At 41.7% G+C, this 143161-nt stretch overlaps 1 protein-coding gene across 13 annotated transcripts; it reads right to left on the minus strand.

Annotated features, from left to right (window-relative positions):
- Window positions 1–36825: 36825 nt before the first annotated feature.
- Window positions 36826–117581, minus strand: BEND7 (BEN domain containing 7). 13 transcript variants are annotated; one of them, XR_004422435.1, is made up of 10 exons: window positions 117091–117288; window positions 114765–114848; window positions 91852–92154; window positions 88615–88737; window positions 84659–84924; window positions 74079–74304; window positions 51528–51647; window positions 43599–43652; window positions 41659–41900; window positions 36826–37794 (listed from the first exon to the last, which is right to left on the minus strand). XR_004422435.1 is itself a non-coding variant. In XM_033100730.1 (9 exons), the coding sequence occupies exons 1-9, from the start codon at window positions 117149–117151 to the stop codon at window positions 37772–37774; spliced, it is 1257 nt and encodes a 418-aa protein (XP_032956621.1). In that variant the 5' UTR covers window positions 117152–117288; the 3' UTR covers window positions 36826–37771. The 13 variants fall into 13 exon arrangements, 12 of the variants coding, with proteins under 12 accessions (XP_032956621.1, XP_032956622.1, XP_032956619.1 ...); XM_033100730.1 differs by lacking the exon at window positions 41659–41900 and having other exon boundaries at window positions 43599–43649; XM_033100731.1 differs by lacking the exon at window positions 41659–41900 and having other exon boundaries at window positions 36826–37896; window positions 43599–43649.
- Between the last annotated feature and the right edge of the window lie 25580 nt (window positions 117582–143161).

Here is a 143161-nt window from a genome sequence, read left to right on the forward strand (position 1 = left end):
TCCAATTCTTTGTGATTCAGCCTAGGAAGGCTACATGTTTCTAAGAACTTGTCCATTTCTTCTAGGTTATTGAATTTGGTGGCATATAGTCCTTCATAGCATTCTTTTTTTTTTCTTCATAGCATTCTTGGATGATCCTTTGTATTTCTGCGGCATCCGTGATGACTTCCCCTCTTTCATTTCTGATTTTGTTTATTAGTGTCTTTTCTCTTTTTATTTTAGTGAGTCTAGCCAAGGGTTTGTCAATTTTGTTAATCTTTTCAAAGAACCAGCTCTTTATCACATTAATTTTTTTCTATTGTCTTTGTTCTCTATTTCATTTAGTTCTGCTCTGATTTTTATTATTTCCTTTCTTCTGCTGACCTTGGGTTTCATTTGTTCTTCTTTTTCTAGTTCTTTAAGGTGTAAAGTGAGGTTATGTATTTGGGATTTTTCTTGTTTCATGAGATAGGCCTGTAATGGTATAAATTTCCCTTGTAGAACTGCTTTCGCTGCATCCCCAAAATTTTGAAAGGATGTATTTTCATTGTCATTTGTTTCCATGTATCTTTTGATCTCTCTTCTAATTTCTTCTTTGACCCAGTCATTCTTTAAAAGTATGTTGTTTAATCTCCACGTATTTGTGGGTTTTTTCCTGCTTTCTTTTTGCAGTTAATATCCAATTTCAAAGCCTTGTGATCAGAGAATATGCTTGGTATGATTTCAATCTTCTTAAATTGGCTGAGGCTAGTTTTATGTCCCAATATATGGTCCATCCTTGAGAATGTTCCATGTACACTAGAAAAAAATGTATAGTCTGATGTTTTAGGATGAAGTGCTCTATATATGTCAATTATGTCCATTTCATCTAATGTGTCATTTAGGGCTGCTATTTCGTTATTTATTTTCTGTTTGGATGATCTATCCATAGCTGTCAATGATGTATTTAAGTCCCCTAGTATAATTGTGTTTTGGTCAATTTCTCCCTTTAGTTCTGTTAGCAGTTGCTTGGTATATTTCGGTGCTCCCTGATTGGGGCATAAATATTGATGACTGTTATGTCTGCTTGTTGTATAGTCCCCTTAACCTTTATGAAATGTGCATCTTTGTCTCTTGTTACCTTTTTTACCCTGAAGTCTGTTTCATCTGATATCCAGATATTTCAAACCCAATGCTTTTGTTTATTTTTTCTTGGCCGATTGCCGGTTTTGTCATTCACAGCTGCCTATGGGAAGTCTTTCCAGGCTCCCCTTGTCCCTGTTAGAAGCTTCGCCTCTGGATGGTGGAACCAGCAGGGGCGGTGGCATCAGAAAGATCTGGGTTCAGATTCTGGCTCTGCCTCCTACAATCTCCATGACTTTGGACAAGGAATAAACTCTTCTGAGCGTTATGGAAGCATAACTATCTTGTATTTGAAACACAGACGTAGTACCATAGCCTGTGGTTTTTGCAGTACCATGAGATAAAATCTGTTCTTCATCTCCCAGGGTGCTGGCTGTCCATGACATTTTAGCATCCAAAACTAGAGACGAAGGCAACTAGATTTAAAATGTGTCCAGTGTGACCGAGAAACTGGGGTAATCCTCAACAAAACTCAGTGCCTGCCATAACATGGGGAGGAAAGGAAATGAAAATATAGACTTGAAAGTGTTTGTGGGACAAAGAGGATTTGGAGAAATCATTTAGGAAGGAAAGACATTGTGTAGGGAAATGAAGACCGAGAGATGTAGAAGTTATTAGAAACGTGTTGAGACTGATCAGGCCGGTTTGCTACCAATTTTCCTCTTCATTAGTTATGCATAGTTCTCATCCCCAGGGGCAGAATCCTGCTGTGGCGGAACTTTTTTGTTAATGACCTAATGGAACAAAAGGTTCAGTGGAGCCCAGAGGTGTCCCCAGAGCAAGAGATTGGGCCTGCTCAGTGCTTTAAGGTTGTTTGGCAGTTTAATGTAACAGTGGTCTGAACGCAGAGGAGGCCAATTAAAGGCAAGCAACAAATTTTGCAAATGTTGAGAAGGTGGTGGGAAGAAATATCAACAAGCGAAAAATTAAAAACAGAAAGATCTGGTTGAAGAACTCAGCAAAATGAAGACAGAGGACAGAGACCAAACAAAAACATGGGTATTGACACAAGTGTCCAAAAGAAAAACAGTTGAAAAAGATTCATCAGTAAGTGTTTGGTCAGAAAAACCAGAAATCGCTTTAGGTGTTTCAAACAGAGAGGAATTTAATACAGGAAATTTAGTCATAAAGCTGGTGGAAAGGCAGGGAGAGCATAAAGGTGGAAGGTGGTGTCACTCAGAGATCAAAAATGTAGGAAGCTGGGGACATGTTCCTGCAGTTGAATTCAGGATGTCGAAAGCTTCTTATTACTTGATGCTTTAAGAACAGCTCTGTCCCTTTTTCTGGTCTTCGTGCTATCAATAAGTATGGGTTAGACTATAATCCCAGGGCCTAGTTTTGTGGCCTGTACAACATACAGTAGGTGCTCAAAGCCATGACCATGGTAATGTAGTAGGTTGGTGCAAAAGAAATTGCAGTTTAAAAGGTTAAAAACAATTGCCAAAACCACAGTTACTTTTGCACCAATGGGTAGGCTGTGAGAACTGGCCTTGGTGTCTAAAAACTTTGACTTGATGCTAGTGGCCATTTACACAGATGCGCTGATAAGACTCACTGACTTGGTTTTGCCTTCATCTGATTCAGGGCAGGGTAGTGTTTGCTCTGTATGATTGGCTGACATTTACGTAAACCAAGGGATCGCACAGGCTGCATTTCAGGGGGAGAGTAAGTCACTGCTCCAGGCCATGAGTCTAACGTACCTGAAAGCCGTCTGACAGCAATGTTGGCGAACATTTTCATGGACTGTTTGGGTTCCGTGAATTTTTGAAAGGAAGCAATTTGGGAAGAACATAAAGGTATAGTGAGGGGGCCATTTTGGTTTCTAGAACGCTCTGATGTTTTCTCTTCAGGTTCTGGATGGGCTGTACCTTGTTGCTCAGGCTCCTCCCTCTTTCTCCCACCCCTCTGGCTTGTCATTCTTCCTTTGTGCCCTTGGGTCTGCCCTGTCAGGACCGTCACTCCAAGCATTGGCTGGATGAGCTGCTCTCACATACTGGCTTCTTTCTGCCTACAGTGTACATTTTTCATTTATGCACAGTGTTAACAGAGAACTCAGACATGCCCCAGCCATTGATAACAGCTCATTTGGCAGAGTCCCTGGTTCCTGTGACAAGACACTAAATGATAAGTTTTTCTGTTCTTAAGCCGCAGCTTGCCACTCCAGAGCAGGCTGATTGGGTATTTTCACAGGGATGTATGTCTCTTCTTTGGCACTCACCCTTTACCTAAGTTGGGATTCTGTCTCCAAGCACAAATGTTTCCACCCAATGAATCCTATCCTTAAGAGATTTCTAATCTCTCTAAAATAGGGTCAAGTTTTCCAGCCTGAGAATTTTGTTCTGAACCTAGCGTGGTACCCCACTTGTTTTCCAATCTAGTAGGCACTGGGCTGTTCTAAACAACTTACCTGTTAGGGTTCCCCTCACCCCTTGCCATCCGCCCTGTCCCCACATTTAGCTCCCTCCTTCACACTCCGCCATTGCTAAAAGCTCCTTCAGCAGGGAGGGTCTTACTGCAAGGGTCTCCCAACACCTTCTCCCAACTCCAACATCCTAGGCAGCTTCTTAAGGAACACGTTCAGGACACCGGGAGTGACCTCTCCAGAATGTGATCGCTGGGAATATCAAGACCAAAACAGCCCTGCCTGGCTTATGAAAGAGACACGATCTCTCCCATGGACTGTGATTTATGGTTTGCAAAGCATCTCACATTTTAATGCACGTTATTAATTTGATCCTCACACTCTTTATTTTTCACAGATGACAAAATAGAAACTCAGGGATTAGGGGACTTATGCCTGGTCACATAGTAAAAAAACTGGGCCAGGCATGAACTCCAGATCTTCAGATCCTGATTTCTAGACCCTTCTCCCTGTACCAGACAAGGGATTAGCCTACGAAAACATAAAGAGCCTGGGAACTTACAGCAAATTTGTCCTTGCAAGGCCAAAAAGATGAATTTACCCTTAAAGCCTGGTGAGGAGGAAAGGAAGCAGATGGGATGGAGGAAGGAGAGGGTTAAATGTACTTCATGTTCCAAATGAACTGTGCTTTCCCTGGGCCTTTTTGTCATTGGCTACACTGCCCTGAGAACATTCAGGGGGCCTTGTAAGAGAGATGAGTTTGGACTGTTGTCGATCTCTCTTCCTTTATCTAAGCATTTTTTGGTAAACTTTTATTTATTTGAAGTGTGTTTTTCCAGGACCCATCAGCTCCAAGTCAAGTAGTTGTTTCAATCTAGTTGTGGAGGGCGCAGCTCACACTGGCCCCTGTGGGGATCGAACCTGCAACCTTAGTGTTATGAGCATCGAACTCTAACCAGCTCAGCTAACCGGCCGCCTGTATCTAAGCATTTTGCATCATTGCAGTCAAACAATCGTGTTTATTTTAATGTGTAATTTATTCTTATCTCTCAGTAAAGATTGGGAGACAAAATAGTCTAATAAAAAAACAAGGGCTTTGGAGTACGTAATAATAATAACTCACCTTTACTGAGCTCTGACCATGTAGTAGGGACAGTTCTAAATACCCGACATGTACTACCTCGAATTATTGAATCCTTGTAATTATCCTATGAGAAAAGCCCTATCATTGTTTTATAGTATAATGGGGTAACAAAGGTAGAGAGAGATTAAATAACTTGCCTGAGGTCACACAGCTACTAAGTAGGGGAGTCAGGATTTGAACTCGGGCACTGGCACCCCAGAGCCCATGTGGTGTCAGGATACTGCTCAGCGTCTCTGAGCCTTAGGATCCTCACCTGTACAATGTGGACCAGTCCGTACCTTGGCAAGCAGTAGGTATTGAAATGAAAGGGAACATATGTAAAGCTCCCTGCACATAGTAGGTACTCATATACTGGCTGCTTTACTGATCAGCCTACAGTGACCATGCTTGAAGTCTGCCAGTGGTTTCTCCGAGTTAAAACTGGGGTGTGTGGATCGTGACAGCGTGTAGAGAAAGAAGCATCGTGGCCCCACCGCTAACGAGCTCCGTGATGTTGGGGAAGTCCCTAAATTTCCTGGCACACGACTCTCATTTGTGAGGTGGAGAGAATAATAGTAATACTTCTCTTACAGGGTGATTGTCTGGATCAAATGAGATCATGTGACCATGCCTGGAATAGAGTGCAGTCAATGTTAGCTCTTATTAGTAAGGGTACGTTTTTTGCAAAGGAAGGCGGAGCAGTGGCGATGTGAAAGCAGGGGGTGGCGGTAGAAGACCCCCCTCCATTGGGAGAGCTATGTCAGCACATTTTTCAAATTTGTCTTTTGATTAGAAAAAAAGGAAAGAAAAAATTAGAAAATGCAGGTCTGTTCAATGTATGATTGGAAGAAGAGGGGTTTGACTCTAAAGCCCCCAGCGAAGGTAGCTGGAGCATGATCCAGTTTTATGTTCCAATCTCCCAAACCAGGCTCGTCCCTTTGGTGCTAAAACTTATGTGTGCACAAAGAGGAGAAGGGGACGAGGACGCACTGTATTGGTACCTCCCTGTTGCAACACCCGAGGCCCTACACGTCTAGTGTGCCAGGTGTTGCAGACCAGACTTAAATCTCCAGGCCTCGTGTGGGTGGGCCTGCAGGGCTGGTGGGGCAGACCCTAGGCCTAGCGCCAACCCTGAAGGGCCGTTTGTAACACAGCAAGTCCACACATCGTCCTCCCAGATGCTCCTCAGAGAATTTAGAGTGCTCGGGGACCTACGTAATCTCCCAATGGCCCAGTGTTGGCAAGGGGTGGGACGTCATTCAGGCTTCTCTCTTGTCTTTTTTTTTAAAAGATTTTATTGGGGAAGGGAAATAGGACTTTATCAGGGAACAGTGTGCACTTCCAGGACTTTTTCCAAGTCAAGTTGTTGTCCTTTCAATCTTAGTTGCAGGGGGCGGAGCCCACCATCCCTTGTGGGAGTCGAGGAGTTGAACCAGCAACCTTGTGGCTGAGAGCCCCCTGGCCCATGTGGGAATCAAACTGGCAGCCTTCAGCTTTAGGAGCACGGATCTCCAACTGCCTGAGCCACCAGGCCGGCCCCCAGGCTTCTCCCTTCTTTGGGGAGCACATGTCAGCAGGTGGGCTGCATCGATGTCCAGGGCTCTGCAGGGTGGCTTCTGTGTGGCTGCAGACATGTGAGAAGGAGACAGGACTGATGTGAGGCGCCTTCGGGCCTCTAGAGGTTGGCACAACACATATCCTTGTGTAGAACAGAGCTCGAGTTGGAGGAAGCAGCACCTATCACATGGTTTTGAGAGGCCACGCCAATACCCCTGAGATGCCCCCTGACATGTCCCAGAAATGAAGACAGGGGATTTGCAGTGGCTGCGGAATCCTACAATGGTACGCAGGGTCAGAGCCAGGGGACTACTTATGACTTCCATGTGAAATGTCTCATTTGGGGTGTGTCCTCTGCCAGCAAGCAGAGTCCCAACCCTCCTGTTGAGTGGTCACCAGAGGCAGAAGACCTTAAGGCCACCGGTGAGCAGCAATAGCAGGAGGTGGCCTCAGGACTCAGAAAGCTCACCTGTGGTACCTGTGTTTGGTTTGGCTCACAAGAAGGGTAGTCTTTCTGCTCAGTAAACTCCAGGTGAAGGGCTGATGATCTAAGTCACGTGGGCAAAGGTGGCCAGCAATCTGCCTTGCTCACCTATCGTCTTCCCCACTCTCATCGGCACCTCAGATAGGTCGTTTGTGGACTGCTTGAATTGGACGACAAGGCCAGAAATCCTTCTGGCTACACTGGTTGGTCTCCACAGTTGTCTCTGTCACCTTCTCATCCGCTGTCTTTATCCACTCTAGTGCCTTTCTGGGGGACTCCAGTACGTCCCGCCGAACAAGCTATGCAGTGAAAGAAAGGCCCAGCGAGGGAAAAACGGAAGAAATGAGAGGTACTGTGCTCAGTGAATGCCAGGTGAGGAAATGCAGGCAGTGGCTGCTCCACCTAACGATCCACCAGGTGACTCAGGGTAGATGACTGCTCCCTCTGTGACCCGCAAACACTCCTAGAGGGTTAAGGTTACATCACCGAGATAGGAGGTAGGAATAAAAACATCTGTAAACGTTGCCACCTCCAGGGCTGACATTGGGAAGCCTCCTGAGCTTTGAATCTGGGTCCTGGACTTGACCTTTAGAAAGCCAGTCAGGGCGTGGGTGGCAGCAGGAAGGTGAGGGCTTCAGATGCTTCTCATCCTTGGTGAGCACTGAGCAGATTACGGATCCTGGGCAGTAGGGCTTCAGTGACCTAGTAGCACTCTTGGGCTCCAGAAGGTGGCATGCCACCTAAACTCGAGTGTGTCTGTCCTCTCAGCGAGGCTGGCATCACACAGAACCTCCTGCTCAGAAGGGCTCTGCATTTGGTTAATGCTTTGCTGCCTCCCTCTTGAAATCCTCAATTTTTCTTATTTGATGCCTTTTCTATTGCAGTAAAAAAAAAAAATGACAATAGTATTTTACCATAATTAAAAATAAAACACATCATAAAACTTGCCATTTTAAAGCAAACAATTCAGTGGCATTAATGACATTCACAATAATGCACAACCATCACCACTATTTCCAAAACTTTTTCCTCACTCGGAATAGAAACTCTAAACCCGTTAATAATAACCCTCCATCCCCTTCTTCCCTCAGCCCCTGGTAACCTCTACTACACTTTCTGTCTGGGAATTTGCCTATTACTGGATGTGTCCTGTCGGTGGAATCATACGATATTTGTCCTTTTATGTTCGGTTCATTTCCCTTAGCATAATGTTTTCAAGGTTCATCCATGTTATAGCACAGGTCAGAGCGTCCTTCCTTTTTATGGATTAATTATATTCCACTGTGTGTTGCACTTATCCCTTCCTCTTTTGATGGACACTTGGGTTGTTTCCACCTTTTGGCCATTGTGAATGATGCTGCCGTCAGCAGGGGTGTGCAAATATCTGTTTTGAATTCCTTTGGCTATATACCAGGAGTAGTATTGCTGGGTCACATGGTGAGTCTCTGGTTAGTTCTTTGAGGAACTGCCAAACTCTTTGAAATTCTTAGTTTTTGAACAAGGGACCCTGCATTTTCATTTTGCAGTAGGCTCTGTGAGTTATGTAGCTGGTCCTATTTCTCGGGGCTGTTGTCAGAGGATATCAAAGTCTAAGGCATATCTGAATGACCTCTCCCTTGGGTGGCTCCGCGTGTGTCAGCCCTATAGCATCAGCACTTAGCCATTACACCTGTCCCAGAGCACCACTTAGGTTTCCCATGCTCCTGTGGACAAACCTGGTTTACTTGTCTGTATATGTAGGAGAACGGTTTATTTAAGGTCATTGGCTTGAGGACCGAATCCATCAGTGCCCACGTAGCTCACTTACGTTTACGTGACTGTGACCACGACCACGTAGTCTTCACTAAGGTGACCCGATGCCACGCTGTTTACCACCATGATTTGACTATTGCAGAAACACTTGTGCAGGAAGAGAAATGATGCAAATAACTCTATTGTTTTAGGAACTCCCCCAAACCCACTTAAAATGTCTTCAGTAGATGGCACCAAATGACTAACTCACCTTGCTGTGCCCAAATCCTGAACCATCGTATCATGAGCCTTACCCAATCCTAATCCACGGTACACTGAAAACCTACCTTACACCACAGGGATATCCTGCATCTACCTTCCCAAATCGAAGACAGTTAAGACTGCCAAGTGTGACCTCCCTCCCCACCAAGAGCTTTGCCTTATCAACAGGGTGTCTCAGTGGTATTTTATGGGAGCTCATATTAATAAGCTACAATCTTAACTTCTACACTATGCAGTTGCTCCAATCCTATTTCATCCAGTCTCCATCCATCCATCCATCCATCCATGCATTGATTTGTTGAGTGCCCACTATATGTTAGCCACCCTTATATACTAATTCCATGATGACTGACACAAATACAACCCTCATTTGTATAGAACTCACCCTCTCCTTCACCTTTACATCACATTCCAGCTGCTAGGGAAAGTGGAGACTAAGAGAGCCACTTTCAACTTGACTTCACTTGAAAATGGAGCTTTCTGCGGCAAACAAGCTGGATCCCTGCTTTTTAAATCTGGATCTCTGGACGTTGTTAGAGTGGAAAAAAAAACCTTCCTCTATCCTCTTAGGTTCAGTGACGAGGGACCTGCAAATTCAATCAACAAAAGACAGATGAATACGAGAAAAGGAATACGTTATTATTATGTATTAATATTTTACTTGCACGGGAGTTACAGAAAAGAAGTGAAACTTGAAGAGATGGTTAGACTTGACTTGGCTTATATGCCAAGGAATGGGAGTTTGGGCTTCGTGGACGATACATTGTGGAGCAGTAATTAAGGTATGTATGGGGAACTAATGGAAAATAAGGGTTATTTTAGGAAGGTCTGTTTATGCAAACTCATGTCAGTGACCACTCTCCGTATTGGTGGTAAGAGACGCTCCGCTCTTGTTTGTACGGGAGAGGGGGACACCTTTACAAGGGAAATGTATGCCCTGCTTTTAGGCAGAAAGGGGGCAGAAAAGAACTTTTTCTGCATCTCGTTGACTCTCAGTTGCCTTCAGCTTAAAATAATCCTGATGCCAAAGTGGCATGTTTTGGGGTGGCATTTCCTGACCCCCTTCAACTTGATCTTTAGAAGGCCAGGCAACAAGATGTTCTTAGAATGAATTTGTCAGTCAGAAGGATTACTGACTTGTCAGTGCTATGCTTCCTTACCAGGGCTTAGAAGCCACGAGGCAGCCCAAGGCTTGCCAGCCTTGCCACTTTCAGGCCCAGCGCCCAGTCGGTGAAATGTCCCATCAGCACGACACCAGCACTGGAGAGTCCCCAGAGGGATATTTCCAGGATCTGTGATCAGTCGGGTAAGTAAGGGGCCCTATCAGAGGCTTTGCCAAGAGATATGACCTGCCAAACCGGTTTGTAAACCAGCTCCAGCCACCTTGGGGTAACTGTTGTGTTTCTGGATGAACACAAATCTGGATGCTCAAACAATTCTGTCCATGTTTGGTTTTCTTTGAACTTAAGAAGAGCTTTCTCTTTTCTTCCCTTTTTTATCTTTTTTTGCAGCTGGTTTTTAGATATGCTCCAGCAGTCTATTTATCTTGTGAGCTTCCGAAGGTACACACTCCTGTCCCCCTTCCGTGGCTCCTTCCCCATCTGATTACATCTTTCCTTGGTAATGGGGTTTTGACCAGCCTTTTGTATAATGCTAAGCCACAATGGGACAAGAAGATTCTCTCTCTCTCTTTTTTTTTATCGGGTGTGTTGATTTCCTGAGCTCGTTTTGTAAGTGTGCCTCTTTCTGATTTTGCTCCTGGTCAGGAAAGGGGCCCAGGATTCAGGGAGAAGATTAGATACCCTGGTGTAGCAATTGGTCTTTAAAAGAAAGAAGCAGAAGTTGATCACATGCTGAAGCTCAGGGCCAATGCAGAGCTGCCTCCCAAGAGGCCAATCAATTTCAATTAAGAAGATGAAAAGCCCGGAGCACAGAGAGGCCCGTCACAGGCTTCTGAATGCCATCCGTGCTCCTCAAGGAGCCTGAAAGCAGGAAGTGGGCCCCAGAAGGGCTGGATGTGTCCTCTGGGCTAACGTCAGGACAGCAGTGAGGGGGTGAATGCAAAAGGAGAAGCAGGCTGAAGGGGCTCAGTGAGGCTTCACGGGGTCCTACTGGCATTTCGGGCAGGACTGACCTCAGTGTCCTCTACCCCTTTAAGTATCCAGACCCAAGTCATGCGACCAACCCAACCTGATGCCCCCACACACTTCCCGGGGGCAGAACCACCCAGCCCCCATGCCTGGAAGCTGCCTCTGATCTGCTCTCTAGGGGGAGGGCAAGCCTTCTCTGGCTCCTGGGTGCAGAGCTAGTTGCCCTGGTCTGTACACACCTCCTCACTGGGCATCGCAGAGGACCTGGATTCTAAGTGCCTACTTCCCTGAATGCTGGGCATCCTAGAGCCCAAACCACCGAGGGCAGGGGCAGGAGTCAGAGAAGGAGGTCTGGTGGAGGAGAGGGGCTGAGGCATCAAACAGGTCCCGGGCTGAGCCCGAGTTAGCACGTGACCACCCTGTGCTTGTTTCTTTTTAAGACTGGTTGACACGCTAGGGCATCCAGTCTGCACCCAGGCATCTAAGTGAGCCTCACTTTCCATGTTTGTAAAAAGGGAGGTGCCACCCGCCTCACAGGAGTTGCCAGGCTCACAGTAGGCACCATATAAATGTAAAGTGAGTGATGGCCCCTAGCTGCACCCCTGGCCGGTCTATGATGGTGGCACTGGGCAGACAAGAGAGGCAGGGCAAAAATTACACTCAGCTCCCCAGATCTGGTGACTTTTGTTCAGAAGTCAATAAATCAATAATATTATGAGGATTTAACAAATGTGCTTTGTCCACTGTAAGTGCTGTGCAAATATGGAGGGTGTGTCGCAGGAAGGGCGCTGGAGAGTGGGTCCATAGGAGGAGGAGTTTGCAGGGATGCAGGGAGGGGCAGGGCTGGAAGGCGGGAGGGCACTCCAGGGAAGGGGTAACAGGAGACCTTCCTGTACTTGCTGGGCAGGAAAGAGAAGCGGGCCGGGTGGAGGCCAGATGCAGAGTTGTGGGCAGGAGCAACTACCTGGGAGTGCAGGCTGTCCCCGGGAACTCCAGGAGGCTGAAGCCACCGGTCACCTCACCAGCCCTGGGGCGAGGTCCTCTCTAGGGGCTGACGGTTGTGTCATCGGGTCTTTTCTTTCTTTCTGTGGCTTATCTTGTGGCTATTTTCCTATTAACAGGACGGCCTGGGGAGTGCAGGGAGCAGAGGAGGAGGTTAGATTCGGGCCATCTGGCTGCTTGTTTGACCCCAAAACCCTGTGGGGGGCCTGGTATAGGGCGGTTCATGGACTTGCCCATGGTCACCTTAGTTGGCATCAGGGCTGGGCTCCTGCTGTCCTACTACCCTCCCCAGCCCCCCACCGCAAGACCCGAGGGCCTAGTCTTCTCCCTGACGTACTGCTCCCAGGAGAATTGAGAAATGAAGGACTGCAGGATGAGGTTTGTTGTAAAGAGCTTGGATGGCTGTTCAACTTTGAGAGCATCTGGATCTTTTTCTAGAACAAGAACTCCAAATGTCTTGTGTGGATTCCATTATATAAAAAATGGTCTTTTCTGTTACAGGTGTATTATACAAATGTGGGAAAATGAAACTTACGTTTATACTGATGAGGAGAAAACTATTGCTGTAAGGAGCTTTAAGTTGCTAAGGAAGGAGTAGAAAAGTGTCTGAAAGGAACCCCAAGTAGAGGTGGGCCCAGCTTTGTGGATGGGAACGGACCATGAGCTCCAGCCCTTCCATCCTGAGATAGAAACCTGTGGGGTGGCCGGCCAGAAGGAGGCATGAAGGCATGGTGTGGCCACCACATCAGCAAGTAGGAGGAACATGAGGTGTGCTGTGCCTTGGGACCTGCCTTCAAACACAGCACCTTGTACGGGTGGGTTTGTGTCCTGCGGAACTGGCTTTGTCATGCTGTGTCATGGGAACCCAGGTCAACTTTGATAAAGACCCAGGGGAAGAAATGCTGCCAGTGGAGGTAGTGCCAGACAGCAGGAAGCTTTGCCCAAGCCGTGCTCTTTGGGTTGTCAGAAGCAGAGCCAGGGTCTCAGCCCATTTGGGGGGCCATAACAGAATACCACAGACTGGGGGATTAACACGACAGACATTTATTTTTCCGAGCTCTGGAGGCTGAAGTCTGAGATCAGGCCCATTTGGTTCCTGGTGAGGACTCTCTTCCTGGCTTGCAGAAAGCCGCCTTCTCACTATGTCCTCTCATGACAGAGAGAGAGCTCTGATGTCACTTCCTCTTCATATAAGGGCACTAATCCCATCCTGAGGGCCTGACCTTCATGATCTCATCTAAACCTAATTTCCTCCAAAGGGCCCCACTTCCAAATTCCGTCACATTGAAGGTTGAGGCTTCGACATAGAATGTTTTGTGGAGAGGACACAAACATTTAGTACATAATACCTGAGCTCTGTGCCTTTCCATTATCTCTATGTCTCCTCAGTCAGTAATACTGGGCTCTAGGCAGCGCTTCTCAGACTCTCCGTGGGAGAGGACCAGTTTTTCCTTATTTGCAGTAGAGTATGATGTGTGACGAGAAAAGTGAAATTATTCTATAAAAAACATGTTCGAAATACAAGCTCATTTCTTTTTGAATTATTAGGATCCACCAGCATAGCTTTGGTGTTAAATTGGTATGGATGTTTCTGAATGCTCACCATCACCTCTGGATTCATCTCGCTGTGGAGCAGTGACCAAGCCTTTGAGGGTCTCCCATGTGGACAACCCTTGGAGTGGCACTGTTCTAGGGCCCCATGGAGAGCATTCAGTCAGCCCCATGGCGATGGGACACTGAAGCTTCCGGAGACAAGATGTCATGTGCACTGGACCCAGTGGATACCTGAAACTATTGGTAGTACCGAGCCCTACATACACTGTGTCTTTTCCTACACATTCATACCTGTGATAAAGTGTAACTTATAAGTTGGGCACAGTAAGAGGCTAACAACAATAACTAATAATGAAATAGAACAATTATGACAATATACTGTAATGAAAGTTAGGTGACTGTGGTCTCTCTCTGTCTCTCTCTCTCTCTGATAACTGATCTGATAACCGAGACGGTGACTAAGTGACTAAGGTGGGGAGCGTCTACAGTGTGGAGACGCTGACAAAGGCATCATTCCTGTCCTCGGTGGATGGAGTGGGATAGCACAAGATTTCATCACGCGGCTCAGAATGGTGTATAATTCAAAACTTATGAATTGTTTCTTTCTGGGATTTTCCATTTAATATTTTCAAATCTTGGTTGACTGCGGGTTAACTGAAACTGTAGAAATTGAAACTGGGTAAGGGGGGACGACTGTAATTTCATTCTATAGTGGCAAAAGCGCAGGCCTTAGAGTCAGAGTCTGGAAGACAAATCTATCTCCCCAACTTGTGAGCTATGTGAATTTGGGGTTAGCTCTTAACCTGTCTGTACCTCAGTTTCTCCATCTAGCAAATGGAGATGATAATATCTTCCCTCAGGGTGGTCGTGAAGTTTAAATGAGTTCATGCCTGCCAAGCACTTAGCACAGTGCGTTGTTCCTCTCTGTTCCTCCTTCTTCAGAAAAAGACTCAAGTTAGGGCCCGGTGAAGAGGCAGGACTGCTCCCCGGGGGAGAGAGTAGCGTAGCTGGGAGCTTTACAAGAACAAAGGAGCCTCTTTCTCAGAAACACTGGATGTTAGAACAGAGTGTCTGGGTGGGTGCAACCCCTGGGAAGATTTCCCAGGCAAGAGAACTGGAGAGAGAAAGGTAGGATGTCAACCCAACCTCTGACCAGTTGACCAGAAGGCTCAAATTTCAAATCATTCATTAAGATTTGCTGTGGGAGGAAGCCCTGACAGAGGAGGAGCCTGAAGCTTTGCATTTCTCATTTCTCCACAGTAGCTGAGATAAACATGAGGCTTATGAGCACGTAACAACTGGTGTGTCTGCGATTTCTGGGCTGTAGCACAGTAAGCCACACCGGTACCATTTTGGGGCAGTGGGCTGCATGTCAGGAGACCTGGGATCTCTGACTCATCTCTGATAAAGTGGCAGCAAAGGCCTCTGAGTTAGTCTGTTCAGGCTGCCATAAAAAAGTCTCACCGATCGCACGGCTTAAACAACAGAAATTTATTGTCTCACCGTTCTGGCGGCTGGATACAGGCCCACTCTGTTGACTCATTTTAACTTAATTACCTCTTTAAAGACCCTATCTCCAAATACAGTCACATTCTGAGGTCCTGGGGGTTAGGGCTTCAACGTGAATTCTGGGAAGGTGGCAACAGTTCAGCCCTTTCCTAACAGCCGTTTCCTGAACTGGTCTCAATTTCGTGAGCAGTGAAATAAGAGGTGAGCCATGATCCCCCAGATTCCTTCTGATTTTAAGTAGATTAAGGCTCATTGTAGAACTGTGCGTCAACCTTCCAAATGGAGCTGAGTGTGTGACTGAGGCCACGTAATCCTTCCAGGTTAAAATTTATTTATAAAGCACAGATAATGAAAATAACATCTATTTATCCCCCTAGGTGTTTGGAGCCTTCTGTTACGGTTGCAGCAAGAATGCATTGCAAAACCAAACAAATTAGTCCTTAGGACAGACGACTCAGAGGCACATCAACCACCACAACAAAGAAACAAGCTTTCAAACCAACCAGAGAAGACAAGATTATAATGCCTTCTAACAATGTTGCTTTAATGAAGCAGTGCAAGGAACATGACATTAGAGTCTATTGATTCTCTTTGAGATCTAATAATATGCTTTATTCAGATCTTATTCACATACCTCTTTCTTAGGAGCTGAAATTGGCCAGCTACAAACAATTGGTTTTGCTGTCCTTTGAAATCACAGAAGTGGACATGTTTTAGAACACAAAAGATACCGAGCTTCCTTTGGGAAATGATGCATAGTTGGAAAAAATATTTCACCTCTAAACAAAATCGAAAGCTATGCCTAACTTTAGATTTATTTGATGACAAAGTCTTTCTCGGGGCTAATCAGTTTTAGAACCTGTTCCTATTGGCACCAGTGAACCAATAAAAAATCCAGAAGGAAAGAAGGAGTATAATAACAATTCAGAGAAACAAGGTTGTTCTTTTTTTTTTTAAAGCATTGAATTAATGTTTACACTGCTGAGTCAAATTATTTATACATATGCTATGGGTTTTGCATCTCTAGAATTTGTTAGCATTCAGAGTATGATAAATTGTACCTGACTTACTTATGAAAAATCATCTTGAGAAAGATTTTTTTCCAGTGGGAAAATATGATACATGGTGGTGCTTTATTGAAACTGTTCTTTGGGTGTTCAGCCAGAAAAACTGCAGAAGAAAGAGGGGGTGGGTTTTTAGATGTCACCATGGATGGTTAAGAATTTCCGCTTTGGGGCAGTGTTATAATGCTCATCAAATGACTTTACCTGTGAACCTCATTTTCTTCAACTCTAGAGAATAGGTTCCAAACTCAGGATTTTTGTAAATATTGAATGGGACAATGTATGCAGAAAGATCTGTGTGAGCCCTCCCGGGGTTCAGAATCCAGTAAATGTCAGCTTTTGTATTATTATTAATTATTTATTATTATTATTATTATTATTATTATTATTATTGAGAATCTTTGCATGTTTATACTTCATTTGTGGAAAAATCACAAAAGGATTAAAGTTTTTGGAAAACAAAAGTATACCTTGAGCCCCCTTGGCACGTGTGCTCTCTGTCCTGTTCTAGGAAGGCATGTTAACAAGTTAACAAGCATTAGCGAGTGTGTGGAGAAACGAGAACTACAATTGCTGGCGGGAATGTAAAATGGTACCGACCCTTTGGAAAACTGCTTGGTGGTCCCTCAAATGTGAAACAGAGAGTTATATGGCCCAGAAATTCCACTGTTACGTATATACCTGAGAGAATTGAAAACATGCATCCATACAAAACCTTGTACACAAATGTTCATTGCAGCATTATTTACTATTGCCAAGAGATGGAAACAACTCGCGATGAAATGGACAAAAAAATGTGGTCTATCCATGCAGTGAAATATCATTTGGCAACAAGTAGCAACAAAGTGCTGATATCTGCTACAATGTGGATAGACCTTGAAAACATTAGCTAAACAAAAGAAACTAGTCACAAAGGCCACAATATGGATGGTTCCATTTATATGAAATTTTCAGAACAGACAAATTCATAGACGGGATGTAAGTAGTGGTTGCCTGGGGCTGGGAAAGGGTGCAGTCATGGGGAATGACTGCTAATGGGTGCAGGGTTTGTTTTTGGAATGATGAAAAATGTCTGGAATTAGATAGCGATGATGGTTATACAACTTTGTGAATATCCTACCAACCACTGAATGGTGAATTTTATGGTACATGAGTTATAGTGGGAAAAAAAAAATCAATGAATGCTTAATGTGGAAAATAAGAAGGTAACAAAAATTGCAATTGCAGTATGCAGAGATAAGCTCTGCAAATGTCTTGATGTAGCTCCTTCCAGGCTCTTATGGAAATACAGACATCTCTAAAAAATGAAATGGGTTTATACAGTACATAGTGTTTAGTGAAAACTTTGTTTTCATATTGCTTTTCCTTTCTACATTAAGAAATTGCCTCTCTACACATTGATTGAATCAATTCTAAGTCTTCTCAAATGTCTTGCCTTTCCATATTTCTCTGCCAAGCTGTGTTGCTTCTCTTCCCCAAGCTCTTCTCCGGAGGACTTTCGAAACGAATCTGATCACCTTGGATCACCAGAGGACTTCTTAGTGCCTGCTGTCACAACTTGTCCCATTTTTTAAGACATTAACATCTATGATTTCAATGGAATGAGTCCTAAATCCCTATTTCTACCTTGCCCTCTATCCAGAGACTAGTCCTGCATCTCCAAATGCCTATTGGAAGTTCCCACTTGGATATTCGTCACTGACATTATAGCACGAGTAAAACCACTCATTATATTTCTCAACACCACAGCAGATGTGCTGTATTTTGAATCTTGAGATGGGAGGTCATACCCACACTTAACCTTTCTGATTCAAGTCAAGTTTCTTGGAAGTCATGGAAAACGACTCTGGCTAATTTAGAAAAGGCATGTATGCGGGACGGGGTAGCTCATACAACAGGCAGGAAGGAAGCCTGGGGAACCAAATTTAGAAAAGGAGCAGTGAGTGTGGCATTGCAGGGGCTACACAGCAGTTGGCACAGCTAGACCTGAGCAGTCTGGGCAGGACCCCCGGCTGTCTGGGATGCTGAATCTTCTCAGGTCCATCACCTGTCTGAGGGAGGTGGGGCACTGGCAGTCCCTAGGAGTGACTAGAGAAGTTGGCTATGAGACACTGCCAAGGAAAACAGCACCTGTCTACTTCGCTTAGCCTTGGTTTCCTTAAACCATAAAAAAAAAAAAAAACGGAGATGACAATTTTCCTACCCACTTCATGGATTGTAAGGAGAACAGCTGGTATTTTGTAAGATACTTTGTAAACCGTGAGCTGCTCCACAAGAGTAGGTTGTTTCTACCATAAAATGAGGTTTTCCTCTCAATCTCTGTTCTATTCCTGACCATTTGTACCTCCGTTCCCCCCAGCGCCCCTATATCTCCTCAGGGCCCCACGTCCCCTCAGGGTCTCCATATCCCCCCAGTACCCCTATACCCAAGCCACTGGTCTTGTTCATTACTCCTCCTCCCACCCTTTCCTTCCCATCACTACTGGCACCATAGACTTTAGCTGCAACCCTGGAAACCAATCGTTCCCAAACTTGATTACACATTGGACTCACCTGGGGCAGTAATTGGGCTTCACTAGGCCTGTAATATGTCCTGGGCAACTGTAGGCTTACCAGGCTACTCGGGAGAGCACAGCACAAACAGACCCTCCAACTGGAATCCACAAGCTGAGTTTGGTTACCTGGTCCTCGAAAAAGGGATCTGTATTGAAATACGTTTGGAAAACGCTGCATCCATCTGCCGCGTGGAGATTCACAATTCCTGCAGGTAAGACACCTGTGAAACTATCCAACCTAGAATGTCTATGACCTAAAACTCTTCTGTGATATTTTGATTTATAAGAACAGATACAGGCATGCCTTGTCTTATTGTGCTTTATTGCTCTTCGCATATGTTTTTTTTGCAAATTGAAGATAAGACCCTCCACCAGCAAAAACGTGATGACTCATTGAAAACTCAGGTGGTGGTTAGCATTTTTTAGCAAAACTTCTTTTTCGTAGCTTGATGAATTTTTATGTATGTAAAGTAGTTTTTACATTAAGGGACGTACATTGTTTTTTAGACAATGCTACTGCACACTTAACAGACTACAGTACAAACATAACTTTTATGTGCACGGGGAAATCAAAAAATCCTTGCCGTGCTTTATTTCCGGTATGCTATTCGTTTGACTGTGGTGTTTGGGAACCAAACCCACCATCTCTCTGAGGTATGCCGGTATATATTTGGCCTTAGTCCACGTTTCTGGCACAGACCTCCCCAAACCCTTTGGAATTTCTTAAGTGTCGGGAGCTACAAAGGTGTTTGTCATGTTAATGAGTGGCTTTGGGAAAGCACCTAAGGGTGGGGCTGGTCAGGAGAACCAGCCTTGTGACTGGAGGATTGGAACTTGCAGTCCCATCCCCCGACCTCCTGGGAGGAGAGGGACCCTGGAGATGAAATCTGTCGCCAAAAACCCATAAAGACTGAGTTCAGAGAACTTGGGTTAGTGAACACATGGAGATTCCGCTTTTCCTTATGCATCTCCTCCGTCTGGCTGTTTCCGAGTTATAATAGGTCATCTGGTAAGTAAAATGTTTTCTGAGCTCTGTGAGCCACTCGAGCAAATTAATCGAACCTGAGGAAGGGGTTTAGGAACCTCTGATTTGTAGCTGGTGGGTCAGAAGCACAAGTGACCTGGGCTTGCAACTGGCATCTGAAGTGGGGGTTAGGGGACAGGCTTGTAGGACTGAGCCCTTAAACTGTGGAAGCGGATGCTCTCTCTGGGTAGAGAGCAGCAGAACTGAGATGAATGGTAGGACACCCAGCGGGTGTCTCAGATTTGCTTGCTGGTTTGGGGAAACCTGTCCCACACTGGATTTTGTACCAGATTCCATTTAGTCCTATAACATCTATTAAAATTCTACCAAGAGAATATTCAGAGAAGTATACTCAAACACTTTGGGAAACCCTGGCCGATAGAATACATTTCAGAATTCTGTCCTCCAGTTTTTAAGGTTTTTGACCACTTGGCTCCAAACTGCACTTCCTCCCATGTCCTCCACAGACACCTCCCACTTTCGCCAAACGTCCTGCCCTTCATGATGACAGACTTCTGGGGTCCGTGCATGCAACCCTTTTTTCATGCTGAGACTTCTTATACTGGTGGCTTTGCTGGGGTGACCTCCACCCCTCCTGTCTCTCTGTGCAAGTTCTGACTGTCCTCCGAGACTCAGTCTGGGTCCCAACTCTTCCACAAAGCTTGCAATCAGCCTCCACCTTGGAACCCCTGATTTTGTTGATTGTCTGGTACTGGTGCTTCTACTTCTGTAATGCCAAACGCCACGTGGCCCCTTGTGGCCTCTCGTACAGAGCTCCTGGAACTTGTATTGCCGCTGTAATGGGTAGGGGGGGCTTCCGTCTTGTGTTCTCATCGACCCATTGACAGCAGTGACCATGTGTAGGTTCTTACGTGCCTGTGTCTGCTGCAGGGCCCTCTGCACTTAGGTGCCCAGTACATAGTTGTCAGTTTGCGTCATGTCTTTTGGATCTTGGGTTTTGATTTCTCCTCCGACTGGTGCTACCCGACCTTCTGGATAATGTTAGTGGGACCCCGGGTCCTTCTGCAGGGAGAGTGCTGGTCAAGGCTGCTGAAGAGGTTCCGTAATTCTCTAGGGCAAGCAGGTGGAGGGAGGTCCAGCAGGAACACAGTGGGGCTTGGGGAGGAGGGCACAGGCTGATCATGTGGCTTAAGGGAGCGAGACAATTCGGGGGTCGGTCTCTGCCTCTAACTCCTCTCTGTCCTCTGGGGGCCTCACCCCAGCAGCCAAAACAGAGGGGGTTGCGTCTCACCTTTTCCCCATAGAAACATGGACTCTCCATATTCCCACACTTGCCCCACCTCCGTGGGGTCGCGGAGTACTGATGCTTCTCGTTACTTCTATAACGCCACCCAGTTTTCTCCACTGAGGATACAAGGGGCAGTGATGCTACCACAGGCAAAGCTTTGAATCTGCTCTGATTCCCTAAGAGAGCTTAATAATCTTAACATGTTTTCAGTAGTCATGTTCTTAGTGGTAGGGTTGCTCCTGCTGAGACTATTATATGTGAAGTCGGGATAAAGCAATAATTACACTGATGTCACTGGAGAGCCTGTATTTTCAACATGAGTGAAAGGAGATACAGATATAAGATTGATGAGACTTTTTTAAGTCCATAGTGTTTCATTTGAGTTAGAAATATCAGTAAAAAAAAAAAAAAAATCTCATTGTTTAGTTAACGTTTAAAAATGTATATTTTCCAGTTTCATCCCTTGATAAGGCCTAGAAATGATTACAAATAATAATTAGAAACAGTATTAAAACTGTTCAAAAACCCTGTTCAAATTCCCACATTGTTCTCAGTAATCACAAGTACCGTGGAATCTACTTCACCGCTCTCAGGTTGGGGCTCTGCCAGATGTTCCAGGTGTCTGAGGGCTGTGGCTCCCGACCGTCACTGTGCATTAGGACATGCAGGGCTTGTTCAGACTCCTGGGCCCCATCCAGAGCTTCCCGTTCCACAGGTCCAGAGCGGGGCTGCAGACTTGGCATCTCTGACAAGTTCCCAGGTGGTGCTGATGCTGCCCACCTGGGGACCACTGGTTTTTGGCATCACGTCCTTCTAGCAACCCCAGCCCTGTCAACTGCAGCAAGTGTCTCCCCACTAAAGGGTATTCTCAGTGATTTTAAGTGGCTTTCCTCTTTCTGGGGATAGTTTGAGTTCCATTTCACCCCTAAGTCTTTTGGTGGATGGATGGACAATAGGGAGTGAGAGGAAATCAGGGATAAAAAGATACCAGAGCTAAATAAGTGGTAGAGCCAGTATTTAAACCCTTGTCATTCTGATTACAAAACTCTGTCTTGTAACCACTCTGCTATGTTCTCTTGGAAACCTTTTAATAAAGAACCTATTGTCAGGTTGAAGACACCAGCTATTTCTCAGCCTCTTTCTAGCAGTGTGTTGGGGAAACGATTCAAGTAAAACAAGGCCTGACATTGAACAGGCATCTAACACATTTACGTGGAAGGACATCCTGTAGCAAAAACAGAGATTAGAAGCACATGTTGGAGGTCAGGTTGCCTGGGTTTGAGTCCTGGCTCTGCCACTTAGCTATGTGACTGTGGGCAAGTTAGTTAACCTCTGTGTAACTCAGTCTCCTCATCTGTCAAGTGGGAATGACCGTACCTAGTACTTTCAGACTTATGGAAATTAACTGAATTACTATCTGTACAATACTTAAGACAGTCCTGGCTTGTAACAGGCACTCAGTAAATATGTGCTATGATTCCTGGTTCCATGCTTTTGTGCAAACTGAGTAGAAAGAGCGTTGTACAGACAAATCATATAGGCCCAGCCCTCACTGGGGTTATTCTGAAGCTTCTAAGTGTGGGAGCTGGAATCACAGTTCTTGGGTTCTTTTTTTTTTTTTTTAATTTATTGGGTGACAATTGTTAGTAAAATTACATAGATTTCAGGTGTACAGTTCTGTATTACATCATCTATAAATCCCATTGTGTTCACCACCCAGAGTCAGTTCTCCTTCCATCACCATATATTTGATCCCCCTTACCCTCATCTCCCACCCCCCACCCCTTACCCTCTGGTAACCACTAAACTATTGTCTGTGTCTATGAGTGTTTGTTTCTCATTTGTTTGTCTTGTTCTTTTGTTGTTTTTAGTTTATATACCACATATCAGTGAAATCATATGGTTCTCTGCTTTTTCTGTCTGACTTATTTCGCTTAGCATTATACTCTCAAGATCCATCCATGTGGTCACAAATGGTCCTATTTCATCTTTTCTTACCACCGAATAGTATTCCATTGTGTATATATACCACAGCTTCTTTATCCATTCATCTATCGAAGGACATTTTGGTTGTTTTCATGTCTCGGCCACTGTAAATAAAGCTGCAATGAACATTGGAGCACACGTGTCTTTATGGAGAAATGTTTTCAGAGTTTTTGGGTAGATACCCAGGAGAGGGATTGCTGGGTCATACGGTAATTCTATTCGTAATTTTTTGAGGAACCTCCATGCTGCCTTCCATAGCGGCTACACCAGTCTGCATTCCCACCAACAGCGTATGAGGGGTCCTTTTTCTCCACAGCCTCTCCAACACTTGTTACTATTTGTCTTGTTGATGGTAGCCATTCTGACTGGGGTGAGGTCATATCTCATTGTGGTTTTTATTTGCATTTCTCTGATGATTAGTGATGTTGAGCATTTTTTCATATGTCTATTTGCCATTTGTATGTCCTCTTTGGAGAAATGTCTCTTCAGGTCATCTGCCCATTTTTCAATTGGGTTGTTTGTTTTTTTGTTGTTGAGTTGCATGAGTTCCTTGTATATTTTGGATATTAGCCCTTTATCGGAGGCACTGTTTGCAAAAATCTTCTCCCATTCAGTTGGTTGTCTCTTTCTTTTGTCGATGGTTTCTTTTGCTGTGCAGAAGCTTTTAAGTTTGATATAGTCCCATTCATTTATTTTAGCTTTTATTTCCTTTGCCTTTGGAGTCAAATTCACAAAATGCTCTTTGAACCCAAGGTCCATAAGTTTAGTACCTATGTTTTCTTCTATGCAGTTTATTGTTTCAGGTCTTATGCTTAAGTCTTTGATCCATTTTGAATTAATTTTGGTACATGGTGACAGATAGCAGTCCAATTTCATTCTTTTGCACGTGGCTATCCAATTCTGCCAGCACCATTTATTGAAGAGGCTGTCTTTTCTCCATTATATGTTTTTTGTTTCTTTGTCAAAAATTATCTGTCCACATTTATGTGGTTTTATTTCTGGGTTCTCAATTCTATTCCATTGGTCTATGTGTCTGTTTTTCTGCCAATGCCATGCTGTTTTGATTATTGTAGCCGTGTAGTAAAAGCTAAAGTCAGAGAGTGTGATACCTCCAGTATTGTTCTTTTTTTCTTAAGATTGCTTTGGCTGTTCGGGGTCTTTTGTGGATCCAAACAAATCTGATGATTTTTTGTTCTATTTCTTTTAAAAATGCCATTGGGATTTTGATGGGGATTGCATTAAATCTGTATATTGCTTTGGGTAATATGACCATTTTAACTATGTTGATTCTTCCAATCCATGAGCACGGAATGTCTTTCCGTTTCTTTTAAAAATGTCTTGTAGTTTTCAGCATATAGGTCTTTCACATCCTTGGTTAAGTTTATTCCTAGGTATTTTATTCTTTTTGCTGCAATTGCAAAAAGAATTGTTTTTTGTATTTCTTTTTCTGAGATTTCATTGTTAGTATATAGGAATGCAATGGACTTTTGTACATTGATTTTATAGCCGCAATTTTACTGTATTCGTTGATTGTTTCTAATGACTTTTTGGTGGAATTTTTAGGGTTTTCTATGTATAGCATCATGTCATCTGCAAAGAGTGACAATTTAACTTCTTCATTCCCAATTTGGATGCCTTTTATTTCTTTCTCTTGCCTGATTGCTCTGGCAAGGACTTCGAATACTATGTTGAAAAGCAGAGGTGATAGGGGACAGCCTTGTCGTGTTCCTGAATGTAGAGCAAAGGGCTTCAGTTTTTCACCATTAATTATGAGATTAGCTGAGGGTTTGTCATTTGTGGCCTTTATTATGTTAAGGTATTTTCTTTCTATACCTATTTTATTAAGTGTTTTAATCATAAATGGATGTTGTATCTTGTCAAATGCTTTTTCTGCATCAATTGATATAATCATATGATTTTTGTCCTTTATTTTGTTTATGTGATGTATCACATTGATGGATTTGTGGATGTTGAACCATCCTTTTGCCCCGAGGATGAACCCCACTTGGTCGTGACGAATAATCTTTTTAATGCATTGTTGTATTCGATTTGCTAGAATTTTGTTTAGGATTTTTGCATCTGTATTCATCAGAGATATTGGTCTGTAGTTCTCTTTTTTTGTGTTGTCCTTACCAGATTTTGGCATCAGGGTAATGTTGGCCTCAAAGTGATTTGGGGAGTACTGTCTCTTCTTCAATTTTTTGGAAGAGTTTGAGCAGGGTTGGTATTAGATCCTCTTTGAAGGTTTGGTAGAATTCACTAGTGAAGCCATCTGGTCCCAGACTTGTGCTTTTGGGAAGGTTTTGGATGACTGATTCAATTTCCTTACTGGTGATCGGTCTGTTTAGATTTTCCAGTTCTTCATGGTTCAGCCTAGGAAGACTATATGTTTCTAAGAACTTGTCCATTTCTTCTAGGTTATTGAATTTGGTGGCATATAGTCCGTCATAGTATTTTTGGATGATCCTTTGTATTTCTGTGGCGTCCATGATAACTTCCCCTTTTTCATTTCTGATTTTGTTAATTAGTGTCTTCTCTCTTTTTATCTTTGTGAGTCTAGTCAAGGGTTTGTCAATTTTGTTAATCTTTTCAAAGAACCAGCTCTTTATCACATTAATCTTTTCTATTGTCTTTTTGTTCTCTATTTCATTTAGTTCTGCTCTGATTTTTGTTATTTCCTTTCTTCTGCTGACCTTGGGTTTCATTTGTTCTTCTTTTTCTAGTTCTTTAAGGTGTAATGTGAGGTTATTTATTTGAGATTTTTCTTGTTTCATGAGATAGGCCTGTAATGATATAAATCTCCCTCTTAAAACTGCTTTCGCTGCATCCCAAAATTTTGGTAGGATGTATTTTCATTGTCATTTGTTTCTATGTATCTTTTGATCTCTCCTCTAATTTCGTCTTTGACCCAGTCATTCTTTAAAAGTATGTTGCTTAATCTCCATGTATTTGTGTTTTTTCCTGCTTCATTTTTGCAGTTGATATCCAATTTCAAAGCCTTGTGATCAGAGAATATGCTTGGTATGATTTCAATCTTCTTAAATTTGATTAGGCTGATTTTATGTCCCAATATATGGTCTATCCTTGAGAATGTTCCATGTACACTAGAGAAAAATGTATAGTCTGATGTTTTAGGATGAAGTGCTCTATATATGTCAATTATGTCCATTTCATCTATTGTGTCATTTAGGGCTGCTATTTCATTATTTATTTTCTGTTTGGATGATCTATCCATAGCTGTCAATGATGTATTTAAGTCCCCTAGTATAATTGTGCTTTGGTCAATTTCTCCCTTTAGTTCTGTTAGTAGTTCCTTGGTATATTTCGGTGCTCGCTGATTGGGGACATAAATATTGATGACTGTTATGTCTGCTTGTTGTATAGCCCCTTTACCATTATGAAATGTGCATCTTTGTCTCTTGTTACCTTTTTCACCCTGAAGTCTGTTTCATCTGATACCAATATAGCTACACATGATTTTCTCTGGATACCATTTGCTTGGAGTGTCAATTTCCACCCTTTCACTTTGAGTCTATGCTTGTCCTTGTAGCTGAGATGCGTCTCTTGGAGACAGCATATGGTTGGGTTTAGTTTTTTGATCCAATCTGCTACTCTGTGCCTTTTTATTGGTGAGTTCAGTCCATTTACATGTAGGGTGATTATTGATATGTGAGGATTTCCTGTCATTCTATCTTTAGTTTTCTGGTAAGGCTGTGTCTCCATTGTTTCTTTGCCTTTTTGTTGTCTATTACTTCTGTGTGGTGGTATTCTATGATGTTTCCCTCTGTTTCTTCTTTTATTACAGTATATACTTCAATTCAGGATTTTTTTTGAGTGGTTACCCTTAAGTTTATGTAAAAGAAAGTTTGATATTTAGAGTATTCCATTTTCTTCAGCACACTTACTTTCTCCATTCTCATATTCCGGTTCAGGCCTTTGCTCTCCCCCTTTTTATGTTTTGGTTGCCACAAATTGTCCCTGTTGATGCTGGTCGAATAGCCTCCTTTAGTATTTCTTGTAGTGCAGGTCGTGTATTAGAAAATTCCCTCAGCTTCTGTATGTCTGGAAAGGTCTTTATTCCTCCTTCATATCTAAAGGATATCTTTGCTGGATATATTATTCTTGGCTCATAATTTCTCTCTTTCAATAGTTTGAATATTTGGTTCCACTCTCTCCTGGCTTGTAGAGTTTCTGCTGAAAAATCTGATGATAATCTAATGGGCTTTCCTTTGTCTTTTCCCTGCCTGCCTTGAGGATTCTTTCTTTGTTGTTGATTTTAGACAGCTTCAATACAATGTGCCTTGGAGAATGCCTGTTGGAATTGAGGTCATTAGGTATTCTATTTGCTTCTTGGATTCGAGGATCCAGTTCTGTCCACAAGTTTGGGAAGTTCTCATCAACAATTTGTTTGAATATATTCTCTGTTCCCTTCTCTGTTTCTTCTCCTTCTGGTATGCCCATTATTCTTATATTGCTCTTTCTGATGGAGTCAGAAAGTTCTTGTAGAGTTCTTTCATTTCTTTGAAGTCTCAAGTCTCTTTCTTTTCCATCCGTGTCATTTCCAGGTTTCTATCTTCGATGTCTGATTCTTTCCTCCATCTGGTCAACTCTACTACCTAAGCTGGCTATTTCATTCTTAATTTCTTCTATTGAGTTTTTAATCTCCAGAAATTCTATTTGGTTCTTTTTTAAAATTTCAATCTCTTTTGTAAAATGCTCATGTTGTTCTTTGATTGTGTTTCTGAGTTCATTAAACTGCCTTTCTGTGTTTTCTTGCATCTCGTTGATTTTTTTCAGAACTGCAATCTTGAATTCTCTGTCATTTGAGTCACATATTTCCATATCTTTAAGTTCCTTTTCTGGAGACTTTTCAATTTCTTTCTGAGCTGTCTTGTTGCCTTGGTTGTTCATGGCAATTACTGATTTATTATTTCTCTTCCTAGACATCTACAGGAGTGGCTTCTGCAACAGGTTGATAGGAAGAGGTCTTTCTTTTGTTTTCTAGTACTTGTTGGTAGAATATTTTATTTTCTCTCCGACTGCAGCCTTTTTTCTCTCTCACACGGTAGTGCTATGTTTTCTCTGCACTATTCCAGCTTCTCACACAATGGGGGGATTCCCTGGGAGACAGGCTTCTCCTCTGTTAATAGTTCACCTGGGTCACAGGGCGCAGTGTCCATGTGGGTATGTGGAGAGCTTTTGAAGTTCCAAAGCTCTTCCTGCACCAGATTCAGAGCCCATATGTTTCAGCAGTTCTGTTTACTCCTGCAGGGATCCGCCCAGATAGGTGGGGCCAGGAGCGGGGTGAGTTGTGAGAGGTGGCCCAGAGCAATGGCAGCGACCACCACCCCAGCCGGTCCTGCTTCCACAGCTCCCGCCCCTTTGCCGGAATTAGTTGGGTTGTGAATCTGTGTCTGTGGTCCACAGTTCTCAGAACAGCACATATTCTGCTCTTTTGATCTGATACTGCTACTGTTCCACTTCTAGCATCAGGCAGGTGGGGGCAGGGTGAGCTCTGGGAGGGTAGGGAGGGAGCGGCTAGTCTCAGTGCCTAAGGCTTCCGTTCTCTGCTCAGCAGTGAGGGCTTAAACCACCGTTTTCAGCCTTCTTCCCTCAGTCTTTGCTCCGAGGTCTCTGTCATGAGGGTTGGGTTCAGCATGTTATATGCTGTCCCCTCAGCCCTGTGGGCCATAAACGGAGCCGTAGCAGTCCAAGTTCTTCCCTCTCCTGCAGCTGCGGTAGTTCCAGGATGCAGCGAGCTCAGAGCACAGAGCTAGGTCTGCGTCCTGCGCCCGCGAGGCTCCGTCTCTGCACTTCTCCCTTCCCTCCTCCACTGCTCACGCAATTCGCCCACCTTTAGGTGAATTCAGTAGTGGGCCTCTTCTTCTTGCCTGTCTGCTGTGCCGGGAGTCCTTTGTGGAATAATAGTTGTTTCATTTGTTGTAAATTCCAGGGGAGATTTACAGAGGCTCACCTCACGCCGCCATTTTGATGACGTGTCTCCACTTGGGTTCTAATCTTGTCTAAAAATTCCTCCTTAGATATGTGAGCTGGAATAAGTTACCTCACCATTTTCATCTGTTAAATGAGGATAATAGTATCAACTTAGGATAATTTTGAGGATTATAGGAGACAATCTGTATGTTAAGGCATTACAGCAGTGCCTGGCGTGTGCTGTGTCCCACACGTGGTCACCGGTTTTCAGAGCTGGTGCTACATGGCAGCCACAGGTCTGTTTTTCAGAAGCACATCACCTGAGAGGTCAGTGCCTACGAGCACAGGTGAATAGAAACCTGTGGGAGAGCCGATTGGCATGACCTGACTGCTTAGGTTCCTGAACTCATTTGTGTTTTCTGTTTCTCAGGTAGTCGTTCTCTGCAAATCCTAGAGGCCCTGACAGAATTGTTCTTTGAACTGATGTGTTAAATGCACTTATACCTCAGATAGGTTTATCTTGCAACTACATTTTTCATAAAGCATTGTCTCCAGTTTCCTTTCAAGCTACAGAGAGGATATCCTTTTTCTGTCAAGCTGCAGAATGAGTTTTTTCCCCCTTCAAATTAAAGCGTTAACTTCCATAGTCCTGTAAATAGGTTCAATGTATATATAATTGGAGTAACAAGGAAGTACAGTTTACTGGAGTAACAAGGAAATGCACGTTATTGGAGTAACAAGCTGAAGTTTTCACTAGCAGTTGTGATATTTAAAAAGCCTGTATTACAAGAGTTTACATCTATATTTCAGGTATTGCTAACAGTATCCAAGTGGTGGGTGTTACATATATGCAGATATGTAGACCACTGAGCCTCTTTCTTCCTTTACCTTTATTTATTTATTTTAAAAATGATACATGTTTTAGAAAACTTACACAAATAATTTTTTAAATCACATATAATTCTACCACCAGAAACCACTGTTAACAACTTCTTTCTGTTCTTTTTTTACTGTATATATGTATAAATATTTTTTCTACAAAATTGATCAGGCTGATGGTTAATTAACACATCGTCTGTACCTTGTTAAAACTGGTGGTGGCTGTTGGCATATATGTTTTGGATATGCTGCAATTTATCGGTGTTTGTAGTTACTCACAATTACAATGAACTCAAACGTTATAAAAAATATGTTTCTGAAAGAAAAAAAAATGTGATCAAGCTGAACATACTATTTAGCAGTAAATATATTATGGACATTTCTCCATGCCATTAAATATTCTTCTACATTATTGAAAAATAACTTTCTCATTGTGAAAGCAACACACGTTCATTACAGAAATATTAATTTAGGCAAACAACAGAAAGAAAATGTAAAAGTACCCATTATCTCACCATCCAGAGGTAGCCATCATCAATGGTTTGGTGTTGTACTCTTAGAATTTTCTATGAGTTTGTGTATTCAAAAGAAAAAAAGATCCTGCTGTATGTATTGTCCTGTGACCTGCTTTTTTCAATTAATTGACTGTGGGTCTCTATGTACACCGCTTAAAATGGCTGCATAGCATTCCATGTTAAGAAGGTATTATAATTTAAACTATTATTGGATGTATTCATTTTTAAATTGTTTTACAATTTAAACTAGGTTGTGATGAACACCCTGTAGCTTAATCTTTGGGAAAATCTTTTTTGTTTCAGATAGATTCCTTCAAGTAGAATTGCTGGGTCAAAGGTTTGAAACAAATTTGATTTGTTTTGCAAACTGCCCTCAGAAATATTGTACCAATTAACATGTCTGTCAGTGTATAGGAGTTCCCTTCCTCACAGGAAACTCTGGTGCCTCTTTTCTTTCAAATGTTGCCAACTGAGTAATTAAAATATTCCTTACTCCTTTTAAAATTTGCATTTCTTGGTTTTAGTATTTCAATGTTTATTGGCCATTTGATTTATGAAAGTTGGATATGTAATAAGTATACTTTTTCTTAAAAACATTTATTCTGCAGATATTTTTCTCATTTTGTCATGTGCTATTTAATTTTGTAAAATTTTTGAAGTGTGATTTAAAATGAATTAATTTTTACTTGATAATTTCTCCCTGTGGCCTCATATTTGGGAAATCCTTTATCTCCTCATTATTATAAGCTTATTACAAATATTAATTTAAATTTTTTCTAGCATTTTTGTGATTTTTACTTAAATCCTTGAAACATCTGGAATTAATTGCCACATATAGAGTAAGGTAGAAAGGTCTAACTCATTACTTTTAATAACTACTTTATTGAGATATAATTCACGTACTATTCCCTTTTAAAGTGTGTAACTCAGTGGATATTAATAATATATTCACAGATTTGTGCAGCTATCGCCATGATCTAAATTTAGAACATTTGCATCATTCCAAAAAGAAACCCTGTACCCGTTAGTAGTCACTCCCCATTACTGCTCCCTCTCTTGGGATAATATGAATTATTTCCTGCCTCTATGGATTTGCCATTCAGGACATTCCATATAAATAGAATCAGAGAATATGTGGCCTTTGTATCTTGTTTCTTTCACATAATGTAATGTTTTCAAGGTCTGTCCATATTAGCACGTATCAGTACTTCATTCCTTTTGTGTTTTTTGCTGAATAATATTTCATTGCACGGATAGACCACATTTTGTTTGTCCATTCATCAGTTGATAGGTATTCAGGCTGTTTCCACTTTTTGGCTATTGTGAATAATGCTGTCTGAACATTAGTGTACAAGTCTTTGTGTGCAGATATGTTTTCAGTTCTCTTGGGCATATACCTAGGAGTGTAGTTGCTGGGTCATATGTTTAACTTTTTGAGGAGCTGCCAATCTTGTCGAAAGAGCCTGCGCCATCATACCTTCCCACCAGCAATGTTTGTGCGTCCAATTTCTCCACATTCTCACCAACACTTGTTATCATCTGTCATTTTGATTATAGCCATCTTCATAGATGTGAGGTGAGGTGGTATCTCATTGTAGTTTTGATTTGCATTTCCCTAATGACTAATGATGTTGAGCATCTTTTCTTATGCTTTTCAGTCTATTGGCCATTTGGCCATATATACATCTTCTCTGTAGAACAGGCTGTTCTTTTGCCCGTTTTTAAGTTGGGTTGTCTTTTTATTTTTAATTTTGTAAGATTTTATTGGGGAATATTGGTGTTTTCCCCAATAAACAGTGTGTTTCTCCAGGGCCCATCAGCTCCAAGTCATTGTCCTTCAGTCTAGTTGTGGAGGGCACAGCTCAGCTCCAAGTCCAGTCACCATTTTCAATCTTTAGTTGCAGGGGGCAAAGCTCAGCATCCCATGTGGGAATCGAACTGGCAACCCTGTAGTCCAGAGCTTGTGCTCTAACCAACTGAGCCATCCGGCTGCTCCTTGTCTTTTTATTTTTGAGGTGTTAAAGTTCTTTAAATATTCTATGTACAAGTACTTTATTACATACATGATTTGCAAATACGTTCTTCTATGAGTTGTCTCTTCACTTTCTTCATGTCCTTTAAAACACAGAAGTTTCTCATTTCTATGATGTCCAGTTCATCTATTTTTCTTTTGACACATGTGCTTTTAATGTCATGTCTAAGAAAGCATTGCCTAACCCAAAAGAATAAAGATTTACTTGTTTGTTTTCTTCTAAGAGTCTTATAGTTTTAGCTTTTACTTCTAGGTCTATAATCAACTTTGGGTTAATTTTTGTGTATGTGTAAACTTATTTTTACAAATGGCTAGCTAATTTTTCTCAACACTATTTATTGGACAATTCATCCTTTCCCACCAATTAAAATGGCAACTGTGGTACCAACATCTAATCATTCCCATTATCTGTTCTCCCTCTCCTTCTGATAGTGATAGAATAAAAAGTTCTAGCTAGGCATGTAGCCACCCAGCTAGAGACTATGTTTCCTAGTTTCCTGTGGTGCTAAGTGTAGCCAGTGGGATGTAAGCAGAAGTGATGTATGTAACCCCGAGGTCATGTTTTCATAAGGAAATTGTTACCCCTCCATTATCCTTTTCCCCCTGCCCTTAGGCTTAAATACAGATGCATGCTGGTGAGCCAGCTTTGACCACATGAACGTGGATATCTCCTAGGGGGCAGCAGAACAATAAGATGGATGAAACTGGGTTTCCAGATGACCTCATGGAGTAGAACTGTCTACCACCACTGGCCCACCCACCCACTTCTGAGCTATTATGAGTTAGAGGAAAAAATTATATTTCATTTGAGTCATTTTATTTTTGGACCTCTTTGTTATTACAATACCTCTAATATATGCTATATGTTTATATTGACACATTTTTTCCCTTAAATTTCTATTCTGTTTTCTTGACCTATCTATTCTTGTACCAAAACCACAGCTTCAATTTTTGTAGGTTAATATGTTTAAATGTGGGAAAAAGGGGAAAGCACTAAGTCCCTCTCACAATTTTTAAAGCATTTCTTGGCTTTTCTCCTGTATTCCATCTTTCAAATGAATTCAGACGAATTTTGTCAACTTCCACCACCTCTTCATTCCTTTTGTTCAATTTCTAGAGCTGTGTATTATAGTGTTAGCCTAGACGCGATCAAGGTGCATTTTGGCTCCTGTCTCTTACTATGGTCAGCAGCCAGTGTCAAGGAGTCACTCCAACATTTAATAATGCCCATCGCCATGACTGGTGAGCCAGTCCCATGGGGCCACAGGAAGGGAAAGACCAGCTGTGGTTATTGCTCAAAGGGAACACCGTAGGTGGGTAGGTGGGACAAACACATTTGAACAGTACATGACATAAACCACAGAAACAAACACAATCTTAGTAAGAGTGCAAGTCGCCCATAGCTGTAGGTTGGTGTTACAGGTGACAGGTAGATTGGTGTTATAGGTGACAGGTAGGATTGGAGGAAGGTGGCATTGTTTCACACCAGTGAAACATTTCTCCGAAGGACAGGGCTATATTACCATGTTCATTACAACAGGGGGGTGGGTTAGCATGGGGGTCGTTAATTGAATCACTTATGATTTTCCCTATCCAGTGGTTAGAAACACATCACTTTGGAGGATGCTTAATTCAGTAATATACAGAGTAAGTGCCATTTATTATAACGTATTCTCTTTCTCCTGCTGTTGCTAGAGTATAGCAGAAAGTAGTTTCTCTACCAGAATATGCAATTGGTCCACTACTTCATTGAACCAATTTAGGATGCTCAATTTCCTTTGGAAAATTGATTTTTCTCTCCTATCACATCGAGGGCCCTCCACATTTTGAATCTGTTACAGCATCGTGGTGGAGAGTCGGCAACACTGGAAGTCAAGAGGGCTGGTTTCTGACCAGCTGACGCTCGCAGCTGTGTGGAAAGTATTTTAAAGGAATTATCTAAAGTCGTTTAGTTTCCAAGTTTAGGTTTAACATATCCTTCAATTTCTCAGCATTAACAGATAAAAATGGCAAAAGGCCCTTGAGTCCCCAGTCTGTCTGGGACATCAGTATGTACAAAAGCACAGTGTTCTGTGGATTGTCCCACCAAGGCTCCATTTCTAGATCATTCTTTGGCTTTTTCATTGACTCTTACATTTGTTTAATTTCCCTGTAATAAAATGGTAATAAATAAATAATAAACATACAGATTACATATGTGTATATACCAGGGATGCCAAAAAATGCACACAAGTGGACACTGGTCAACGTTGCTCAAGAAGTAGTTCGCCGTAATTAGAAGTGTCTGGACGCTGATAGCAACCACTTTGAGCACATCTTGTGATTGCAGAAGTCTTCATTTTTTGTTATCGGTATATGTTGAGTATTACAATTTTAATACAGTTTTCCTTTCTTAAAATAGGTATACTTTTTTGGCACCCTCTGTATATATATTCTAGGGGTGCTTTTGAGGTTACAAAATACAGAAGGCGTTGACTTGTGTAAATTTGAAGTGTTGCTCTGAATCACTAGTGATCAGATCTTCATGAAGTATAGCCAGTATTTTTTTGGCGGATCCACTGACACAAGTTCGCCACCATTTATGAAGAGTGGCAATATAGGGACAAATGAAGTGCACGTGATAGAAGACTACGGGTCAGGGAAGAAGGGAGGGTGTGTACTAGTAAACACTCCTCCTTTGTCCCAGTCCACTTGCTGGGGAAGTGGGGAAGGGGGGCTCCTGAAAATATATCTTCACCAAGGCCTGAAATCTTAATGGCCTTATTACAGATAAGATCCCTGACGTCGTGAGGCTTAGATTCCGGAGGAACACCAGATGATAAACAACCACATAAATAAGCAAGACAATTTCTGAGAGTGTTAAGTGACAGGAAGGAAATAAACGACTGTGACGTGATGGAGACTCATGGCTACTTGTGACCGGGTAGTTACAGACTCCTCTGTGACACTGAAATGTAGTTGAGACTTGAATTACGTGGGATGAATGGTGCATCAAATCTTGACTGCCTCTAGTTTGCGACAAAGCTACCAAGTGTAAGTTCCGTTATTTATTAATAGTTCAGGAACACAATGTGCCTTATTGCCAGTGTTCCCTCCCAAGGGTCACATGCCATGTGTGATTGTGGGAGCGAGTGCTATGACTGCTGGACTTGGCCCCCAGCACAATGCCAGGCATACCCTAAGTGTTCAGCAAATGCTTGTGAATGAATGAATGGAGTAATATTCTGAATAACCTGAAGTCGTGTGCCATCCTTCTCCAAATTTCTCCTCCCCCATGTTTCCAGTCTTTGCAAGTGTGCAAATAACACCCATGTGGTTCCCCAGCCAGAGACTTGTGGGTCAGTTCTGACATTTCCTCCCTCTTCCCTAAAGCTGCACCACCCTCCTCCAGCCCAGGCTGGTTGGTCACCAGGTCCTGTTGATTCTTTCTTACGCTTCTTGGGCATTTGGAGTTTTATCCTCTTGGGCCCTCCTGATCTATCCCTAGCTATTCCAACTGCTTCTTCATGGACTCCTTGCTTTAGGCTTGTCCTCCCGCGAATGCTCCACACTTCAGCCAGATGGAGAAACATAGCATATGAATCCCATCATACTTCTCACTTAGGAGGCTTCCGTGGTCCCCCCATGCCTTCCCAGTTCCCCCCACCACACAAGGCCGAGTGATTGGCCCCCAGCCAACCTCCCTGGCTGTGGCGCTGATGGGTCTTCCTCTTGCCTGGTCCCAAGCCCTGTAAGGATTGCAATCTCACTCGGTATGGCTGGGCCTGTAGGAGGGGCGATGGCAGAGGGTGTGTGAGCTTTTCCTGTACGAGATCACAAACAGTCCCTCTTCTGGTGGAGCCTCCTGTGGTGGAATTGGGTCCCCTCACACTGGATTGGAAAGCCCTTTAGGGCTGTCAGCCAGGTGACATAAAGCACAGATCCTACCCAGCATGTGGGAGCAAGGGCATCCCAAGGGCCTTGGGTCAACTAACGTGACATAGGCCCCCTTACAAATAACAGCATGGCACAAAGGGCCACATGAAGCCTGGGAAGCATTGTGGCAGGAGGGCAGGCTGGTGCCAGGCTCCCAGCTTCTGAGAGGTGTGGGTACTGGAAAGACTGCCTGTAGTTTGCAAGCCAGCTGCTTTCTTATGGAGCTTCTACTCCCCACCACCCTCCGCCACCTCTCCTCGCAGCTGCAGAGTAGCCGAGAGCCCGCTGAAATGAGGGCCCCAGAACCAGACGCTGAACAGAAGCGCTAACAGAATGGACAGCCTGGGGGGGCGCTCTTGGCTGGGGGGCTGGGAAGGCCTGTAGAATGGGGGCCGGTACCCAATGAGGAGTAGCGCCCTCCTGTGGTCAGAGGGGAGAGTAAAGCGATTATGATTTTACAGGCACTTGGCATTAAAGAAGATTGATTTGTCCTTCTGATGTGTTGTTTCCATAGAAGCAGGGCTTAACCTTGTAAGTGAAGATTATAAAGCTACCTAATTCATTTAAAATTAGGCTTCAAGCATATCAGTGCTTAATGCTTAAGTGTTACTGGGGGACTTCCTACAGCCATTGATCTGACTACCAGGCAGACTTTCTACCTCTGAAGATGCCCTTTCTGGTAGCAATCTAGTTTGTTTTTTGTTTTTTTAAATTTACTTCCTGAGGAGATAGAAATTCCTGTGTAAGATCACCAGAGTAATAATAAATACCTTTTAATTAATGTGCAGCATTGACTCCTCTTCATAAACACAGGAGGACAAACACAGGCATGAAATAGGCACGTTCAATTAAAGTAATTTATTGTGTTCTTCCAGAATGGACAGAAGGAGCATCTTGGGGGTTGGTATCACAACACAATGTTATACACCATTTTCACAACTAGCCTTGCGTTGAATCTTTTTAAAGAACATAGTAATTTTTTAAAAATCTAAATATTTACATATTAATAAAACATATATACAGAAGATTGAGACATTATTCATAGATATGGAATACTCTCTTTTTTTTGCTAAGAAAGCCTATAAAAAGGATTTCTGAATAAAGTCTGAACAGTAGTCACAGTAAGTAAACACAAATACAATTTTAATTTACAAAATATGACTTCACTCTTGCACTTTTATGATATGTATTTCCAACTGGGGGATCCATTGCACATACTTGTGAGTTGAACAACCCCCACCCCCACTAAAGTGGTGAAAACTTCAAGCTGTTGCCCAGTCTTGGAAGGAAGTGCTTTGAAGATTCGTGGTGTATATTTAACAGAGGCCACAGTTGTAAGGTGAATGTTTCTACCTTTATTAGCGACATAGTCATCTTATTTTAATAGAGTTGAAAGGTCACTAATTAATCTTTTCAATTCCCTTGAGAAATGTTTCCTGCTGAGAGGCAGCAGACGAGTTTTAAAACATATGTTGCAGGAAAACAAAAGCCCTGGTTCACAGTACTTCAAATATTTGATGAGCAGAGGGAGTGGTTTCAGAGGAGGGGTTACTAGCTGGCCTCAAACGTAAAAGGCTAACTAAGGGTGTGATGGAAACAATTGCGCTAAACCTTCCTGCTAGCTTCAAAAAGGAGACAAAGACACTCACATACGAGTATACGAGACGTAGCTGTCTAGCAGTTGGATGGAACCAGCTTTGTCACATCTAGAACCAGCTTTGTCACCTAACAGGGATGGCTCCTGTAATCTTCGGTTGATGAGCTGGCCTCCAGTGGAACACTGATTCATCGCGGAGCTCCCCTCCTAGCTCAGGCTTAGCTGTTCAGTGTGATATGGCACAAGTACCTTGGACAGGGGAGAAAGGCATTTAGGTGCTAGGCCTGGCCGGGCCCCTGATGGATTACCTGGTCCTGGGCAACCTCACTCCTCACCCCTCAGCTGCCACACCTGCAAAACAAGGGGGTGGGACTAAGGGACATCTACAACAACTCTGGGTTCTAACACTCTAAGACTTGATAAAATAAGTGCTAGGGAAATGTGTTAAACAGTAGCACAGCTTTTTTTCTTTTCTCCCCCCTGGGGTTTGCTGTTTCTAGTTCAAATGTCTTTCAAGCCAAATTTTGGCCTTTGGGTCAAGTGCCAAAGATTCAAGGGAATTTGCTTTACGCAATAAATGAGGTATAAATGTGATGTTTCTAAATAAAAAGGCATTTTAAATTTACCAACTTATTAGAGAAATGTTTCTGTAAAACAAATACCCACATGGCATGATATATCTTTAAAATGAATCCAGATTTTAATTCATTGGTATTATATAAAGTGGAGTGTAAGTGTACAAGAACCAAGTAAAATACATAGTATTAATTAAATACATTTGTGGCTCGTTGCCGCATAATGCCAAAACACTGAACCACTCACTCAATTAAAACCATCTGTTAAAATAGTTGTTAGGTATCCTGTAGATAACAGGTTACTTTGAGTTTCTTATCTTTTTTTTTTTTTTTTTTTTTTAGTTTCTCACCTTTTTATGAGCTTTTTGTCACTGTGTGGACACAACCTACGTGAAAGGTTTTTCTTTCCTAAGAGATCATATATGTATTGCACCTATTCAGTTACAAATAGTTATTTTTTGGGGGGGATTAATGTCACAAATTATTTTATCTAATAACTCAGAATTATCCTGTCTCCCAAAACATCTTTTTCATCTTTTAAGCTGATGAAGGGCCAATTAACTTTGGCCTTCACAACTCCTCCCTCACTAATAGTAAGAGCCATTCTCCTTTATGTTGCGTCTAAACAATTTAAGTGAAAATAAATATGCTTCAAAACTCCAAATATTCACATTGAGGTTATATTTAAAAAAAAGAAAAAGAAAAAGGGAAGAGAGAGCTGCTTCTTTTTAATGGACAATGAACCAATTGGATCAGATGTTGGACTTAAAGGGGGATAAATCAACTATAAAAATGATTTTTAAAAATCTTATACCAAATTAGAGGCTTGATTATCACAGAATACAAAGATAGTATATGAAAACTATTCAAACAGGACAGGTGAACTTCACAGAAGACCCACACTTTGCAGTAACCTGAAATGCTAACGCGGATCTTTGAGGAAATTTCAAACGGAAGAGGTACGTATGCTAATGAACATTGTCACTAAATGAAAGTCTAGGCAGTGAAATCTGGCTCTGTGTCTTCCGTGTTTTCTCTCCTGGTGTCAAATATATTACCTATAACAGAGACAAGAAAATGAAGGGGAAGCACTTCTCCAAAGGAGAGTTGCGCACTTTCTTATGACACGGCTAGAGGTGGATATTTTGGGTAAACGAAGAACATTGCTGGTGACGTGTCTGTGTTTAATACTTAAATCACTAATGTTTAGCCAAGGCTGTAGTTGTGCTAAATGAGCAATTTCAGCTATTAGAAACTTGTAATGTTATTTTTACAAGAAAAGCCCATGAGCGTATGCTATTATTAGAGTATGTCCATGTGTTATCCAATAGAAAATGGCTAAATAAAATATGATTTACCTGTAAAACTGAAAATCATGCAACTATTAAGGTAATGTGTATGAAAATTTGTAATAAAATGGAAAATGCTTGTTAGGTTAAAAAAAAAAACTCAGGAAACAAAATTTTATGTATTGGATCTCCACTGTGTAAATTAAATAAATATAGAGAAAAGTCTGGAGAAAAGACACCCAATAATGGTAGTCTCTGGGTGGTAAAATTAATTTAAATTTTCTTCCTTATATTTTACTTTCTTAATTTTTAAAAAGTATATAAAAAAATGCTAATTTATGACAAAAACTGCTAAGCCCAGATGAGCTCTGCAGTACTCTATTTCAAATTCAGAAGCCTCCTTATTAAATTTTAGAAAGCACCGTTACGATTTTATTTTCTCTATTCTCTTTTTTTTTATCCCACCACAGATTGTTCCCAAATCCTGGGTGGCTTTTCGTGGTTATCAGAGCACTCTCTCCACACCTGCACTGCAGTGTGTCACGGCCTCTGCTTCTCACACTGGTCTGGGGGCTCACTGAGGGCGGGCATTTGTTCACCAGGACCTAACACAGTGCGGATATCTGGGAGCTGCTAAAAAATGTTCACTGACAAGGCTGAGGGAAAAGAAATTAAAATAGGTTTTTCACCATAAAATCTGTATCCATTTTTGTTAAAACTAGACATATACACTGCTTGATCAAAAAATACGGTTAATGTTTAAATTAAAAAAAAATATTACAGTAAAAGACACATTGCCCTTAATCTCCCTCAAAATACTCCCCTTCACTTTGAATACACATATCCCATTGTTCTTGCCACTTTCCGAAGCAGTTCTGGAAGTCCTCTTTCATGAGTGTCTTTAGTTGTGCTGTCATGGCTGCCTTGATATCCTGAATCGATTCAAAACGTTTACCTTTCATGTTCATTTTGACTTTGGGGAAGATCCGGTGAATAAGGTGGATGAGGACTATAATGTTTTTATTTGACAGAAGTTGCCATACCAGAAGTGATGTGTGACACGGAGCCTTTCGTTGTGATCAAAACATACAGTGAATGCTGCTGCCAAGTGCCATCCAACAGAAAGGCGGGTATTTTCAATAATGGGAAGTGGCCTGTCGAACCTTAGTAACTGTGTGTGACAAGTTTCAACTTGTTCAGTGCAGTCAGTCGGGTGTGAGCTACGGTTGAGAGAAGGTGTGTTTTAAAGTGTGCCGTAAATCATCCTGCATCATGACAATGTTTCATATCACATATCGCTTCTGGTATATGGCAATTTCTGTCAAAGAAAACATTATGGTGTGTCCTCATTCACCTTATTCAATGGATATGGCACCGTGTGACTTCTGGCTTTTCCCCAAAGTCAGAATGATTCGAGACATTGAGCCAGCCACAACGGCACAACTAAAGACACGAAAGAAGACTTCCAGAACTGCTTCAGAAATGGCAAGACCGATGGGATTCATGTGTTCGAAGAGAGGGAGAGTATTTTAAGGAGGACTAATAGCAAGGTGTCTTTTACTATAATAAATTTTGTTTTTATTTAAACATTCACGGTTTTGTCTGATCGCACTTCATAGAAATTTGCATAAATGTAATGGATTGAAACAAATGTCATTTGACTGCCCTGACCTGGTTGATTCTGGTTCATAGAAACACTAAGGATTTATATCTTTCCCCACCCTCCTCAATACACGCAAATTTGGAAGGAAAAAAAAGACTTTGAAAAGCTAATAAGGGCATTGTAAAATCTCTTAAAAGGATCAACTGTTGCTAGCTCAGATAAACACGGTAAGTGAGTCTCAAATCCCAGAATGAAGCTCCTTGTGCAAGAAAGGTGGGGTTCACCTCTCGGACAGTCTCCTTGGGGTGCACACGAGTCGGGATTAGTAGTCGCCTTGTATTCAGAGAAGCCACCAGACTGGGGTGTCACTTCAGTGGCAATCAAGAGACAGGCTAGTCTAACCAGGGTTATTTCAGTAGTGCAAAATGTGGGTACCAATCTGTGACTTCTTTTCCCCTTTTCTAAATGATGATCTATATTATTTTTCATGTTGTTTAGCAATTTGATCAAATATCTATCAATAGTCTAGTGAAAAGACCTGCAGGGGTTCTTACTCCTTGTCTTCGTCATGACCTCACAGGCTTGGGCAAGATTTGAGAAAGAATTCCAGGAGTTTTAAGCCTCAGTGGACTTCAGGGGGACTTACGATGGGCATTCTAATTGTGGAGACTGGGAGACACTGAAATGGAATCCTACAGGGATTAGTGCATCCATCAACTCTTAGGATCTTTAAGAAACATGCAGAGAAAAGCTGGCTTTGGCTTTGGTATGAGAAAGCTATGCGGTGTAGTGGCTGGAAGTCGAGAGGCCTGCGCTCTGGCCAGGCACCAACCAGCAGTGAGACCTTGAGAAAGTCATTTAGTGTTTCTGGGCCTCAGGCTTTTTTACCTGTAAAATAAAAGGACTAGATAAAAAGAAGGAATGGGACTAGATGATCTCTAACGTTCCTTCTTCCTCAGATTCCTTGAAACTCTTTTCAGTTCCGTGAGGTGGTTTTACCACCCCCAGGTTCAATGTTCCCATCTGAAACATCTCTTTGCCTCCATCTTCAGACAGGAAAATGCAAAGGGGAACGAACCGTAATAATTTCTCAAGTAATGATTTTTAAAAGCCCACTGTGTCAGAGGACAGTGAGGACTGGCAGTGCAATTGCCCTGGGGCAACGGGCAAGAGGGGAAGAATCCTGGAAAGCCCGACCAGAGCAGCGTGGTATTCCCCCAAAGGGCCTCCCGAAGTGCACAGGTTCATTACTTGTTGTGTCTCATGCTTCCACTGGGAGTGGGCCAGGGGTGATAAGAACACGGCTAACATGAGTTGTCCTGATATTAGGATGACGGAATGGGAAGGAACAATAGAGATCATGCATTTCAATTCTCTTGATTCATAAGTGTGGAAACATTGCCAAACAAGAAGAGAAATCCCTTTTACATAATGACTATATACAGTAAGAACTTGATATAAGCAGGCCCTTTTTGCACTGTGCAGCTCATTTCATTTATTTATCCTTCGATCTGTTGCTTAGTTACTCAGTGACAGAAAGCACTTTATCATTTACATGGTTGAGCTTTCTGGTTGCTCTGAAGTTCAGTAACATACGTCTGTCCTGCACCTGTGACCTCTGCGTGGGGTGCCGCCACAGAGTACATGCCATCAGTGAACACATGAGCTAGGAGAGTGCCTACACAGACTAGCTACTCCATTCATGTTTGCTGAACTGCATTTAAAACTTACCAGCCCAAATCTAGAGAAAACACTGAGTTCAGCTTTTTCACTTGAGGGATTTGGGGGGCATCTGGCTTTTGTGGGCAGATAATTTTCAGGTATTCTCTTCAGCTATTGACTGGGGGCAGTCAATAAAGAGTCCTGAGGTGAATGGAGGGATTCAATTGCTGGCCACATGGCTCACTGATCAGACACCTGTCCCTCAGGCTCTCAGGTGTGAACCTAGGCAGAGGCAGGAGGCCAGGGTCAGGAGGCCAGGGTGAGAGTCAAGTATGTGAATTCAGAGTCTCTCTCTGGCTTAATATTGCGGCAGATGCTTCACTGAAATGCTGCATTTGGCCAATCTGATTAGAACATTAGCAATGTGCCCCCCATGCTAGATGGATTGGCTTCCTGAGTCACTCAGTTAAAACAGTCCTCCCTGGGTACCCGGTCTGTGAAGAGCAATGACCGCCTCTCAGCCCTTTCCGGGAAAGGTGGGAAAGGACAGACTGGACATGAATTTTATCATAAAATTGGTGATCCCCGTTCTAAAGAAAAAGGTTATTTCCTGTGAAAATATTTTTTAATGTCTTAAGGTTTTCTGAGGCACAATGTTGTGATGCTAAGGTCTTAGGGCTTGTTGTTCTGAAGTTTTGAAGAATATGAAACAAGAGTGGGAGAAAAATGTAGCTTTTCACATTCAATGTGAAAAACACCTCTGAAGACAGGGCACTGCGGACCTTTGATTACTAGAGTCTAACTCTGTCACAGAAGCCATTTTGCTCAAGCATCTGTGTCTCTTATGTTAAAAACATTTTCAGTGCAAATATTTCCATGTGCTGTATTTTCCAGTAGGCGATGAAAATGTAAATGTGTTTTTACCTGTTGGTGGTAGAGAAATGCCGTCCAGTCTTTCATCACCGTCAGCTACCTCTGCTGGTTACAAACATAAAACACAAATCTCATTAATTTCAGGGAGCATATCCATTTTACTGAATGCAGTCATACAGTTTAAAAACTCCAGTACACATGATAGTTTGCACCTTTCTTTTCCCTTTTCAGCTGCAGTCGGTTCACATTACATGTTTTAGTACTAATATTTTAAAATATTTTTAATATGATATAAAGTTTCCTGTATTAAAAATTATTTACCTTATGAACCTTATTCTATCCATCATTGATTATTTCAGTTCATTTTCTCTTTTTTACATAGGCTTAAATATCCACCCAGAATTTGGGGTGAGTGGTTTAAATATCATGGATGGCACAGAGGTCAGTGAGTTGCTACGGTAGAATTTTGCTTGTCATCCCCAGAACCATTCCTGTAGGGCAGGCTTAGGAAATCTTGAGAATGAATTTTTCTTTGGAGGTGACTGGAAATCCAGATTCTAGAGCTGCCAGTCTAAGTTGTCTTCAATTCAATCATAAAGAAAATCAGAAGGAATAAGCGTTCCTTCAGAAGATTCGTCATGTCTATGTTTAAAATGCAAGCAAACTTTTGCTCATCTCTGATCTGTTTCAGTCTCCTTAAAAGCCTCCCAAAAGATAGATCCTTCAGTCACAGAAAACCTTCCACTAAATACATAAAAAGAAGGTGCCCATATGTCTCCTGAGAACTGATGGGCTTGTCACTCTCCCCTGCACGCTGTGGACGGTCAGACATTTCATTACAGCAATTTGGATAATTTTGGCGGTGTTCCTATGTCCCAGGGCTAGTGGCCCCGTGGGAAGTTTCCTGCCCTGCCCGTAGCCACCTTCTGGTCCCTGCAAGTGTGCAGCAAAGGCCAGTCAAATGAGGGCTCCATTTGCATCACAATGGATTGCTAAGTTGGAGGGAAGCAAACTAATATGGTGCTCTTGTTTTTATTGCTACTGCTTTAAACACAATGAGGGTTCAAAGATTTCCACTCTAGTCCACACTCTTACATCTTGTCCTCCGATTGCTACACTGACATCAGTGAAAGACAGACTGTCTGCTGACCTGCTCAATCCACCACAAAGAGAAAACACTGAGAAAAGACAGAATTGTCATGACCAATTTTGGTTGGAGAAGCAGAGAAACCACTAAAAATGATATTGTAGATGAATATTTAATAACAAAAACATTCAAGCCAAACAATAAGATAACTGGTAAGAACCTAATTTTGTAAATAGGTTTATAGATGGAGTATAGGACATACTAAAATGTTAACAGTGTTTCTCTCTGGATGAAAGGTTTATAGGTGTTTCAAATTTTGTTCTTTGGGTTTTTTAAATTACTCTATATATTTAAAAAATAACAAACATATTTAGAAGACATTATTTTCTTTCAATTGGTTTGAGTAAATTTAAACAGGTAGATGAACTACATGGTAGTTCTTTCATTGTGTTGGATTTAAAAAATTCTTCAGTAATAATAATAATAGCAATGCTAGCCACCACCATTTACTAAACGCTTACTGTTTACTGAGCATTTTACATGCACTGTGTCATCTAACCCTTAGAAAACCCCACAAGGTAGGTCTGTTTGTTACTATGCCCATTTTAACAAATGAGGAAACTGAGAAATAGAGAGGTTAAGAAATGTACCTAAGGTAATAGAGCTAGTAAGTGACACTGCCAAGAATTTGAATCAGGTTAGTGTCTGGGCTCTTAATCTCTTTGCTATTAATAGTCCAAACATACATCACATGTATCATTATGAGCTAATTTTTAAACCTCCAAGTTCTAGTTCATTTTATACTTCAGTAACTTTCTCCACTTTACATGTATAATTGCTTTTCATTTAGTTATACCAAAAATTGATTCTGGGCCTAAGTTGTTCTTCCCTTTGTAATTCAGTTATCCTTGCTTAAAAAACAGGCTATGCAATTATGTGCTTTAGTGAGAACAGAACATATACAACCAAAAAAATATATATATACACATATAATAATAAATATACATACATATATATAAATATATATACATATATATGTATATGCTAGCTATATGCAACAGGGCTCAGTGTCATGGATAAAGAACATGACTGGGTTACTTAAATTTAATTATAACATCTGCCTGTAACAATAAGCTCACAGTCTTTCTTCCGTGGTGACAGTGAAGTTGTGGAATTTGGGGAAGATTGAGCAAGTCCAATAAAAATTTAATAGCAATGACAGCTTTACTCTTAGAGCTAACGCACACACAAAATTGCGATTTCAGCTCTGAGGAAATAATCTAATGAAAATGATAAAAATCCAGACCAGGAAAGGACTCATTCCAGTTACAGAAAAAAATTATTACACGTGATGAGAGCCTCAGATGAATTTCTATTTGGATTCACATAACAGCCTTTCAGAGCTGCTTGGGGCTCTTCCTTGTTCTAGAGGCAGCATGGGCTTTCTTAACCGGTGAGTTGATTAGCTTGCCCAGGTGGAGTCTGTACCTAATTCCAGGAATTGAGACAAATATGATAAATAAGGCTGAAGTTGTGGAATGTCTGTGAGACACTGTACTATCCATCATTTAGACTGAAAATAATCAAGACAAAAAGCAGGAGAGCAAGAGATATTGAGAGGCTTCTCAGTTCTTATCAGCACAACAATGGAAATGCAAGTGGCTCTAGTTTCCATTTGTTGGGATCCCACTTTTGTGGCCCTTGAGGAGAATGAAGTGTAAGAGGATGGGACAAAATTGGGAGACAAAAACCCGTTGGCAGGTCACTGCTGATGTGCTGTCATCTTGGTCTGGTTTGATCTATATGTCGGTGTTGGTTTGGTCCTGTCGGCACCTTCCTCTTTCTCAGATGCTAAAAGAACTCGCTAGCGAGGCAGAGAAGTGCCAACGTACCAACCTCCAAAATGGAGGTAGATAACCTAAACCCAGTGGTCAAAGGGAAAATGGCCAAAAACCAGTACGGTGATAGCTATGGAACAGGGCAGACGATGTCCTGAGCGATGTCCTGAGCGTGTGAGAGGCTCCCAGCAGGAGGGAAGGGGGGCGAGCAGTGTGGCTTGGGTCCCATTCTGTAGAAACAGGCACGTGTGTGTGCAAACGGGCAGGTGTCATGTGAATTACCAGTGCCAATGCTGCGAGGGGTGAGGAATGTGTTCACTGGCCAGTCTGTTTGTGGGAGAGGCAGGAATGTGCAGGAAAGTCCCCATTGTGTGCATGTGTGTTTTTTGGGGGGAAGCGGGAATGGGAATGGAGACCAGGACTCATAAAAATTGGTCTCAGCATCTGAAACAGAAAAAAAAAAAAAAGGGTGCATTCATGTACAAAATACATAGTATGGGGAATCAAAATTTAAACCGAACTTCCTATTTCTATCACGTGGCCCGTTGCCAGGAAAGCTCTTGCTGTGTCCCTGAGAGGGGCCTGCTCTGCAGTATGTTCAGTAGATACTCAACAGTCTTCTCCCATTTTGTGCCTTGTGTCTTTAAAGGTTACTCTTCAAACTTCAACTTTTCAGGGCCTTTCGGGACTCGTAACCATCTCCGCAGCTCGAGGCACGTGTTCTATTAACACAAAGTCCTCTCCTCCTTTCTCTGGGTTGTGTCTGCAGCGCCTAAGTTAGTAACGTCAGCATTCTGGGCTCATCGTGCTTTCCCCTCACGCTGCAAGGAGCTCCAGTATTTTCTCACACGTTTTCCGATTACGTCCACCCCCCTTGCTGGAGCAGGAAGGGACCGGGCGTGCGTCTGTGGATTCTGAGTGGAGGAATTTGCTAGCCTTCCTCAGGCTAGAAGCTGGTGGCACAGTTGGGACCAGTGTGTGGAGAACCAAAGGGTGACTGTGTGGCTGGTTCTTGGGCTACACTGGCTCTTTGCCTTTCCTTTGGGCTGAGTATTAAATGTAGGTCTCCTCGCTCTGACAAATTCTGGATCTCTCTCAAACCTGAATATTTATCATCTTTTTCTTGGGGGTGGTGGCAGGGGGAAGGTGGGTTCAACAGTTTGCCCCTGCAAATCAATAGGCAAATGGAAGTTCTTACATATCCAAACAGGCAGATTGCCAAGGCAGGATTTAGGCAACACGAGACCAACTTAATACTAGCAAGGAGACCATGTAGACTTCCTACTTGAAATTGGATTTGGGATACAAAACTGTGGAGACACCGCTCCCAACATGGCATCCAGGCTCAATAAGCGGTTACGTGCTGTGTAAACCAATTGGGCAATTGTGTTTGATAACACCTGTCATTCAACTGTAAAAAACAGTTTTTTTCCATCCCAACCCTTTCTTGGAGACTGAAATCTAAAGAGGCTAAAGTAATAAAAACGGGCCTTTGTGAGGTAACTTAGGGCTGAGGCAGGAGACGTTTAGCACAAGAAGGGGCTAAGAGACCCCACTGGTAGGAGTGAGTCTTCGTCAGTTCACCTACCCTGTGTGAGTAGGTGCCATGTGAGTAGGTGTGAGTAGGTATCATGGCACCCCTGTGCCATGATACAAGACTCTGAACCTCCCCAGGAGGAAGGGAGAAGAGAGGAAACTGGGAAGGGGACTAAGAAGATGGGCCCAGGACAGAGAAGGGAACAAGAAAAAGGGCTGTAGGAGGAGAAAGGTTGGGCACTGTGGGATAGCCACATGAGCCACGACATGCGTGTCTGGGAGCCCTGAGGACCTCGTTCCCCGAGGACAGAGCTCAGGGACATTGCTGCCCCATGGTCCTGGGATCAGTATTTGAACCTCAAGGAATAAATGGATGGAATATTCTCTGGACTCTCACATGACCTAGATGAGCTAAACAATAAGACCTCTTAGTTGTGGACTATTGTCCCTTCTTTTCCTTTGATTGATTCGTTGGTTCCTTCGTTGGTTCCATGTTGTGCCACACATTGTTCTAGACACTTGGGATAGAAACATGACTCAGATGCAGTCTCTGCTCCTGAGGATCTCATGGTCAGTGGAGCAAACAGGTGGGTGACTATTCCAGTGGCAGAAGCCATCTACGAGGGCTCCGGGAGAAAGGAACCTTGGAGACGCTATGACAAGAGGAAGCATTGTTTTCCAGGCAGAGAGAAAGCACGAGTGCGAGAACCCAGCATACTGCAGAATGGGGAGGGGCTGGGGTGGCCCGAGGAGGCATGAGGCCTGTGGCCAGAGGGGAGGCTGGCGAGGGGGTGCAGCTCCCAGCAGAGGCCCTTGCTTGCCCCGCTGGGGGTGGGGTGTAGAAGGGACTTGACTTTGAGCTGACAGGAAGCTAGCAGAAGTGCTCAGTAGTGGTGGGCATGAGTGCATTTCATTAGCGGAGGCACAGAAAATGAAGTCTAGGGTCTCAGGTCATGGCTATGTCCGGCTGCTCACCAGGGGGCCATTGATGAGGGGACATTTCAAGTCAGGAGTGAGGATCTGGAAAGAACAGTAGCAAGGGAGGGAACTTGGGAATGCTGGGTTTAAGATACAGCTGGAAGAGTGAGGCAGAGGAGACCAAAGCATTGCCAGAGAATGAAGTCATAGAGCCCAAGGGAAGAGAGTTTCCAGAAGGATGAGATTCAACAGAGTAAAAATCCACATGGAGGTCAAGTCGGAGCGTTAATATAAACAGAAAGTGGAATCCGGTCATTGGGACCAGCAAGCGCGCACATCAAGAAGTGAGGTCAGAGGGAAAGTGCACTGGATTCTAGTGAACTGGGATGGGGGAGCCCACAGGGCATGCAACCCTTTGGGAGGAATTTGACCAACAACGTTAGGAGAAAGATGGCAGTGGTTTTAAGAAATGGCAGGCATAAAGGAGTTGTTTTGCTTTTGGTTGGCAAAGGGAAGGAGGATAAGGGCATGAATATTTTTTAAGCATCATTATGTGTCAACTCTGCATGAGTGGCATTACTTACATTGTCTAATTCTAACTCTGAAAACCCCCAAGGAAGCTGTTAGCCTGTTTATATAAACGGAGAATTTGAGGCCGAGAGAGGTTGAGTAATTTGTCCGAGGTCCCAGGGATCTGTAAGTGACAGATCAGAGCTAGGAAGTCAGACTCGTTCGTTCCACGATAGCATGCTGTGTTTATTTGTGATGATTTGTAGATGAAGAAGAAGGTGGTGAAAGCTGAGAGATCTAGGAGGAAGACGGCCAGATCACGTATTACCCAAGCTTGAAAGCTGTTGAGCGTGAACTGGGCATTATTACTAAGTACGTGGGGACAAGAGCGGGAAAGCCATCTGGCCAGGCACAGCAGGCTGCTTGGTCCCCTGACCTCGGATACCAGGGGCCCACGGAGTTATATGACTTCCTCAGCCATCTCCACCTGCCAAGCACTGCTGTGAACGATATGGACATTTTCAGAGAGGAAACGCTGGCTTCGTTTATAAAGACATTCTTGTACAGTATATGCCTGGAGCCTCACAAGAACGCTGAGCCCGGCTTTATTTTTCCATCTGCTTCATGATAGGGACACTGAGGATTAGAAAGATGGGGTAACGTGCCCAAGGCCCAGAGCTGGTAAAGAGCAGACGTGAGACTTGAAAACCAGGTCTTCTGACTCCACTATGACTTATCACCTAAGGCAATAATACATTTTTTACCAATTAGAAATATAACTAGTCTGTTGCTCTATATAAAAACAGCATCAATTAAGTGTGAAAGGAAGCAAAAGATTAAAAGAGATGAAGGGAAGATTTTTAATAAAAAAATCATGTACAGCTGAATATTTTCTTTCAGACATGACCTTGGGACATGGAGCTTTGGAAAATACTTATATAATTCCATCAAAGGTCGGTCAGAGGACCTCAGGTGGAGTTTAAGCCTCCATAGATGACCCCATGGCTGACTACTGAGTACTGATAGAGACTTTTAGACAAAAGAGCTGAAAGGCTTTTCATACTGAAAAACCACTTGGTCCCTCCATGCCTGTGTGTCTTGTTGTCACGTCAAGGGCATCCCAGCCTGTGCCAGCATCTCTCCCTGAGGCCGTCAGCTGTGTCCTCCACAGGCGTGGTGACCACTACGCCCTGGGAGCTCACAGAAAGGGATCTGTTAGTGACACAGTCTCACGCATTTGTACCACTGTTCTCATGGACCCTCATGACATCCGAACCTGTAACATTTCAGCATCTATGGTCCGTCTCCCAAACTCTCACACTCCAGCCACAGAAGCACAGAAGGCTCTGAGCAGGCCCAACGTCCTGAGGTTTGATCAGGATTAAAAAAAAATAATAATATCTAGAGGTCTGTGGCCTCCTAGAGATGATTATCCTCATACAATGGCAGAAAGCTGACTTCAAAGGGATTCTTCATTGGTAAGTTGGCCCACTGTCACTTTGGGGAAATTGAGACTTGAAATGACTGAATGGTCATAATTCAACTAGCATTCATTTTTTCCCTGGAAGATAATTCCAGAATCACCAAGCCTGAATTTAAAAAGTTAAAATACATATACATAAAATATATATATTTAAAATAAATAAATATTTGACTTAAAGTCTCTTTCTATTTCATGTGGTGTTTCTGGTAGGATGATTACTATTTAGTACTACGTTTAGCAACTAGTACTTTTTAAAAAGTCACACAGATCCAAACAAACAAAATCAATAGGCAATAGACACAATTCACAAATTAGACACCCAGTTTCATACATAAGACACGTAAGCCCATAGATGAGACTAGCAATCTTTTTCCTTTATACTATTAAAAGTAAATGGCCTGACATAATTTTTACTTTCTAATTTTCGGGTGAATTTCAAAATTCATTTGAATAAGACTTTCAAGTACAACACCATAGAACATTACATAATACGTCTCCTTCTAAAGATAAGAGACAACGGGACACCCTAGAGCAAAGCACTGTAGTTTGCAATGTCTGAGAATTCAATAAAAGGCTTCTGCAATTATTTTATTGCAGTTTATTCATACCTGAGCCTCTTTTTAACCTTCTTCTGGCCAGTTTAATTTGATCCTGTAGAATCTGTACCCAGTCTCTTGGGCCAGGGAGTTTATCCACATGATTAGCAGTACAGTACTTTTCTGTGAAGACTGAAAGAAAATGTGAAATATTGTTAAATGCTTTAACAGATAAAATAGGCAGATCTGAAATAGCAGTATATGCCAAGAAGAAAAACCAAGTATATTGCTAAAAGACCTCAGTTCTGCCGTAGATAGCATTCATATCCATATTACATTCCTTTGGTGAAGGTGGAGCTTGGCAGGGCTACATAAAATGTACTGATTTCAAAATGAAACCAGCTATAAATATTTAGTAGTTTTTATGGAAAGTGGAAAGTGCCTTTTCTACTTGCTCCATGGTCATGTGTAGGAGACATATGGGCAGAGAAGAAAATGCTTCCTGTGGGCCCGCTGGCCCCATGACAAAATTCAGCAAATGTATTAAAATATTTCACTTGTTTGTTGTTAATTCAAAATCTAATGCAAAATTATGCAAAAAGATGTTCTCATAGTGATTCCTACTAACTCAATCAGTACTCAGAATAAATAGATGCAGTTGTGTCTTAATGAAAATTCCATTTCTACTTTGCGTCAACGTCTTGCATATTGTATTGGTTCCTTGGAAAAGAGCTACCGATTAAGCACAAAAGAAACTACGGGGAGTCACATGACAGGACGAAAGGGAGGCCAGACAATTGTGTTACTAAAGCCACACAGTGTGTGACTGCACACACAGGCGCTGGTGTTGACATTTCTGCTTCACACACCATTCCTGAGCACTTTCCAACACGGTCTTTTCAGCTTGCTCTTCGTAAGGTCAAGACCAAGTATGCAGTCACATCACACTGCCTTCCCGGTATTGGTGATTTTAATGTTTTAAAGGCTTCTTTTAAAAAGAAATGACAAAGGAAAATATTGACAGATTCAACTATATAAAACTCTAAAATTTCTACTGAATGAAAAATAAACATTTCATTAGAATGAGAAGAGCTGATCACACTAATCTGACTGAAAAGGTTTAATGTGTACCACCATGTAAAAGAGCTCATTCAAATAAAAGAGCAACTTCAAAATCTCTATAGATAATGGACAAAGTGTATTTAGCAAAAAAAAAAAATGAGGAAAAATGTTCACCTAAGCCCCCAAATTGCAAAGCACACTTTATACCTACAAAATTAGAAAAGCAATGTTAAAAAGTGAATACTTAATAGTGATACAATTGTGGGATGTGGTATATAAACTGGCAAAACCTTTTTTGGGAAATAACGATGGTAATATATAATGAGAGGCATAAAACTGTTATATCCTTGTGTTGGGAATCTTACTCATAGAAATTTATCCGAAGGAAATAATGTGAACAAAGGGGGAAAAAATCCAAATACAAGTGCAGTTGTGCAAGAAGAGACACATGGCCCCAATGGGGAGGATGGATCTCAGGGATGGATCTCAGAGGAGAAGGATTCTTTCTAGGAAGCTACGGCAATTGTCTGAGTTTGGCCCATGTTAGTGAAGCTGGACCAGAGGAATATCCAGCAGGGGCATTTCTGGTGAATCACATGACCTGGTAAATAGAGAAGAAAGGGAAGGTTTGTGAGGGGAAAGATGTATGTGGCTTGGTGTGGGACATGCCGAGTTTGGGGTATCTTAGGAGCATCCCTGCGGAGATGGCTAGCAGGCATTTCCGTACAGAAGCCTACAATTTGAGAGACATCAACATATATGTAGTAATTAAAACAAGAGAAAAAACGTTGATGGAGGAGAGCATACTGAGTGAGCCGAGCACTGGGCACAAGCACAGAGCTGGAGAGAACTCCCGTCACTGAAAGGAGAGGAAAGCACAGGAGCCCACAAAGGAGCCCAGGGTGGGCTATCGTCAGAAGACATGGGAGGCGGGGTTCGTGAAGGAAAGCAAGGGGTGCTGATAAAGAGGGACCTATAGTCCAAGTGCCAAAGGGCCAGGAAGGGAGATCAACCAGGGAGTGGTGGGGGTGACAGACCCGAGTTCAGTGGAGAAGGAAGAGAAGAAGGGCCGGAAGGGGAGGTGGGTTGAGGGACTGGAGACCCGAGCATGTTTACAGGCTGAGCTGCAGGAGCAGACGGATCCAGGAAAAAAGAAGGATACTGTCAAAGGAACCATCCCAGAGGAACTGTGAGGTGATGGGTCGGGATACAAATGGAGGGGCTGCCCTCGAACAGCGGGAAAGTTCTTCCTCTCAATGCAGAGGAATGAAGACTGGTGCAGGTTGAGAAGCGGTCATAGGTTAGAATCATCATTCCGGAGACCTCACTGAACGCCATGGTGAGGGGAATTGAGTACAGGCAAAGTATGGAATTGCCTCTGGGAAGAACAGGAAACGGAGGATGGGAGGACACCAAGCAGGACTGTGGTGGTGCCAACTGTCTGTAGGGGCGGGCTGTTTTCTCCCTGGCTCCTCGTGGCTCCTCCATAGGAGTACAGACACTGGGTGGTACGGCCCGTCGTGGGTTAGGATTTGGCTGGACAGTTTTGGCAGCAGGACAGGGATACAAAACTCTTGAAGATGTTCGTGAAGGTGCCACCTGGAATGAATTACCTCAACTTTCTTTACTCTCCCTTCCTGCCCAAATCTGGGAAGCCAGAAAAAGACTCCCCAACTTGGAAAAAAATCTAGACCAAGGGATGGAAATGTCAACAGGGTTGGCAAGGTGGTGCCATGGCGGGAAAGCAATTGGGAGTATAATGCTGGAGTGTCAGTGGTGTCGGAGAAGCAGTTCCAGAGAGAACGCTAAGGAGTGGCTGGGATGGGATGAAACGCAGCGGAGGTGAATGTCACTGTGGGTGGAGTCCGGACCTGTGTGGCCGTGGTCAGATGGATCTTTCACATGGACAGTGATGTTACAAAGATGACAAGGGGCCATGGCGGCGGGAGGAAGACATGTGGCTGTGGCAAGCGCCTTAGTGGAAAGAACCCATCCCAGCCCCACATGAGTAGAGCAGGAGTGATGGTTAGGGAGCAGAATTAAGGATCAGGAAAAAGAGCCACCTGGCTGCCCAACATACGATATGTGGGCTGAGTGAGTAAGCAGTCTCCACTCGGGAGCTGTGCAGAGGAAATGACACTCCTGGGGTGACTGTGCTTTTGAATCTCCCACACCAGGTTGTAGACACCTCAGGGTCTTCCTTTATTTTGTGTCCCTCAGAGCACCTGTGACAGTGCCTTGTACTGATAGTAAGCACTCAAACGTTTGATGAGAAAATAAACATATTTTCTACTTTTGTTTCCAAGGGAAGCCAATACCACAGTTCACAAATGTAGATTAATTGGGGGAGAAAGGCCTACCTGAATTAGACAGAAGTCTTAATTAACAGAATATTGTTAAGGAAACAGGTTTTATTACATTCAAATGCCCAAATGACATTTACTCATCAGAGGATTGCCAAAACGTTCTCAAAATCCTGTTTTAATGAATAGAAAAAAATACCTGCACTTCACACCCTATTTGTTTATATGAAAATGTGTACTACAGAAAAGACTGAATATACCATCTTAGCAGGTAAACATCCCTCTCCTTGTAAGATTATTTACATAATGAATTTCCATAGCAAACCCTCTTTTCTTAGATCGTGAAATGCAGGTGTCCCAGTGACCACCCATTAGAAGGCAGTGGTCCCAAATTAATAAAGTGGATTTGGATCATGCCCACATCCAAATGACTCCCGGCCACCATGTGTGTCAACAGCCAGGATGAGGAAAACCAAAGGGAAAGTTCTGGAATGTTTCTTCCCACTCTGTGAGTGGCTCCCAAGCAAATCTTTCTAATCTAATCTGGAGCTCAAGTATTTTTGTCCCTCACTAAAAAGGCAACAATTTCTGGTTATTTTTTTTTCTCCTTTCAGTTAAAACTTATCCAGTTTCAAGAAAAAGAAGCCAGGGAAGGCTCTGGTCTCCTGGGTCTGTGTGTCTGAGACCACTGAAAGCACAGCACTAGGCTTCTCGAAAAATACCTATACAAACAAATATTTCCTCTGGGCCTAGTATTGACATTCTGTGCCATGGTTTCACACTTAAAAGAGACTTTTAACTAGAATTTATCTACTGAAGACAAAAACCTATTCTCTTACATGCTTAGATGAGGCCTTAGAACAAGGCCAAAAGATTGTCATTGTATCGATCTGAAAACGCTCAATATGCCATGTGAATAGAGGTATTGAGGAAGCAGCGTATATTTTTGCTATCTGAATCTATAGCTAACGGTCATACTATTATACTGGTAACAGTTCCATTAGGAGTAATGATGTGAAAAGAGGTGCTGCATTAATGCACTGGGCTTCCTACTCTGGTAAGAGTGGGTCATTCACAATCACAGTAGAACAATTTGCATTTATCCTTAGAATGCAATAGGTCCTAAAAAGAAATCTGCTTCCTTTTCTATTTTATTATATTAAGGGGAAGCAAGAGCTAATTTTAAACAAGTCCAAGTCATCGGAACAAGTGGATGAAGGCCAATAATTAAACGAAATAAAAGAGTTAAAGCATCTACACTGCTTAATATAATTTGAGGTCCCACGGCACAAAGAGTATGTTAAGTCACTGGGGAAATGACAAATGTTCAATTTGATCTGTACATGAATAATGACTTTTCTCAGATGCTTGCATTCATCTGAACCGTGCCCTTTAATTGTATATAAATAATGAATGAGCTAGTGGTGGCTGAGCACACCCTGCCCTAGGAACGTGGCATTTAATATAATCATCAATGAACACTGCAGTGTATGGCGTGCTGAGAACAGCGCGGATTGGCAGGCTTCCCCAAACAGCTCTCTGTTCACACAATAGTTCCTACGTAGAAGACTCTTCCCTTGGAGTTTTCTGGCTCGCTATTTTAGGAAAAGCAGAATATGGTATGGATTTTTCAAAGGAGTCACTGGATCACACAGACACTCGAAGAAGCAGGAGTATAGCAGAGCTTTAATTTCACTGTGAAATCCTCTAACGAGGCAAAAACTCTGGCCAGCAGTCAGAACCCAACTGCTGATGACTCAGTTTTAACTGCTGGTCAGACAAGGGGAAGTCAGGGCTGCCATCAAGCAGAATTGAAACCCGGGTCCTCATTCGATCTGCCAAACTCCCAGAGCTTGAGAGGGGCCAAGGACGAGGGTGAGAAAGAACTGTCTGCAGTGGGATTCTGGGGGTGACTTGTGGCTGGGGGTGTGCAAAGGAGAGGGAACCCTGGGACCAGCCCACAGGTGGGGAAGGAAAAGACTAGGTTCCCTTCAGGCTGCTAGTATTCTACCTCCTCACGTCTGAGTGAGTGGAAAACCAGCACCTCTCCCACATTTTCCTCTTTTCCTCTTTAATGCTATTATTTGAAACTTCCCATGCGCCAGGCACTTTATATCTATCTCATTTCGTCTTCGAAGTAACCTGATGGAGCAGGTATTGTGATCCTATATTACCGATGACAAGTCCAGGTATGGGCAGGTTACCTAACTGGCCTAAGATGGCACAGCCAATAGGGGTTCTTTTCCACATAAATGATTTCATTTTTAACTTAACGTTGTAGATGAGCACACAGATTGTGTAAAAGAAAAATGATTGAATTCTAAGCATAAGCAAATCAGTAGCCAAGGTAACATGTCCATGTGAAAGTTGTGAACAGAGGGGACTTGTTGTTACCCAGTCGGTACTGTGAGGCGGGGTGACTTTCAATTACACAAAACAGAAGCTTGGTGGGCAACAGGGGAGAGAAGACCAAGTGGGGTCTGTGAGACCACCACTCCCCTCCAATTAAGGGGGCCAGTTGGCCAATGGCAAGGAAGAGAGAGGGAGATGGCCTGGGTAGCATGGTGTCTAGGTATTTTCAGCTCTGAGATTGATGACTCTGGCCGAAATTTTATATGGTTCTACTTTGTTTTCTGAAAAGAAGGCCCAGCCAGACCATCAGCTCTAATACATCTTTTGGAGCAAAAATTAATATAAGATCCGGTCTTATTTTAATATAAGACTGTGTCTTATATAATATAAAATAATATAAGACCACGTCTTATTTTAATATAAGACCCAGTAGAACATAATATAATATAATATAATATAATATAATATAATATAATATAATACCGGGTCTTATATTAATTTTTGCTCCAAAAGACACATTAGACCTGATGGTCTGGCTAGGTCTTATTTTCAAGGAAACATGGTAATAGAGTGTGTATTTTCTTTGATGATACAGTGCTTCGTTTCCCAATTTCATGGAGAGAGCTGAAACATATACATTGTAGGCTTGACATCTATTCTAGTAAGTTATTAACATAACAATAAATGTGACAGTTAAGGCACTATGAGAGAAAGGAGCTAGAATAAAGCTGGCTATTGTACAGGGACTAAAGTGTTCCATATCTTGGTGCAACTGTCACTGGTCTAAGGACAGGCTCCTAGCGGTGCAAGTTCAGAAATCTATTTATCAGACCACTGGGGGTTCAGGCCTGAGAAACCAGTTCACAATAACTGAATCTACAGGAAACTGAAAAATAAACTAGGATGACAATTATTGGGTAATGGAGGTGACTATCTTCCTAACATCTGAAAACCTTTGATGTCATAACCCAGTACTTCCACTTTTGGGCATCGAGGTGCTGGAAAGAATGCCTTAAAAGAAGGTTGCTCGGTGAGCATGGCATTGAACCAGAAGTGGCTAAATGGTATGGGGCTGGCCAAGCTTAAGGACACCTATGGGAAACCTCCCATCCCTGGCCCCTGCTGCCAGCGTGGGCAGGAATGTTTCGTGTCAGTGCCCTCTAAGCCAGAGCCTGACCGCAGCAGAGATGGGCACTTGAGCTCAGAGAAGCCAAGCTGCAGACTGCACAAAAGGATAAGCAGGACCATCTTGCATCTTTCTCCCCAGAACAGCAAGCAGTGAGGATGAGTTGGCAAAGCTGCAATGTCATGATGTGAGTAGCCCCAGCGCACCTTGTGCAAACCAGAAACTCAGTGGAGGAAGCCAGCTGGTGAGGAGAGGAGGGTGAGGCAGATGTGCAGAGAGCAGGGAGCCAGGGAGACTGACAGCGTGGCTGGTGAGGCAGGGCTGTGGTGTGTGGGCCCAGGAGAGCAGCCTCCATCCCTACCGTCTAATGGGCAGCCTCCCAGTCCAGCTGTTTCCTAAGGGAATTTGAGTGGCATTGTTTCTCCAAGAGAACATTTGACAGAGGTTGGCATTTGATTCTTAATGCACCATCAGTGACCTGTCGTGACTACTATACTCTAATGCCCCCGCCTCACAGTACCGACTGGGTAACAACAAGTCCCCTCTGTGCTTTCCTGTCACCAGCACACAGATCTTCAAGCCACATTGTGAGGCACAGTCACGGGTGTTCTTTTGAGGTGCGATTACTTCAGCGTATTGTTTATCTCACCTGTTTGTGTGGATTCCTATTAAGACCAATGACAGTGGATGATGCTTCCTGATCCTGTACACAAACTGGGGTTCTTCACACCTAGCACCTGAACCTCACGTTTCTACTATAAAAACAACACCCATTCATTCGAGACGTATTATTTACCCAGCACCCATAACATGCCAGACGATGCTAGGTACCAGTGAACAGATGGTCCTTTGCCCTCAAAAGGCTTTGAATGGAGAATAAAGACAAAGGAAGTCCAGAGGAGGACAGAGAGAAACTGCTATTATGGAAGGGGGTACGGGACACACAGAGAAGGGGCATCTAACCCACCCCTAGTGGGGTGGTAGTTGGGGAAAGCTGTTGGATAAAGTGGTGGCTAAGCTGAAACCCAAGAAAGAGTGGAGGTTAGATGAAGAGAGGGAAAAGAAGGGGGAGAATGTTCCAGATTCAGGGAAGAGCATGTGCAGACCGAGATAGCCCTATAGTTGGCCTGAGGCGGGGTACAGGGAGGAGGAGTCTCAATAGCCGAGATGCTCAGGGCTTTGCACCCATACGGAAAGAGAGAAGGAGGTCTTGGGCCTATATGGGGAGGTTAGAACGGAAGCCTCTGTATAAAGCTGAGAACCTGGAAGGGCTGCACCGCAGGGAACAGGGGAACCACCTACCTGCCAGTACAGGGAGTCTATCTAGATTTTGGAGGGAGGAAAAGAAAGTTTCCTTAGAAAATTCTAGTGCTTGGCCTGAACCTCACATAGGAATTTGAAATATTGCCTGCATGAATGAATGTAAGCATTGCTATTGATAACCCTGGACTGCAGACAAAAGGAAATGCAGAATTACTCAGAAGGGATGCTCCTACATCTGGGGCCCCAACAGATTCTCATGGCAAACAAAACAAACAGGCCCACTTCAGATGAGGTCACATGTGAAAATAGTGCAACACTCAAGGAAACAGTCCACCATCAGTAAGAGTCAGCTGACCCATGAAAAGCAGAATTAGACCCCCACTAACTACCGTGTTTCCCCCAAAATAAGACCTAGCTGGACCATCAGCTCTAATGTGTCTTTTGGAGCAAAAATTCATATAAGACCCGGTATTATATTATATTATATTATATTATATTATATTATATTATATTGTATTATATTGTATTGTACTAAAGATCTATCTTTTATTATAGTAAAATAAGACCGGGTCTTATATGAATTTTTGCTCCAAAAGACGCATTAGAGCTGATGGTCGGCTAGGTCTTATTTTCGGGGAAACATGGTGTAGGCACTGGAGTAGCAAAGTAAGTATGTTTAAAAAGATGAACGATATTAAAGAAAGACCTAAATCATTAAGAAAACAATGAGGCTGATTTTAAACGGAACCAAAATGAACTTAAATTAAGAACATAGTAACTGAAACTTAAAAATTCAAAGGACACATTAATCGATAAATTAATATCACTGAATAGAAAAGGGAGCTAGATCTGAAGTACTCAGAATGTGGCCCTGAGAGCTGCAGAGATGGAAAATATAACTGACAAATGAAGAGATATGAAGGACAGAATTAAAAGATCCCATAAATACTAATAGATGTTTCAGAGGGAGAAAATTGAAAGAATGGAGGAAAGGTAAAAATTTGGAGCCAGTACATGAAAAATTTCCAGAATTGGTAAGTCATGAACCCTTGGTTTCAAGAAGCACAGCAACTAAGCAGGCTAATAAAAATAAAGGTATACATAGACGTGAAATAAAGAAACTGGAGAATGCTAAAGGCAAAGGGACTTTAAAGGCAACGAGAGAAAAGACATAATCTACAACACAGCAGCAGACTGATGGCAGATTCACAACAGCAATACAATCTAGAAGACAGCGGAATATTTTCAAATTGCTCTGAGAGAAGTCCTCAATCTAGAATAAATTACCCAACAAAACGCCACATCTTTCAATAGTGAGGGTGAAATAAAACAAATTTTAGGACAAAGGTGCAAAGAATATACCACAGAGACCCTCATTCAAAGAACTACTGAAGGTTGTACTTGAGGAAGAAGAAAACTGAAAGCAGATGAAAGAATTGCGGGTGGGGAAGAAGAAAGAAAGACATGATCTAGAGGACATTAAGAATTATTACAAAGCCAAACTCATGAAAACTGTGTAGTATTGGCTCAGAGGTAGATAAAAGACCAAGTGTCAACATGTAAAATGGGAGCTCAGTATATGACAGAAGTGAAATGACAATGCATGTTAAAAAAAAAAGAAAAGAAAAAAAAGGATAGCGTTAGAATGATTGAGAAAAACAGATTTAATAGAGAAAAACAGATTTAATCCCTCCCTCATGTTTTAAGCAAAAGTAAATTTCAGGTGGATGGCACATAGGAATAGAAAAGAAAACTTTAAACCTTTGTTGGAAAAAAAATTAAGAGAATACCATTATATCATCAGGGTAGGGAGAATTTCTTAAAATGAGCACAAAAAAGCACGAAGCATAAAATAATCTATCTGATTATCTAATTTCTGGTATGATAAAAGAGATCATAGGCAGAGCTTTCACAAGTTGAAAAATAAGAGAAAATATTTGTAACACATAGAACTGACAAAAGAATTCATGTAAGTCACTAAGAAAACAACAACCTAATGGGAAAATTGGAAAAGGATGGAAATTCACACAGAAAACTAACCAAATCGTAATGAGTATGAAATGACGCTTAACCTCATTAATAATCAGGGAAACCAGCAGTAAGGTGCCATGTGAGACCAATCAGACTGGCAAACATTCAAGTTTGTTAATACCAGATGCTGCTAAGAGTGCAGAGAAATAAGATTTCTTAAACACTGCTGGTGGATTGATGAATGATATCGGTCAATTTAGCCAGCCATTTGGCAATGCTTACTGAAAGTGACCATACTGTACCCCGCGACTCATTTCACTCCCTGGTGTGTCCCCTAGAGAAACTGTCACTCGTGAGCCCAGGAAACATGAAGATGACTGCTGCCATAGGTAATTGTAAGAAACCTGTCTCTTCACAGAAGACCGGAGAAAGAGATTGCTTTATTTATATAGTGATTAGCAATCAAAATGAATAAATGAGGTAAATCTTGAAAAAAAGATAAAGTTGCAAAAGTACAGCATGAGGCTGTGTATGTAGATTTGTAAATTCACAAAATAATAGTAAGAGTGGTTTATGGATACACACGTCAGCAGTAAAATAGGAAAAGACAAATGGGAAAGAGTCCCATCAACTTCAGGTTACTCTGGAGCAGGAGGGAGAAAGAGAAAGAGAAAAGGGAATAGGAACATTTTGATTCTTAAAAAAACAATAAAGGAGGGTGGGTATGAAGTAAATAGAACATCTGGTTTAAATTGCAGTGGTAAGGTGGAGAGAAAATGCATCTTGGAAAATGTCTTCAACACAATATGAAGAGGAATATGCTTATTTCCACTTCTGACCTAAAGACTAGTGTGAAGGGGACAAATGCCATTCTTCAATCAGTCTCTGAACAAATCAAAAAATTTCTCCTAGGATGATACTGTGCAAATGTCAATACTGACCTAATGTCAAGTATACTTTTTACATATCCTCTCTGCTGGGATAAGCACCAAAAACTTTCTTTAAAAGAGAGCTGAGAGCAACAGGGTGAAGACATGAGGCGTCACCCTTCAGGTCTCAGCTGAAATGCGACCTTCTGAGGCAAGGCCACCCAGAGTTCGTTAACCAGTGGTTTTTAAATAATTATGTCTAGTGATCATCCTGACTAGAAACTCGGCAAGGGCAGAGACCCCAGCTCTCTCGTTCATTGCTGGCACATAATAGGCAGCACAGATGTATGGTTTATGAAAGAATACACCTGAGACTCTTTTTCTCTGCCCTGTGACTTGACTTGAAAAAACGGGAAGGATTTCTTTGGTAAATAGCCATAGGTCTTGAAATATAGTGAGCCCTGAAAGTCATTTCAGATTTGATGTAACAGTAAGATTTGGCAGAGTTCATCAACAGATATACCTAAAAATGAAATCGTTAAATTCAAAAAGTAAAGGAAATACAGGCATGCACACAATACTGTATTTATTGATGAAATGAGAGTATCCTACTGAATTACGTATGCAGGGCAGTCAGCTGGTCAAGCAGAGTAAGCTGATCACGATGACCATTGAATACTCTGTCTCTCTGGGCCAATCCCTGTATGGGGCTGCCACTTTCGGTTGGTTGTTGTAATGAAAACCTCCCTAGATAGCCATAAAACTGATTCCCAGGCATTTTTATTTCATTCTATAGGTTTACTTCTGAGAATTTGGATGAAAATGACTGAACCATAGAATTTCTGAACTGGAGGAGACTGTCAAATTTAGCCAACCCACACCTTTTTTATTTTTGTTTTTTCAAGGGAAGGTAATGTTTCAAGATCTTCAATGGCAGAGTCAGGAGTAAATCCACACTGCTCCACAGTGCTCCTTTCATTATCCCCAAACTGGTGGGCCTCTGAGGTTTGAACAATCTTGTTTAATCACAGTGATCCCCAAAGATTTGAGGCCAGAGTCATGTGGAGGAAAAGAACAACACCCCTTGTCTTCCTTTGTTCGGTTTTTGCTACACCGGCATCTCTGTCTAAAAGAAAGTGCCTTTAGTGGTTTCTCAAAATTAAAGTTAATTTTAATCTACTTCGATTTAAGAAAGCCCACAGCAGACCTCATTTATAACACAGCTATTAGGAAAATGATGGATACTTTCCTTGGGCTGGCTGAGTTACAACTTAACGTTTGTCTAGCTGTTTGGTAGAGTTCAAGGGAATAAATTATATCTGCTAAATATTAAGATCTGGGCAATAACAAGCTTTGATGTAATAGTGTCTTATTATTTACCCCCCTTTTTTTGGCAAAGAGACATGTTACAAAATCATAGATTTATAGAAATTCCACTTGGAAGGCATCTTGGAAATAGTACAACTCATTTATTTTACATATCAGGAACTGAGGCTCAAGTGAAATAAAACTGGAAAGACTGGGAATCGTCCGCTCAAATAGTTAGGCAAGTTCCCTGAAACCTCCCGCGTAGTTATGCTCCTCTCAGGCCAAGCACTGCTTTGTGGAGTACGTCTGTGTTTATCTGTTCTTTATATAAACGAATGAGAAAGTACTGAGTTTTTCTTTCCGTTTTTCAAGCTAGCGTTTCTTGGTATATGAACTTTCAAAGTCATTCTGAGGCAGGAGTTCCTCTACTAGCCGGAAATTTGGAAGTACTCCCCACAGAACCAGAATAAGCTATGACATTCAGGAAGTATCCCTCACAGGCACCCAAAGTCAGAGATGGCCACGGTTGGAAGAACAAGAGCCCCGAGTTAGGAGATCAGTGGTGGAGATGGGGGGCTCACCTCTGAGGACGGTCCACTCGCCCCATCTCTGCCACGACTGACCTGTACCTGTGGCGCAGCGGACGTCAGGAGGAAGATGCTGGGAGTTAGGACAGGGCTAATGCCTTAGAGGCAGGAGCTTCTTTTCTCTTCTTTTTTTAATGGTGGCAATTCCCCTCTAATCGAGATTAGCTCTAGGAAAATTCTGGGCTCACGTTTTGAGGCTGACAATAACTATGTTCCCACACATTTCTTTGACATGCTCTCTCTTTGAGACACCAGTTGCTATCATGATGAATGTTCAGAAAAACAAAAACAGAAACAAAAACATAGGCACGGATAAGAATACCGATGTATCAAGAAATCTTGAGATGGTAAAACCAGAAAAGCAGGCACATTTAGCCTGCTGACAGGTCCCATTCTTGGGTTTATTTAAGTCAAAATCCCACACTGAAATGATTATCCTCTACCTTTTGAAGGTGATTCCTCTCTGGTGAGAATGAAAGCATGACAAATTACACCTTCCGTATTGCATGTTGTATAGACTGCTCTTTGATAATTAACGATCATCCGCGCTTTCACAGCCCCTACTGAATACAAGTTGGGTTTTATATTCGGGATCCCCGTGGCGTTTTTGATTGCCAACATCTGCACCATCCTTGAAAGCTGTGTTTCACGTCATCTGCCTCCTGGCGGTTGTTTCTTCTCATCTTCAAACTTATATTCTTGAATTTCAGCTGCCTTCTTCCAACTTGTCATCAAGAACTTGTGAGGCTATCTTGTTGTTCATGCCCTATATACGTCCAAGGTAGTGGACTTGAGTTTTGTTTCTTAGGAAACCACCGTTTTCAGTAGATAAATTGACTGTCTCATCCCCTCCATCCTTCATTCCTTTGTTCTTATATTTATTGATCGTTAAGTTAGGTGAGTGAATAGGCAAATCAAGGAATAGGCAAATTATATATGGAACATAGACTCTGCCCCAGAGGATCTTACAGTCTTGTTGGGAAGATAAGACGTCCAAACACAAACTCCTGACCATATGTCCTGATTTGTCCAGGACAGTTCGAAATGACAGTTTTCCCGGTGAAATGATTAACAGCGTCATTTTCACTCTGAAAAGTGTCCCAGTTTGGGAAACAAATGACATAGTCATCCTCCACATAAACCACAAATAACAAAGCAAAGGGTTAAGATTTATTGCTGGACTATATAAAGGTAACATGTACTATAGGAATTTAGAGAAAGGGGAAATCAGTGCAGGCTGGAGAAAGTCTCATGGCAGAGATGATGAGACCTGGGCTGGACCATGAATAATGAGTTGGGTTTGTTTACAAAGAGAGAATAGAGAAGAGCGTTGGAGCCCTAGGGAACGTAGCTGCAAGGAGAGAGACATCAAGTCATGGGAAGTCTGGAGAAGGCCCGAGTTTGGACTTGATTTAATAGGCAAAGAGGAGTTAGGTAGGAAAATACCACGGAATTTTGTTTTGCAAGTGTTACCTGCTATTAGTACACAGTATGAACTGGAAGGGCAAAATGAGGGGCAGGGAGGATATTTACTTTTTTTATGGTGATGGATGTTAAAGAGACTTGTTGTGGTGATCATTTTGCAATACATACAAATATTGAATCATGTTGTACACCTGAAGCTAATATAATGTTATATGTGAATTATATCTCAAAAACAGTTTTTTTGTGGAAATTCAAGGGCAAGGTGATACACAGCTGGCTTAGGATGGTATGAGAGAAGGTGAAAAACAAGGAATGAGTGAGGGAGGGCAGATAGATTTGACAGGGCCGAGTTATTAAGCGGGATTAGTGGCCAAGGAAAAAAAGGCATTGACGGTGATCCTGAACTTTCCAACTTGCCAAGTAGGAGAATGTTGATGTCTCTGTCAAAAATACCATGGTTACCAGGGGGTGTTAGTGTTAGAAGCCCCACGCCACCATTCAGGTGGTGCAATGTGTGGGTAAGAGGGACCACACTTGACGCTTTAGAAAAAGGCCAGGACAGGCTGATCTCAAGGCCGGTGATTAAGTTGGACTGTCCTGCATGTCTTAGCCCCCATTGTCAACTATCTCATTTGCCCCTGACTTCTGTCTGCATTTCTAATTAGGGTCTGCCCCCACTTCGGTGTGCGTGGCTAAGCTGATCCACAATGGAGTGTGTGGTAATGAAGAAGTGTGGGGAGGGATGTGCTTACACTAACCAATACTGTATTTACTCTGAGATCAAAGGGCAGGGTCGATGAGGAGATGCTAAGGTTCTGAGAAATGCCAGGAGTTGGCCATGGAGAGCTGTCAAAATCTAACCAAGAGACAGATGCAAGAAAGAAGAACCTGGAAACACAGGCAATGTTATCAGAAGATTTGACAGTAAGGAGCGGTCAGCAGAAAAACCATGACTAATTCCAAGAGGCAGACTCTCTCCCTGCTAGGTGTTTAGCGCAGGACAGATGCAGCCATGCTTGCTCCTCTACAAAGATATCGTAAAGGCAGCCCAAAGCGATGCAGCTTTCAGTTCAATATTAAATGAAGGCCTATGGATTTTTAAGGGGTTTCCTTTGTAGGAGCCGACATAGATTTTCCCCTTTTTTTGGTGGGTTTACCATTAGTCCACAGTACTGCAGTGACCACAAACGTTCCATGATCATTTGCACATGCACCTTTTGGACAGAAATAGAAGCAAATTTCAGTTCTTGAGTCTCTCAGATTTTTTGACGCATTCCTTGTATGAGACAGTCAATTAACTGTTCGTGGAACTGAAACACTTGCCACAATCCTGGCACCAACCACAGGACCAGGAGAAAAGCTACGAGGAATGTAATTCGGCCAATCTGGATGTAGTCCACAATTCTGCCTCCCTGCCATGATGAAGAAAATAGGAGAGATGTGGCATCACTTTACGATGCTGGAGAGCACCCGACATCAGCCACACAAGTCAGGGATTTACAGGAAAGGGGGACGGGCTATGCAGAAAACACTGCTTTCTACGTTCAGGGCCACAGTTAGCCCATTTGGTGCCATTGTGCAAATCAGAAAGGTGCCCCTTCCCAGGATATTTTACTTGTCTGTGCCAGAAAACTGTCATAATAAATATACAAATCGGCAATGTCAACAGCGGGAAGGATGCCTGTGACATGCAATGCCCAGTCCGGCTGCGGTGGCCCTGTCTCTGCTACAAAAACTGATCTCTTTTGACGGGAGGCTGTTTTCGTCAACGCTGACGGTGGTGTTAAAATGCAGGTTTTGGGAGTTAGACTTGAATTCTTGTGAGTTAATCCACCACTGGTTCCTGTCCCTTATATGATAGGCTGAAGACAGATCAAGAAAAGCCACAACCTTCTTCTTAACAAATTTTCCCATGTTTCCATTGGCTCCTCAGGTAGCAAGAAGATGGATCTATAATTTTGAGGAAGGTAAGATTCCTTTTTGAGCTTAGGGAAGACCAGTGACAAAGCAGGGACAGTCTTTCAACTCACTGTGGCCCCAACCCCAAGGGTTCTGATTCATTAGGTCTGGGATGAGGCCCAGGAAGCTTTAAGAAGCACACTCTCGTTGAAAACCCCTAGGGGTAAAGTACACTTGAGTCCATTTCACTGGCACGTATATTCACGAAGTTAAACTCTTTAAGGTAATCAGGTCGGTGAGGAATCATGGTCCATCACTTAGAACAGACTTTAAACAGTTCTGGAGGCAAAAGGCTTTCCCCCAGTGTTTTATGTAAGCGTCATTAAACTTATTCTGTGGTTAGCCTTTTCCATTCTCTTTGTGTTTGATACACTGCTCATCCTTCAGGGTCTAGTTCAGATGTCACCTATTCCACGAGGTCTTCTCTTCGAGGGATTTACATCCTCTGTGCTTTCCCCCACCATTCAGTAATGGGCACTTGGTGTTTACTTTATTCTACCTGGGAGTATGGTTCCGTGTGATGGCTCACCATTTACATATCCGGACGTCCAGTAGGTTGCACGTTCATTAAGATCAGGGGCCAAGCCTTACTCTTCTTTGTGTCACCAGTGCCTGACTTGCAGTGGGTGGGGATAAACGTTAATGTTGTGAACAGAAATTTCATGCCTGCTGATGGCTTGTAAGTTTGTGAGGTCAACGAAAATACTTTGAATGCTTTGGTGTTCTCATGACTTACACAGTATTGGAAGAGCAGCAAATACCACGTCTTCTGTATCACTAGTGAAGAAAGTTGGCTGAACAAGAGCTTCGACTGTGCAATCAGGGAGATTGGCCGAGAGCTTGCCAAGAATGAAGATGACATTTTCTTTAAGGCCATATGGAAAATGACATGTTACTTGTTTCGTGACCATCCGTTCGGGTTGTGCTGACGTTCCTTTCACCTTGGTGAACTAGGCAGTTATCCAGTCCAGTCCTTGTAAAGCATGGCAGGCATGCCTGAAACCAGGACCCTCGTGTGACGTAATAGAAAAAAATCATTTTAAGGCCCAGAGGTTCAAAGGATGAGAGCCGTTGCCACATGCTATCTTCTCGTTTGTTCCAGGAGAGAAGTAGGGGCAGCCTTCAGAAAATGGGGTGTGCTTAAGGAACAGCAGATGGAGACAGGTTCACAGGAGGACTGTCGTATGCGGCTGGTGTGGATGATGACTCGTTAGAATCAGCTGTTAGCATCAGGAGCTGTGGTGGCACTGCTTCTCAAGGTGGCCCGAGAACAGCCTGTGTCAGAGTCACCTGCAGTGGCTATTCAAAGTCAGATTTCTGGCACTACACTACACCTATGGAATCAACCTCTGAGGATGGGACCCACAAATCTGAATTGTGAACCAAATCTTCAGGTAATTCTGATACACACAGGAATATGAGAACTGCCGCAGAAGGGGCTGCACAGATAGCGCCTGTCATATAGGATGGCCAAGATTCAACATCACCTATCTGTCTGTCACTGGGCCACCACCAAATGTGGGAAGACACAAACAACAACAATTACATAATAGTTACGCAGAGCTGAGAGACAAGCCGTGTATCTCATGTCATTATATAGCTGAGATACATTATTTTGTTATATATTATGCAGTTGTATCCTGTCTTAAGCTGATCTGATATGTAGAAATATGAACAGAAGTTGACAGTGATTATTCATCTTCCAAAAGGATTTTTGAATTAAAGCATTCATCAATGGGTTCCAACTGCCAAACATTTAAACTAGACTTTAATTTACATCCTTTGAAAGACTGCTTACATGCAGTGTGACTTCCAAGCTCTTTTTTTGCGGGTCTATATCCTGGACGAGTCTCAGAAGTGTCTCCTTCCCTAGGGAAGAGGCCACACCTCCCCGGTGGGATGGGTCCGACTCTTGCTGTCTTCAAGGGAAGACCTGCCCTTGAAGCTAGTAAATAAACTGAGGTATAGCTCTGCTGTACCCCAAAATTCACTCTGAGTATATTTTGCATGCACAACCACTGACTGGTCATTTTAAATACTTAGTAGGACAGCCCTTCTGGTGGAATTTATAAAGAATCCAGAATGCTAAATTTTAAGATAGAACCTTAAAGTTGGGACACCTTTCTCTCTTTCTTTTGAAATACTCCTAATAGAAGGAATGAAGTGTGCTAGATGGTGGCTTGGGAGTCAGAGAGGCCTGGGGTTACATCCTGGCTCTGCCACTTGCTAGCTGTTTAAGTAAGTGTATTTAATTTCTCATAGCCTCAGTTTCCTTTCCTGTTCAAGGAAAATAAAATCATCAACATTGTAAGAGTATTCAAAGGCAAGCTGAGGTGTCAGCCTTGTTTTTACAGAGAATTCTGAGAAAACCCAGAAGTTGCTATCAAGAAATAAATAATAAATCAGATGTAAATTACACGCCCAAACATATTAATTTAGGTCTACGTGAGATCAAACAGAAAACAGCGATTCACTTTTCTTGATTAAAACGCAAGGAAATGAATGATGATGTACAATAAAAATGGAAAATAAAGACATTCTAACATGACAAATATAGACCTGCAAGTCTCGAGAGTTGCTGGAATGAAATGAGAGGTTTTGGGGGTCAGTTCAGCAGAGCCTATGATAAGGGGATGTCAAATGTAGTCAGGCTTTTTAATCTCCTAAGAAGCACCATTCAGTTTTTGGCTTTCCACCAACCTAGGAGTGAGGGATCCCAGGGCTGTTCTGGTGCCTGGTATCTACCTTGGCAGACCACCACGCTGACTGCTGCTTGGGAAAGCAGCTGCGTGTGCTGCAAGCGTGTGCTGCCTGCAATAAAATCAAGAGCAGCCGACCAGTTCTTTCACTTGATAAGCATGTGTAATTTCCTTTGAATGCAAGACGACTGAAGAATCTAGTGTAGTTGGATAGTAATAAAAATTTCTCAACCAATCCCTATAAAGCCGAATTCAAAATCATGACCCAGGCCCAGGTTCTAAAACTACAACTGTATTTTCTGAAGAGCCTTCAGAAATCCAAGGCTTCTATCAGTGTTTAGCTGGCTCTCACAAAGTCAAAGGTGTGGTCTCCTGGTGTGACATCAAGAATAAGATGGCCTTCAGCAAGTATAGCATGAAGTGGGGAGTGTGTACTCTGCATTCTGGCTGTGAAATCAATTCCGAATTACACCCCAAATGTTCAACTCTCCTCAGCACCAAGACCTAAGATCACACGTTGCTTTTTTGAGTTAACGCAAAGTGTCCAGGTGTGTTTCTAAATAAGGATCCTTGGGTCATACCTATAAATGCATTTTTCATGGATTACCAGTAAGTGTTCGCCACCATAAAACAGATGAGACTATGTGAAAAATGTGATCTCTACAAAGAAGCTTATATTTTACGTACAAGATATTGTCAAGGGGAATACTAATTCTCGCTACGAAAAGCTTTGTTAATAATTGCACAATAAATTCTTTCCTTTTCAGTCCATTTCTGTTCCTATTTATAAGCATTTTACAGGTTTTTATTCACCTTTTCTCCCCCATTGTTGTCTTAACCCACCTAATCACTTTGAAACAAAATCCAGACCCCAGTTATTTTTACTTCTAAGATTTTATCAAATCGACCAGTCTTCATATATTCCTAGGTTGTAGAACTTTTCACATTAATACAGCATTAGTGTACTATCCCATAAATGACAGAGGACGTATGTGGTAGACAGCAGTAGTAACGCGACTACTTGCCACTACTCTGTAGAAAAAAACCATTTTATCACTTTCCCAGATTGCTCAGAGTCAAAAGACCTGGGTTAAGAAAATAAATTTATCTCTACCAATAGCAAGAAACACTGAATAGAGTTATTATAAAAGGACTTCAATTAATGACTACATCCAAAAATCACTTCACATTGCCCTATGTGGGTCAATAAACAGTAAGTGAAAGTATGACATGCAAAGGAAAAAAGTATTACAGAAGTAAGAGAAGTGTATTTAAATTTATATTCAAATTTGGTTTCTGGGTTGTTGTTTTTTTTGTTTTTGTTTTTAAACTCATTGGCATTTTATTAACTGGAAAGAAATTTATAACAATGTTTGATGTTGGTTACTTCAAATTAGTTGTGAGAAGACATGGGGATGGATGTGTTATACTAGATCTATTAGGTCAACAAGTTAAGGCCAAAGGCAAGATGGAAAATAAAAACTTAGGTCTGTTCATTCACCCAACATATATTTATGGAATCTCTACTCTGTGTAAAGCTTTCAGTGAAGTGCGACAGATAATCAAAGATAATTAAGACAAAGCTTGTCCTCAAGGTGCTTACAAGAAATCATGAGAATAAATCAGGTAAAAATGTTGACTGATCAGTACAGACAGAATATTCTTATAAGAAAGACAAACCTGATACCACATTCATACTTGAAATAAAGATTGTAGGAAAGTACACAGTAACCTCGGAAGAGTGAAATTATGGAGACCTTTCAGCTTTCTATACTTTTTTTTATGGGTTGGAATTTTTACAAGCATGTATTTTTTTTTTTTTTTTGGTAATCATGGAAAAAAACAAAACAAAAATATGTCTATGAACAAACAAGGAAACAAGTGAACATATAATATTTGTTGCCTTAGGTTGTTGGTGGCTTATGGGTAGATTTCTGTCTGTTTTACAGTTATTTTGTTGTTTTAAAAGAATTTTAATGCAGATTTAACTCAACAAAATAAGAAGTATATAGACAATATAAGTTCTTTGATTTGAATCATCTGCTTTATTATGTATTGGGAGTAGAAGCCTCACTGCCATATTTATTTCTTGCCAAAGAGTAGGGCTGTGAAGAAAATTAAGGCATCTTCTATATAATACACCTTTTCAAACTATTATAGGATGTCCAGTCTAGATCGAAAATGGTAGAATAAACCCTTATCAGTCTACTTGTAATGACATAGTTCACTACCATCTATTATTAGGATAACTTTTCTATTGTTATTAAATTAGGACACGATCATTTATGGTTCCCCAATTTCCAAACACTTTCATCATCTTAATATACTGTCCTGAAGAAAATTAAAATAAATCCTGGCTACATTTCAGTGTGTTTAAAAGCTTTAGCAATGAAAAGCATCAGCAGCCCTGACCTTCATGTTTCCAGAAGGCCCCAGCCATATTAAATCGAAATGGGAGCCTTCTTCACTTCAGCGAGTCCCAGTTACATCACTGACCATTTTTCAAATTCTGTAATCTTGTTTTTGGTGTCACTTCAGGCTGAATCATTCTTTTCAGAAATGACACCAACTGTGATATCTCTGTAGCTTTTCTTATTTAGTACAACTCAACTGTCATTTTAAGTGAAAAAAATTCTGTTGGAGAATGAAAAATTTTCTGTTAATGAAGGCTTATGTCCTTCTGGCCATGAACAAAGGGTGTCTAAGTACTTGCTGGCTCCCTTTGAAAATCGTATTATTTTGTAAAGTTAATTTTGGGTTTCAAAGTATCCTGTAAGCACTATTAAATGCATTTCCTCATTTTGCAGGGGTAGGGAGGGAAGGCTCTCTGCGTCCAGTCTCAGTGTAAGCGCAACATGCAGGAACCCAGGCAGGGAGGAACTTCCGGATTCGTGATTCTAGTGTTAATTACGGCCTGATCCACAATTTCATTGTCATGGTAGTTGTGTTGATATCTGAGAATTCATTTACAGTCTTTTGGAAAATACCATTCATGTACTTTTATTACTTAAAATAACACGTATCAGAATCCTAAGGAAGGACATTTTAAAATGAAGCACACATGCACCTGCATGGCTATGGAAAGGCAGTGGGATTCAGACACGTGTTCCCAGGCGTTGAGGGAGAGGGACCCATGGTCCTCTTCGCATGTAACTGGTACAACTCGGTACAACAAGGCCTGGGGAGCAGAGGAGGCCAGGAGTATGTGGGGAGGCGCAGGGTTTGGCTTCCCAGTGGGTTCACTTACATTTCAATGTCTTTCGAAGCAATGACCTTCTGACCTTTGGAGAGAACTGTTTTATTTGATTTTCAAAAAAAGTATCATAGCTTTATTCTTACTTACAACTAAAAATTTCAGTCGAAATCATATTTTGACAAGTTCTTAGCTAGAAATTACTGACAGGAAAAATACCTTCATTTTTAAAATCAATTAAAAAAAATTCTTTTTGGTTCTGCAGCAGATCAAACTGGCTCTTAATTTATGATTTGAACAAATGAACATCACCTTGAAATACCAAATTGTAGTGGTATTTGGGGTGGTGAATTACAGAGCCCACACCCCGAAGCCATGCCAGTGGGTAAATTGCCAAAGGCCAATTAAACGAGCCTCTACTTGGTTTACTACAATTTCAGCTGCATCTTTATGGAATGAAGCAAAGCTCAGCATAGAAACCATAAAATGAAATGATGCAGACCAACCTTTTATTGCACCCACAATATTTTGGTCTAGTCCTTTCCGGTTGTCATTGAGTCCTCTTTTCCTCTTCCCATTGGGTAAGGAGTTAGCCAAAGTCTTGTCATCAAAAAATGCACACACCAGTTTTCTAAAGAGAAGGCTTCCTGAGCGAGTGTAGTTTGACAATATAGAGTCCAGCTGAGATTTAGGCATAAACACATCAAAGCCTTCAGCAAGTTGCACTTCTGGCTACCAAAAGAACATAAATATTTCATTAAAAGCAAGATTTGAAGCATTTGACTTTGGGCATATGTGCGACAAAAAAAACACATCACTAACTACTGCAATATCCACAGCCTGCAAAGCATACAGTCTCAGCTTTGTGTGCCAGCATTTGCAATTTACAAAACCAATTACTGGTTATAATTCACAAAATAAGATGCTCTAATTCTAACGTTAAGTCTTGTCAAACGCAATGGAAAGGAATACACTGAAAAAGCATTCTGTCCTTAGAAATAGTCAAGAGAAAGCTGGATAATCATAAAATCATATAATTTTAGAGCTAGGGGACTTGAGACTTTTGGGTGCAACATCCTCATTTTTTAAGTGGAGGAACTCAGGCCCAAATGACTTAAAAATAATTTAAATGTACTCAGTGCATCACAGTTGACAGATCACTTTCTCCTACATCCAACAATTTAATTTCATGTGCCTAAGGACACAGATATGGGGCTCTCCCATATGCCCCACGCTCTTTATACTGGGCTAGTGTTTTAGCTGCAGAACTGTATTTTTTTCCTCCAGTGAAAACTTATGTGAACTAATACATAAAATAAATAAAAATGATGAGAAGGTACCCCAGGCAGTTTAAATCCACCACTGACCCATACTTAGGGGAGTAATCTGAAGCTATACCCCAGAGCACCACTGGAAAACCAATGCACTGGTAACACCATTTCCCTGTCAGGGATTTCATGAGGGATTTGGGATCAGAAGAACTGTAAAGTGATTCTCAACTTGGACTGTACTGTATACGCTCAGACACTGATAATACATTCTCTGTCATCACACCATGGATCTTACAACTCGCCTTTTCATCTTTCCACCCAGCTCACATCATATTCTTTTCAAAGCCTTTCCTAACTCCTTTCTTCCCAAGGAAGCAGCTGTGCGCTCTTTGTCGCTGCTATTTATTTGACATGCTTATATAATTGTATTTACTATATGGTGTTATAATTATTTATTAGATTGCAGCCCTCCCTGAAAACCTAGAACTCAGACTTTGTATCTCTAGGGCCTGGCACATAGTAGGCACTCAATAAATTCTTGTCAATAGATAAAAGTTCATTAGTCGTAATCTAAACTATTAAGTCATTTGCTGTTGGTCATAACATAGTTTTAAAATAATAACTTTAATATTAAGAAATGTAATTGGTAAACTTCCATTAGAAAAAAGGTCAGAAGAAAACCTCACTTAAGGAAAATGTACTACAGAAGCTTATTCTCTGTTATTTTATTTATCACTTTGTAAACCTGGCACTACTTCAGATTTCCTAAATCACATTAGAAATGTGAGGAAGCGGGATTAACTTTTCTCTTGGAGAACAGGAATGATTATTTTTGTTTGTTCTATGGCTTCTCCAAATGCTTAGCATATTACGATCAGAGGAAAGAGGGCTCAGAGAAGGGCTTAACTAATTCAGATGATGTGGGGGTCTGCCTCTCCCATATGGAATTCCCGACTGGATTGTCCAGAAAGTCATCTCATTTCTCCGCTTCACTCTGCCATTCAACTCCAGGTCTCTGAATGCTCAGTAAATATCACTATGAAAACAGTGCTGTCAGATTGTTTCCTGACGTTTGCATCTTGCTGCTGGTAAAGGTCGGTAGAGGAGGCTGATGGGAGCCGGGGGCTGGATCCCCAACTCCTAGAATAGAAGCTGACACACACTAGGCACTCGATGCATATTTGTTGAATGATTCAATGGAGAAATACTAGGATGGAGAGCAGTTTACCATCATATTCTAAGATGCAGTTTTTTATTGATTACCAGGTTTTAGTTTGCATGTTCTATGGCTGCATTTAGACCTTTTATTCTAAATGAACTGATCACAGATTTTTGCTAAGTGCTTCTATATCATTTGAAAGCCATGGGAAAAAAAAAAAGAATTGCTGTTTACTTTATGGAAGCAGCTACTCACAGCTACTTGAGAGTCTAGGGAGGTACAGAAGCTCTTAAAGAGAAGGGAAAGATACCAAGTTGTCTCGTTCACATATCGCTGTTGGATGATAGCATCAAACAGGGCACCACACTCAGCCATCTGACCTCCGAGAGTCCCGGAACCTCCCCTTGGACTCATCCTTCAGCACCTGCACCCCTGCCCTGAACTAGCCAGCATGCAGAACGAGCCACTCCCTTCCTCACGCACTCACTGTATTTTCTATGACAGTTGCGGCCCTTTTCACACTGCAATCATTTATTTGGGAGTCTGTATTTCTCATCAGAATGTGCGCTCTTTTGTATTCAGAGTGCCAAACACCCAGTTAGTGCCCAATAGGTATTTGACAGGAGACACAAAACCGATGTAGGAATTCATTCAACATGACTAGTACTGACGTAGTGATCTTTTATCCCCGTACAAATGAGGAAGTGGGTGTGAAAGTCTGCGTGGCATGGTTCTGTATCCCAGACTTACAACAAAGAGTACCTGAGCGGAGTCCCCATGAATGCAGACCTGCCTGAATCAGTGCATATGTACTGAGCACCCTCTGCGTGTAAGGAGTTGAAAGTTGGGCTCAGTAGATGAGACAAATACATAAATACCTACCATACCAAGTGTAAGTGATAAATGCTGCAAAAGAGGTGCAGAGCATTAAGTAGCATCTGGCTGGTGAGGGAAGGAAGGTCCAGGAGCGGGCAGGACAGCATTTCACCAGGGCCCTGAAGGGAGGATTTAGGAGGCAGAGGCAATGTCTGTTTCTGGCATGTGCTGTGACCCCTAAAACTAAATATCTAGAGGTTTCTGTGGAGCCAAGAGACTCCCTGTGGGATTATAATAGTATTTTGAATTCTGAGATGCTCTCCCAAAGCAGAAGCTGTCGTGCTTCCTGTTCCACTTTCTATTGCCAGAAAATAATTATTTTGAAGTATTCTTTCCAGATCAAGAACACAAAAAATGGGCTCACTTATGAGCCCATTGCAAGGGAGTCAGTTCTATCAGTTGAGGCAGCAGCAAGAGCTAAAGTGCCCAGTGTCTGTCCCCTTCCCGCTCTTCACGTCCTCTCTCTTATGCAGATTCCCGAGCTGGCAGTGAGTGACAGCTAACATTATATCTACAAGGTGCCACAAAGCAAACCAATTCCTTACAAATAAAAAGCGGGTAGCTTTACTTTCTAAGACCTGACAAAAAGATAACAGGGTAACTAATCCCAAATTTTCATTATGAAACCTTTTTATTTCCTCCATTTTCTGAAGATAATCAGTAGATGATGGCCACGTAATGATCCACAACTTCATGCATATATTTAAAAACAGGTTAAAACTCTTTAATTGTATCACTGAATCTCTCTCTCTCTCTCTCTTTTTTTTTTACTGTCTCTGCTTTGAATGAGATCTTTTTGCTTACTAATCATGCGGTAGAAACCACCACTATACCATGAATATCATTTTAAAAACCCAGTTGCCTTTGACAGAATCACTATTTGATACTGGCATGAAGACAGATAGCCAGTGCACTAATTTATAGATTTTATTGATTACTGAAGTAATAACGTATTCAATAAATTCTACTGAATACTGAAGATCTTTAAATGATGACATTCAAAGGATGGGGAAGAATTTGCAACACTTACAGTCATCATTTTAAGAGCTAAGTGAATTCCCACTATAAATTTGGATTTTCATGTATGTCTTGCCTATTTTAGGTACCTCAGCCACTTAGCACAATAATGTATCAAATGTTGAATTTTCCTTGTCTGGTGGCATTCCGTCTTTCACTGGGTGAAGTTCTGGAGGCAGAAACTGCATGTGTAATCCCAAGGACTCTTGAAAATGTCCTTGGACCCAGGCCTGTGGACATTAACGATTTTATTTCTCTTTCCACTTCAGTTGTGGTCTTCCTTTGCTTGGAAGTACAGCTGACCCTTGAACAACACGGGTTTGAACTGCACAGGCTCACTTACATGTGGATTTTTTTCAGTACATACCTGTACTGTTTCGGTCCTCGGTTGGGAATCTGCAGATGCATTGACCTACGCCATTTTATACAGGGGACTTGAACATCGCAGATTTGGGTATCAGCGGGGATCTGGAACCCTCCCCCCCACACACAGATACCTAGGGATGGCTATTAAGTTTTTGTAATTAAGGTTTTGGGGAGTCAAAGTAATACACAGATTTTCAACTGAATGGGGTCAGCACCCCCACCTGCCATGTTGTTCAAGGGTCAACAATAGTTGGGTCAAGACCTGCCTTTGGGTGGGAGATCCCCTAAGCAGGTAAATTAAAAGATTTTCTCCCGAGTCCCTGTGAACATATCATGTGACTCCCCTGTATAATCTAAAGAAAAATATGTAACGATTTGAAAGAGATCATACAAATTAATCACAGAGGAAACATTTCTGATATAGGCTATTTTATATAAGGTGTCGTCAATACCAACTTTTAGTAAGACAGGTAAAAAGCTATATATGGTCATAGGTGAAAAGAGGAAAAAGAAGCATATGAATATTCATACTGGGCACTAGCCCCAGATTTTCAATTGTCAATACATTATACACAAAAGTTTGTATACTTGACTGGCCAGCTAGTCAAGTTTCAGACAGACTCAAGACTGAAATCTAGAAGAAAACTATGGACGACGAGGCAGGATTTTGTTGAATAACAAAATAACAGATTTTGGATCAGAAATATATAACAAAATTTTTTTAAAAAGGCTGTGAATTTAGTCTTTCTGTTCAGAATACTATCATATACATTGTTTCTTTCTTCTCATTTAGTATTTATTTAGCAGTATACTAGACATACTTCTAGGAAAATGAACTTTATGAAATTTTTTAAAAACACAAAACCCCCTCACAATTGATTTTATTTTGCTCACAAACGGGATCTGCTTCTGTTTGAGAAAAAAATTGTTTCCTATAACCCAGGTCTGCTCCAGGTGGATTGAGCAAGAATTACTGTTACCGTTTACTAAATGCTGTTCCAAGATCATGGCCAATGAGCTGGGCGGCCCCAAGAACACACCAGGTGGGAAGGCAGTCCTGCGCTAGTTGGTCCAGCCAGTACAGCTGTTACCAACTCAAAAGAGGTGTGACGTGGGGACGTGGCAGAGGTGAGAATCACCGTGTCACGGGGGCACAGGCTCCACCACATCAAGACTAATATTGCAAGGGGGTTGCTCTGTAGTGAGTCAAAAATCCACAGGCAAAAGTTGTAGCGAAAATTATACAGAATCTACATACTAGCATATATTAAATTTTGAATAGCATAAAAATTACAAGAAGTCATTAAAGAGCCAATCCTTTATAGCTTGTTTTTTTTTTTTTTTTGACAAAACTTCGGTAGAACTAAGATTTAAGGTTGGAAAAGACAATGCAGTTGGGTTCCTTGGAAATTTCCTCATGCACTTGCATAATGAGACACTCCAAAGTCTTTTCGAGATGTTTGAAAATTTTTCCTTTCTCGGGTGGTAAATTAATGACTCAAGGACTACAGCTTGATTTATGCGAAAGATAGTTGAGCCAAAATGTTTAATACATAAGATTTTAACCACTGCACTCTAGCTTCTTCCATCATAATGCCACTGCAATGGCTCCTCCAAGAAGATGTCCACCTCTGAGAGCCTGTCCTTGAACCTCCAGGGAGAGGGGAGGCCCTGCTCTTTCAGGCCCCACGCTGCTTTGACAGCCTGTGCCAGAGCTCAGGTCCTATTATAATGTCCACCTTGGTTATGTGTTTTTCTCATATGCTCCTTGAAGGGCAAGGACCGTTTCACTCATTTCAGGACGCCCTGGAGAATGGTGTTACATTTATCACTATTTGCTACTTACTATATTCCAGGCCCTACACTAACACATATCACATGGGTTTTCTAATTTAATTCTCAGCCTATGAAGGGCCTACTGTCATTATCACCAATTTGCAGATGCAAAAACTCAGGTCGAAAGAGAGTGGGTAACTTTTTAAGATTATCCAGCGAATAAATGACGAGGAAAAGATTTGAACCCAAGCAGTCTGCACTAGAATTTACACTAAAAAGTATATACTGCCTCAATTTCAGTGGGTCAATGAATACATTTAAAAATAGCTTGCTTGATTGATTTGCTTTACTAGTTTCTGGTGGATTACTTCATTATTGGGCTAAGAAGAAGTTAGGAAAACAGATTCTGAACTCAGAAGCTATTTATGTTGAAAGCACCAATATATTTTAAAGTATTTACTTTAAGAATGACATAAAATAAACATTAACAAAAATATCTTAAACTGTGGGATGGCATGGATTTATCTTCTGATAACTTTTGTATAATCTAGGATTACTGGAAAATAGCCATAGTCATTACATAAATAGAAAAATGTAAGCCATGTATATCTTTCCTGGAAAACACAAACCAATATATTCAGCTGAGTAGGAAAAAACAGCAGCTATGAAAAATTCCTAACTGTCCTGTCTGAGTACTAGTAGAGTTCTGGGTTGTGAACTCATGAAAAAAGAAATATTGGTATTTAAATCTGAAACATAGTTTTGGGTTTCTGCTTTTCTTCTGTGTAATTCAGGTTTCAATTCTATTTAACGTACTAATTTAAAACGGGTCAAATAATCCTGCCCCAGAAGAGAAACATTTCTGGCCACTCTTTTTTAACAATGCTATTTGTTCAAGTGTATTTGTTCACTTATACGTGCACATAAGTTTACTTAAATACTTAAAGTTATCCCTATAAAGTCACTTAGCTAGGAGTGCTAAGGTTGAACAAAGAACGAATATTTATTCAGTGCTTATAATGTACCAGGTACTATTCAGAGTGCTTTGCACAGATTACTTCTTTTAACTCTTCCAGCAGGCCAACTCTTTGGGGTCTGCATTATCACTCTCCCCATTTTATGGAGAGAAAAGTGACAGAGGCGAGGGTAGGTGCACTTGTTCAGGGTCACCCACCCGAGCTTCTAGCCCAGACAGCCTGGCCTCAGAGTCTGTACCCTTAAACCATTAAGTTTTCCTCCCCATAAACTTCCAAGGAAAGAGAATGCACAGCCATAGTAAACTTTCAGTTCTCCTTCGTGTAACAATTATGCCATGAACAGTTCCTGGGTCTTGGGCATGTACAAAACTGTGCTAGGACAGGTGCTCGAGTCTTTCCCTCAACGATAAGGGCTCACTGCAGACCTGGGTTTGAGAACCAGCTCCGCCCTTCCGCCTGTGTGAACTTGGGCAGGCTGCTTAAGTCCTTTATGCCACGGTTTCCTCATCCATAAAATGAGCATAATAATCATGCCCCAAAGAGTAAGGATGAAATGCGATAAATTATTTAGCAAAGGATAGCACACAAATATTATTATTATTATTGTTGTTATTAATTATATAGTCCCTGCCCTTGAGAAGCTGGGGAGGGAGGAGGGGAAATGTAAATAATCACAAACCAGAACAGAAAATTCTACAAAGGAGGACTGTTGAAAGTATACTGCTGCCTTGGGGCAGGGGGTGGGGGGCATTGCAGAGAGAAATAATAAGGAAAGAATGAGGAAATGGGAGTTAAATTGAGGAGAGGGTTCTAATAAAGCCCTAGACCCAAAGTTTTGTAAGTTTATTCTGTATATTGTGCTTAATGCAAACACAAATGCTTCATCATTTGCAGACTAAATAATATTTATTGAGTACCTTTTATGTGCCAGGCACTGCAATAGGATTTTCCCACATTCTCTATACCATTTAGTGTTTACAATACTCTGAGGTGTTGACATTGCAGTTGGTTTTGATGAGAGCTCACTGTTTTCCCGCCTTGGAGCACAGATAATCATTACTGGTGGTCTACCTGCAACAATCTATAGCCTCACGTGGGGCTACAGATTACCATCTGGTAACAACCTAGTTTTCCAAGATAGGAATTAGAGGATTGCTTTCTACAGAGTCACCAAGACGTCTGTATAGGTACCTCCTAAGTGTCTCTCATTTCTTTCTTTTCAGGCTCATTACTCATGCATTGACCCTCCCAGTCTCTTGCCTGGCTGACTAATTATCTTCCTCCTGGTCTCTTTGTCTGTAGTCTCTTCTCTCCATCCATTATCCACAACACTGTTCCAGTTTCCATTCTAAAACACAGGTATGATCATTCCTCTACCTGAAACTTGCAATGGCTCCCTGGTATCCAGAGATAAAGGCCAAGGGGCCTGGCATGACACAGCAGGGCTTTCTCTATCTGGCCCCATCCTACTTCTCTATCATCATCTGCTACCAATGCTGGTCAGACAGCTGTCCTAGCAACACTACTTGCCCAGTTAGTCGTACAACTTTGGTACTCTTCAGATTCCATCTTCAAATACACAATTCCCACTCTCTCTCTCTCTCTCTCTCTCTATATATATATATCCAATTATATTTTCTCCAATCTGTTTTAAAGAAAAATTCCTACAATATTATTAAATATTTTGTTTTCTCCTCTGGACTTCCACCAGATTTTGAAGTCCTCATGGCTGAGCAATAATAAGACTAGATAGCACCTCCACTCGGATGTCCTAGCCATGATGGTCCCATCACCTAAGCGAGTCAGTCTCCCTTCCCAGGGACTGCAAATGCCAGCCTCCTTAATGCCAGTGTGCACTATTCATGGACAAAATGTCTTTATCCAATGGTGGAACTCACTGCACAGTCCTGGAGGGGCAATGAGATTCCGTTGGAAAGGCAAATCAAATGGTGGATCAGCTGAATAATGTTAAGATAATATCTCTCTATATTTTTTGCTTTTCTTTAGAAGCATGTTATTCTTCCATCAAGGTAATAAGCACCTAAATGAATTTTCATGGACAATTCTGAATGTACTGTACTCAATTTCATAGCTCTTGTTAGCAAAAATAATCATGAATAAAAGGCAAATTATTTTTATGTGCTATATAAATAAAATTATAATACTGATATTGGTAAAGATAAGAAAAATTCTATTTCACTAATGTACATAAGGCCTTTAAATGGTATTCCTTAATTTATCTTTGCCTTCAGGGCATTTGGAGCTTAAAAATTAAAAGAGGAGAAAGTTTAGTTATTAGCAGTAGATCAACCCATTTAGGAGATGATTTATACAACTCAAACAATGGCACTTGATACACAAATACCTATCACAAAAGAATGCTAAGAAATATGTAAAAGTATTAAGAAAAGTGCTCAAGATTGAATGTACTTTGTATTACGGAATAATTTACCTGTTTGCAAATACGTGATCTACATGGGTTTTGAAACCAGGGATTCAATTGAAATAAAAATCTGATCTAATCAAAGGAGCTGAGTGGTTCAGGGGAGAACATTATCATTAATGATTTTTTAAATTCAGTTTTTAGTCTGGAAGAACTTCTTAACAATTATGGTATATGTTCATAAATTTAAAAACCCCAAAAAACCCTTTGACACCAAGGATTGGCTAAAAGTTCAAATGAGTTGCTAGTCTGAAAAAGTCACAAGGTGATTATTTGTGTCACCTCCCTTTATTAAAGACCCAGTGTGGATACGTGCTAGCAAACGGTCTTTCCACAATTTGAAAGGGAGCACTTTTAAAAACAACAATTTATTTCTCCTTTAAAGTTGAAAAGGTAAGGCCAAACTCCAATCCCGTATAGGCCCGTGGGAGTTCCCAGCAGGAGTCTCGTCCTATGCAATCTGATAATAATAGATCGCTCATTCTTGTTTATTTTAAGAACCCCCAACAAGTTGGGGTTCACAACATCAATGTACTTAGATGAAGATATTGTGGTGAGAGTGTGCAATTGATGGTCATCGAATGTAAAATGGCCAGTCAGATGGATATCTTAGATGTCATCCAACATCTTGGACTGCGACAACATTCTCGCTATGATATTAAAATAGGAAAACTTTTGCAGGGAGTCAGCCTATCATTACACAGAGTAAATGACATGGCACTACAGCCTAATTAGCAGTGCAGCTTGCATCTATAAAATAGAATTAGCACTCCAGCTCCTTTTTTTATTATTAGTTTGTGTTTTTAGAAAGGTGTGACCTTATCTGTAAGGTTCAGTTCATTTATGCCCATCTACAAAGGATTTAATTACGTACTTTTAGCTCTCTCCACTGAGGAAATTGAAAATGGCCACTTCAAAATTAGACATGTTAAAGAAATTAGTGAGCAGATAATTTACTCCATCTCCCTTCTTCTTGCAAAGATACAGAATGGAAACGTGTTTAAATAAATAAGGCATAAGATTTTCAGAAGAGAGAATTCTCGGCAAGGAGAATATTCATCCTCTTTCCCCGGTGTATTCTGCAAGTTTTCCCAGTTTGCCTGGGCAGCGCGAGTTAAGGGGAAAGTGTAGTAATACTATAAAATTCCTGACAGGACAGGTACATCACATTAGCGTCAGCAGCCAGAAAACATCAACTTACATCTGAGGAAGGTGATTCGAGAACAATGCCAAATCCTAGGACGTGGTTCTCCCCGGTGGAGGTGCGCTCCGCTGCCTGGAGCTCAGATCGCTCTGAGGCCACTGCTGTCTTCTTCTCAGTCTCTAACGCACTGGGTTTCTGTTTCACAGTAAGAGGTTCAACAGTCTTTGGGGGCACTTTTTTCTTTTTATTTCTCTTGCGTGAGACAGCAGTTCGCTGGGAGCATATAAGGGAAATTGGGGGTTGTTGTCTGTTTTGGGTCCCAACTGTGAACAATAAACAAAAACATGATACAGGCACTTGTGTCTAACTTAGGAAAACCTATCACCTGTCTATCTACGTGCTCTACAAGTTGAGGCTGCAATGGGGCTCATTCAAGGACGAAGTACCTCCAAACAAACAAAGCGCACGGGACCTGAAGGTTACCAAACGCAGGCTCTACAGCACTTTGAAGTCCTACAGGCAGAAAACAGCCAATGGAGAGCTCGGATCCAGACGCGGGTGAATCAGCAGATTGTACTGCTACTGCTGCGTTCACTGGAAGAAAACGGTGAGGAACTACGAGCAAGCACCCGAGCACAATTTTACCAGTCACATGGCATTTTCATATAAATGGGAACTCCGGAACATAAATCGAGGCGTAGATTTCCATGCTTTCTGGTAAGCCAATCTCAGGAGTATGCCAGTTGTCATTTGGGGTTCAACCAACCAATTGCTAGCACTGAAATTGACAAAGACTGAACAAGGACAATCGTTTGGGCAAGACATCAAATGAATCAGTCTGGGATGAATAACTAGTAAGCTCGTGGGCAGAGCCTGCTAGTAACTTGTCAGGTCCAGTACTCCTTCCTTGTAACCCAATACGTTTCACAAATCAACTATCTCCACAGCCCTACACTGCTGGTTCAGACCAGGCTGTTTCACTATACCTCAGTTTTATGTGGCTGAAAAACAGGAATAATAGAATTCTGTACAAGTCAAGCCAATGAATAAAGTCTAGAAACAGTTTGCGTTCCAAAGACGAAAAAGCACTGAACGAGAACGAAGCACTAATATTGAAAATATGCTTAAGGAAACAAGGTTGGTAATTATAGTTTTCACAGGTACACTGTGTGAAGTCTTGTGAGCCATTTAAAAATACTCTCATGGAAAGTTTAACAGGAAAATATGGCATTGTGATTTAAATCTTCATGTATTCATATGGCTTACTAATGTGACCATAGGATATGCCTGCCTTTTTACAGAAATATACTCACAACCATAAGTCAAATGAAAACTGAAGATCTTTAAATGCACATAAATATGGGTCAGTCCGTATCCGTTGGCAAATAAAGAATACTTGTACTTTGAACTTGATATTTTCATCTCCAGGCGGGAAAGAAATTTATAACTGTTAGAAACAAACTACTTGCACTGCATATAAACTGAAAAGTTTTTAATCACCCGTGCAGTAATTCATGGAGCTCACTGGTTTCTCGACCCTGACTGCACATTAGAATCACCCTGGAGCACCTTAAAAACACGTCTCAGCCTCACCCCAGACTAATTGAATCGAAATTTCCAGGGGTGGCGCCTGGGCATCGAGATTTTTCTAAAACTCCTCAAGTGATTTTAATGTGCAAGTCAGAGTGGAGAACTTTTCTCTGTTCTCTCCGAATGTTCACCCAAGGCTAGGTCTCTCTCCCCAAAGTCAAGTGCACGACTGAAGCAATTTGTCCAGATAGATAGAACACCCTCCTCTCCGAGCCGCACTGTTCTCAATTAAAAGTGAAAATGATTTTGGTTTCAAGAACACAGGGACTATCTGAGTTTTCCTCTCCTTTTGCAAGTCTAGACATTGCTGTAGTGCAGGGGTGTCCAAACTTTTTTCAACGTTTTTCACCAAGGGCCCTATGCGGTAAAATACACAAACAGCCGGGACACTCACTCGAGGTGAAGTACGTATTGCCTCACCTGGTTTATTTAACTAAATATATTTTTGGAATTTGCTGCGGGCCAATTAACAATGGATTGCAGGCCACAGTTGGCCCGCGGGCCGCAGTTTGGACACCCCTGCTGTAGTTTCTGGTATCCAGATCTTATCACTCCCTCTCTTCTCCTTAAAGGTGAAACATTCTAAATATAATTTAAATCCAAGTCTTACAGGCAATAAACCTTAAGGAAATCTAGCCACACAGCACAAGTTCTGAAGTGTAAGAAAATGAAATAAGAGTAACCTAAATCAGTTGATCCTTTCTGCTCTCCTACACCTTTGGACTCAGGTCCTGCCCTAAATGCTGAAAATTCAGAAAAGAAAACATGGCGACAAAGTGGTATTTGCTTAATAGATTCTAAAAAAACTTTAGTCAAGGACTTAAATGGTTGCAATATGCAGTTTGCCATTTCAGTAGTAAGGAGCTTAAGTAACAAAATAAATCATTGCAATTTCCTATGCATATTTTCTTAGTTGCTAACAAATTCTTCCTCTGAGAAAAGAATCTGTATAGAATGAAGTAACCTTTTTTTCTGAACTCCTTATTTAGGAGATGTTAACCTTTGCTGGGTTAATAAGAACACCGGTGGAACAAGGGGAGTTAAATGCTTACTGGCCTGAAAAAAATGCTTTTTTTTCCCCTTGGGACCAAACCAAATTCAGCACATACAATTAGATGCTGCTTTGCAGAGAGCCTTTTGCTCACCTTTTATGCGATCTTGGGTGGCTGATATGTCTAAATATCAAGCTTTTTACATTAAAACTACATCATTGAATATTAAAATTTTACTAGAATTCACCAAATCGCACCAAGTACAATTTCTGAACGATGGCTTTCGTGAAAGTCTTTACAACGACAGGACAGGGATGCTAGTGATACCTGACTGTGCAGCTTCCTGCCTTAGGCTAAGATCAAGAGCAGTTTTCCGGGACAAGAGGAAAGACTAATGAAATGACTGATTATTTTCTGTACCTGTGAAAAAAAGTTTTCCCCCCCTAATTGTGAAGATGAGAAAACAGGGCCACTAGACTCCAGAAGACTTCCAGACCTCTATGAAGTGTTCCATGGTCTCTGTAACAACACTAACGAAATAGCTTATGCTCCTATCATGCTTTACAGAGTTCATTTACATTTACTGTCTCATTCTCTTTTGAAAACAACCCTGCGAGTTACATACCAATACTCCAGTGACAGAGGAGAAATCTGAGGCTCAGCGGAGTCACACAGCTATAAAGAGGAGAAAATGAACTCTGACCCCAAGCTATAAATTCACTGCTCGTCTGTTCTTCAACGCGTCTTAACAGAAATGAGGACAAAAAGGGCATCATGTACATAAAGAAGTCAAAATTCGAGGTGTCTGAGCTTCTATGTCCTGAGTGATAGGGAGAAAAGCCACTAGCAGAGCCTGAAGGCCATTTCTTGTCAGCTTATGCTTTTCACCAAGGGGGGCCATCCTTCCTGAGGGCTCCTCCACGTCTATACAAATGCATGGCTTCCCCACACTCTCACCAAGCCCCGAACGAACGGACTGGTGCAGGAGTGGGGGTTGTCGAGATGCAGGCAGCCCCCAAACGGAGCACCTGGTGGGGGGTGAGATGAGGTGGCCTCACTTTCTTTCCTCATCTGAACCTCTGTGTCGATTTCCATTGCAACAGTGAGCTAAAGAACTCTGCCCACCTTCATGTATAACGGTTTCAAAATTTAATGACTGACATTTGTGAGGTGCTAGGAGATCATGGGGTGAAGCATATAGAGCACATGTACGTAAGTACAGAAGTAGTATTCTTAGCATTAAAAAATGTGTTAGGTTTGCTAAAGGAAACATAGGTTGGAGACAAAGCTGAGAAAAACAGATATTTGAAAAATCACAGGAGGACAGCACAGAGGGAAGATCTAAATAAAAAAGCACAATAAACACCCCACCTGAAGATATCAGAGAGTATTAAAACTCAGAGGGCTCAGTCAGAGGCCTGATCTTTGTACCTGCTTGGATTTGCATTAATTTCCGCATGGTCTTGAGTTCTTGGAGAATGGCCTGCAACGTTGACTGGCAGTTACAAGTACAGCAGTTTGAGCCAACTGGCGAATTCACCGCTGGAAGTTCTCCTAAGCAGTAAAGAAAAGCATGTCATACTCCAAACAACAACAAAATTATATATATATATATATAAAGGGGGGTGGTAAAGGTATCTTTATAGGATTCTGAAACCTGTGCAATTATTATGAGACTGTGCCTAAGGAAAACGCACCCAATAATTTTCACAACTTAAATTCTGAGGTCTGACTTGATCTAATTATCCAGGCTTCTGTATTATAAGGTGTACGCTGTCTCACGGGGCAGTGGCGCCTGTGTGAATGTCCACACACAATGCACTGTCACAGCAGGCTTCTCTACGGTCACACCAGTTCATCTCAGACAATAATACTGTAAAAATTCACTAGAAACGCGCTCATGCTACTTTGCACAAAAAAACTATCTCTGAAAATAGCCTTACAAAAAAACCTGGTAGCTGCATGAGTTATAAGAGTTTGTAGTTAGAATTAACTGTGTCTAACTATTAAAAATAGTTGTAGTGTTAAGCATGTTATTTCAAAACTTAAGAACTGTCAGTACATTAGAACTCTCCGGGTGTGGTGTGTCTGGGGTGTGGAAGAGTGGGGAAGCAGGGCATAGGGGGATGCATTTGAACGTGATTGGTTAGAGGGTGCTGGTGTGTTGGCTTTTCTCCAACTTCATAAAGGCAATCTTCCTACATCTCTTTTCCTTTCTTAGTTTCTTACATTTCCCTCATTTTAGTCTCTCTTTCACTGTTTAAATCCAACATCTTTTTCTTGAAAAAGCTATCCTGTCCTGTTTCCTTTTTAAGTAAACAAACATCTTCCTGTTGTCCTCAGAATAAAACGGAACAGTTGGAAATCCCCTCTTTCAGTGGCGTTCCCTCTAGCACGAGGATCAACCCCACTCCCATAAAGTGGGCCATATGTGACACTGCTATCACTTAGGTTTCCTCCTAGGTAGAAGAGGTAAGCTCTAAGGTTTTGGTCCAATTATAACTTTTATTATACATTACATGTAATTTAAATCTCATGCACTATTTGTGGATACTATAGAAAAGTTCACCACAGCAAAACCATGAAATACTTAAAAATAGCTTAATGTTTGGAGCAGCGCCATCATTTATAATCAAAGTGGTAACAAACCGAGTGTTATAACTTTAAAATTTCAAACAATTGCAATGAAATACCAAAGTAGTTATGGCTATAGATAATGATTTTCTATTGAAAATATGAAAACAAACAAAGACCAATTTGCAAATGAATACGAGGGAATTTATAGTTTGTAGTTTGTAACATAACATTTTCCAAAGTAAATGCACCTCCTTTGTTGTAAACTGGAAAAGAGAATTCTGTTCACCCAGAACTTACTGATGTGGGGTTTGCTAACTCCATCCATTCCTAAGGGTATATTACTATTTCTCTTCTTGTTTTTCCCATTCCATAGAATCAGGAGGGCCTGGCAGAATATTTCGAGTCACTATTCATAGTACTATCTTTATCCTTTATAGAGGACAAAACCAACCCTTTTCAACTTGTTATAAATCATTTTCTAATTTGAAAGAGAACTGACTTTTTATTTTTATGGAGGAGTCTCTTTCAAGAGCCATCTCCCTCTCACCTGGAAGCATGCCAGCTCATGAATTTGATATTGGCTTATGTAATATTGAGAGAAAGAGAAGACACCAGTACATCTCTTGGGGTCCCTTGCTGTCTCATCAGCAGTGTCTCAGGATGGCTTTTCATGCCTCTGAACTGGTTACTGCAAATTGTGTTTAAAAACAAAACAGGTCTCTTTATCTTGAAGGATAATGAATGGGGAAAAAATTCTTTTCAAGGAAACTGAAAACGCATTCCTACTTTTTTCTTGTTCTTTGTGAGCACTATAGATCTGCACATCTATACATAAATTATAGAACAAGTAACATTCAATGTCACTGAATGGAAATTAATATGACCGAAAAAAATCATTAATTTTTTTCCTTAAGCTTTGAAAAAATTTTTTTTTGCCAATTAGAAATTTAAATTAAGGAAATTTTATTTTAAAGGAATAAATTTCAACCCTAATGAAGCAAGTTATAAAATATGGATCGACCGGTTCGGTAGCTGGAAGGTGGGGTTAAAGTGAATGTACCTGCATGCTAGGTTAGTCTCGCTTTAACCATCGCTCTTCTGATAATGAAGAAAAGCAAAGGCATAAGTGAGAGGATGTATTAATAACACACCATATGATCAGAAAGCTTCTTTCAGTGACAAAGGGGAGCTCTCTCTGCCCTAATGTTCCCGTTTTTTGTGTGACAACAATATTGTATATTGGCAAACGACAGCTTTAACGTCTTAAAGGGCTAAAATTTCTACTAAGAAACCATCACTTTGATTACAGAACTCCCAGTCTTTCCTGCTTCTCAGTTCTGTTTTTTTTATACTCTTCAACTTTTTCCTCTATGTCTTCCCTGTCTTTTAAAATAACTTAGCAAAGACAGGTGGTTAAAGGAGGCTTTAATGTACAGCAGGTCCTCAAATAATGTCGTTTTCTTATAATAATGTTGAGGAGAAAACCACTGATTCCCGGCTGGGGCCACTGTCTGTGAGTAGGTATGGTCTCCCTACATCTGTGTCGGTTTTCTCCGGGGACTCCTGTTTCCTCCCACATCCCAAAGATGTGTACCTGAGGGTCACTGGCGTGTGTGCATGTCCCAGTCTGAGCGTGTGTGTGGGGTGTGAGTGGCCCTGTACTGGAAGGGCATCCTGTCCGGAGTGCGCACCTGCCTGGCGCCCTGAGCTGTCAAGAGAAGCTCCAGCCACTTGCAATCCTGAACTAGAATAAGCAGGTTGGAAAATAATTCTTACTTGTTTTTATTTGTCTTTCTTAACTGTATGTATAGGTCACATTTATTTCAATGTTAAAGTTTTTGGGTTTTTACTTTGAAGATTGGTGACCAGAAATAGGGTGTAGGAATTTAATTCTTGTTAGTATCAGCCTATGGTAAAATGGTTTCATTACATGTCGTTTTGCTTAAAGTCAGTTTCCAAAAACCTACTGATGACGTTACATGAGGACTTCTGTATTAAACTCAAAGAACATAGTGAACATTTAGACATAAAACACATTTAGACACTCCCCACCCGTATGAAAGCATTCTGCACATCTGATAACAACCATACCGTTGGAGCTCCCAGCCGTGTGCAGCTGATTCTGGAAGGTTCTAGAGCGGGGGCCAGTCTGCCCTGAGAACTGCCCACTTTGGGGCGGGAACTCAGTCCACACACCCCGTGAAGAACGCTGGAGGCTCTGTGGGGTCTCAGCGGAGGAGTTCAGACGCTGAGGCCAGAGGGAGTCCAAATCCTGGGGTTCTTCTTTTAATTTTTCTCCTTCCTTGCCCACACGCTGATATATCCTCCCAGTGCTGTCATTCAGTAATCTTCTCATTCCTGTAATTTGTTTTTTAATTTCCATGCTTTCACCTCCTAATGGGAACATGGCCAAAGATATCACTGTAAGTTAGTAAAAGAAAAAATTACTACTACTACTACTACAAAAAAAAACACCCCAAAACACAAAAAACAAACCCACTATCACTTCTTTGAAAATGGCAAAGATTACTGATTCCAGACACAAGTTCTAGATCCTTAAGTAATCCATAAAAATTAAAGGCAAGAAAAACGGCTATAGTCTGAAGAAACCAATCATATTCCTCTCAATTTAATCTTTTTCTGGCAAAATTCTCATAATAAAAGAGGTTTCCTGAGTAGGTTTCACCCGTGACAAACTTTCAATTCCTTCTTTGGGAGTGTTTCTGGGTGAGTGTGTCATCATAAGAAAATAGTCTGAGGCAGAAGACCAAGGATGGGACTACAAGGCTGAAATCCTCTGCTGGGAGCTGCTACCACCATTCACTTGTGATGGCCAGGCTGGCGAGGCAGCTCACTCACCTGCCGGCGGTCAGGTGCAGGCACCTGGCAGCATGTGTGGCAATGGCTGGGATGCAGAGAGAGCCTTTTGAGGACCCAGTGTTGGCACAGCAGCAGCACCGATAACAGGGGGTGTGCGACAGTCGGTGGAGACATGTCAGAGATGACATTTACAGAGATGACAGTGTAAGAGAAGAGAGGCATTGGGGCAAGGGAGGAAGGCCTGGTCTTTCTCGGCCCCGCTCCCCAGGGAGACACCCCTGGAACTGTGACTCAGCCAGGTGGTATCCAGGGGTCCCTGGCGGAACAAGCACCGGAAGGAGAAGTGCAGCCCCTACCCCTGCCCTGCTCCCAGCCCCATCCTCCCCTTCTGCCCACCCCAACCGTGGACCTGCCAGGACCAAATCCACCGCCACCTCCACTTGGTAAATGTGCAAAAGAGAACAGGTTGCTTCAAACTCCACCTCATGTATGCATTGACTTAAAAAAAAATTGTGGTAAAAAACACATAACGTAAAATTTACCATCTTAACCATTTTTAAGTGCACAGATCAGTTAAGCATATTCACGTTGTGTAACAGATCTCCAGAATTTTTACATTAACTTTTTAAACACGATTCTTTTTCCCTCAGGGAATTTTTTTTTTTTTGCACTAAAGTATCTCTGTGATGCACTGTGAGTACTTAATAAATATTACTTAGAGATGACTCTAAAATTATACAGATATAAAATATGTTCTATAAATAAGAGCATTAGAAGATGCTGATATCAATTAGGAGCTATTTTCAAACATTCTAACTTCTTAAATTATGCATCAGCCAGTATCTTCACAAAGGTTAAGAAGAGTGGATTTTTTTCCCCCTCAAATCTGGGTGTTAAAATAAAAATCTTATCATGCCAGGGTGTATAAACACACTCATGCAGTCACTCTACTTAATGCCTGAAATTTAAACAATGAGAAGAAGAAAAGCCCCACAGAACGTATTTATTGGGAAAAACAGCTCCTGCAAATAAATGCAGGACATTCAATATACTGTGTTTCCCTGAAAATAAGACCTAGCCGGACAATCAGCTCTAATGCGTCTTTTGGAGCAAAAACTAATAAAAGATTCAGTCTTATACTATGTTATATAAGACACGGTCTTATATTATAGTAAAATAAGACCGGGTCTTATATTAATTTTTGCTCCAAAAGACGCATTAGAGCTGATTGTCTGGCTAGGTCTTATTTTCGGGGAAACACGGTAATGATGTTTTAATGCACTTAGCATCGTGTAAGCCCTATTTCTCTATAGAACTGGTAACTGTACAACAAATCTAGGTATTTTTTGTTGTCCAGTTAGATATTTAGCTAATTAATATATAAATATATTACTGACTATAAGGAAACTATTATATACTATTTTGAAATATGTATCTTCAATTGTTTAAATGGTAATAAAAATGCTAATTCTGCCTGAATATCAAACATGGGTGAACACAGAAATGACACAGATTTCCAAATTTACAGTACTCTTCAGTGTTGGTCTAAGCTTGAGAGGAGAAGAAATATTTTAATTTTTAATAAAACCATTTTTACGTCAAACACCTGTGAAAATTCCAATGTAGAAACAGTAAATCATATTGCAGATTTTATGAGAATGACCAAGCACGATTTAAATAATGCAAAGCCAGCAGAATTTACAACCTCCTTGCGATGTCTGTGGAACAGGGTGTGTCTGGAGTTGCTCCCAGAAGAATTCTGAAAGATAAATCTATAAGTGAATGTGGTGGTAATTTCAACAGCCAGACTACTTTCCTGGCTAGTTAACAGCACAGTGTGGGCAAGAAACAGCTTCTATCCTGTGGGAATTTTACCCTCAATGTTCTAGATCAGGGAAGTCGCAGCACACTGATCTTCGCTGGCACTGGCTGGTGGCTGCCACTCCCCTCTCTCCTGGCTTCTTGGCAAGAGCGGCACCGGCAGGGCCATACGCTGCCTGGTTCTTGAGTCAGTGCCAGCTGACTTCTCCACACGAACCCTGGCACATCACAGCAAAAGGGATACTCCCTTTTTCAACGGTTCCATCTCTCCACTCTGGAGAGTGAATTCTATGAAAAAGTGCTAACTTAGGAGGGGGAAAAATGTCACAAGGCTTCTGGAACTTTCTAAGAGCAAATCTGCTTTGTTATGACCTTAGTTTCATAGTTCTAAAACTTACACCTCTGAAAATCACAAGACTGAAAATACCACTTGAGTTTTGCATATTTTGGATTTTCATGTGGAGGCCCAGAATCCTAAGTAGCGAGTTGAGTCGAGGAAAGAAGGGAAAAGTATAAAGGGCGATTCTGGTCGTCGGCAGCCCCTGCGACATTTGAAACCAACTTTCTTCCAAAGTCAAAACAAAAAACAAACAACAATACATCAGGACCAGGAGGAAGAAACTGTGCTGTGAAGGAGGACGGCAGAGACCAAGGCGGACCTGCCGGACTTCCCTCAGCAGGGTGCTCACAGCCCATCTGACCGCGAGGACATTTTCAAGGACAGAAAACTACATACGGCAGTGAGGGTAGAGGAGGGAGACTGTGGGGAAGGCTGAAGAAGGGCTGGGGACCGATTCTTGGATGAGACAGGCTGGGTGTCCCCAGAGGACAACCAGATGTGTACAAATGGTCTCCAGGGTAACTGAACTGTCCTTCCTTTAGCCAAAGAAGCAGGGAGCAGCCCTGGAAATACCACCTGGGACAAGAGATCCCGGAGCCCGATTACACATGCAGGCAATGGATGATAGGCTCCGCCAGAGCGAGCAGAGGGTCAGAAATGAGACCTGAAGACTAAAAGTAGGAATGACCAACAAAGTTGAGTCAACCCCATCAGCTGGGGTGGAGTGGGTGTTGACGGCAGGTAAGGAGGTGAGCGGGCAGAAGCTCAGCCCCCAGACGCCGGTCTGGGGCATGGACAGGCCTGGCCTGTACTCCCAAGGCCTGGCCTCAGTTCTTCAATGTGCTCACTTGCTACTTGATATGAGACAAGTCACCCACTCTTCTCACATTTCAGCTACCTGAATCGTAAAACAAAGGTCTGAACCAGCAGCAGTGCAGTCGGGGAGGCAGGGCTTTCATAGTTACAAGATGCTAACAGCCCCTGATGCCTCTGAAAGTCACATGTGTCCTTCTCAGAAAAAGTGGGCTTATTCTGCCCTCACCGTGGAGCCCACTCTGTTTGTTTGCTTTTTAATTGAGGGAGCCCAAGTTCTTTGATTTAAAAAATTAAAAAAACAACAACGGTGCGACGTATATATGAAATTGAGATTTGAAGCCTTAGCTGCCCTTCGTCTTCCAGTTGTAATTAGTCAATGCCTTCTCCCTGTGTAAATGCCAGGAAAAAGAAGCGCTTAGGGGTGATGGAGATGGAATTCTAAAGAAGCATGATTCTACAAGGAGACCTGTACATTTTCCTGACTTCTTTCCAAACCTCTCTATTTCTTCACTTACACTCCACTCCAAGAGGCTGAATCTTTTTAGGCAAAACGAACAAAAAAAGAAATCTTACTAAAATGGAGCCATGCTATGTGGCTCCCTTGTAGGTAAAACAACCTTAACTAAAATCCTTTTGAGAGGTTAGTAACTATGCTCCTTGGACATAGTCTGAAAAAGATTGCAGCCTGAATTCTACCCTTCACTAAATTTCAAGACTCTACCAGGTCCGTTACATAAAGAATGTATACAATACATACAGAGTCTTGCAACAGAGAAGTCATCGTACAGGATCTCCCTTCACTTGGCCAGGAGAGAAGGATATACTCACAGAACACGATAATTCATGGGCTGGATGATAAAAGAAAAAGATGGCAAGGTATGAACATGTACCGAGAAGTTGTATGTGAACATTGTATGTCCATCTACATAGCACTCCTTATGAAAATTCATGAAGAAATCGTACCTTTGCACTACAAATGAACTAGTGTTGATGGATAGTAGGTATTCCGTACACCTGTCTTAAATAAGTGAAAGACATGGCTCCTCAGCACCAGAATGAATCACGTGGAATTCAGTGTAACGCTAAGGTTATAAACAAAAAATATATTGATAGAATGGAGTGAAAAAGTACCAGAAATAAATTGTTCAACAAACATTTATCGAGCACTTCCTAGGCCCCCCGAGATATAACGATCTGGTACAAAGTAAAAGCTACTCCCCCATCTCTCAACATCTTTTACCAACATCCCTTTGTTGGTAATTCTGAAAAATGGTCCTGATTTTCCCCAGCCAGTAAACCCTACCTCTTTTAACTGGGTGCCCCAGAGCTCCGGTGCCAACTGCCCTACTATTTGCAGATGACACTGTTTCCCTGCTAGAGCTAACAGACCTTCCCTGGGGAGGCTGCTTTCCCTGTGTGAAACTTATTCACCTCCCATTCCCTTAGGGCTGGGGATGGTGTCTCCTCAAAACTTCACTCTTCTGGCCCCAGGCTCACTGTTGTTTGAGTTGATGCCCTTCTTCCTGAGAGTACTTCCAGGCGCTAGGGGTTAAGATTCCTAAGGGGAAGTGGCGGGGGATGAAGTTGACACATATAGTGAGGTCATTCCATGAAGGGCCTTACCTGCCAGGCTAAGCAAGAGTAACTTTACACTGGAGGTATTGGGTTCTTACTCTGGGTGATCTTAAATTCACGATCTCTTTTAATATAAGGGTAGTAAATAATCATATCCATCCTTGAAAATAACAATTCTTTCACCAAAATTATGGTGAAAGTGGTATGGAGAGAAAACCAGTTACAATATTATTGGTTAAGGGTACGTGAAGGACACGATGGTCTGTACCAGGACTTTGGGGGCTGGGGATGAAGAGAGAAACACCTAAGTTTTATCACACAGAGTTGGTGGTTAGCTGGGGGTGGGGGTGGGGGGAGAGGAGGTGAAGGAGAAGAATCATTACAGATACCCCCAAGATTTCTAGCTTGGGTGACAATAAGAAGTCTTTTCTATTTGGGATGCTGAAAAAGTTTACGAGATGGATGGTGGTAATGGTGACAAAACCCTGTGAATATACTTTTAAAAAAGACTGTAAAACTCTTGCATTTTTTCAGGTAATGACATGTTAAAATAAACAGCAAAAAAAGTTGAGTGCATGAGGGAGGAATACTAAAATGACCAAGATTTGTACTGAATGATCCAAACATCTCCTCTCCAATACTAGTAGAAGTTGGCGTGGAGCCATGCTGTAGAAACAAATGAAACCACAGCCTGTCACATGGCAGCAGTAAGAGGAGGAACAGGAAAAAGGAGACCCGGTCCTTCATGCCTATGCTGCAGCTCTCACCATAAGTCTCAGCCAATGAGCCTAAAAGCACAGGAATTTGAAGCAGACTCTGTGCTATGAGAGGGCCTGAGGCTGGCACCCTGACCAAACCCACTGCCACGCAGATGCGATCAAGGTCCCACCTGGCCACCCTCATGGACAACAGCCATGTTTACAAGGGACATGCAAGACTGGGATTCCAACTCAGCAAAAATGGTCTGAAAAGCATTGGTTTCTACAAGAGTGCAATGGTTTCCAAATAAGCCCCTTTTTCCCAGTGCAGTCTTAAGTGGAACCCCAATAAATGAACAGGAGCACAGTTAGGTCGATGAGAGCGAGCTAGAACCCACATTCCTGAAACACTCCCTGGAATATATTCAAGAATTCCAAGGGCGCCACCACATAGTCTAAATGCCACTGAGAAGGAAAGAGGCAAGAAAGTGGCTACAGAATCATTTAATTGGCTGAATCAGATGCTATGATAAAGAGCATTTAAACTGCAAATTCATTGCCACATGTTTGAGGACTCTGTTAAACTGAAAGTTATAGGTGGAAAATAATTAAACAGCCCAATGTATACATGGCTTTTTCATTGAAAGGACAACCAAGACTCTTTCTATTTAGAGAATATCAGGTTCACTTATCCATTCCATAAAGATGTATGTATTGGGCAACTACTAAGTATGAGATACTGGTTGACCAAAAAAAAAAAAAAAAAAAAAAAAAAAAGAGAAGAAATATAAGATACAGTCTCTCCCATTCAGGAATTTGCAGCCTAGCAGGGAAGACGAATGCACAAACTATTCTGAGACTATAGGCGTCTTTCGGAACAAACGGGCAGGCTTACCCAGTATGGGCTACCTGCTGCGGGAGGCTAGAGCTCTTTTAATCAGGACAGGTACTAAGAAAGAGTGCCATGGATCCTAGCTGGAAAACAGATCTTCAAAGCAAAAAAGGCTAAAAACTTGAGACGGGCATTAAGGGCTAAAGGAAGAGAGAAATACCAGGAAGTGAATCAAGGACCAGCAGTGGAAATGGGCTGTCACGCTGTTTCTCAAATGTGCTCCTCAAAGAACACCTACAGACAAAGGAGATAAACATCTATGAGAAGTTTGATGGCAAAGTCCTAAGAGGGGAATAAGGAACAATTTCTTTGATGTCTTCGTTTTATCTTAAAAAAAAATGCAAATGTTATACTTTGTTCTCCACCTACCGAGATGGGCAGATTCCTGTAGCACGTGGAACAGCACTGAGCACCCACCGTTACACGTCTGCCGGTTAAGACGCACTGGCCAGTGGAAGGGGAGGTCTGGGCCATCACAGAGAGCAAAGAGCTGCTGCTTTTAAGTCAGCCTTTTAAACGTCCCCAGCTACACTTTCTAGGAATACATTTATAGTGTACATGACGGAACAGGCAAAACCAAAAGGATATATTTTAAATGCCTTGGACATTGCATAAATTACAAGTGTTCTAGGAATTATGGAGAGGAAGAGAGCATTTTAAACCGGGAAATGATAGCTGGCTGCAGGAAGATGGTAAGACTTGAGCTGGTCAATAAAAGATGGCCAGCATTTCCTTGGGTGACTTTGGGAAGAGAAAAGAAGAAACAGCACGGAGGGCAGAGGAAAACAGTGTGTGATGGTGAAGAAGCTTAGGTGAAGTGTAGGCACTGAATGGGCAAAGTCAAAAACAGAAGGATCTTGATATTTCTACTTCGTCCTGAAAATGACAGGAAATCAGTGAAGGTTTTTCATAAGGGAACGATATGGCATACTAGAACTACCCAACCAATTCAGTTTATCTCCTCATCTCTCCCCCAGATGTTTTTGTATCATGGATGACTAACTTTTATAATAAATGTCACATGGCTGCCCAACTGAATGTTCCCTTCATGTGTAACTCCAGGCAGTGTTAAGCGACTAGGTCAGAAGCTACCCCTTCAAGTAGTGTTCAGGAATAGTCAAGCCAAAGAGTTAAAATCCCAAATACACGGGAGAGGTCTCATAACTCAGTGAAGAAGACAAATACTAACAATGGAAAAATGGGCAAAGGACATGAGCATGTAATTCACAAGAGAAATAAGCGGTTTAAATCTCTTAATCTCCCATGTTATTAAGGTAATGAAAATCAAATAATGTGAAATTCTTTGTCTTTGAATTTGGCAAAGACTACTATAGATTCATAGAGCCCATTTCTGGTGAAGGTGGAGGGTTACACCACTCTTGTAGGCTGCTGGTGGGGAACCTTTTCGGAGAGAAATTGTTGCAATTCTGCTTGAAGAAAGTTATTCTACAGAAATACCCAAACAACTACCTGTGACATATGTATAAGGATATTCATTGCAGCATCATTTTATTAGTGAAACATTGACAACAATCCAAACATCTATCAAAGAGCATTAGATAAATGAATTATGATATATCAGTATAATGAAAATTATGATGTATCTTTATATATCTGTAAAGAATGATATAGATCCGTTTAGACTACATCAAACTAAAAAGTTTTTTCACAGCAAAAGAAACTCAACAAAACTAAAAGACATCCTACTGAAAGGGAGAAGATTTTTGCCAATGACATCTGACAAGAGGTTAATATCCAAAATTTATAAAAAAACTTATTCAGCCCAATACCAAACAAACCCAAACAATCCAATTTAAAAATGGGCAGAGAACCTAAATAGACATTTCTCCAAAGAGGACATACAGATGGCCATTAGACATATGAAAAGATGTTCAATGTCACTAATTATTAGGGAAATGCAAATAAAAACCAAAATGAGATATCGTCTCACACCTTTTAGATAGGCCATCATCAATAAGTCAACAAACAACAAGTGCTGGCGAGGATGTGGAGAAAAGGAAACCCTTGTGCACTGTTGGTAGGACTGCGGATTGGTGCAGCCACTATGGAAAACAGAATGGAGGTTCCTCAAAAAATTAAAAATAAAACAACCTTTTGATCCAGTAATTCCACTTCTGGGAGAAATCCAAAACACTAATTCAAAAAAATATCTGCACCCCTATGGTTACTGCATCACTATTCCCAATAGCCAAGATATGGAAACAACTGAAATGCCCACCAACAGATGATTAGACAAAGAAATTGTGGTACAGTTATACAATGGAGTACTACTCGGCCATAAAAAAGAATGAAATCTTACCATTTGCAACAACATGGATGAACCTAGAGGATATTATGCTGAGTGATATAAGTCAGACTGAGAAAGACAGATACCATATTATCTCACTTATATATGTGGAATCTAAAGAACAGAGTAAATGAACAAACAAAACAGAAATAGACTCATACCTACAGAGAACAAACTGATACTTGCTAGATGGGAGGAGGGGGGTTGGGAGATGGGTGAGAAAGGTGAAGGGATTAGGAAGTACAGATTGGTGGTCACAGAATAGTCACGGGGACGTACAATACAGTAAGGGAAATGTAGTCAATAATATTGCAAAAACTATATATAGTATCAGATGGGTACTAGACTTATTGGGGGGAAGATCACTTCAAAAATTACATAAATGCCTAACGACTATGCTGTACACCTGAAACATATAAAATAATATGGAATGCCAACTATAGTTAAAAAACATATATAGTCACGAGATGTAAAGTACAGCATAGGGAATACAGTCAATGGTGTAATAATCATGTACGATGTCAAATGGGTAGTAGACTGGTTGGGGTTATCACTTTGTGAGGTGGGTAAAGGTCCCATCAATATGTTGTTTTGTACACCTGAAGCTAATACAAAAATTAAATTAAATTTAAAAAATAAAGAATGATATACACCCCTTTATAGTCATCTGGAAATACATGCAGGATAAACTGTAGAGTCCATGATGGTTGAGATCATGGTTACTTCATTCACTACTGGATAACCAGGGCCTAATTGCCTGGCTGAAACTAGGTACTCAATCTGTGTGTAATGAATGGAGAGTCCGTCAAGTGAAAAAAATTGCAAAATATGATAGGTCAGATTCCATTTTCCATTGTATGTGTTTTTGTAACACATACACATACTTTTTACACACACTCTCTTGGTAATAGTGGTTATCATTGGAGAGTGTGACTGAGACAGGATCTTCTACTTTTTACCTTGTTTTCAACTTTATAAATTTTAATTTTAAAAATGGTTTTGAAATGTATATTACTTTTTTGTAAGAAAAAAATAATCTAGAAGAGTTATGTATACCCTTTTCCTTTTGGTATTCTAAAGCTGGGAATATAAAAGGCTGCTGGGCATAAAGCTTTGGGCATAAAACCATCCTCTATGTTACTCAGGAAACAGGGAAGTTGGGCAGGAATAAGAAATAGGTGGTTAGAGACGGCAGTAGAATAAAGACAAGAAAGGAGGGTGCAGGGTGTGGCATATTTTGCAACCCTTGGTGTACACGCCTAAAATTACTTCCTCTTGAAGCTTATTACAAGCCATGTATTTTAAAAGGAATTTGGACGGACACGGGAGGGAAGGCGTTAATGATACCGTTTATGGAGCGCTTACAATGTATCAGGCCCTCTGGCAAACACTCTGCCTACACATAGTCCTGACAACTAACTAAGAGGTTTGAATATTGATGAGTACATTTTACCTAGGAGAAAACAGAGACTTTGAGATTATACGGTTAAACTGGATCCATCAGGCTCTGAGGTCGAAGCACTTCACTTAATTCTACGAAACTGCTCAAGGAACTGGCTGAATGGCAAGAAGGGCTTCATTCACACAAGCTGAGCTGTGTGGCATCCAGGAAACTGTCATGACATGTGTTGGGCATTGTGTGAACTAGTCACCACCCTTACCACCTAGTTATGTAAACTAGGTGGGAACAATGAAATCATCAGACCAAATCATTTTTATGGATTCCAATTTAATTGTACTGTTTTAAACTTAAGAATACGATTCAGATATTTCATTTTAAATTGGAAACATGGTTCATGGGAATCCTGTTAGTTTACAAAAGCCAAATATTAAAACTTGGAAAAAGTGGGATAAGAATTTATTTGTGTTCATGATTCCGTGAAGCATATTTCAGAAGTCTTCAAAGGATGACAATACACATAGGAAAAATATAACAAATTGCAGAGTAAGAGCTGCTTCCGTATTCCCATAGTAGCGTAACCAAAATCTTGCCTTCATTCAATAAGGGATAGAATAAATATTCCTAATTTACTGTTTGGAAAGAGGTGATCCTTTCTAATATAATCTGAAATGCTGATCCTCTGCTCTCCTGTACAGAAAACATCCTTCTTAAAGGATGCTAATACAGTCATGCAAATCTCCTCCTGACTGAGATGTTACTTACACATCTAATCACGGGTCACTTAAGTAGGAACATGATTAGGTACTGGCCATATTACCTTTCTTCAATCATTTAAAATTTTTAAATATTTCAAGATAAATACACATGCTGTTGTACAGGTTTATCTTCAACATAAATAATATTAATCATGAAAAATGGATCACATCCCCAGCACCTTTTTCTTCAAAGGATCTCAAGGAACTTTGCTAACTTTGGGTCCAAAGGCACCCGGGGAGGTGCTAGCTTCCCAATGTGAGACTCACGGCAAACCTCCAGGCTAAGGCAACTAACTATAGCTTAAATCAGTGGCTTCCAAATTCTTTTTGACCCTGGTTTACAGCAAGAGATACATTTTTCGTGACCTAAACACATACATATGTATGGCATGAACATAACTAAGACAAAAGTCGCATGAATTTATTCCTGCATGAAATGCACTCAGGTATTTTCTATTCTTTTCTATTTCACTACGACTACTATTACTACTACTACAACTACTACTACTATTACTACTACTACTGTTAACTACTACGGTTACTACTACTATTACTACTACTACTACTACTACCATTGTTACTGTTGTAGTCAGTGTTGGTGACAATCCACTAAAATCATTTCATGACCCACTTGTAGGTCACGACCACTGTTGTAAAAAAGTGTTTTAAATGCCAAAGTTTCTCAGGACACTGCCCGAGGCAGCCTTCTCACCCTCCACACTCTTTCTGGACCCACTGACCCTCTCTCCTGGCTCCAATGACCGTCTCTATGCGAGGCCTCCAGTCCTGACCACACTGCAGGGCTCTAGACTCATACATCCAATTGCCTACTGGACAGCCCACTTGGACATTTCCAGAGCAACCTTAAAATCATGTCCAAAAACTGTATGACGACCATCCCCGAGCCTTAAAAAATAGCACCAATTTCAATGTCTAACCCAGAAACCTGGGACTTAACTCTCTTCCCTTCCTTTCCTTCTCACAGCCAGTTAATCACCAAGTCCTGCTTATTGTGACTTAACTTACTTTGAATCCTTCCACTTCTCTCCACCTCTATTCCCATTATCACTTGATGGGGCTACCGCCAAAGGCCTTTGGTATGTTCCCCTCCGTTCTATATTCTACCCGGAAGCCAGAGTGATCTTTCAAACATGCAGATCCACGGCAGGACTTAACTCGGCAGAATGCCAACCTCAGGATGGAGCCCAGCTCCCCACCTAGCTACCGGGTGGCCCTTTGTGTCTGGTCTCACTTGCCTCGTTCTCCAGCCTAGCCTCTTGCCACATCTCTCCTTACTCTAAATTGGTGGCTCTCAGGCCTGCCTGCACATTAGGATCACCTGGACAACTTTAAAAACATCAGTGCCCAGGCCTCACTTGAGGACAATTAAATCCCAATCTAATTAGTGACCATAATAGGCAGGCAGCCAGAGGGCCCTCTGCTTTAGACAGAGGAAAGGTCTCGGAAGTGCTCCTACTTCCTGGACTTCACACATCCTCAGCCCCACTCCCACATTATCCTTCAGGACTCAGCTTAAATGTCATTTTCAAGGGTCTTACCCTTTAATCCCTTAGGCCTGGCAAGGCCCTCTGGCTTCACATTCCCATAGAATCCTTAATTTCCCTTATCACGACTGAGTAGGCTTTAAATTGTCCTAGCCTGCCACTAATGGCTATTCAATAAATACCTATTAAATGAATACAAGTAAATTCTAGTATAAGATACGACAGGAAGCTACAGTTGAAGAAAGCTGAAAGAAAAAAAAGCCACTATGTGCAAAATAAATAAAAACCAACCGATCAACCAAACAAAATGTACAATATGTAAACCAACATCGGTGACATCTATGAAAGAAATTCTCCTCATTTCTAGGGAGTGTGTAGGGGCAGCAAGCAGAGGGCACTTGGTGCGTATATTCAATCATCTTCTTATGAAAGCTTTGCCGAAGGAACATATCTCATCATCATCGTCTTCCTAGTTCATCAGAGATTATAGACAGGGAATCGTTTCTCCCATTTGACAAATGAGAAGACTAAGTTGCTTGCCCAAAATGACCAGCGTAAACCAGAGGAAGACAGATCAGCTGTGGCCACACATCTGCCTTGCTCCAGGCACCAGGCTCTGTCTTCCAGACTAACTGAGAATGCTACAGCTACCATTCCTGTAGCAACTGCTTCTGGACCGTATTTCATGCAATACTCATTAAGGTGCCCATTAAAGTCTTGCTAGTAATTGAAAAAAATATATATGTGCAATGAGAATGAGTTAATGTTAACAGAAGAACCTTAACTTTTGCATCTCCTGACTTTTTTACTTGTACGTTATACTTTGACCTTGCATTTTTGTGGGGTTCTTTACATTTTATATGTAGGTGTAAAGTCATATTTGAGATATAATTCCATTAGCCATACAAGCAACTTCATAGGCTATTATGTTGCATCAACTTTTTCTGTAGAAATAAATTGTTGAGGATATTATTCCTGGAACAGAATAAATTCTTGGAATTACTGAGTAACTTATGTACCGTACCACTGTTCCAAGAACACATTACTTATTTCATCATGACAAACTAAAGTTATTAATCTTTTGGCTTCCATTTCAACAATGAGAAATGCTGTGAGATGCACAGACACCTGCATTACATTTCAGCTCAACTTTATATCATTCATAAACATCTCAGTTTTGGACACCTCGTCCAAACAAATGCTCACAGAATCCTCTATGCAGCATTCGATTTTATGAAACTATAAAAGTTCCTTGCTGTTAATTACAGAGACAAATGCCTCATCACACATTTGGTTACCAGATAGCATAATTAGTTTTCTCCATTAACCTTTCAGATATAAAATTTGATTTCCAAGTTAAAAAAAAATGGTAAAACCCTTGGAATTCAAATAGCACAGTATGTTTGTACATGTTTGGAAAAAAAGGCAATACTAACAAAACAATTTTATGGATTATTACTTAGAAGGATACTGATGGGAATACTGAAAGAAAATCTAAATTTCTTAATGATTTTATAATGTATGAGCCAACATGCATGTAATGAGCCGTCCTTTGTATGGTGAGGAGGCACAGTAACCTGACCATGAATGGAATGTGCCCTTCGATCTCTCTCCTGGGTGGTGACACAGCTGAGCCGGTCCATCACAACCTTTCACTTGTTCCCCCTTCATACGGGCATGTGAGAGACAACCCAAGATGGAAGGATCTCAGGTCTATGGCAATGCAATAGTTTTTCTCTGCTCAAAGCTAAATGACCCCACGCCCTTGGCCTGCGAAGGCCAAGGCACGCTGTAGCTCACATATGCAGGGGTGTTTTGATTGTTACAGTGATTAGATGGGGTGCTCCCAACATTTACGTGTATTTATGCTGCCAATGTTCAGAGGCCGGGGTGAAGACCTCCTGCAATGCACGGGATAGTCCTGCACAAGAAAATTGTCTCAACTCCAGAGTGTCCCACTCAGATCAGCTAACTGGAGGCAAATCTCATTTTAACATGTTTTAAATGGTACTCATGCACTTATTCAAAATTGTTTATTGAGAGTCAACTTTGTGCCGAGTATTGTGCACTAGGAACGCGGTAAGGGGAAGGTCTTGTCCTGCAGGAATTCGAGCTGAGACCCAAGGGACATAAAAGGATCATCCAGACAAGGGTGGCAAATGTCACTCTAGGCAGAGACCAGCAGGGCAGATGCCAGGGCCACAGTCCTGCAGTATTCCGGAGGCGCCCTGACATTCTACATGAGTCTGCAGGGCCCCAGTGGGGCGGGGCGGGCACCCACAAAGGGCACAGTGGTGCCTTTCAGAGTTACACTTTAGAAGGGGCCTGCCATTAACCTAATGAAAAAAATACATAATGAAAAATAAACATCCCCTTGTCAGTGTTGACATATTTTACTCTGGAATTATCAGATTCACTTGGCTACTAAGAAGGATGTATCAATTTTCACCCCGAAAGCCAGGGTGGGAAATTAGAAGTGAAAGAATTGAATCACAAAAGTTTCAAAATGGCCCATTTCAACACTTTATTTTGAATTTAAAATTGGACTCCTCGCTCATGCACTGACTATCTGTTGATGTCTGTTATGTGACCGGCATGGCGCTGGGCAGGGGGACACAGGGATGGTCCTTAGGGAGTTTACATCCCAGTGGGAGAGGTTATAAAAGTCAACTAGGAAAGCAACACTTGCAGGAAGCTGTGGAAGGCCGGTGAGAGGGAATGGAGGAGGCTACCTACAGGAAGTTACACACCAGCTTGGAGTCTTTAGGGGTAAGAAAGAGTCAGAGAAGAGGACGCACAGGAGGAGGGAAAGGGAGTGACAGGCATAAGCTGGAAGCCGACAGGTGCCAGTTTCTGCAGGGTCTTACTGGGGGTGTGTGCGAGTCTGTCCCTACGAAAGCCATCGACAGTGAAGAAGCTCAGGCAGGGGAGCCCACAATGCTGGAAGGAGCTTAAAGGTACCCCCCGGGAGAATCACTGTAGGTTCAGCATCTCCTCCTTGCGCCAGCCCGCCCCCTGTCCCCCCCCCCGGGCCCCCACTGCTATTACATCCTTTCCCAGGTACTGTTCTCACCACTAATCTGCTCACTTGTAAGAATAACAGACTTGCTTTGTAAATGTCTCCTAGGTCTATTTTGAGATGCAAACACACTGTTCCAAAATCTTTATCTTATAGATGGCCACATTATTCTCTCCCAAATGTAAAAACCCATATTCCCATGGGAACCAGAGAGGCTAAAAATTGTTAATACATCTCCTTAGATTCTGCCCTTCGTGGAGATTTTTTTTTTTTTTTAATGAGTTGGTCACGATCCTGTAGGAAAAGCAAATGATCACAACACCCAACACATGATTTCACTCCCAGTGCGGTGGCTGAGCCCCAAAACAGAAGGAGGCAGCCTCCCCTCAAGACACGAGTCCTGGTAAGCAGGCATAACTGGTGAAGCTGTGTGCAGGGGCCATTCCCTAACAAACGTGACTTTTGCCAAGGTCTGTTGTTGTTTAATGCATGCCTTTATTATCTTAAATTACAGTAAGGAAACTTGTCTCTGTGCACCCGAGAACTAATAATGTCAAAATCAATTTATAAACAGGGCAAAGCTATCTTAAGTACCTCCATAAAGTTGTACCAACGTTACAGCAGTATTCGCAACCAGCAGAGCATATGTTACTTTTCAGTTTTGGTTTTCAACACGTAGCTGGCTTTCAAAAAGATTTCAAGTTGAATCTCACACATCAACATCAGAAATCCCAAATTTCTATGCTAGTTTAGTATATTCACAAAGCTTCTTCCATTTAAATGAGGCATATTTTAGTTTGGCTCACTGAAAGTGTCTAAAACCTCAACATAGCAGTGTATTTTAAAACAAATCTGCACAGTCCCATACAACAGTCCAATATATTCATACATTTAAATAACAAAGATTTGGACTTTTTTTTGAGATACCTTCCAATTCAGAAGGAGAAGGGAATAAGAAGAATACAGCATTTTCTACTTTGAAAAAGTGTTTTACCCTATAGGATTTCCTATACGTTGTAGGGGATCCCGATGGGGGCGGGGGGGGGGGCAACGTTACTATTCTATTCTAGAAGTTAAGAAATCCCTCAAGAGTTTTGTCCAAGGTGTTATGAACTGTTCGCCTGCGATCCCAACCACGGTTTTCTCACTTTAAGCCTGACTTCTCTCCACTGTGGAAACTGAAAAGGTATCTAGGCAGTGTTAGACTTGGACTTGAAAAACTAAGAGAGAGGCAGGACTGTAACAGACAGAGTGTGGCCGTGGGGTAAGACACGGGAGGAGACTGGAGGCTGGTTTGGAGGAAGGAGGATGGTGAAAGGGAGGAAGGTGAGAAAACGGTAAAGGTGCTCCAGGGAGGAATGATGAGAGACCAGGGACACCAGCAAATGCTTTTAGTAAGGGGGAGGACATGAGGCTAGAAAGGTAAGCTAGAAACAGTCAGGGAACGGCAAAGGGAGGAGAGTGGGGCCTCGCTTCCTCAGAGGCTGCACACGCCAAGCGGAAAGAATGTGGGAAGCCGAGTCGAAACCCAGGCCCCTATCTACCAGCTATAGGACCTTAGGCAAACTGACATTTCCAAAGGCCCATGTTTTTGTAGAAATGGGCATGATAACACCTTCTCAGAACTGGTGCAAGGGGTAAATAAGATGCAGTACAGGAAGTGGCCAGCATACATTAGATGTTAAACAAACCTTACTTCCTTTCTTCCCAAAGGGATCCTGGGCTTGCCCACATTGAAGCTTTCGCCCACCCTACTCCTTCTACCTATGGTGCTCCCTTGACATCCGGAAGTCGCGCTCTGCTGGGGAGAGGTTGGAGGGTTACTGACTAAGATCAGCCCCTGTGGGCAGAATGAGAGAGGTGGGGAGAGGACTGCAGGCAGCTGTGACATAGTGAAGAGAGTGCTGAACTGGATATAACTACTAATTACTGTGTGACCTTGCACAAATCACTCCCGTCTCTGAGCTCCGCTTCCTGTTTGCCTAACACATATAACACCGACCTCATGATATAGTTGTGAGACTAACTAAATAATAAAGGAAAGCATGAGACAGGCCTAACTGCAAACGCCTCCCAAACTCTGGGCGGTAAGTAATATCTAAGAAGGACTAAGTCCGCGTCCACAGCTGCAGAAACACATTAATCTGTGCACTTCTGTTCAAAGAAACCGTCAGTGCTGAAGTTTCCTTGAGAGGCTCTCTCATCTCGCTCATCTTTGACTTTGCTGGCAATTGTTTTTGAAGCCATTTCTTTTGGATCTATAGTATAACTAGGTATACTTTTAGTGCCGCAGGAAACCTTGGAAACCAGCTAGACGAGATCAGAGCTTTTTAAATTGTGATGAGGGCACCCTAAAAGTCCTGCAAAGACCCACGGGGCGGGGGGGAGAGGCAGAGGAGTGTGGGGTGTGGTACAAGGTGCTTGGGTCTCCTAGTCCTGCTTCAAGCAGGCCCACCCCCTTTCACCCGTTGGACATATTAGGGGTTCCACACGGGAGTTCACTGAATGAAGCATTTCTTGGGGTTAAAGGCATGGTTTTGAAGACAGACAGACCCTGGTTTTATCCTGGTTCTGTCACTGAGTAACTGTGAACTCCTCCAATTCGTCACCCATAGAGTGGGAATACCTTTCTTGGGACAATTACTGGGATAAAACATACAAAGCCAGTACAAGGGTGCCTGACACAGCCAGCTCTCCATACATGACACCTATTATCATTGGCCACATTCCTAAGCCCAAGAGCCACTCTTAGTGTCCTGTCCCCTTTACTCCACCACCAAAAAAGGGCACAACTGACATGAAAAATGTTAGGGACATGAGAACATCGTGCGGCCATGGTGCTGAGGGTGGGACTTCAGAGAGGAGAAGCAGAGGTGAAACATTCTTGTTTCCAAATGACGTACCTTTTGGGGGGTGGGGGGGGGAACTTTCTTTTTCTTTCTTTTGGAACTTGGTTTTATTTGAGGTTGCTTCTCACTCTTGGAACTCCAGCCACAGATACAGTGAAACATCACAGCCTCCTTCTTGGAAGGAGGCCCAGCTCCTGAGCCATTTGAGGCCAAACAAGAACCGGGCGGGACCCAGGCCACTGGACGCTAGGGGACAAGCCCTCCCATGTCGTACATGGACCCTCCCATTTCTCAGGGAGGAGAATTACACCGTGGTTAGGGCCTCACTCCCTCATTTGAAAGAGTGGGAAGGAATTTTTCTGAGTGTGTCATCTTTGAGGAGACTCTGGGGACCCTGGTGGGGGCAGCTGTCACCAGGAAAGCCACTGAAAAGAGATTCAAAAATTCAGAGATCTCAACCCTGCTTACTTGGCATGGCTACGACACCCTATGCTTCATCTTCTGGAGGCTGAATATTAAAAAGAACAGGGCCTGGCACACAGTTGGAGTTCAGTAAATATTTGTTGCATGAATACATGAATGCGATGAAACACCTGAAGAATAGACATGTTTCAAATTTATATACTACAATCATAAATCTAAACCAACAGTCAATGTATAAAAAGAGATTTTTATTAAATGTTGGTATTATTACTCTGAATTAATAAGTTAATTGTCCCATTGAAATACTTTCGAAAAGTGCCTTGCTACCAGCTAAGGTCTCTTTGATGATCTTGAACTTGCCTATTCAGGTTCTGCTGTTTATGAGCGAGTCACTTAATTCTGAGCTTGTTTCCTCCTTTGGGTAGTGGGGCAGATAACACCCACCCTAACTACCTCACAGGAACCCTGCGCAAGTCATGAGATGACAGATGTGAAAGTACTTTCTGAACTACGAAGTGCAACCCTCACTGAAAGTCAGATTATAATGACCCTTATCCCTCTGCTACGGCTCACGTCACCCTCCCACCTGCAATCTTCTCCAGCTCCCTCTGCCTGTTCAAATCTTTCCTGAGTTCAAGGTCTAGCCTTTCAGGAGCTCTCCCCCGGATCCTGAATTGGCTCCTTCCCTTCCAACTCTGCTTTTGCCCGTTGTCCTAATGGTTCACCATGGTATTTAAGTATAGGTCACACAGAGAGGTTGTCCAGTGGAGTGTTTATGGCTCAGGCGAACTTGCATGGGAGCCCAGCTGTGGCACTTGCTGTCTGAGAGACCTCTGGCAGGCCACCTAGCATCTCTAAGTCTCACCTGCAAAACGGGGACGATAAGGACTCTTGCTGAGAGGAGTAAACTGAGATCATTCACGTAAAGTACTGCGCACACAGTAAGCGCTCCAACAACGGTAGCGGTTATGACGACGGAAGCTGGCTCCTTCACTGCCTCCTGAATGTGTCCCGTCTCCCCAGCTGTCTCTGTCCCATCCATTTCTTTGGTAACCCCTAACCGCACTCCCATTCTAGAAAAGTGCTGAGTGCATAGCCTCTTCCCCCAAAACACCTGTTGTTGAATTGATTAAAAGGAATTAAGTTATTTTCCAAACAGGGCTCAAATCTTTACTATAGCCGATCACAGCCAGCTTGACCAAGTCAGTGCCCACAGGGAAAAGTAACCTCTTCTGGCCCTATTATCACATTGAAGGTGTGAGAGTGACTCCCGAAGCACACAGCCAAGCCAGTCGCACCACTGGGATGTCCATCCATGTCCGATGCCCTCCATCGTCAATTACCCGAAAATATTCCAGAGAAATAGATTTCCTGTGGGAACCTCTGCTAACTGCTGGGACACTCTCTTTCCGTGCGACATGAACTTGAATCTTAGAGGTGCAGACAGTATCAAGGATAGCACGTATGTTTGAACACTGAAAATCCCATACAACATCCTGAGGGCCATGTCTTAGGGTGAAACAGGTCTCCCTGTGTTTTGCGAACAGACTCCCTTGGATGTCATAAACCTCACCCTGAATTCTACACCCCGAATATTACCCTGAATAAATAATATTATGGACAGACACTAGTGACTTGCAAAACAAACATGATTTAAATCTATGTTTTGGGAAGAGTAACTGTAAACAAAGAATGTCCATTTTGTAACACCATCAACAACAAAATTCTTAATTTCATAGGCTATCCATAACTACTCCCAATTGCATTAGAAATTGTGTGTGTAATCATTTGCTCTTCCACGTTTAAAAAAAAAAATTGACCTGGAGATTACAAAATAAAAATGTTTTCTGGGAACTATATCACACCTTCCCCAGAATGAGCAAAAGACTGAGAAGTAACCCGGGCACTCTTTCACGCTGTTGTCTTTTGTCTCTTGATATTCCTGCCCAATAATTAGGAGAGTTTATCCCAACCCTGGTCTTTCTTTGATGTTCTCTTACCTTCCTGGACTCGAGCAAGGCAAAATGAAAGCAGCAATGTCTGCCCCTTCAAGAGTATACATTTTACTGAATTCTGAGCACTAGTGTCTTCATCTTCTACTCTCTCAGACCCAGAATTCACCTACTGCAAAGTATCCTTATTATTTCGCAACTACACAGCAGAAAGGTGGGGGTAAAGCCAGCTTTGTTGGAGAACACGCAACCAAGAACATGACGCTCCATTTCTATGATAAATGTAAATTTTCTTCTAATAGGCAAATTCTTCGTTTCAAACGGCTAAATCGAGTGGTACCTAGATACAGAATTCCAAGTGCTCAAGTTTAGGGAACTGAAACAAGTGCCATTGTCCTTCTGGGTCCTAGCATTTCACTTGACTATGAATGAACCTTTGGGGTTTTAGTTGTCTCACCAGTAAACAGGTCCTGGAAGCACTGTCGCCCTCAGTACTAGTCTCTCCCTTGACGGAAAGATCTATGTTCTTTCAATAATTGCTTGTGCAAGAAATGCTGATATTTCCCTCCTATTTTACCTCTAGTAAGTCCTTTGCAGCCCACCCTCCTCTTCCTCAAAGCAAAATAGGGAGATCCCGGTCACAACTCCACGCTGTCAGGCTTTCAAGTTGTTGTAGTTTATAATGCTACTCACCAGGGGTCTGAGCAGCAATCCTGCTGCCTCAAGCCCTTTCAGCTCTCCCCAGGGATATGGCAATTCTGCCCCTTGCTTTGAATCTTTCTTGCCCAGACTTTCTGCCCTTCTCCACTTCCTTGGAGTGCAGCATCCAGCCCTCCCGCTATTACCAACGGTGGAGAGGCATCCAGCATGGGCAAGGTCATAGCCAAATGCCACCATTTACTCTCCACTCTGATTTCATGGGTCCATCACTCCTAGAGGCAAAATCCTAAGTCGCTGAATTTTTGGCTCATGGTCTGCAAATAACGAACTGCACACGCATGGTCCTTCGTGTACGGTATTTGTACCCAAAACTACACCTGGAAAGAGTAGCAACATTTTGGGCTACCTGCTCCTCCATCATGCAGTTACACTTGACAGAAAGTCTCAAAGACCCTGCTTCTGCTCTGTTCGTCCCCAAGCCGAGCTGGGAAGGAGGACGGTGAGAGCAAAGCAAGGCTAGTCTCTGACCCCAATGCTGGCATGAAATGAACAGAAAGCCAGGAAAACGAAGAGCGAGGACTGTCAAGAGGGGGTTAGGCAGACAATCACACTTTTATTTTCCTTACGCTTTTTGACTGTAGATTTAATTCAATTTTGCCATGGCAGGATTAGCCACCAGGCCACAAAGGTGAAGGGACATTATAATAAGACAGCGTATTAATCCTCTATCCCACCCAAGGCAGAAGCAAAACCAAACAAATAGCAGCTTCCTGGAAATTGAATTTCTGTTATCCAGATGTCAAAGATGTAATACCCCAATTACACAAACTATTGCCAGTGAAGCATGCCAGCAAATATGCAAAGTAAATGGGGTGAACGCAGAGCGACAAAAATGCACCGTCAGCATCTGGCTCTGGGAGTGAGTGATAATTAGCACTGTGTGTAGACACTAATAAACATTTATGTCTGAAATTACAACTTTTAGCAATGTTAATACGGGATATATTGGCAATCTGTGAAATAAAAGGTATTGAAAAGAATGTCATACATTAAGGAATGGCTGACATTTCCCGTTCTGGAACAACCCCTTCCCTCCTGCCCCATCCACCCCCCCCAATTGCAAATGGCCACGCTGTTTTGCTGAGAATTTAATTGACATAGGAACCTACCTAAAAAAATGGGTTGTGTCTCTTTGGCCTCCCCATTGACATCGTTGCTGAATTCTGAAATCTTATATACCTCATGGTGATAATCTGGGACGAGAAAACAACCAAAAATTAGAATTCTAATGGCCTGCAAGATATGAATAAGCAATAAAGACTAGAATCTCATTATATATATTATGGATAACCGACACTTTAACTTGTGAATATTCTTTTCCAGGACTCGGTCAGTCATAGAATTTGTAGTCACTGAGAATCCCTAAAACTTTGCTTACTCTGACTAAAGAAGTACACAAACTTGAAATATCACTTTGACTTTAGCTTTGTTTGATCACCCGGTTTTCACAGTAAATTTGGCCCACAGATGCCAATTATTAGGCTTCTTTTCTTTCAAATCACAAAGATGTTTATAAGGAAAAGAAACCTTGCCCAATCATAGGCCAGGGGAGGATTCCAAATTTATCTCCACAACCCATTTTCATGAGCATATAACAGTATGCTTTAGAGTTACGTGGCACTCTCAGTTTACCCAGAAAAGTCCCCACCTTTAAGTAGCTTACAGGCAATCACACTGGAAAAATACTGATTTGTCGTTTCAAATATAGTATAATTTGGATAAGAAAGCAAGATTCTCATCTTTTACACAAGTGACTCTTCTGCATTCAGCTACTGCACTTTAATATGCAGTAGTTTATTTTCTAAAAATGCACCTGCAGTGCAGAGAGAAGAATCAGACCCATAATTTCGTGGGGGAAAAAAACAACAGAAAAACTTGCTATGTTGGTCAAACTTTAAAAATACAGTATTTTATAAGCTTCTCTATAGAGGCTACTGTGCTTTGGCAATCTATTTCTAAAATGTAGGATTGCCTAGGTAAGAAAATAGAGGTTCCTTCTTAACAACTATTACATTTTTTTTTTTGGACTTGGACCTCTCAGGACAAAGTCTACAGAACTACTCTCACTTTTAAGATAAAGTAGTAAGTTCCCTGAGGTCATACATAAAAGAGCAGCTCACATTCCTGAATGAATCAGATAGACCCATAAGCCAGTCACAAATGGAGGAAGAGATATTTAAAGTACAAATGACTGAGTAATCAACAGTGCTTGGGAAAATGAACATAGGTAAAGGAAAGGGGCAAATATTTTGAATACGTAAAACTATTTCAGGTCTCTTTCATTGAAACAGTGTCAAACTAAATCAGGGGAAACAGATATGAGTTGATCTTTAAAATGTCTATAATAAAACCATTTTCAGACTAAGCTAAAGCAGGCTTTATTGAATCTACATCATACCGGTAGTTGTAGTTTAGCTTAGCTTGAAATACTCTATTACTTGGAACTGCTCTCTAATTTTCATCTGCTTACTACATGTGACTTCTCCAGGTTGTTAAAACAATTGCCTTGTTCGCTACTCTGATTCCATAGCTAGACAAAGCAAAAAGTGGACAGGTTCTGTGGTTTGGTTTTGACCTCAAGTTGTTTTAAAGAAGGTATTTCAACAGGATGGTTCTAAACTCAATATTAGGACTTGTGACATTACCACGAAAAAAAGTCACCTGCCTGTCATTTAAGGTGACACAATGCATTTTGATAAACATATCTTTACGTCTGCTCTTAACTTCTGACCGTTTTTTTAAAAATAGTCACATCAGGAAAATAAAGACTAACAAGTAACTGAACACAGACTGTTCAACTGATGACACTATCCAACTTGGTGTACACCTGTTAAATCGTCTGGAACTGGCTGGATCTTTATTTTTTAAATAATACTTTGACTGCTAAGTGATCTATTCTGAAACACCTTTCCAAATAACGTATCTAGAAAAGATGCTGGATGTCAACAATTCTTACGTGGGCTTGTACGCCTCATGAGCTTCTTTCTCATTCTTAAAAGAACCATCACCACCTTTTTTGTTTCTCTTTGGGGAGGGAAAAAAAAACACAAAACAAAAATAAAAACGAAAAACCCAAGACCACAACCATTGGTCGGGATGATGTGTCCACACGGCCTGGTGGAAAGGCAGTTCTCCCCCCAGCCCCCAACCTGGCCACAGGAGTGGAATACCAAAGAGGGCTCTCTGCTCCCCAAGTGTCATTGTTTGCTAATTTCCTTAGTGCCCTGCGACTTGTTTACGCGGAACAACAACCTCCTGCCTTCCCCCGGCACAACTTTGCTCGCCGCCCGGCGTGTGCGGCCATGGCCCGCCTCGGCAGGGGACTCGGGGGTCCCGGAGCCCCGGAGCGGGACGAGCCGCCAGGACGCGGGCCGCGCGCGGGGCTGTTTACGCGGCGCCACGTCCTTCCCCGCCGCCCGGCCCGGCACCGCTTACCTCGGCTCACCAGTTTGAAGCTCTGGGATTTCCTGCTCCTCTTCCTCTCGGAGAACTCCATGGTGCGGGCAGGAGGCGGGAGGCAGGGCTGCGGCCGGGCGGAGGGAGCGGCAGCCGAGGCGGCGGCGGTGGCGGCGGCGTTCGCTCTTGTCAACCGGCCGCGGGAGCGCCGGGACCAAGGTCCGTCTCTGGAATCCGCAGGGGGGAGGCCGAGGGAAGGGAAGAACCACCTCGAACCCGCTCGGGGGCTGCGGCGCGCGGGGCTCGGCAGGAGGTGCTTTCCCGGGAGAAGTTGCCCCCTCCCGGCCGCCGCCTCCGGGTCCCCTCCACACGCCCCCCGACCCCGGCTCCTTCCCGGCTTCTGGGAAAACGCGGCCGGAGCCGAACTTTCCGTTGGGGAGCGAGTTGGGGGCGGGGAGGGCGGGCCGGGGCCGCGGGCGCCCCGGGATGTCGCCGCGGGCCGGCCTGGGCGCAGCTCCGGACGCGGCGGCGGTGGCGAGCGCGGCCCCGGGGACGCGGCGGGCGGGCGGCGGGCGGGCCGGGTCGGGGCGCTGGCCACCCCCGCGGGAGGAGGGGCACCGGGAGGAGGCGGCGCCGCCGGGACCCCAGGGCCACCTGCTGGCGGAGCGCGGCCGCCGCCATCCCTGGGGGCCCCGGCAGCCGCCACCCACCGGCCTGGCCGCGCGCGCCTCGAAGAGGAGCCGGAGGCCGCAGCGCCCTCGGCCGAGCCCGGCCGGCCTTCCCCCAGGCTCCTTAGGCCGGCGCCGCGGGGGTCGAGGAGTCGGGGCGCCGCTCCCCACCGGCCTCTGGCCGCCGCTTCCTGGGGCGGATCTTGTCATAAATCGTCCTGGGTATCGGGGACCCTCCTGGCCAGCCCCTCCTTGACTTGAGATCCAGGATGTCCAAGGGCCAGACTCACTGGTTTTAGGCAAGTTTTAGGAAACACAAATACCCAAAACTTACCCATCTGCGCTCTGCAAGGAAACGAAGAGATTTTAGAATTTACTGGTGAGAAGTGTATTGAAAGTGAGCTTCAATTTGTTACCCCAATACAAGGAGGGATGTAGGAAGATCCGGAGTGATATTTAAGGAGAGAACTTGGAATGTGGGACTCCGAGGGGGTGAAAGGATGAGGGGTGCGATGTCAGTGGGTGTTTGATCCCTCCGCTGCCTCTTAGGGAAGAAGAGGCAGGGACAGGGGGACTCTGCCACTTGATGTAGTAGTGCCAAAATAATTGACATAAACAGAATACTTTTATTACTTTTATATAATATTCTTGTCTGGGGAGCTAAGAGCACCCCATTTCCTTCTCACAACATCTTTAGGTTGGGGATGGAAAAGAATTTTACACCACCTGGGAATGGCAGTACAGGATCTGACATGCTTTAAAGGACCTCTCCAAACTGATCATTTCTAGACTCAAATACAGAGAGTAAAAAGATGGACAACCCATTCAGCACTGGCAGATTCAGGTGGCCCCAAAAGAGTAGAGAGGAATAAGGGGAAAGGGTATCTTGATAAATGTAGTAAGTTCTATGGTGGGCCTCACTCAAATGAGGTGACAGCCACTCAGGGTTCACTCTTACTGAGCAGGGACATAACAGAGTAGGACAATTTTCAGGAAGGGGGATGTTGGAGGCAACTAGCATAAACATACGCACACTGGGAAACAAAACCAAGGAACAAGGTAGACAACCACGTAGTAGAAGCAGGGCCTGGTACACATCCTGAGGTCTTAGGCAGTGAGGCTTAAGGGGGAGCAAGTGGGGAGGCGGGTTATGCCTGGCAGGTATCAGGAGAATTGTTCATTCAGTTCACTCAAGCAAACCCTTAAACAAGAGGTTCTTAGCCTTTTTGGTCACTATCTCCTTTAAAATTATGTTCAAACATCAAGGCCCTTTTCCCAGAAAATATGTTTAGGACAAACAAAATTTTGTCTAGATTTTTTAGACCTCCTTGGAGCTCTAAAAGGTGGTATAAGGGATGAAAGTGATAACAGGGATTAATTCAACTACTTTCTTTTGTTCTCTTCTATTTTTTCCCTCTCTCTTGCCTTAAAACCAAGCAGTTAAAAACCCAAAGATGTTTTGAGTGTTTCTAAAGAAACAAAGCGTATGATTTTGTTCCCCAGGCTAGGACCCTTTCCTTTTTCTTTTTTTGTAATTTTTTTTTTTTTAATGTTAGTCCAAAAACCACAAGGCTGAGTACTATGCCAACTGAACATTTAAGATCAATCATTCATGCCTTGGAGCATAAAATGAGATTTTATTATGTTTAAACTATGATGAAATGATTGAAGTTGCCATACCAAGAAGCAAATTCCTAGGGGAGATATTAACAACTTAGCATATTCAGTTCAAGTGGGAATATGAATTCTATTTACTAAAGAAACCATTTTTGATATAGTTAAGAAAATATTTCAAAGTAATCATGTTTTTAAGTAATAATCATTTTCCTTGACTCTTTTTCCTGGCTCTCCAAAGATGGTCTATGAGCCAGTTCAGCACCAGAGGCCGTAGGTCAGGTCTGTCCTGTTAACACATAGAGAAAATCAACAAATATTTATTCTCCATGTGATGCAAATCATCATGCCGTTGTATAACAAAAATGTATATATTCACAATTAACATTAAATAAAGATTAATTATTTAATGAAAAGAGATTGCTTTAAGGGGTAGGTATCTGTATTTGTTGCTTGAGCTGCCATAACCAAAGACAATAGACTGGGTAGCTTAAACAATAGAAATTTATTTTCTCATAGTTCTGAAGGGCAGAAAAAGAGTTCTGATCTCTTTCTCTTCTTACAATGCACTAATCCCATCATCAGTGTCCCATCCTCATGACCTCTTCTAAACCTAGTTACCTCCCAAAGGCCCCACCTCTAAATACCATCACGTTGGGAGTTAGGGCTTCAACATGAATTTTCGAGGGACACAATTCAGTCCATATCAGTATTATTTTTGGTTAATTGAATACTGTTTTTGTGTTGGGTTGTCCTGGGAAGTCCTGTAGGAGATGGAGTAAGGTAATCTCCCTTTATAGTTCAAAGCCCTCAAAAGTTTTAGAACTTCAGCTTTACATGTTATTAAATATTCATGTCAATATATATATAAAATATTCTGTGACTTCATGTAAGCATAACATCTTATCATATGGCCATTTCTAAACTCAGTTGTTTATAAAGATTAAATGAAGGTTTTAATCTTGGAGAAAAATTTGGCCAGAAAACATTAGGTGATCTTAACCCCAATTCTTAAAACTCTTGTCTTAAAAAGAATAGCATTGTAAAAATTTCCACCTTTATTTAGAGATCTGCTGTCCAATAGAAATGTAATTCTAGCCATATATAGAGTTTTAAAGTTTTCTAATAGCCATATTAAAAAAGAGTAAAAATAAACAAGTTAAATTCATTTTAATAACATATCTTACTTAACCCAGTATATTTAAAATATTATCATTTTGACATGTAATCAATATAAAATATCAATGAGATGGTTCACATTTTTTGTATGAAGTTTTGAAAATGATGTGGTTTTTACACTTAGAGGACAAATCAATCCAGATCAGCCAAATTTCAAGTGTTCAATAGCTACATGTGGCCAGTGGCTACCATATTGGACAGCTCAGATTGAGAAGGACTCTGATTTGAGCCATATGCATAGATATGACTACAATCAGATTATTGTTTAATTGTTTTATCAATAACCCTCAAAAAGCAGGAGATAAACCATATGGTATTATTGGGCTTGGTGCTGTTTGTAAATCTTTGATTGGAGTCTCTGGAATTGAAAATCCTGTGACTAAGTAGATTTGGGGCGACTTCAGGAAGATTTAATACGTATACATAGTAACTTTTCAGTTTTATAACAGTTGCCCATCAGAAGGCTGATGGAAAGAATAGGCAGCTCTACTTTAGTCCCAATATGTCACTTTGTTGCTATCCTAACTCAAGTTTCCACTTTCATTTATTTTATGGGTTTCAACAATTGTAATTTAAAAGAAAGAGAAGTAGTATTTATAAGAGATTATTTAAGTGAAAATGAGATCCTGGAATACTCTACAAATAATATTACCTTATATTTATATGAGGCTTCTCTTATAGGAGCACAAGGATATTTATACATTATCTAATTCTCTTAATTTATATGAGGTTGGTAGATACTAATATTCCAGTTTTGCAAATGAGGAAAGTCAGTTTTCATAAGACCATTTTTTTAGTGAAACTCGAATGGCATGGTGGGTTCCTCACTATCTTAAATGGGATGCATTAACCTTAACACCTTTCTGTCCTTCTTTAACGTAAATTTTAATGTTTTTTCTTATTAATTCTAACTCACATACAGTAAAGAGCATAAACCTTAAGTGTACAGCTCAATCAGTTTCTTTCACTTGTGTATATATATCCATGTAATGCTCCCTTCCCCCAGATTAAGATAGAGAACATTTCTAGCATACCAGCAGGCTCCCCTGTTTGCTGACAGCATATAACTCCCCCCAAAAGCCACAATTCTAACTATAGTTTGGTTTTGCCTGTTCTTGAACTTCTGTATAAATGGAATCATACAGTACGTACTGTTTTCTGTCAGGCTTCTTTTGCTCAACATTACGTCTGTAAGATTCACTCACGTTGTTGACTACAATAGTAGTTCATTCTTTTTCATTGCTGTATATTATTTCATTATAGAAATATACCACACATTTTAATTCATTCTACTGTCAGTGGATATTCTTGTTTGTTTTAGTTCATGCCTTTTAATGGACATAAGCCCACTTACTCTTGTGTATAAATTCATGAGTAGAATATTTGAATTATAGCATACATATACGTTTAGCTTTAGGAGATACTGTGGAGTAATTTTTCTAAGTAGTTGTACCAGTTTAGACCCCCACCAGCAGTGTATGAGAGTTCTCGCTATTCCATATCATCAACAACACCTGATGCATCATCAGGGGTGTATTGTAGATGATTGTGATTTTGATGTACGTGCCCCAATTCACCAAGCATTTTCATATGCTTGTTAGTCATTTGGGAACAGGCCTGTTCAAGGCTTTTGCCCATTTAAAAGTTTTTGAGTTGTTGGTCTTTTTTTTAAATCAATTTAAAGGAATTCTTTCTATATTCTGGATACAAGTCCTTTGTAGGGTATTTGTATTGCAAATGTCTTCTTGCAATCTGTAGCTTGTGTTTTCATTCTCAATATTCTTAACGTTCTGAATTTTGATGAAGCTGGGTTTATGGAACTTTTTCTGTCATGTTAAACAAATTATTTTCTATCTGCATACTTTTAAAGTTGAATTTGTCAGCGTATTAGTTTCTTGAGGCTGCTGTAACCAAATACCACCAACTTGGTGACTGAAAATGACAGAAATTGATTCTCTCGTGGTTCTGGAGGCCAGAAATCGGAAATCATTCTCACTGGGCCAAAATCAAGGTAGCAGGAGAGCTGTGCTCCCTCCGGAAGCTCTGGAGAAGAATTTGTTCCTTGCCTCTTTCCGTGCCTTACCTCTTCTAACTTCTGGAAGCTGCAGGCATTCCTTGGTTTGTGGCTGCATCGCTCTAATCTCTGGCCTTGTCTTCGCAATACCCCTCCTGTGTGTGTGTGAGGGCATGCTCTGCCTCTCTGTTACAGGACTCTTGTGATGGTAGGCCCACCCCGGTGATCCAGGATCATCTCCACCTCTCCAGATGCTTAACGTAATCACATCTGCAATGACCCTTTGCTCATATAAGGTCATAGTCACTGGCGCCAACGATTAGGACGGGAATCTTTTGGGGTCTGTTTTTCAATCTCCCACCCAAATCGACTGCAGCGTAACTAAACCTCAAGGCAAAATGGTGATATAGGCCAAGTTCTGGCTGGGAGTTGGGAAATGAGTGCAGCTACCCATAAAAATTTTAACATCTGTGTTTCACGATAACATATGCCTTATCAGCCTCACACAGTTTGTCGGGGTGCAATGTTGAGTGTCGAAGTGATTTGAAATATTAACATTTTGGGTCGTGGGGTATTAGTCCCCATCATACTTGAGAAGATGAAATTGAATACCTTACCCAGGTATCACAACTCTTGTTTGTGCCATTGAATGAGACTCCTAGGTAAGTAAATACTTCCTGTGCCATGAGAGGTGCTCAGGCGGTAGGGAAGTTAGCCTGAATTTTGTCCCAAACGTTTGAGACCGTGCAGCGTCATAGTTTGGAGTGTGTCCTCTGTTGTCAGACCTCTTAGGTTTGAAGCCAAGCTTGCTTGCTCCTAGAGGCACAACCTTGGGCAATTTGGGCACTGATATAATAGAGTACCCTCCCAGCACTATATCCAGGGACAATTTAATGTAAAGAATTACTAACTAGTAGTAAGGGATCAGGCATCTAAGGGGTACACGAGGTGCAGCCTTTCCCTCTTGGCTGAGGGAGAGGGCACAATAAAGGACTAAGGACGCCCACCCCCAGCCCCTCCCAAGGCTGGATTCAGTCCTCTTCAGAGTAACTGTCTGTGGCTGCCACACAAACAGGCAGCCTGCTGGTCGCAGAAGACTTTCCTGAAGGTGAGGTCAGAGCCAGTGTGCAGAAGCGGCTACCAGTGAGGAGAATGTGGCCTGAGGTGCAGCTGGGACTCCTCCGAGCTGGCCTCTGGGCTCTCACGCTGAATAAAGACCGCGGAGGGTCAGAATCTGTAAGGGAGGGTCTTCCAGGGGCTGCAGCCTTGCAGTGTCCCTCTGGTGCCCTCTGTTGACATAGCATAACATCCCACCAGCTCCAGCTCACGGAGCAAGGCAAAGAGGCGTGGCTTTGCAGGAGAGACAATACATTGGTGACTGGCATTTATTTATTCTCGTGTGCCTTATGTTCATTCTGGGAACTGGGGACAATCATTGTACCCCGCACGTGGAATTATTGTAAAAAGAAAATGAATGAATGTATGTAAGTGCTTAGACCAATGGCTGGCACAGTCTAGGTCAGCTATTCCAATTGGCTCTTATTTATTAATATTACCTTACCTCAGGCCCATGTCACGTCTGATATGACAGAAATTGAGACACTGCCTCTGCCGTCGTGAAACTTCATCTTTAGTGCCTTTAATGGGACAGTCAGATTTGAGATGCTTCCTAGTTTGTATTTTAAGGATCAATACTATCTCAAAGCCTACCTGTAGGAATTTAAAGTTCTTCCGTTAGAACAACAAATTTTCTTGGGGGGTGGGGGGTCTAGTTCTTTTTAAAAGAGAAGTATGCATGATATTTTTCTGTCTGATTCCTTAAGTAGGAAAATTAATGACAAGTGAATTCATTCCTTCAGACTGTTTATTGAAAATACTATGGCTCAGGCACTGCTCTAGGCCTTAGGGATACCGAGGTGAACAAGACAACACAAAACACTTATATCCTCATGGAGCTTACATTCTATATGGGGGGGAGGGCTGGCAGAGATAGGCAATAAACAAAATAAATGAAAATGTGGTATAAATGATCAATACTATGGAGAAAAATAAAACTGGGAATGAGGATAAACTTGATTTTTTATCTCAAGTCTCACTACCTAAAAATCAGTGTGTGTGTGTGTGTGTGTGTGTGTGTGTGTGTGTGTGTGTGTGTTGGTGCCAGTTCCATGTATATTCCTGTGGAAATGAGAACCCCCAAATCCCAGGAGAGCCTGTGCTGGAATGCTTTCCTTTTCACATACAGATTTTGGTTATATCTGAGTTAAGCTCTCCTTTTTTAAAATCTTCCCTCCGTACTATAAACATGTTCGCTTTTTCAGTCAATTCAGATGCATTGTACCAATATGCACATACTCTTGGGGTGATGAAGCCCTTTCCCGAACGGCAATAGTCTTAATTATCTCTTAACTGCCAGATTGGTGGTGATTATGTCTGGTGAGTTGCTAAATCCAATCTTTTTCACCTGTATGTCTGAATGTGACCATCTTAAGTCTGAGGAGGTCCTCCGTGTTAAACTCTTTCTAAAATTCTTCCTGTTTTAAATATTCATGGCAATGGCTGATTTCCAACCTGTGAAGTAAAAGGAGAAGTTTTAGACTAATCTCTTTCATTTAATTGCCCCTTCCAAGGATTTTAGAAACAGGTCTGAAAATTACAGAAACCACAAATTTTAAAAGTGTTAGTTTGATAGGTCTGAAATTAATGCTTTAATTTATTCACCAAGAATGTCTTCACACATCGATGTTTTCTGTAATTTATACCATATACTGTCTCCTCAAGTTACTGTGTGAAGCATGGTTAAATTATTCCTAAAAAGGAATGTGAAAACTATCTGCAATGTGATGATGACGGAAAAGGGGCTAAGAAGGAGTAATGGGGCAAAATTTCAATATGACATATCGAAACAGAAGTTTCAAAAAACTGTCAGGCATCCAAGATGTGCCTACTAGGGACAAGCTCCTCAGAAAAAGACTTTAAAACATGAGGGGACATATACTGGAAAAGGACTGGACAAAGTTCCAGCAAGTATTTCTGTAGGTAATGCATAGTAGTACGTGTGGCCTAAAACGTGGACTAGATAATCTAATAGGCTTTTTGTGTGTCTCCTATTTTCAGTTTTCCATCTTTGGTTAATTATGTCAAAGAAGGTTTGGGATAAAGAGCAAATGAACAAATCTGTAGAAAACGGAGACAGATTTTGTCATAATGATTTCATTTACTCTGTTTGCTGACAGGACTTTCATTCAGTTTCTCACGGCTAATTTAATGCTGGTAAAGGGGGTCAAACGGATGGCCTGGAGACTGCAGTCTGTTCCACTGACCTGTACTTCAGTCTCAGTCTAAAGGCATGTGGGTAAGAATTGTAAAGGCAGCATGGTCTCTCTGCGATTCGGTTTTCTTTCTTTCATTTTTCAAGATGAACAATGCAACACTAATTCGTGTTTTTAAATGTTAGCATTTAATTTGGAGACTGCATTCATTAATTCACTGAAACTCCTAATTTTGTGCCAAGCACTTGCTTCTAGGTTTTAGGCCGTGTAGGAAATACAAGTCTCTGTGACAGTGCTTCCGCCTTCAGTGACTATACAGTTTGGTTAGCTGCTAAAATGAGAGAGAGCTGCTGTCTTTACATGGGCCATCACTTCTAAAATACTAAATGAAAAAATGGAAAATGGAATTCAAATAGGTGAGTAAGGGGGGTAGAATGGGGGAGAGGGGACACACAGAGGAGATTGCCAGGGTGGTAAGTCTATGATGTTTTTAATGGACTTGTTTTTACTCTTGGGTTAGGGTTCTCCAGAGAACCAGGACAAATAGGAGTGATTTAGCTATAGATGTATATATAGATACACGTAGAGAGAAAGAGATTCATTTGAGGAATTGGCTCCCATGATTACAGAGGCTGAGAAGTCCCATGAGCTGTGTCTGTAAGGTGAAGACCCAAAAAAGCCGCTGGTGTAATTCGGTCTGAGTCTGAAGGCCTGAGAACTGGGGGAACTGATGGTATAAGCAGAAGACCAATGTCCCAACTCAGACAGGCAGGTAGGAAGCAAAGGGGGTGAATTCCGCCTTCATCCGCCTCTTTGCTTTCTTCGGGCCCTCCGTGGTTTGGATGATACCCACCCACGTGGAGGAGGGCCATCTACTGAGTCCACGAATTCAGCTGCTGATCTCATCTGGAAACACCCTCCACCCCAGACACATCCAGGAATAACCTTTAATCTGGGCACGCCATGGCCAGTCAAGTTGACAGATAGCATTAACCATCACAACTCTGATGCCATATTTCAGCAGAATAGCATTCCTTTCAAATAGACAGTTCCAGGTGGGAAATGAGTTTTGGACTTCTTCAGGGTGGCATAAGTAGGACAGTCTTATCTGTGACGGCCTGGGCCTTCAGTCCGAAGCATCGTCCTGGTCCACTCCTCTGACACGCGCTAAATGTCTCTCCCTGTTTCTCTGCTCTGTTCTCAAGGCAGCTCTGTTTTCCTTTGGGCTGAACCTCATCATGACCCAACCTCCCTGCGAGTAGCCATACTATTCGGGCACAGAGGCCACTTAGTACTCATCACCCACATGGCAGCTGCTGCACATGGACCAGCACGTGTCCGGTCCGTCCTCACTGGGGTGACCAAAGGGTCTCATCTCATCTGCAGAATCCTTTGTAGTGCAACTTTGCTCAAGAATGCTTTGACGAGATCTGTATCGTATGGGGATAATACAGTTTTTAGAAACAGCAAAGGAAAACAAATAAATTGGATAACTGCTGTGAAACTGAGGTAATTCTATATAGATACAATTAAACATTTCTAATAATTTTTACTAGCTTAACTGAAATAGTTTATAGTTGCATAACAAATGAAATATAAAAATATCCCATATTTGCTTTTAAAATAATGATGTGACACTGCTGTAGTTTCAGTCTTTGAAGAATTAGGGTGAGATTCTTATTTTTTTCTTTTTATATGAGAATGATTATATGAGAATGATCATTATTCGGATTGAAGATATAAGAAAGTGAGAATTAGCCAGATCAAACTGTATTTCTCACTTCAAATTTTTCTTTTTTCTATTCAATCTGTGTTAGTATGTTTCAAGAAAAAGAATCATGAGTTTTTAAAATTAATTAAGTTTAAAATTATATTTGACGTACAATATTACATTAGTTTCAGGTGTACAACATAGTGATTAGACATATAACTTACGAAGGGATCACCATGGTAAGTCTAGTACCCACCGGACACCATACATATGTGTAACATTATCCTTGATTATATTCCTTAATGTATACTTTACATCTCTGTGAATTTTTTTTTTTTTGAGCACTTTGGCTGATGCCTCCCCTCACCTCTCTTTAAGATTTCCAGGTAGTGTAGTTACATTTTATTACAGTATCTTTACCTATATGTTTCAATTTAGCAATGCAGATTTCCTTCAGAGTTTGAAACATCCCTCCAAGCACTTTGCTTTGAAATTCCCAACTCCCTTTCCAGGCACTGAGGAGAGACTTTGAGCTCATCCATACAGGGAGTGCTGACAAGAAAATTTCCATATGGCCACAGCACCATAGGCTCTTTAAGGACAAGCTGCCCTGGTCTCCGTTTATAGTACTCCAGGAACACACTTCCAGCTCCTTAATCTTAATGCTCCAGACTGCGTCTGTCTCATCTTGCTGTTCCAGAGACGACTTTGTTGTTGTTGTTGAGAATTCTGATGTTTTAGGTACACTTTTTGTGAGCAATTCTAGAGGCAGTATACCTAAGAATTCCCATTCTCAAGCCTAAGGTTGTAACTCCTAGTTGATAGTCCTCTCACTGATTGTCATAGATTAGGGTTACCAGATCTAGGGGTAAAAAATCTTACAGGAACAGCCAGTTAAATTTGAATTTCACAATAAAAAATAAACACTTAAAAAAAAAAGCTATAAGTATGTCCCATCAATTTTGCGGACATACTTATATTAAGAAATTATTCGTTCTTTATGTGAAATTCAAATTTAACCGGTGTCCTGTGTTTCATTAGGCTACCCTATCATAAAGGGGAATTTCTGCTCCTGGAGCTCCCTTACCTAAGATCCCCAGAACTTCACCAGGTTCAGAGTCCAGACGGAGGGACAGGGGTGGGAACACAGGAAGGGAGGGTTAACTTTCATCGCCAGGTCCTTGGCAATTTCTGGGGCTTTAAACTCCCTTCTGGGTCTAGAAAAGTGATGCTGAGGTATCAGGTAGAAGGAGGGGGACCCCAGGAATGACATAGCTCCTCATGGGACCTTACCCATCCATTTAAATCAATACCAATTTATCCAGACACCAGCAGGACTGCAGCAATATACATCCGTGACATGTGGTCCCTGAGGTGTTCATCTGTGGTCTCTGGCCAGGCCATGTGCTACCTCGTGAAGCCCTAACAGTATATCTGGTTGAGATCACCCATCATACCACTGCTGGTTAGTGAAATGTAATTCTGCTTCCAAGATGTTGGTATGACAAAGAAATTAATATTTGAGGATTCCCAGCCTCTCCCCCTCCTCACCTTGAACAGGAAAATTCTGTCTTTACCTGCACTGTGTCCCTGGTCCCAGGATTGCATGGGACCAGGTTAATGGGAGAGGGAGGGAATTAAATGCAGCCAAGGCCAGTCTGATTGATCTCAGAAAGCGGCTAGATGAGAAAGGAATGGATTCAGAAGATGAGAGAGGTAGTGCAGAAAAAGAACAAGGTGGTGTGTGTGTGTGTGTGTGTGTGTGTGTGTGTGTGTGTGTGTGTGTAATGGGGCATGTGAGAGAGAGGGGGAAAAGGGGTTTTGGAGGAATATGAGGAGAACAAAGGAGGCTTGCCAGGCCTAGCGAGATATCAGAGAGGAGAAAGAAAAAGATTTTCAGGTAGTTTTTATGTGAATTGTAAGATTTGTCCCCTTTTGGCATTTTTTGAGACACTGTGATTAATATTTATCTAATGACTTTTTGCTGTCACAGTGATGTTTCCCGAGGGTGAATTATCCTGAGATACACCTACATACAACCTAGCTTACGCCATCTCCACAAAGTGAGGAAGGAGGAAAAGGAGGGCAGTAAGGACCCATTAAATTCTGACCAAATGTTGGGCAGCAAAACTGTGAAACCAGTGCCTCATTTCTTCCATCATTTTAACATTCCCCGGGAAAAGCTAAAACAGTTATTCCCAACAGGGACATTGAAAAGTAGACATTATATATTCATGTCTTTATGACATTCTAGACTTTGCCTTCTTTCCTCCCTTTTCACTCATATAGTTGAATATACGTGTGACATGACGTGTCCATGAGATAAATAAACATATTTTGTCATGCAAAAGTAAAATTTATACTCCAAATTGATGGGAGTTTTTTCCCCCAAAGTTGTCACCATGGGTGCTGAAATCTTTGCATCTATTGGCATTGTTCAGTAACATTGGGATCTCCTGTTTTGGAATTACCTTCAGAGTATATGTCAATTATTTCGATTATCTTCAGTGATGGAAAAATCTTCATCTTTAAAGATGTATTTGACTTTTAGAAACAGCCAAGGGTAATTTGGAACATTTTGATGGAAATTATGTAATCATAGTAGACAATACTTTGGCTGAAAACAAGATGGCAAAATTAATGAAACTTAATATAGCTCATCAACTGAAAATAATTATAAAAATAAGTCATTCTAAGTGTTTTTCGAGCAATGGATTGAGTTAAATGAAAGGATACCCACCTAAAAAACTAGTTCAAATTAACCATTTGTTTGGAACTGTTTTTATTCATTTATTCAGCCATTCATTCCGCATTAATTCAAAAGACAGGCCTTGAGGACCCAACCACTCTTAACCAGTGGCTCTGAGAATACCAAGATAAAAAGATTGACAATGTCTGACAATTCAGTTCACAAACTCATCCTAGAAAAAAGTGCTGTATACCTCATTGCTGAATATCGCTATGGTCACCTTTGAACTACTCCCCTTGGGAAACTATGCACTGACACCAACACTTAGTCCACCCTTCAAAGCAATTTTGGAACTCTTTTCCTGGAATGGCCATCAAAGCTGTCGTTGTATTACCCTTGATGTCCTGAATGTCATCAAAATGTTTTTCTTTCAGTATTTCCTTTATCTTTGCATAAAAAAAGAAGTCATTGGGGCCCAGATCAGGTGAGTAGGGAGGGTGTTCCAATATAGTTATTTGTTTACTGGCTAAAATCTCCCTCACAGACAGTGCCGGGTGAGCTGGTGCATTGTCGTGTGGAAGAGCCATGAATTGTTGGTGAAAAGTTCAGGTCATTTTTGTTTGACTTTTTCACGCAGCCTTTTCAGCACTTCCAATAGTAAACTTGATTAACTGTTTGTTCAGTTGGTACAAATTTATAATGCCTAATCCCTCTGATATCAAAAAAGATTAACAACATAGTCGCAATAAGTTTGAGAACCTAATTGTCAGGCCTCGTAGTTCTTGTTTTCAAAGAACTAATTCTCTTGAAAATTTGATATATAAAAACACAATTAGAGTATATATATCTTATCTGAACCCTCTGATGGGTTTTGAAATTTAGAATATTTCATATTTTTGCAAGGTAATATGATAGTGTTCTGTTACTATGGCAGCAGAGCAATTACCCCAAAACTTAGCCTTAAAACAACAGAAACATTCATTTGTTTCATGAATCTGTATTTTGGGCAGGGCTTGGTAGCACCAGCCTGTTTTTGCTCCACTCGGCCACCAGCTGGGGCTCCTGAAAGCCGAGGGCAGGCACCACCTGAAGGTATCACTCACTCGCATGTATGACAGTGAATGCTGGGTGGTGGTTGATGCCGGTTCGTAGTTGAGACCTGAGCGGGGGTTGTGGGCCAGAACACCTCTAAGTGGCCTCACCATGAGGCCGAGCTTCCTCACAACATGGTGACTGGGTTCCCAGGGCAAGCATTTGAGAGAGAAAGGAAAACAGGCATATCACCTTTTATGAGTTTGCTTTGAAAGTCATAAAAAAATCATAATAAAGCAGTGTCATTCCGCTGCTTTTATTCATTAAGGCAGTCATAAAATCACTCCCAGTTTCAAGGGGGAAAGGAAATAGACCTCACCTCTTGATGAGCAGTGAAAGTTCTAGAACTTGTGGGATGAAAAATATTGTGTAGTCATTTTTGGAATGGGCCACAGGTACATATGCTACATGTTACATGATACTACCCGTTGGGTCTGAGGCTTCACTCTGTAATGAAATTACATTAATATTTCTGTTACAAAATTAGTAAGTATTCACACAAAGTAGAATAAATTGAGATTAGAAATTTGAATAGTTCAATTCCATTTTTGCTATCAAATGAGTTACCAAACAATATTTTAGTTTTCATAGATTTTCTGGATTTCAGGCTCCAGTAAGTGATTTTTGGTGTGTAGTATATTTTATGCTAATGGAGGTGATAGGTACACGTAACATATCCGGAAGGAGAGATGGTAGAAGGAATGAGGGAGTAAGAAATCTTCATAGAAGAGGTAGCTGAGAAGGGACTAATGAAGAAGAAGGACATTCCAAACCAAAGAAATGAGTATGTGCCAAGGAGTGGAGGTCTGAGAGAACACTAAGCGTCTGGAGAAAAGCTAGACTGTCAGAACAGCTGGAATATACGCATGAGAGAGTGTCACGGGCCACACCACAAAGAGTCTTGGATACCATATTATGGAATTTGGATTTGATCTTGTAGAGACAATGTGAGTCCAATTAAAGATTGTAAACAGAAGAAGGCTGCGGTCCTATTCGCCCTTCCGTGATTATTTTGGTGACAGAGAGCATAGATCGAGGGGAATGAGGCTAGGGTTCCCTTAGGAAGCTCTTCGATAGGCGGCGAGAACTGATGATGGCCTGTAATAAAAACAAAGCAGAACTGTTGCTTTTAGCTGCCACTTCTTTTCGTATTATAGAGCAGAGTAAATCAAGAAAAACACGATGTGGGGATCAAGATGAGTTGTCAGATTGTCTCTTTTCTAATTTAATTTGTTATCCAAGTAGTTCATATGTCTTCTTTCCAATGTAAACTAGCACAAGGCATAGAGTAAATAGCATAGGCCATCAACCCCAGTCTTGCTCTCACTTTTACCCTTTTAAATGGTTTCTTCTGGGATTTGCTTCCATGATCTAAATAATATGCTGTATTTGTTATAAGTAACAGAAAAACCAATTGACAATGACTTAAATAATTGCACTTGTTCTCACATAACAAGTCCAGGTTGGACAGGCTTCAGACCCTGTCTTTCCCTGCATCTCACTTGGCTCCTCTCGTGATCACAAGATTGATGCTTTGGTTCCAAGAGTCACATGAAAAAAGAAAATCCAGTGGAAGAAGAGGAGGGACTGTTCTGGTGAGTCTCTGGTTTGTTTAGTTTATCAGTAAATAAATCTCCTCCAGAAGCTCTCCAGCTCCTTTCCCCTCCTGTGCCTTCGGCTAATTTGGGTCACATGCCCTGTGTTGGATTATCCATTGTCAACTTGGCATCACCGTGACCCCTTCTAAGGTCTCCGTTGCTTTGAAGAGCAGAAGCCAGGAGCTACAGTTGCCAGAATCCCCTTTGTCATATGGGTTCCAGGCTAGAGTGTGGCAATGAGAGGCACCCTTGAGCCAGAGTGCCAGGGAGATCATTATTCTCCACTCATAGCCAGAGTTGTGAGCACGTGCGATACTCCTAGAAACTTCAAGGAGAGTTTGGAGAGCAACCTGCTTGAGTGCTTCAAGTTGAGCAGGTCAATCAATGGTGATTTCTCTGACCATTGTTCCCTTAGGCCTTTATTTTCTGGGTAAGCCACCAATTCCCTATATTAAAACCCTTTATATCTGGACTGCGAAGAGTATTTCTGATATGTGGCTGATATATGACCCCTCCTAAATGTATCACTGATGCAAAGGAAATGAAATACAACACCGACGCAGACTCATCAGGATTTACCCCAGAGTTATGTGGGAAGAGGATGGACATTTGAACAAAATTCCTATTCTTCCCGAAACAACAACAACAGCAACGAAATGGGATGGGGAAGGGAGCATGATTTCCGTACGGAGCAAAACTAATACTAGGAAATTTGGCTTCTGGTAATGGTGGTACAACTTGGTTGGACTAACCATCCCCCGACAGATAACAATGATACAATCTGTATGAAAACATAAAAAGTCAACTATTTGAATACTTTGGAATAGAGACCAAAAGCAGGCAGAAATTGGAGAGGAGTCTACACTTAAAGGATTGGAACTACACCATTGTGATTTTTGACTTTGCAGTTTTTGCCCAGAGATGCTCACCAGCCCACTAGGTGGCTCAGGGTGGAGTTGCAGCCTTACTGCAGATGGTGGTGTCAGATTACAGCGTTCAGAACTGGAAGAGCAGCTGGGAAGCAGGTAGGGGATCCTAGAAGGAAGGGGGCCATAGAGGTGGTGAACCCCCAAATCTGCATATAAAACCTGCTCAAATTCTGTTCTGACCACTGAAATATGCATTAGTTGGGGAGACTACAATGTGCCCAGTGGAAAAGTGGCAACTAGAAACTGGAAGAATTGTGCTGAGCTTTCAGCTATAGTCCGTGGAGAGAGAAGCAGCAGGTGGAGATGGGACAAATACAAAAGATATATAGATGTCATTATTTCAACACAACCCCTTTACTTTATATCCTCAAATATATAGCCCCGGTTAACATGCCTGTTTAATCATTTTCCTATGCGAAGTATGTAAAAAGGAATTTTCTTGCACAAATCCATGTGGATTATTGTAAAATAATATTTGTTTTACTGCTGCTTAAAAAGCAATTCCTCTTCAACAAAATATTAGCTAAATCAAATCCAACAATATATTAAAAAATTATACAGCACAACCAAATAAGGTTTATTGCAGTTATGCAAGGCTGGTTCAACATTTGAAATCAATTAATGTAATCCATCACATCAGTAGGCTAAAGTAGAAAAGTCACATCCTATCAATAGATACAGAAAAATATTTTGACAAATCCAACACTCATTTATGACAAAAACCCTCAACAAAGTAGAAATGGGGGGAAACTTCCTCAACTTGATAGAGAATACAGTAGTCCCCTGCTATGTGCAGTTTCTCTTTCCACAGTTTCACTTTCCTTGGTTTCAGTTCCCTGCACTCAACCACGGTATGAAGATATTAAATGGAAAATTCCAGAAATAAACAATTTATAAGTTTTAAATTGGGTGCTGTTCTGAGTGTATGATGAAATCTTATGCCATCCTGTTCCATATTACGCAGGACATGAGTTATCCCTTTGTCCAGCGTATCCATATCTACACTACCGGCCTGTTAGTCACGTAGGTTGACTGTTGCGGTATTGCAGTGCTTGTGTTCAAGTAACACTTATTTTGCATGCTAATAGCCCCAAAGCCATTTACATAACTTTTATTACAGTATATGTTAACTAATAAAACTACTAATTGTTTTATTATTAGTTATTGTTGTTCATCTCTTACTGTGCCTAATTTGTAAATTAAACTTTATCATAGGTATGTATGTATAGTAAAAAACAGTACATACATAGGGTTTGATACTATCTGTGGTTTCAGGCATCCACTCGGGGTCTTAGAATGCATCCCCCATGGATGGGGGCGGTTCCTGTATCTACAAAAAATCTACAGCTAACATCATACTTAATGGTGAGAAACTAAATGCTTTCACACTTGACTGGGAACAAGGCAAGGATGTCCAGTCCACTCTCATCAGTCCTTTCCAACGTCACCTGAAAGTCCTAGCTAATGCAATAAGATAAAAAAAAGGGAAAAATAGGAATACAGGTTGGTAAGGAAGAAATAAAAGTGCCTTTGTTTGAAGATGACATGATTGTTTATGTACAAAATCCCAAGGAATCAGCAACGACAATAAAAAACTCCTGGAACTAATAAATAATTACAGCAAGGTTGCAGGATACAAGGTTAATATACAAAAATCAATTGCTTCCTTCTATAACAATAAACAAGTGAAATTTGAAATGAAAAACAATACTGTTTACATGCACATCAAACGATGAAATGCTTAGGTGTAAAGCTAAGAATACATGTATATATGTATTTATACACACACACACACACACACACACACACACATATGATCTATATAAGGAAAACAACAAAGCTCTGATGAAAGAGATCAAAAAAAGATCCAAATAAATGTAAGATATTCTATGCATATGGATAAACTCAACATTGTCAAGATGTCAGTTCTTCCCAATTTGATGTGTGAGTATAGGTATCGGAATAGAGAACCAAAAAATAGATCCACTCAGATATAGTCAAGTGATCTTTGACAAATGAACAAAGACAACTCAGTGCAGAAAGGGTATCTTTTTAACAAATGATGCTGGAACAATTGGACATCCACACGCAAAAAAATGAATCTATACAACTTTCACAAAAAGCAACTCAAAATGAATCATAGACTTAATTTTACAAAATGACAAAACTCCTAAAAGACAAAATAGAAAATGAAGTGGCTTTGGTTTTGGTGATGAGTTCTCAGATAAAACACAAAAAAGCATGATCCATGAAAGAAAAAAACTGATAATGTGAACTTCATTAAAATTAAAAAAACAAAAAAACTGTTCTGCAAAGGACACTTTTCAGAGAATGAAATAAGCCACAAATTGGGAGAAAATCTTTGCAAAACACATATTTATAAAGAACTTTTAAAATGCAACAATAAGGAAAAATATTTTTTTTTAAATGGGCAAAAGATCTGAACAGACACTTCACCAAAGAAGATATACAAATGACAAGTAATTATAAGAAAAGGTGTTCAACATCTTTTGTCATTAAGGAATTGCAAATTAAAACATGATACCACTACACACCTATCAGAATGGCTAAAATCCCAAACCCTGACAACTTCAAATGCTAGTGAGGATGTGGAGCAACAGGAACTCATTTGTTGCTGGTGGAAATGCAAAAGAATATAGCCACTTTGAAAGATAGTTTGGCACTTTTTCTTTTTTACAAAACTAAACATACTCTTACCTTATGATCCAGCAATCATGCTCCTTGGTATTTACCCAAATGAGTTGAAAATGTCCACTAAAACTTGCACACAACTTGGAAGCAACCAAAATGTCCTTCAGTAGGTGAATGGATAAACAGGCTGGAGTACATTCATACAATGGAATATTATTCAGCAATGGAAAGAAAGAAGCTATGAAGCCATGAAAGACATGGAGGAAGCTTCATTGCATATTGCTAAGTGAAAGAAGCCTATTCTAAAAAGCTATACAATTTCAACTACATGACATTCTAGAAAAGGCAAAACTATGGAGACAATAATAAGATCAGTGGTTTCCAGAGGTCGGGGGAGGGAAGAAGGGATGAAGAGGTGGAGCACAGAGGATTTTTAGGCAGTAAAACTATTCTGTATGATAATGTAATGGTGGATACCTGTCATTACACATTTGTCAAAACCCATAGAATGTGGGTCATTATACACATGTCAAAACCCATAGAGTGTGAACCTGCAGGTAAACTTTTGACTTCAGTTAATCATAACGTATCAATATAGGCTCATTAATTATAACAAATGTACCACACTAATGCAAGATGTTAATAATAGGGGATTCTCAGTGAAGGGAGTGAAGGGGTATGTGGTAACTCTGTACTTTCTGCTCGTTTTTCTATAAACCTAAAACCGCTCTAAGAAATCTATTAATTTAAAAGATAAAGCAAAAAATCAGGAGGAGAAGAAATGTAAAAAGTCAGTTTCATGAGGAAAGAGTTATAGTGATGGAAACGTCTATATCTTGACCAGGGTGGTGGTTACACATGTGTATATAGTAACGAAAACCCCTTCAGTCGTACACTTAGCGTGGACTGTACCACACGTAAGCATTTGATTAGACATACAAAGATACGTGTTTTGTCTGTGGTGGAGGTTCTTTCTGGATGTCAGTCTCTGCCACCTACAGGTAGTGGGCACATACATCAGCAGGCTGTCTTCAGAGTCTCTAATAGATTTTCTCAGTCTATGGCTAATAGATTAAGAACCCGGGTCCACGAGTTCCTGATGTACTGCTCTCAATCAGACATCTAATGTGGGGATTCCTTCCAAATCTGATTGCTTACAAACCTGCCTGCTGCATGTGGGCTCAGCCTTCACGGCTGCTCCCCACCACGGCCTGGTTTATACAGCCGGGCTTCTGCCCTGGTTTCATGTTTGCACTCTAGCAGTCTGGTAGCTCTGGAACCACGCCACAAACCTAGCTGTCTTCGGCGGGGCTCTGCTCCCCTGCCTAGTTTTTGCTGACTTCTGTGCCAGAGGGTGCCTGCTACTACTCACTCCACCCTAAGTCTAGTGCAACCTGGATAGACGTCTCTTGGACTCTGATTTCTGGTTCTGTTTGACGGTGTGCATTAAGACTACTCAGTGACCACTGAAATCCTCCCCTCACTGACCGCATGAGACTGCCTGAGTGGGTCCAGCTTCAAATGGCCCAACTTTTTCTTGATCCAGTGGACACTGTGGCATATATCTTGGACGCAACATTTCCTGGGTTGGTGTGTCCTAAATCTAGTCCCACTACTTCCAGTTTATTTCCTGGTTCCTGCTGCTTAGCCTTTCAGGGCCCAACATGCTTCACATTTTGATCTGTAAGGGTTATGAGAGTAGTCAAATCATACTATGTGGAAGACAGGCAGATAAGGATATTGTAAATAAGAAAGTGACGTGTTGAAAGTGGCATTGTAGGATGATTAATCTCTTAGTGTTATGCAGGATAGAAGCAGGGGAGATCGGCCTGCATGTTGATCCATTAATTGACGTGTGTGGTGCTTAAGATGGCCTAGAGTGAATGTAAATAGTAATAAACCAAAATAAATAAATAAATAAAAAAAAGAAGTAATGAATCTAAAACACTTTATGCAAATAAAATGCTTTTGCATAAAGATGTTCACTGCAGAATAATTTATAATAGCAAAAACTTGCAATGGCTTAAATATTCAACAGCAAGGGAATTATTTAAATAAATTTTGGTTATAGACCATTTAATGAAATATTATGTTAACTAATTACACAAACTATTATGAAGACTTAATCAAAATGAGAAAGTGTGTATATTAAGTTTAAAAAAGCAAGATACAAAATTATATGCATACAATTATTATAAAGTCTATAGATATGCACATAAAATATGTACATAAATTGTAGCATATGGTAAGGGTGGGTGTATGATAGAGTTGTGATTATGTGTGATTTTATAATCTATATTTTCCAAATTTCTATAATATGATTACAGGTTCTGACAATTAAGTTTGCTAACTTATTGCAACGCTGTTGCTAACCTTTTTTGATATGAGAGGGATTACTCAGTATGAATCTGTACCAACTGGACAAATAGTTAACCAAGTTTACTATTTGGAATTGCTGAAAAGGCTATGTGAAAAAGTTAGACGACCTGACTATTTCGCCAATTCATGGCTCTTCTATCACAACAATGTACCAGTTCACACGGCACTGTCTGTGAGGGAGTTTTTAGCCAGTAAACAAATAACTGTATTGGAACACCCTCCCTACTCACTTGATCTGGCCCCCAATGACTTCTTTCTTTACGCAAAGATAAAGGAAATATTGAAAAAAAAAACATTTTGATGACATTCAGGACATCAAGGGTAATACGACGACAGCTCTGATGGCCATTCTAGAAAAAGAGTTCGAAAATTGCATTGAACAGTAGACTAGGCACTGGCGTCGGTGCATAGTTTCCCAAAGGGAGTACTTCAAAGGTGATTGTAGTGATATTCAGCAATGAGGTATGTACCACTTTTTCGAGGATGAGTTCGCGAAACTAATTGTCAGACCTCGTATATTGGTTTTAAAGATTCTGTAATTCTAACTGCCTGCTTAGACTAATTCCATCTCTGATTTAAACAATTATTTTGATAAATTAATTGGTATTCTGATGTCTCCTAGGTCCTGGAATGAGCCTTGAGTGAGTATAACTGTAGGCATTTTGAACAAGTCATCATTTAACCACCAATAGCAGGTTTGGTCCTGATGAAAAAATAATAACAAACAAGCAACAACAACAAAAAACATTTACGTCCAGGCACCTACTTACTGAAAATGTCCACATTGGATTTAGTATATTGATTTCTCGCCTAGCTGGGCTTCACAAACCTTCTAGACACACCAAGTGCCTGTAATTTGTAGTAGTCACCCTTCCTTTCCTTTTGGCTGTGATGGGAACTAATGTTGAAATCAACAAGCCCTAACCATTGGCCTTCAGCTGTGCTTTTTTGTCCCTTTATCTCTACCTGTTAAAGTACTGTTCTTTATCTCTACCTTGACACAGTACTAGCTTAACTGATAAGATCATGGACTTTGAAATAAGGCAGACCTGGGTTCAAATTCTGTGTTCTTTGCCCATAGCTGTGTGACTGTGGGAAAGTTACTTAATCATGCCATGTCTTTGTTTGCTCAGGGGGTGATGTTGTTTACCTTGTGGGATTGGTGCGTGGTTGTAAAAAGGCCAAGGAAGAGCCATTGATAGATAAATTCAACCTCACTAATTTATTGCTGAGGGAGAAGGGTGCTGGCCCCTAAGTGGATCCTGTACCCCCCCTTTGGGGGAGGTTAGGGCAGGGCTGTGCTCAAAGACCTTAAGTCTTATGGCTCAATGGGCTATGAAGTATTGTCTGCATTAATGACTCTCCTGAGACAGTTTGGAAGTCACCACCATCCAATGTCCAGATATTTTCTGCAGCTACAGAATTTATTGAGGACAGCAGTATTCAGAGGAGGCTGGGAAAGTGGCAGTCTTTGTACACCTTATGATAGCCAAGATGAACCGATAAGGGAGAAGTCCAGAAATAACCCCTGACTTTATGTATAATAGCTCTGTGAACTCATCTCCTCTGAATACTCCCTTTTGTGGCATTTATGGCTTTACCACCACCTCTTCCTGGTATCGTCCAGAACCTCTGTGAACCCAGCTTCTGGTCAAATCTATGTAGGAGCTCAGGCTTTTCAGAAACACCTACAGGACTTCTTCTGTCACCACAAGGGACATTGCAATACAAGGCCATCATCATTAAGTACCAAATAGCAAGGGGAATGATTTGGATGGGAGATCTCCTGATTCTCCTCGTACCACACTTCCCATCTGTCCTTGCCAGAGAGTCTAGGGCCCTTTGTAATTACAAAGTTCATAGCTCTGATTGCCTTCCATATTCAGTTAGTTCCCCCTGTACATACTGCTCCACCTCAAATTTCAGCACCTGTCCTCTATTACATCCTCTAAAGACTCACCCCAGCAATCTTATATGAAGTCCCAAGTAAATGATTAGTGAGATTGACCTCCAACAGCCACAACCTCCAACATTAGTTGTAACTCTGGTCCAGTGGTAGTGGCACGGATGGAAGGATGCTCAAAGGATACTCATACACACCCCAGGGAGCACTCCACTATCCATCAAAAAAACCTAGATGGGCGGGCAGCTTCACCTGTCCTGTATGATAGGAGGGACCTATCGGAGGAGATTGACATGATCCAGTACTCTGAGCCTGCCAGCTCCCCCAGCACCCGAGTCCCGTGCTCAATGTAAAATGCATGGCTGCTCTGACAGTGTGCACAGCCTGGAATGCCAAATGTTTGTTTCATGACTGCACTCTGCTGCATGAAAACATTTCTGATCCCTTTGACTCCCAATCCCCTGCCCCACCTCCCATTTATGGCCATATACCGATCCCTCTGATTTCATGTTTGATGCTGTCCTTTGGGTATAGACTTCTGATTTTTTCCTCATAACAACAGCTTGCATTTGCTCCTATGATTACCTCTGCTTCCACCTGTCTGAGTCGACACTTCTGCCTGGTCCATCCCAGACCCCACCACACTTGACATTACCTCCTCGTGGCAGCTACTTTCACCCTACCCCTGTTAATAGGAGCCACATATAAGGAACTAACATAAGTCCACCATCTACTGTAAGGACTATAGCTTCACCATAATTTTCACCTCTTTTACTCCACAAAGTCCCAAGGTAGTAACACTCAGGAGAAAGGTCTATAGAGAGCAGAGTCAAAGCATTTATATATGAACACTTTGAGGCTGACAGGGCACAGCAAAAGAGTTGTAGAGTGCCATTACAACAAGGAAGCTGTAAATATATTCATCTAACTGATCTCTGGTCTTTGTTACCTATGTTTCCTCTCTATCTGTCCTTAACTCTAACCTGTCTCCTCTTTGCTGGATTCTTGGACTTGCTGGCTATCTTCTTGGCTTACCTCTTTCACTTGGCATTTGAGAACAGTCAATATCTATCTCCCCACCTGTCCCTCACCCTGCCTATCCAGTATGGCATGATTAGGTCCTCCTCCCCCAACAGCCACCCTTTCCTCTGTTCCAAGGTCTAGTTCAAGGAGCTTGAACAGAAATAATGCTCCTGGGCACCCCAGTTCCTTCCCATGGACAACTGGTAACTTTGAATAGAGCTAATACTCCCCTGTGGGGAATTTAGAAGAAAGATAGTTAAGTAATAAGGGGATGGAATGAGGCAAAGAGATAGTAAGAAATGGAAAAGGTGAAAATGTCAGGGAAGAACTATGGAGGGAGAGAAAGAATAGTAAAGCTGTTCAGGTAATATTTGGGGGCATAAACACTTGAAAGAAGGAGGATAGATGGCAAATGAATTCTATAAGAACAAAAATAAAGTATGTGGAGGTGAGAGTTGAAAATAGGAAAAGAAAATAGGTGCAATAGTCAGAAGGGAGGTGCATGGCAGAATTGAAGACGAGGAAGATGGGATAAAGTGCCATTCAAAGGTGCAATTATAAGGTGGGCTACTAAAACAGTTAGCAAAGGACTGACATGAAAAGGTGCTGTCATAGTTCTTGCCTTTAAAAAAAAAAGAAAGAAAAGAAAGGTATATTCTGAAAGATGGCTAAAATAAATACAAAAATAACTATACAATAAGGCAGACTATTGACCACAACACGAAAAGTACAAATAAAGGGTGATGGGGACACGCACACAAAAAAACATACCATGACAGTCAACACTTAGTGCCTTGTACGAGGATGGAGTATGCGTGTATTTGACAAAACCATTTCAGGAGAGACTGATATTGTGTGATTTTCACATTGAATAGCTGATGTTTAATTCTCTATTTGTGATTCTCAATATTGGATGCACATTGTAATGACCTGGGAAGCTTTTAGAATCACTGATGTTTGGACTCCACATTCAGAGATTCTGATGTAATTGGTCTGGAATAGGGCCTGGGCATTCGTATTTTCCAAAAGCTCCCAGATGATTCTAGTGAGCAGCCATGTTTGAGAAACCTCTGGTCTATATGTAGCTTTTCCCTTTTGTAAGGTTACAAGGTTTAGAATTCAAGGGTAGAAATGCAAATTTGGGAAGTAGGAGGTACAGATTCTAGATCTAACACTAGTGCCCACTAATAAATCTTGGATACTTTCCTCTCAGTACAATAAAATGTAGTATATAAACTCAGAGTAAAATATTATTTCTGTCCTGTATCTCTCTTAGGAATTCTGAGACTTAAATTTGAGGATTCTTTTGTAAGAAGTTATAGTGTAAATATATTTAGTTACTAAAAATCTTCATCAATCAAAAGAAAATCATGTTATTTTTTTAAAT

This window comes from Rhinolophus ferrumequinum (genome assembly GCF_004115265.2).
Source record: "Rhinolophus ferrumequinum isolate MPI-CBG mRhiFer1 chromosome 5 unlocalized genomic scaffold, mRhiFer1_v1.p scaffold_110_arrow_ctg1, whole genome shotgun sequence".
Classification (NCBI taxonomy): Eukaryota; Metazoa; Chordata; class Mammalia; order Chiroptera; family Rhinolophidae; genus Rhinolophus; species Rhinolophus ferrumequinum.

Bases quoted from the DNA above. Each gene is read 5' to 3' on its own strand.
- BEND7 (XM_033100726.1), bottom strand. From the start codon at position 117,151: ATGGAGTTCTCCGAGAGGAAGAGGAGCAGGAAATCCCAGAGCTTCAAA. The intron at 84,925-88,614 runs GTACAAAGATCA...TATTGTTCACAG, and splicing joins ATTAATGCAAATCCAAGCAG to TTGGGACCCAAAACAGACAA. The intron at 74,305-84,658 runs GTAAGTTGATGT...TTCTTTTGGTAG, and splicing joins TCGAATCACCTTCCTCAGAT to CCAGAAGTGCAACTTGCTGA.